This window comes from Pleurodeles waltl, chromosome 3_1 (assembly GCF_031143425.1).
Source record: "Pleurodeles waltl isolate 20211129_DDA chromosome 3_1, aPleWal1.hap1.20221129, whole genome shotgun sequence".
NCBI lineage: Eukaryota > Metazoa > Chordata > Amphibia > Caudata > Salamandridae > Pleurodeles > Pleurodeles waltl.
In genome coordinates, this window is record NC_090440.1 from 119,204,745 (window position 1) to 119,348,923 (window position 144,179).

Genomic DNA, 144,179 nt, shown 5'->3' on the forward strand with positions numbered 1-144,179 from the left:
CTGTCAAGCACCGCTCCGCTGGGCCCTTCATCTCAAGCACTGCTCCGCTGGGCCCTTCATCTCAAGCACCGCTCCGCTGGGCCCTTCCTGTCAAGCACCGCTCCTCTGGGCCCTTCCTCTCAAGCACCGCTCCGCTGGGCCCTTCCTCTCAAGCACCGCTCCGCTTGGCCCTTCATCTCAAGCACCGCTCCGCTGGGCCCTTCATCTCAAGCACCGCTCCGCTGGGCCCTTCCTGTCAAGCACCGCTCCGCTGGGCCCTTCATCTCAAGCACCGCTAGCCCATTGGCAGGGCCGGATCTGTGTCGGCCAGGGCTTCACAAAGCACTCTGGGCACCATGCCTTCTCCAGAACCAGTGGAGTCTGTAATCCACTTGATGGACTGTGGCTTTGCACTCCCCAGGATGGTACAGTGGGCAACCCACCCACTGTAGAGACTTGTGAGACTGTGGCTTTGCACTCCCCAGGATGGTACAGTGGGCATGGAGGCCCCTCGTGGATCTGGCGTCGTGGACTGAACTGGCTGAGGTGCCCCCCTTCCCTTCCCCCTGAGGTGCCTGTCGTTTTACTATCTGATGCCCCTGCAGTGTTCTCTCCAATGGAATCGGGTCTCGTGTGTGGGCTTTGCCCATGTGTTTAGGCCCATTGGCCCACGAACAATGGATGATAGCCAATATGGGCCGGACTTTTGACCTATGTATATATTGTTCATGATGTAATATATTTTATTTATATTTTCATATTTCACTGAACTTCAATTATGCTATAATATACTTCATTTTTAATGATCATTTTATTTTGTCTTTGTATTCTTCCGGGGTGGTTGGGGGGTGTCACTCAGACTTGTTGCTCTGCATTGATGTGTGTGTTGTAGCGGGTGAGGGTGGGGGTGGGTGTGTGGCGTATGTGTGTCCCTGTAATTTTTTCCTCCCCCCTCCCCTGTGTCGCAGGTGCAGTACTCACCGTTGTCTTCTGCGCCGGCGTTCGTGCTCCTGGTAGGGGAGCAGGTAGACAATAGCTGGTAGGATGTGTAGTTCGTGTTCCATGCTCTCCAGATTCCTCGTGGGGTGTATGGAGGTGATCGTTTTCCCGTTCGAAGTCTGTTTCCACCGTGTTTTTATCGGCAGGGCTCCCGCCCCGGAAAAGGTGGCGGATTGGTGAGTTGTGATACTGTGGGCGGTACATTGTCTGCCGCCTGTCTGTTGGCGGTGACCGCCGCGCTGCTTGTCTATACCGCCGTGGCGGTCGGAGTGGTAAAGTGGCGGGTTGTGTTAGCGGTTCCCGCCAGGGTCGGAATTCCATTTTTTGGGCCGCCTGCCTGTTTGCGGGTTGGCCGCCGCTTTAACACCGACCGCCAGGGTTGAAATGACCCCATAATCTTCACATTCAGTGAGTGGAAACTCTTATGATTCCTGAACACCTGTTCATTCTGGTGAGGGGGACAAATGCAAACTGTGTCCCATCAATTGCCCCAATAATATTAGGGATATGCCCCTTTGCATAGAATCTGGCCTTTAGAGTGGTCAAATCTTCCACCTGGGGAAAATAAATGTAGATGCACATGTGTCTCACCAGGGGAGACAAGACTCTTGCCAGCACAATTGAGAACATTGGCTGTGACATTCCTGCGGCCAGGAAAGAACCAGTTGCCAAGAAAAGGAACACTTATAGCACTAGCACAAGAGGGAGGATCCCAGTCAGATGACGGATAGATGAGATCAGGTCAGGCTCCAATTGGACACGCAGCTCTGTGATTGTGGCCCTATTTAGTCTATAGGTGAGGCTAATGTGCCTGTCCACTGGTGTAGCTAAGTCCACAAGGGGTCTGTACATGGGGGTATACCTCCACCTCCTATTCATCTACAGCCGTATGTATCTAAGGGACACAAGAGTGAGTAGGCTGTCACAGTTTGAGCAATGGAACCACAACTACAGTATACTTGGTGCACTCAGGTAATGGGACAGTGTTAATGCGAGGTATGTGCCAATCTAATATGTGATGCAGTTAATCTCAATATGACTATCCCCCCACAAAAATTGCATCCTTCTGTCCAGTATGTAGGGACAGGTGGAAGTGAGGTAATTCCATCAACGCTGGACATCGTGGTGGAAGGCGGTCTTGCACCGCTGTGCAATTCCTCTTTGGATAATATGGGGCTCTATGGAGTACAGTGGCCAATGGGGATCTGTGCCGGTGGTGACAGTGTACACCACCGTGGACATGACCGCCATTTTCTATCTGATTCCTCACTTGTTTCCTGATCTTCAACAGGAGAACACCTACACTGTGTGTGCTGCTGTGACCTGTGTCTGGAACCCACCATGGCCCGTGTGACCGGGGAAAGGGCCCCTGCCTTCACTTCTGAGGAGTTTGAGGGACTGGTGGAATGGGTGCTACCCCAGTACAGACTGCTGTATTGGCCTCCAGACCAACAGGTGAGTACACATTGAGCACGATGCATGTGTGAAGGATGCATGGGGATGTGTGTTGAAGCATCGTGTCATCAGGGGCGGGGAGAATGTCTTGTGGTGGTGTACATGGTGTGCGCCAGGCAATGTGTGTGCTAATGGTGATGGAAACGGGTATGGTGGGCCATTTGTGTGACAGGCTGGACTGTTTGGATAATGGTGTTCTCCTGTCTGTATTGCCTCTGCAGGTCAGCGCCCATCAAAAGAAGGGATTATGGTGTGCCATCGCCAAGGACGTGCAGACCCTGGGGTTGAAAGGCAGGCGGAGCACCCAGTGTTAGAAACGGTGGGAGAATCTGAGATACTGGGCACGGAAGAACGCAGAGGCCCAGCTGGGGATGGTCTCTCAATGAGGAAGGGGTACCCGTCGGAGCCTGACCCCCCTGATGGCGATCATACTGGCGGAGGCCTACCCTGAGCTGGATGTGCACTTAAGGGAATCACAGCAGCCACAAGGGGGTGAGTACTGTGGGTATCATTCCAAAATTTGGCAGTTGGGATGGGATTCGGGTGTTGGATGTGAATTAGTGTGTGTCCCTAAGGCCAGGCCAGATATTGCAGCATGTGTGAACTCTAGGGTAATGGGTGTCTATCAAATGCAGGTAACCTAGCTTGTTAGCATTCCATTTCAGCCAGAGCTTCATGTGTTCCAGGAGGGGTGCATTTGGTGGTGTGTGGCCTTCATCGTGCCCTAGCATTTAGCCATATCACTGGCATTGCAATGTATAGTGCTTAAGCCTGTTCCCTGTGTGTGATGGTGCTGTGTAAGCCAACTGTGGTGTTGGTGTAGTCACTGACCCAGTGTTTCCTTTTTCTCTCTCCTCCCTTTTTTGTTCTGTCATCCTGTCCTTGTGTGCATTAGCATCATCTGGCGGAGGAGCAGAGGCACCGGTGACAGAGGAAGCTGCATCCCACAGGACCCAGGAGGCAGAGTCCACTGACGCTGAGGGCACCAGTGGGATGGAGGGCGAGGAGAGCACCATGGCGGAGACAGGGGGCGACAACACAGACTCTGATACCTCCTCCGATGGAAGTTCCCTGGTGGTGGCAGATACCTCTGTGACCACCCTAGCTGCAGGTATAGCCGCCACTCCTCGTACCTGCACCGCCCTCCCAGAAGCCCCTCACTGAGTTGCCTGTGCCCGCTCACCCAGGAGGGTGGGCATCTCCTTCGCCGTAGGCACTTCAGGTCCTGCCCCAGTGAGCCCAGCTGCCCTGAGTGAGGAGGTTCCTGAGACCCATCTCTGTAGGGCAATCAACCATTATGAATGCCATCCAGGGGCTGGCATCCCAGATGCAGCAATGCAATGCATTCCTGGAGGGCATTCACAGTGGATTGGCGGCCCAACAGAGATCGATTCAGGCTCTGGCCTCCTCTCTGATGGCTGCCATTGTCCCTGTTTCTACCATCCCCCCTCCAACTACCACTTCCCAGTCCCAGTCTCCTCAACCCCAACCCATCCCAGGCACACAACACCCAAGAGTGGCACAAGCAAACACAAGCACCACACTTCATCCCACAACTACTCAATCAATCACCAGACGGTTGCAGACACAACAACATCCACTGCCTCCACTGTCCCCACTCCTCCTCCTCCTCCCCCTCCTCCCCCTCCTTCTCAGTCATGTCCACACCAACAACTGCATGCACTACATCAACATCCAACACCAGCATCACCCCACCAAGCAGCACACACACCTCACCAGCAGACACCTCTACAACATCAATGCACTCGTCCCCTGTGTCCTATCCCACCCTGTCTGTTCCCCCTCCTAAAGGACACAAACGCAAGCACTCACACACCCAACAGCCATCAACCTTGCATCAGCATACTGCCTGCGCATCTGCACCCAAATCCAGCAGACATATACCTACTACAACCACTCCCTCAACCTCCTCTCCCATCACTCCTCCCTCCTCCCACCCCAATGTCCCTAAGAAGCTTTTCCTTGCACAACTTGACTTCTTCCCTCCCCCTCCCCCTGTCCTGCCCATAAGAGCAGGATTCCAATGACCCAGCCCAGCACCTCAGCCAAGCAGTCCACGGGGACAGTGGTGGCACTACCTAGTCATGGTGGGAGGAACACCACACCTCCATCCAAGAAGGAGCCTGCACCTCCAGCCAAGAAGGGGAAAGAGCCTGCACCTCAGCCAAGAAGGAGAAGGAGCCTGCACCTCCTACTTTGAAGGGGAAGAAGCCCTCAACTCCTTCCCGGAAGGCTAAGGAACACATACTACCTGCCATGAAAAGGAAGAAGCCATCAACCCCTGCTAGGAGGGGTAAGGATTCCATGCCCCATGTCATGGAGGGGGCGAAGCCCTCTACTCCAGGAGAGGCTGTCAGGGTGAGACCTCCACCACCTCCAGTGGTCACGGAGGACCCCACCGCCAGCAGAGGAAGTACAGCCATCACCGCCTGCAGAGACTGCACAGGAGGCACCTCCATCTGCCACCACACTGCGGCCATCACACCTACAGAGGCTGCCCATGAGGCATCTGCCACCACACTGCAGCCATCACCACCAGTAGAGGCTGCTCAGGATGCACCTCCATCTACCACCACACTGCAGCCATCACCACCGGCAGAGGCTTCCCTGGAGGCACCTCCATCTGCCACCATACTGTAGCCATCACCACCAGCGGAAGCCATGTAGGCCACCCTCCACGGACTGCTGTATGAGCGCCCCCCTCCAGAACCAGTGGGAAAGTCACCCACCTCGAGAGACTGTGGCCTTGCACTCCCCAGGACAGTGAAATGGGCATGGAACCCGCTCCAGAACCAGTATGAAAGTGACCCACTTGAGAGACTGTGTCCTTGCACTCCCCAGGGCAGTGAAATGGGCATGGAGCCCACTCCAGAACCAGTGGAAAAAGTCACCCACTCATGAGACTGTGGCCTTGCACTCCCCAGGACAGTGAAATGGGCATGGAGCCCCCTCCAGAACCCATGGGAAAGTCACCCACTCATGAGACTGTGGCCTTGCACTCCCCAGGACAGTGAAATGAGCATGGAGCCAGGTCCAACAGAGCCCACTCCAGAACCAGTGGAAAAGTCACCCACTCATGAGACTGTGGCCTTGCACTCCCCAGGACAGTGAAATGGGCATGGAGCCCCCTCCAGAACCCATGGGAAAGTCACCCACTCATGAGACTGTGGCCTTGCACTCCCCAGGACAGTGAAATGAGCATGGAGCCAGGTCCAACAGAGCCCACTCCAGAACCAGTGGAAAAGTCACCCACTCATGAGACTGTGGCCTTGCACTCCCCAGGACAGCGAAATGGGCCTGGAAACCCCCTCCAGAACCAGTAGTAAAATCACCCACCTGAGAGACTGTGGCCTTGCACTCCCCAGGACAGTGAAATGGGCATGAGCCCACTCCAGAACCAGTGGAAAAGTCACCCACTCATGAGACTGTGGCTTTGCACTCCCCAGGACAGTGAAATGGGCATGGAGCCCCCTCCAGAACCCATGGGAAAGTCACCCACTCATGAGACTGTGGCCTTGCACTCCCCAGGACAGTGAAATGAGCATGGAGCCCACTCCAGAACCAGTGGAAAAGTCACCCACTCATGAGACTGTGGCCTTGCACTCCCCAGGACAGTGAAATGGGCATGGAGCCCACTCCAGAACCAGTGAAAAAGTCACCCACTCATGAGACTGTGGCCTTGCACTCCCCAGAACAGTGACATGGGCATGGAGCTCCCTCCAGAACCAGTGGGAAAGTCACCCACCTGAGAGACTGAGGCCTTGCACTTCCCAGGACATTGAAATGGGCATGGCCCCCACCTGAACCAGTGAGCTTGTTTTGGTATTCGGCTGAGGTGCCCCCCCTCTCCCTGAGGTGCCTGCCCACTTGCAAACTGATGCCCCTGCAGAGTTCTATCTGGATGAAGTCAGGATTCGAATTGGGCCTTGGACTGTGCCCTTTAGCCATGTGGGCCCTTTGAACATTGGACTGAGCAGTGTCCCCTTGTGTACATGTGTACATATCTGTTTCATTGGCAATTCAGTTATTTATTACCTGTTAATATGAATAATATGAATACATTCACCTTGTTGCATTCCTGTTGTCCTTGCATTATTCTGCAGTGTATCAGGTGTTTTGTGTGTGCAGCTGGACGTGTGTATGGTGTGTGTGTGTCAGATGTGTGTTGTGCATGTGTGTGTCACTCTCGTTTTCCTCCCTTCCTCCCTTGTGTGCTAGGTGGTTGTAATCACCGTCGTCGTCTTCATTGGCGTTGGTGTTCCATGTGGAGCATAACACAGAAGATCAGCAGTTCGAGTTCCATGGTGGCATTGTTCTTTCCTGTGTCTCTCATGGTGAGTCTTTTCTCTTCAGTGATGTGTTTCTGCCAGGCTTTTGATGGCTTTGGTACTTCCCCGGAAAACGTGGTGTATTGTAGTGTCCTTATATGGTGGGCAGTACTTTGTCTCTGGCCTGGCTGTTGATGGCGACCACCGGCGTGCGTTGTGTTTCCGCCAGGGTGGATAGTGTGATACATTGGCTGTCTATAGAAGTTATCACTGCCATGGTTATAATTTGGCAGTAGTTACTGCCAGCTGTTGGCGGTATTACCACAACTTTATCACTCACCGCCAGGGCCATAATGAGGGCCTATGTGTCGCACATGTAATCTATAACACGTAGATAATAGATACCCTTTCTGCCGTAAGTAGATGGTGGGGAAAAGGATGCACTGCAGTGCAGGGAAAGGAAAGGAATATGTAGATTTTATTTAACACATTTGTCACAGAATATCCCATCCACAAAACATGAAATCACAGGCACTTAATCCCAATTTATGCCTGGACTCATCCTCAAACACACATAATTTTAAACAAGCACATTTGCTTGGCAATAAGGACCGGAAACTTAACTTAACTTAATCTACTGCAGGGTAAGGGACAGGGAAAAGACCGGGTAGGTATAGTAGAGGATATTCTATACAATACTAGATTGTCACTGGCCAGCATGTGCCTAATCTTTGGCTTAGTCAGTCACTATATTTGAAACTGAACGTTGATGAATGTCAAAAGGGAAGAATTTTAACATGCTGTTTTGGAAGCCATCAAATAAATATATGGACCACTTGGTCTGTAACATGGAGCACATGCAAATAATTTTTTTTCAATGTTTTGTTAGGCTGGGACAGAACGTAGGAATGAATGAAGAAGTACTAGGAGGTGAGTGAAAGGGCACTGGGAGGGAAGGGAAAGACACCTTGTTTTTGTTTTGGTTTGCAATCGATTGAAAGCTTTGTAAATGCTGACTTAACCGAAGCAGGTGCACATTGCACAGCCAATACTGCAGTGCCAAATTGAACCATGCTGCAGTTATGTAGGGTCATGGGCAATGGATCATGAAGTACCATGGGCAAGGAGGTCATGAAGAATAAAAGATGGGAAATGCCTTGCACAACAAAATACAGTGGATATACTACTAATCGTCAATATTTAAGCAAAGCAACTCACCATCACTCTTTCCTGCCACAGCAGGAACTCACCTTCAACTACTACATCCTCTGGCATACTGAGGCTGGCCCCGGCACTGGTGGTCTGTTAGGCTAGAAAACATATTACATATTACCCCTGGAAAACCCTATGGGATAGTTGTGGGCTTTACAAAATTCTACAATATAAGGAATAGAGTTAGATGCTTTTTTTAACAAAATACTACTGCAATACATAACTGCAGTTTGGTTTGCAGCATCTTCTCTTCTATCTAAAAGATCACTTTAGACATTTTGTTGGTTGACAGTGTGGGAAAAGCCAGGTAGTCACACCACCTGAAAATTTTGTAATGAAGGGCATATGGTTTTGGTTGGCAAATGCAACTGGACTGTCCGCATACTACCTCCCTGCCATTATGCCGTACTTTACTGCCATTGACCCTGCTGGGATACTGAATAATATATACAGCACAAAACTTGGGGGGGTCACCATAATCATGGCCACGCTTACATTGTTTGAGCAAGAAATAGAAAGCATTCCCAACAAACAAGTGTACAATAGCTTGCTTGGATCTGCAAACTCTGCAACCTTCATAGTAGAGTTCTGAATCTATTCTCTCAGTCTTACAATACCAGTCCACAAGGTATTTGAGGTAGGGGAGAGGGAAAGTTTAATAACCAAAGCCGAAGAAAGCTATAGCTTAGTACAGACAGGATGAAGTCACCTACAGTCACAAGAAATATAGAAAAAAAAGGATAATGCAGGGAAGAATAACAAGAATTAACAAACATTAAATAGAACAAAGAGGACTTGAAAAAAATCACACTATGAGAGAAACAAGAAAAATTATTCTAATGGAGAGGGGTAAACGTTAAAGAAATGATTAATATTAGCAATAACTTACTGGGGCCATCAGAGTCACGGACACGAGGCTGGTGGTGGTGGTGGTGGCGGTAGCACTTCCACTTGCTGCGGTACTGGTGATGGAAGCCTTGGCCTGACCCTTCAATGCCCTCTTCTTCTTGCCCTTGGGTGCTGATGTGAGAAATAAAGAAGATAACAAAAACAGATTAGTGGTACTGTTAATCACCTAGAAAATATTTTGACAGGCAAACACAGTAGCATATTGTCATTGTACTTTTTTTAATCAGATCACCTATATTACTAGTATCAAGTTGACCTATTCCTATTACCTAAACCCTATTCAAAATTTCGTAAACTACATTTGCAACTAATAATACATTGCAATGAATGACCTTTGCTTCACAACCCCCCTTGATGGGCCAACTCAGTCGGTTTCCCTTTTCAATTGATGACTGTACGAGCTGCATAAAAAGAAACTCAGTCGGTTTCCCTTTTCAATTGATGACTGTACGAGCTGCATAAAAAGAAAGAAACAGAGAACTCTGACTTACAGATATAACTACAACTACTGTACCACTATCTTGGTGATAGGGCAGAGGAGTCTACAATTTTCCCAAGTGACCAAGTGAACATAAGTACAAGTAGGTTGCACTGAGCACCTGGCTCTCTTAAACTTGATCACTTAGGGGCATATTTATACTCCGTCTGCACCGAATGTGCGTCAAAAATTTTGACGCACATTCAGTGTAAACCTTGCCCCGTATTTAAACTTTGACGCTCGAGCCTGCGGATGACAAAATTCCGCCGTGTGCGTAATTTTTTGGGATGCGGCAACCCGCCTTGCGTTAATCATATGCAAGGTAGGAGTTCCCGTCCAAAAAATGACTTAAACGGCCGTGTGTCGTATTTATGCTTTCGGGCAAAAATGATGCACGGCCAGGAAGCAGAGACAGGAAATGACGCACAGTCCAATTTGCGTCACAATTTAACGCCTGGGTCAGGGCAGGCGTTAAAATGGGGCAAACACACCTGTATTTAATCAGAACACACAGAAGCAACAGCAGAGCAGCAGAGCTGCAAAAGGGAGACATGGAGGTGCTTCTCATCCAGCGTGCACACAGACGCAGAGCCCAGCAGCAACAACAGCAGCTACCACAACACCAGCAGGGACACCAAAGGCAGCGCAGAAGGCAGGAGAGGATATTCCACACCAGAACAACCCTTCATGGCCTCAGGGAACATGACATCATCCAGAGGTACAGGTTGAACTGGCAGGCCATTCAGCAGCTGCTGCAAAACATAGAGCCACAGTTGGCACCCACCTTGCTGACACCCCGCACCATCCCAACAGAAACCAAGTTGCTTGCCGTACTTCACATGCTGGCAAGTGGCTCTTTTCAAACAACTGGTGCCCTGGTTGCCGAAATATCACAGCCGCCATTCTCTGCCTTTTTGCCCAAAGTACTGGATGCCATCATTGGCCCAATAATATTAGGGATATACCCCATTGCATAGAATCTGGCCTTCAGAGAGGCCAAATCTTCCACCTGGGGGAAATAAATGTAGATGCACATGTGTCACACCCCACCACATCCGCTTCCCTAACACACTGCAGAAGCAGCAGGAAACAATACAGGGGTTTTAACTCAGTGGCTTCCCACACGTCCTTGGTGCAATTGACTGCACACATGTACGCCTTGTGCCACCTGCCTCAACTGAACACCTCTACCACAACGGGAAGCACACACATTCCATCAATGTGCAGGCCATTGTCGATCACCAAGGATTTATCACCAACATCGTGGTAAAATATCCTGGGAGTGTCCATGACTCATTCATCTTCTGTCACAGCACCATCAATCAGCACTTCCAGGATGGACGGTATGGCAATGGACTACTTGTTGGTAAGTACAGAAACCTACTTATATACACACTGCACAGCAACCCTCTAGGACACACAACACATACACCACAACAGCAACATGTCGACAGGAACACACTGAGGTTGTGACATCACTAGCCATGTTTCATAGGTCACCATTGAACCTGTCACACATCTGAAATTACTGTACAGTCTAATGTTAAGACATCAATGATCCCAACGTTTGGAGTGTGTTGCCTAAATGTCACCTTGCAAATTGTAAGCGTCTCAATTATGTTTACATTAATCCATTGCATAAGTCTAAAGGTATGGGATGTCCAGGGTACATTGATATGAACATGTTAACAACACTGTCAAATTGAACCTGTGTATGGAACTATCATCTCACCCCCAGTGAAGACACAGGGACACCTGTATCACAAGTCACAATGCTAGGGAGGGGACACTGTACTGCAAATCCCAAAACATACTGCTGACAACTGGTCAGCAGCCAAACACTTGTCCAGCCAAGGAAACAACACAATGCATATGGTACATCCTACAAGCCTAGGATGCGACACAATAACCCAAAAGAGTCACAGACAACACAAGACAACTACTGCCATGCAAGGTGATTTCAATGGGGCTAGCTACATCAACATGATCCCATACATTTTCTCTTGCAGCTGATCAGGGGTAATGCATCCAGCCATGGATAATGACACCTATTGGCAACCCGAGTACTGCAGCAGAGCGTGCCTACAATGACGCACATAGGAAGACACGCACCATAGTCGAGAGGACCTTCGGCATCCTCAAGTCGAGATTCCGGTGCCTCGACATCACTGGTGGTAGCCTCCTATATTCCCCGGAAATGGTCTGTAAGATCATTCTAACATGTGCCATCCTGCACAACATTTGCATAAGAAGGAACATTCCCCTCCTGGAACCAGAGCCACACATGCCTGAAGAGGAGGAAGAGGAGGACGGTGGCCTGCAACTTGAGGAGGAACAACAAAACACGGCCGCTGGTTTGTGTAGGCGGCAACATATCGTGAACAATTTCTTTTAAATATAATCACCATCACCACTTTATTAACTAATTTAAATAAACACCTATAATAATCACCATATCATGGTCTGGCTAATCATTTTTCACACCTTTATCTCTAACTATCAGAATAAGAGTGGTGCCTCATGGAGTATTGCTGATATACCGATTAGGACACTGAAAATCCCAGAGCAATTGTGATGCGTATCATACAACGGTCACATACACACACACTGTAAACGACATACATCCTGTACATTTCAACTTTGAAGGACAATAGCAGAGGACCACACCTATTTCACACATACATGTTGGAAACATGGTTCATCTCAGCATATGGCACACAACTGAGACACCATCACTCAATAAGGGGAAAACAAGCCTCATACGTGAGGCAGTTGATATGCTTTTGCATCAGTAACAGGAATGTATGACCAGACCCTTGACAGCAGTAAGTCCAACTGCATCCAATCTTTGCAAGGACTATCTTTGACTAGAGTTCCCTAGAATCAGAAAATAGACAGCACAAGTGGCACACATATGAGCCGCATTGTGCACCTGACATTCCATGTACATGTCAGCCCACTTCCTAACTCCTGACACACCCATGCTGCTGGTCACAACCCACCTGTCTGAAGTGGTCCCTGGAATAGTAATATGTGTACCCCGATATTCCCTCCTCTACACACACAGACTAGCAATAGTAATCCAGTGTGCTACACCCTTTCCTATGGTATACCATTGTCATAGTACATCTGACTGCATGGACGTAAGGTCAATTAATACACTGGCTTGTAGTTCCTAAGCCCTGTTATCACCTGTAGATTGCTTCCTGTGTGAAAACGTCTGATGGCCATTAGAATGCAAATCTCACCTACAGGACGTGTGAGAAACTGATGCAGCCCACACCTGTGATCACCTCCATGCACACCACCCATTTCAACATGCACTGCCCCTGCTGATGCCTGGAACAGCATAGGAGTTGCCATCTTGTCAAGTACACCGATAAGCATTGCTAGTAATGAAGCTGTGTAACACAGCCCTTGGGTTCATGTGTCACCTTCAAAAGCAGAGGACATACACAGTTTTACATGTCAACTGTCTAGTTCGTCCTACAAACAGTCTTAGTCAGACCACTGATTTTGTAACTTGTGAAACTGCTGGAATCTGTCTGTGCGTCACCCTAAAATTTCCCTGTGGCTACATATGTACCACACTTTCTTTACCAAACCTCTCATTCCTCAGAGGGTATTTGCTCATGTGCTTCATCAATGCATACCCAAATACATTGTATAGCATCGTTTGCCTTTTAATTGTACCATATTAGTTAAATCCTCTTTGAATACCAAAATTCATGGCCCATCCCTTGTCTGGGTCTCATTTATGCATGAACGACAAAGTGTGACAGTGTCCCAGGGCCACATGCAGGGATTGGGTACGGGACCTTCAGCAGAACCAGCAACCTCTGATAATGTCCATGAAAAGTCCACACATGTCAGGACCCTGACAGTTCACACACAGAATTACATTGTTCACAACATATTGATGGGCTGTGTGTGGTGAATAGCTGCAAAAATAATCAGCACAGAGGCTATGATGTTCCCAGATGCAGTGCGAATTGCAGAGGCCAACCTGTGTACAAATGTTGTAATGACACCTGCCGGAACATGACACCTGAGACATTATCTCACTCAGCACACCAAGGTTGCCCTGTTGACAGTCTCATTACACGTCTTCAGTGACAGGGTGGGACCATCCCCATGTAGGTTCTCATGTCCTCATCCACTTTACTCACATTGATCAACAAAGGATACTCAGTAGATACAGGAATAGCTGCCACTGACTCATGATGAGACCTGGACGTAACTGTGACAACATACACCCCTAAAAATATACAGGATCAACATTGGACCACACACATGAACAAGACACCTCTGTGCAATTGATCACTGGAAATATGTGGACACGTGCTGCCTCGTCTGCTGGTCTACCACAGCCACTGGAGAGTTGTGGCTCAGTTATATGACCTCATCTGTGGCGTCATCATACATTTGTGTTTCACCTTTGGCTGTCTGGGCCAATTACATGGTACCCACTTCCTCAATGCATGTGTCTGACTCACTGTGGGATTCACCAACAAGTGCCTAGGAAGCTGTTACCAAAAATCCAGGACATCGGATATCGAAATTGTGGACCATTGACATGAACAAGCGCCTGCCATCTATCTGGCGCATGCTTTGTCATGTGTGGTGTCTACGTTACTCAAAATCTTGGAAGTCCATATAACTGATGTTGCTACATGTATGACTAACACATGTCCTCTCTCATTTCCACAATGACTTGCATCTAAGGTATGGACACATTGACTTCACATTCATACAAGCAAATGTTCAATAATGCATCTTGTGATGCACACACACTCGGTCAACAACTACATTATTTGCCACTGCACACACATTGAGCCATAGGCATTGAGGTATTGTACATATGTGCATCACATTGCTATCCTCTCCTGATGCCAAACATGCCCAAATTGTGCAATACATATATGTAGGCCACACATATGGCCATCTAGTGCGTCATCCAACCGACAAAATCCTGTTGAGGAAATAGCGGGTCATGGTCCGCTGCAGTATGATGTCTCACATGTGAACATACACCATCAACACAATAGTGGGTGCGATCAGCCTGTCTCTGATGTGTCCCAAATGTTACATAACATAAAAACTGAAAAAATGCCCAAAACCAGTTCATGCACTTAAAATTTGATTTGCTAGGGTTATGTGTCATTTTTTTCCAACAATACAGATTGTGCGTCATATTTTTCGATGCACAGGAGTGAAAATTAGGCCGCATCCAAATAATTGTACAGAATATTTACTATTATTTGGATGCGGCCTCATTTTCACTCCTGTGCGTCGAAAAATATGACGCACAAACTGTATGCGTGAAAAAATATGATGCATAACGTGAAAAACGGCGGCCATTTTATGCAGGAAGTGATGTAATAGGATATCCTGTTTACAGATTATGTACAGTGGGTGTACTTTCACTTTGCAGTCTGTGAATCTTCTAGACTGTGTGGCTGTGTTCAGAGTGTTGTCCAGTGATTTTGTGCTTTTGTGTCCTGTGTGCTATCGGAATTTTTATTTTGTGAAATAAATATTGCTGTTGTATAGTGTCCTAGTGTGTTTTGTTTACATTTGTCCAGTATTCTAGTGTTTTTGTTGTTTGTGGGAGTCTGTTATGGGTAGTGCTAGTTTGGGGATAGTTGGCTCTTTTAGTGGTTAAGTTTACTTTTCTTCTTTTTTTGTACACCTACTTTCCCCCTTTCTACTTCTTTATCCCCTATTCCCCTTTTAATTGCCGAGATGTCTGGTAGGCCATGTCTTGGCAGGATGGGTGAGGAGTTGGGGGCTTTAGATGGCTTGTGTGCCATCTCCTACCACTCATGATCGAGGCAGGGGGCAGGGTGATGCAGGGGTATCACACTGATGTGCGCAGAATCCGTTGGGGAAAGGTGCTGCATCACCTGCAGCGTGTGTATGCCAGCCAGAGGAGTGACCACCACAATAAGCACCGGTGGGCTGACCTCATCACCAGGGAGCAAGATCTGCTGGACCACCTGGGAATAGTGATTGGTGGCCCTGTTGGTGAGTACTAATCATGTAAATGTGCACGATTAAATGCTCTGTAGTGACGTCAGATGATTTGTACAATATCTGCCAGCTAAATTGCTGACTGTGTGTAATGCTGCGGAAACATACAGGGTAATTGATGTACTATGTGAAGGATCACAATTGCTAGCTGTCAGGAAGCACGTGCTCTGCAAACTTACAGGATACTTTTCAGTTAAGTAAATTGGTGCTGCCTTTGTGTCAGACAACCAAACAAAATAGGAGCCAATCATGTCTATATAGGTCACATTTGCCAGAGAAGTAAAGATGTACTAAAATATTGGCTAACTTTGTTGACGCAATAGCTAGACTGACTTTAGAAACACTATATGATGCAGAAAATTAGTGCTGGCTTCAAGTCAATTGATGATAGCAAAGTGACCCAGACATATGTTGCATGTGAGTCTGGTTAGTGTGGAAGGAAAGCGTTCACGGAAGTTCTATGAATGTTAGGGATTATTGTGGTCCTTCATCTTTTTGTCAGATACATGTCAGATATGGATTTGAAAACATCGTGAAAAGGTGTAAGGTGCCCTCAGCTAACATCTTAGAATGGTATTTGGAGTTAGTTGTGCCACATTCCAATTAGGGATTACAGTCCAAAGGTATGAACATGGGTTCACATCTTCATGGTTGGTGCAAATCACCATTGCTGGGTCACATCAAATGAAGAAACTGTAACAACAGGAGGGCTTACAAAAGTCCCTGCCCCTCTGTACATTGTACCTATGTGTAATAAATGTGTCATGGCCACATAGGCTGTTTGACTGGTAATGCAGTCCTCACGTAACCAGGCTTTGGACGTCTCTCTTGGATGCACATGATGAGATGATTACACTCCATTATTATTTCTGATCACTAATGACGGAGCATGTTTGCCACCACATGATAGCTAGGGCCACTGCATGTTTGCAGATATGTGTGTAACTGTCACAGGAGACCCATGCTATGTACATGTTGGCCGTAATATATCAGATGCAGTATCATCATGTATGAATGGCTGTCATTTCCTTATTCAGATTACACATTGTATATGTATTTGAAATTGTTGGTCAGTGCACAGATTTTGAGCACATTTCTTCCTTCCATGCCTTACAGGTGGACCGGCACCCTACACTGTGGGAGAGGTGGCTACATTTGAGGACCCCGACCACTCCAGTAAGTGTTGATATGTCTGTTATGTGTTGTGTTTGCTGGTGATGTGTGATGGACTCCTGTGTGTTTAACACATAGCAAGGTGTGATACGCTGGCCAATCATTTGTCTTGTTCCATGAGTGGGATTTCTGTTTCTCAAACGTTTTGAGTTGGCCAATGCTTATCCGATTGTATTATCTAGGGATTGTAGGTCATTCCTGTAGGCCCCACAATGAGTACTGGGGTGAGTCATGTGGATAACACTTGTATCAACAAGAGTCGCACTGGATCTCAGCTCAGATTTAGTAAGCCTGTCAGACCCACATTCTCCCAGATTGGTACTGCAAATCACTTTCCAACAGACTTCTGCTTCCCTATTCACCAAAGTACTTATTAAACTGTAGGTAGAACTTCCTAGCAGCATGTACTTCCACATGTAGTGCTACAGGTATATGGAATTTGAGTGCAATGGCCTAGGTGTGCATGCTAATCATGATCATGGGTGTTCGTGCAACTCTGTGACTGGTGTAAGTCATGCCTTACTGGAAGTATATGATGTGTACCAAGCTCTGCATTTCCTGACATGTGCGGCGCAATGATTGGTCAAGGGTTTGCAGACTCCTACTTGTTGATAGACCTTACCTGTGGTGTGTGTGTAGAGCCAAACATGTGTGGAGTTTTCTATACACTCCTGGGTGTCCATGTTGTTTGGAATAGTTCATTGTTTCTCCACCCCCACCCCCTCAAACACAGGCATGGGTTTGTGAATAGGGTACCTAGGACTGATGCTACCAGTATGTTACACATACATGTGAAAAAGTGATTGTTTGGTCGGAACCTAGTATACATACTCAGGTATGGCACATGGGTACTATACTGGCAAGTCCAGTTACAACTTGCAGACCATGTGGCTTTAGTTTTGCATTCCGTACACTGACATCTGTAGCCCAGGCATTGGCGGAGGATGTACAGCATGATTGCTGGCTGATAACTGGCAGAACTCAGATGGCAAGTCAATGCCAGTTGTTACCCATCTCGTAGGCTTTGGATGTGCTATTTGTGATGTGACCTTTGTAGGCTGGCCTACCATGTACTTCCTCAGGGACATGCAATGATCTGTATGGTGATATGAGCTGTTACAAGTACAGTAGATGTATTGTCTGATTTACTTCTTGTGCCATTTCAGACAATGCAGTTCCTAATGTAAATTATTTGCCTTTGTCTTCACTGCTGCAAACATGACACCCATCCAGGTCCGTGAGTTCCAGAGGCGGGCCATGAGATACCAACATATCCTGCTGGTAGAGTTGGGGTTCAGGAGGATGGCCCGTAGATACCGCAATGAACGGGCCTCCGGAGCATGGGGGGCTTTCCCACAGGGTGGCCCTACTTTGGCCACCACAGCCACCACTAGCACAACCACCACTTCCACCCAGGTGGCACCACCAACAGCTGGGACTGTTGTCCCAACGTCTGCTGTTGTTCCAGGCCCCAGCATTGCAACAGCTTCAGGACAGCCCACAGGCCTTGGCTCTACACGCCCACAAACCTCCTCTGCCGGTACCCAGACTGCCCCAGCTCCAACCGTTGACCCTGCAGCATTCCAGGCAATGGAACGTAAGATGGACCGTGTGTTGAGGAAGATCAGTAATCTGAGCCGGGATGTTTGCCATATTAACAGGCGTGTGTGGTCCATAAAGTGGACCCTCCGGAGGGCCAACCTCTGGACTTCTTCTCTTTCCTTGTTCTTATACTTAGTGGGCTTAGGGGGCTTAGGGGGCTTAGTGATAAGTTAGTATAGGCTGTTAGTTTAGCTAGTGTTAGTGGGTTCGGGTGGGGGGTCCTGATTCTTTCTATTTTTTACTTATTAATTGTGTGGGTGGGTGGGTGGGGGCTATGTTGGAGTTCTTGTGTGTTTAATAAAAATAAAACAATTACAAAAAAAAAAATTACAAAAAAATATATATTTGTTTAGGGTAGTATAGTATGTGTTTAGGTTAGTATATGTTGTCCTCCATGTGTCCCGTCTCATAAGGGGGTTGGGGGGTTGATGTTTAGAACGTTTTGTTACATGTGATAAGTAAGTTTAGGTTAGGTTAGTTAGGGACAGTTGTGGGTAATGAGTAGTCAGGGTAGATTAGGGTAGGTAAGACTTTTCCCTCAGTTTCCTCTTCTGTGATTACCAGTTAATAAATGTATCGTGACCTCTTTACAGTATGTGCTAAATGCTAATTGTTCATGGCCTTGGCATTAGTGCACATGAATTTTGTTCTATTACAGTTGTGTCCTATGCTACGAACAAATCCCAACTGAGCTGTAAGATTGGCAGCTACCCCAGAGCTACCTTGCAAAGATTCGTCCATTCGTTGCAACCACCAATCACAGTTAATATGGATCCCAACCTGTTTTTGTCGATAAGTATGTTTTGTAAGTCACAAACAGTGCTTCCAGACTTGGTATTGGGGGAACAGTTTTAGGTCTGACTGCAGTGTGATGTTCAAGGACACCCTTATAAGATGAGTTGTTGTAAGCACTCTTGTAGTATTGTCTTCATGACTCACATAGATCATTTGTGACGTTGTTCAGCATAATTACCTATTTGGATGTAAACTCAGACACCTTCATTCATGCAGTTTTTGGAGTGTTTGCTTAGATTTGTGTGCACTGTTATATGTGTTAGTATTGCATGGTGACAACATTTTGCTGCCACTATTTTATGACTTAGATATCCCTTGAAGAAGCATTATTCTGTATAACACAGCATGATGGTGTATGGTTTCTCACTTCATCAGATATTACCCTAAGGAAGGGCAGAGTATGATGCAATCCTGGCCACTGTGCAGATTTATCTGACTACATAATTTCAGGACAGTTGTATTGACAAGCTACGTTATTTGACAGTAGGCACATTTCAGTTATATACTGCACAGTTGATGTGTCACATTACCCAGAGACAGATTTGTGGTGTAAGTGCTATTTATTGAAAAGTGCTGTAGTGCTATATGTACATTGTCCATGATTGTGAGTCCATTATAGTGTCATCTTACATTGTGATCCTACACAAGGGGTTAAGGAAAATGCTTTTGACATGCTGGGGTGATGTTTCAGACAGTGCAGAGGGACAGGATTTGCCAATGAGTAAGAGAGAGACAAGCACTGGGCAGGCAGACAAGATATACAGTGGTTAGCAGAACAGTCATTGAGTAGAGCTGTTGTAAGACTGGCAAGTTACAAAACGCAGGACCTTGGCAATAGTTGGGCATGTGGCAGGGACTAGTGCTTCCGGGTACTTTTCCGTGTGAATGTGATCTGTTCCATGTCTTCTTCTTCTGCTATGTGTGTTGCCTCCTCTGTCCTTGGTGGTGGTGGTTGTGAAGGGGCAACACACACCTCAGTGTTAGAAGACGTGGAGTCAGACATCACGGTCACTGGTACCTGTGGAGGTCTTAAGGGCAGTACTGCAGCAAGGAGGATCTGCTGATTCTTAAGAATAGCAGCCACATCACGATGGTAGGCAGCCATGTCGGCCCTGAGGGGGTCATGATTGCATTTGTGCATGCAGTTGAAGGTTTGGGGTGAAAGGTGTTGTGGCAACTCCCTTACTGCAGTGGTGAGTTCCTTGACAGTTTCTTGTAGTCCTTGCAGGATGGATGTTAGCGCCTGCATAGCTGCTGCCTGATCTGCAGATGACATCATGCACAAACGCAACCCCTCTAGGCTGGCTGCCATAGTTTACATCCCTCCCTGCACCTCATTGGCCAGCTCCCGCTGTACCCCAACTACAGTTCTCTCAAAGCTGGTGCCTGTGTCGTCTGAGTCCTCAGCTGTATTGGAGATGGCAGGTATTACAATTGGGGTGGTGGGTGGGTCCTCTGTGATGGCTGCTTGTTCTGTGCTCCTCCTTGGGACTGAAGGTGGGGTCTGGAGGGTTCCAAGGACCTCTTGGATGGTCTGCTGGGGAATGTTTGTCAGCTCGTCATCCAAGTCATCAGGGTATTCTGGGACAGGCATATCCGCAGGAGATCCATCATCCTCTGCAATGAAATGGGGTACAATTAGTGTGCGTGTGTTGTGGCATTAGTGATGTGACATGCCTGCCTTGTGATGAATTCACATTGTGATCTTGTTTCATGTTTATTGCTCCAGTCTTTCAGATGGGCATTCTCCCAGGCCTATGCCCCACCTGCATGTCACATGTATTGTGGTAAGTTATTAGACTTGTCGGCATCATCTCCTCTAGGTGTTTGTTCTGGCCAAATAGTGATTTGCCACCTTCTTGTCCTACTCAACCCTCCGTCTACATCCATTCTCATGGTGAGGCCTTTCACTGGCTGTGGGTGCTCTGATGGCACTGGCAGCACACTTGACAATCTGGACCTGCCCCAGTCTTTGATCTTTCACATCGATTAAATGTAGTTGACATGTAGCGTATACTATGCATAGCATTGTTATGGCACGATATGGATTTTGGCATTGGTAATGTGTACAGCTGATGTTGGGAATGTGTGGTACATTGGGTTGCCCTGATAATCGTATCAGTGTCCTATTTCCTGCTCTGACTGTGCAGGTGTATTTCAGTGACAAGTTACATATGTCCTCCCCCTCAATGCTGTTGTCTGAGCAGTATGACATTTGGGATGTTACATTGTGACCCAGGCACAGGATAGACCCTGACATATGCAGCATGGGTATGTCCTTAGTGCTGTGTAGCTCCTACTGTTGATGACATTGGCTGATGTTTGCGACATTGACCTTTGACAGGACTGGGGCCTTTGTCTTGTTTCAGGGGATTATTGGAGTTGTCATCATCAACCCTCAAATTTAGCTGTGTATGATCCATGGGGAAGTTACTGCCATTGGCTACTTGAGCTGCACACAGAGCGGAGGTGGTAGTGACAACTGTTGTCACTGTTACATTCCAGTTGTCGGTATGGCTAGAGGTTGTTAATTGGGCCCTAGTTAATGTAGGGGGTATGGTAGCTGATGTGTGCCGGGATGTCAGTTTGACGTTGTGCCCTTCTCTCCTGGCGTGGCTTTACCTTTGCTCCATCGTTGGCATAGCAGCATGCCCCCATGGGACTGTTGTTGGTGTAGTGTAATGGTGTGCCCCAGCTTCTGTCTGTGCAGGCCATGCCCCCATGCCATACCCCTTTACCCATGCCACTGCATGTATATGATGACTTCCATGCATTTTGTGGTTGGTAGCCACACTGTTAATCTTGTCGACAATTTGTTGCCATATAGCCTCTCTCCTACTGACTGGCAACTTTGAGGCGACAAACAGTTGGTGTTGGTGTTCCTTTTCTTCTTAAAAGTGTCCTGGTTCTTGTGTGGGTCCTCCTGGCTGGTTCCTGGTCTATTGTCATCTTCCTGGGGTCTGTAGAGGCATCTCGGATCCATTTTGGCTCTCCTCTGCTGAAATGGCTGTGTTTGTGGGGAATTTTGATGCTATTTCGTCAAAAAACGCTGCATATCCGGTTTGCGGGGTCGTAAATTGACCCACAGTCATTTCTGCTGTGTTAACGTAGTTTTGCTTTACGACTTGACGCTGCGGTGTGTGTAAAAAAAAATTACTCACACCTGTGGTTTGCGCCGCCGTGCGTCAAAGTATAAATTTGACGCCCGCACGGCGCACCAAAATGGCGTTAACCGGAGGTATTATTTTTGACTCAAAACTGCGCCGGCATAGTTTTGCGTCACTAGGTGTATAAATATGGCCCTTAATATTTATAACCTTAAGTGAGCTTAACTTACCTCTAAGTCTGAGCAGCACGCTATGGAAACCAATAGCATTGTAGGACACAACAAATACATAATTAGTCATTTCTCACCAAGCCCACCAACCTGGATGCCCAGCAGGTTGTGCAAGTCCTGCTCCTTGTTGAGAATGTCGACCCAGCAGTGTGTCCGCTGCTGCTGGGTGTGCCGAACTCCAGTATGCCTCTGCACACACTGGTGTACCCTCCCTCACAGCAGCCAATTCTCCCACAGGCCATAGCCGCTCCCAGGCCTACTGTCTGCTGCCAGCATTGAGGGGAGATGGCGCTGCACAAAACAAAACTAGTATGGCCACCTCCACCTCAGTGAAAATGGTGCAGGGCTGCACTCTTTGGCAGTGCCGGCGACACATGGTGTGTGGTTAGCATCTCCTGCACTGGTGCCACCTCACCCATGCTCTGCCATGGTGCTAGATGGGGACGGAAAAAAAGAAACAGGAAAGAGAAGGAAGAGTAAGAAAGGAAGGAGGTAGTAAAGGGAAAACAAAGAAAAGACAGAATACAGAAAATAAAAAAGGCAAAAGCCTAAACTACACAAACACAAATACACACACTAATGTCATAGGTAAAAAAGGTAGAACAGGGGTGGATAAGTGGGATAAAGGAAGGATTACAACAGTTGAGACTAGATTGAAAATAAGGCCCAGCACCATGCACAGAACAGGAAAAACAAAATGTGTGTGTGTTGAATAAACCACATGGTGCCGTTCACGCTACTCGCACCAGTCAGTGCAAATGAGCCTCTCAGCCCAACTCTGTCCACTCGCAGAGGGATATGGAGATCTCGTAGAGCTTCTTTAGACACTATGTGGAATTTGCAAAATGAGCCAAATTCATTAAAAAAGTAAAATATTTCCATCTGCACATTTGCTTGATTTCACAGTTTTGGGAAAATGTTACTCCCACAGCCACTTTTCACATAGTAAATGTGATTACTGGCAAGTCAAAGTGAGATGTAATGGTAATGATGCTCTAGAAAAAGTAGCGTAAACTGCAGAGCCGTTTTGGTGCGTGTGAGGAAATAGAGTGTATTATAAGATGTGGTTGTTAAACCTCACCTTCTAACGCACTCACCCATCCCTTTAGGTCCAGTAGGTTTCACCTGTAAACTCCTCAGCTCAGCCCTGGGTATCTGTGGGACTGAGCAGCAATGCTTACGCATAAGAACAAACAGCACCAAATCAATTGAACCAGAAATCACAGCAGCACTAAAGAAATCCTACACCAATTTATAAATATAGACTGTATTTTTATAAGGTTTTAGACATTAAAACACAAAATATGCTCCAGAGCGTTCCAGTGATATAGATTTTACAAGCAGTAATACATTCACTCAACCTCAAAAAAGCCTTGGCAAAGTCAACGAATTGGACACATTTGAAAGTTCCAGTGCAGTCATTTTAAAGGACTTGGGGACACTAAATCCAGCAGGAGGGTAGTCAGGGGGATCAGAAAGGTTCTCCAGAATGGTTACTTCACAGAAAAAGCAGTCCTTCAGCAGTTCCAGACCCTTTATCCACATTGCAAGGGGCTCCTATGGAGTGGTCGTGATGCAAGGGATGCAGAATGCTGAGGATACTCCAAGTATGCTGTAGATGCAATGCGGTTGACAGAAGTCTTTTTGCAGAGATTCCTTGGTCCCATGAAGTCCTCTCTGTTCTGGTGGACGTCCAGTCACCACTGGACTACTAGTCGCCTGGTGTTGTGGTCACTGGCCAATCATTCCTGGGTCCCAGCAACTCTGACAGCACTCCTGGGCTTAGAGAACTCAGGTGCAAATCTGTTTGTTTGTTCTTAATCCTTGGTGCTGAACAGCATCTTTGATAGCAGCCTGAAGAAATTTGGTTGCCAACTTGCTCCAGCAAGCGTCTTCAGTTTTTGTGGCACTTTCTTGGTTTAACTGGGCTCTGGAGACAGCTTTCTCTTGAGCAGGACATGGCACACACATCCCCTCTTCTCACTAGCCACTAGACGCAGAGTTGTGGACTTCAATGGTATAGCTACTATTGCATGCCATTCGGTGCAGCAGGGCAGTCCTTCTTCCAAGTTGGCTGAGACCTGAAGGCTGGGTGGTAATGGTGGGCCCGGAAAGTGCCCTCAGGGCATGATGCGGTTGGTAGTCAATGGGCTACCAGGTTCCCTCCCACCTGGTGACCACTTCTTGTAGAGTGGCCTCTGGCTATCCCAGGATGCATCTTTTGCCCACTTCCAGATGGTGAGACCCCTCTCTCTGTGTTCAGTACTACCTAGCTTACCCCCTAGAGTGACTACATCCGGGCTATATGCCCACGGGGAAACCAGGTTTGCAACTGGTAACCCCTCACTGTTTCCCATGCCAGCCCTTTTACCTTTACCTTGGGCAGCCCTCCCCCAGTGTTAAATATCTGTCCTTCAATGGTGGCTTTGCCTTCGAAGCATTTCTTTTGGGGCTTAAACCCAAGTGTCTTCTTGGAAGAGCCAGGCAACACCTCCCTGGCCTGTAATCTCTCACTTTTCCCTTTCCAGAGAGTAATTGGTATTTCTCTACAGGAGGCCAGAAAACTGTCTTGTGGAGCTGACTTCATGTATGCCTAGGAAGGCACAGGTGTGTAAAGGCAACAAAGTGGCAGCTTTTCTACACAAAAGGCACATATCAGGCTTAATGTAATGAGTTGTTTGACACCTGGGAGTGCCCACTTTGGTTGCACTGTTCAGGAGCACAACTGAGGGGGTCATCATATAACCCTGTAGTCTCCAATAGAGTGACCAAGCTTTTCCACATTGAAACTGTTGTTTTATGTGTTTTGATGCCAAGACATGTAAAGTACATGCCCTGCGCATGTCATATGTTGCACCATGCCAGAGGGGTAGCTTAGACACATGTCCAGGAAAGGCTTTAACTTTACCATTGCTTTCAAAGGAAAGGTTAGGCTTGCAGTGAATTACTGCTCTACTAGTCTGAGGAGTGGTGGGCTGGGGGGACTTGTTTTACCTGTGAGACCTCTAGGATGGCACCATACTGCACAAAAACAATCAATGGATGGATTTTCCTCTTTCTATGTGTGCTTCATAATGGAGAACACATAGAAAGACGAAAGGTTGAGGAGAAATAAAGTTATTTCTCCGCATTACACCTCCTCTAGGGAGGTGCACAGTTTTGACGCATTCGCAGGTTTACAGATCCTTATAAATCAGGGAATGTGTCAAAACCTATAGGAGTTGTGTGTGAAAGCCCACTGCAACACCCATGGAATGCTTCCTTGACACAGAGTAAGGCAACTATTTTTTTCTGCTGCCTCACCTTGCTCCATGTCTATGAGGCCATGAAAAGCCACAGAGGGTGGATTTATGTCTCGTCATAGATATGATTGAGAGGCCTGGGTCACCGGAGCATCATTAAAAGGGACATCCCTGTGGCACAGGCCTCTTGTAAATGTGGCCCTGGGCTTATAATTGTCAGGCATGGGTATGCACCCTGGCAAGGAACCACAATCCTACTCAGGGTAAGCCACAGACACACCCCAAATTAACCTGTACTCAACCCCTGGTAGGTTTGTAAAGAGCAGTCAGGCTTAAATTAAGAGGCAATGTGTAAAATATTTGTGCAACACTTCAAACAAGTAAAACTGTGAAATACCACACAAAAAGATGCCATACTATTTTAGAAAAATAGAGCTTCATTGAACGAACAAAAGAAGACCAAAATGACAAAAAATAAATAAGTAGACCCAGTTATAATTTTTTTAAAAATAAGGTGACATGTAGTGCTTAAAAGCATAAACTGCCAACCAGGGCGATCTGGTTAGGTTAGACTGGGTCAAATCTGAATAGTCAGGCTGACCACGATGGAGCACCGGTCGGACACAGGGACCAGTTTTAGCTCCCTGCAAAGTACCTTGCTTGTGGGAATGTCGCAGGAGTTGCGAGCAGGAGGGTAGGTGATGCATCAATGTCGATGCTTGGTATGTAAGTGATGTGTCAGTTCTGAGCTGCCCAAAGACGGAGATGCTTTGGAGATGGAGCAATAAGCTGCACCGTCGGCAATGCAGCAGTGATGCCTTGACATCAATGTAGATGCGCCAATTCCAAGCGGCTCAAGAGCATTGATGCGTGGATTCTTCTGGGAGCAGTACTTTATACCCACTTCCAAGGGCCCAGGACTGGATTGGCAGCACTTGGGTGCGTGGGAAGTCTTTTATTTACCTGAGACTGCAGAAACAGGAGACACATCAGCTGGCCCTTGGAGTCACTCTGGTTGTTGGGTTAAAGTGATGTGGGTCCAGCCCTACTCATCCAGGCAAGGAGGGCAGCAGGCACCAGGTCAGCCCACCAAGAAAGCAGCTTCTTTGGAGCAGCAGTCCAGTAGAGATGCAGTCCTTCAGCAGCACAGCAGTCCTTTTTTCCTGGCAGAGCATCCACAGGTCCAGAAATGTACTGTATGTGTAGGTTCAGAGGTCCAGTTTGTATATCCAGTGGTACCTTTGAAGTCTTTGAAGTGCACAGCAGTCCCCCATCCTGCCCTGGCTCTAGACTCACTACAGTGGGTTAAGCTGTCCTTCGTGTGGGGACTGGAGGCAGCCTATTCAGGTGTAGGTTTGAGGCTGTGGTCCCCTCCTCCCTCCCATCCTTCCCTGAATGGCCCATCAGGATATTGATGGCCAATCAAGTCACACCTAAGCTCCCCTTATTTATGGCTGTCTAAAAACAATGTAGAAAGCCCGGTTTTCACCCACCCCCTATGTGTATTCAAGACATGCTGACGGCACACAGGGCTAAGAGCAGGAAAATTCCAACTTTTTAAAAGTGGCATTTTCACCATTGTAAAAATAAATCTGACTTTACCTTTAAAGAGGTTGTATCGTTAGACTTCTAAAGGTACTAAACATGACAGACCAATATGGAATTATAGCTTAATAAATGTAACAAGGAATCCCCAATGTTATTCTATGCGAGAGGTAGGCCTCACATTGGTGAAACACTAATTCAAGACTTTTTCACTACTGGGACATTTAAAATTTTTAAGTATATGCCCTTCCTTTTAATTACACAGCACCTATGCTCTATCTTAGGGGTGACTACCCTGTTATGAATGAGAAGTTTAAGGTATGCAAGGGGTTTTAAATGACAGGTTGACATGGCAATGTAACACTGTGTTCAGGCTGCAAATGGCAGACCTGGAACATGTTTTAAAGTGCTACTTAAGTGGGTGGCACATGCAGTTCTGCAGGCCCACTAATAGCATTTAAACTACAGGCTCAGGGCACATGTAGTACACTTTACTAGGGCCTTATAAGTTAATTAAATATGCTGATTAGGTATATACACATCAAACTGTGTTTTAGGGAGAGCACAAGCCCTTTAGCAATGGTTAGCAGTGGTAAAGTGCACAGAGTCCTAAGGTCAACATAAACAAGTTCAGTAAAATTGGTGGAAAAATGGCAAAACATGTCTGTGGGAAGATCGTCCTAAGACTGACAGGTAAAAACAGGTAAGAGTGGACTACTCCACAGAGAAGTTTGATTAGGGCACTGCATGTTATCTTCATGGGTGTCAGACTTATATGATTTTGAAGCATGCATGCAGTGATTTTCACCTTGCATCTATGTGGTGTGTTTTGGGCTTCCACAAGATGATTCGCAGTGTGGATTGGGAATTTTGTAGTTGCCCAGTGTATTATACATGGAGGTTTATGACACCTGGTTGCTGGATGATATGGTGCATGACCACATGACGGAGTCAGCATATGATACACAACTCCCACCACCAGCATAACACTCATTTAGAGAAGCTGCCTAATTTAGTGTTTTTTGCTTAGCAGCATGCCATTGGAGATTTGTTCCGATGCTCCTTTATGAGTATATTTTATTGAGCAGCATGCCGCTTTTTCACATTTCCCCCCCTTTGAGGCCATCACAAGGGGGTGTCACATTTTCCAGCATGCGTCGTTGTTGGACCTAGTATATACTATGTTGATTTATCGTTGGTCCTAAACTGTTTGGGTCTTCTCCTCTTTTCATTTAGAGATTGGTACACATATTTAGTCTGTCATTTACAGACATCTTTTGTCATCAGGGTATTTCAAATTAGGGCTTTTTTAAGCATGTTATGATTGAAGATCTATGTACTGTACCTAGTAGGTTGCTACCAGCCCTTTGTCCTGATGAAGACCCCAGGTGATTCTCCGTAAGGCAGTCAATTTGTTGACATTCCATGCATCTACCCCCATGGGGGTGGGGCAGTGTACATATTGGAAATATTAATTTTTTACATGTTTGTTGTGTCATATGGCCCACTGTAATGCACCTGCACTGTTCCATCACTTGGAGCACCTTCTTTTAATTGTGTTGTAAGTTCGGTTTATAATCAATCTTGCATATGATTGTTGATATGTAAATCAACAATCACCATTTATCTTAATAACTGTCTTTCATTTTCATGTATTGTGACTGACCCATTGGCAGAAATATTGTTTTAATTAATTCCTGGTAAGAGCACTTTCTTATAGGTATTTTAAATAGCTTTGTGAACTCTTGCAATAGGAAGCCAAATTACTTGAAAGTGATAAAAATCCCAATTATTAAAGTATTCCAAAAACTGTACATCTTCACATATATTATATAAGCAAAAATTTCCATGACAGTAGTTTCCAATAAAATCAAGGGTTATCTTGGGTGCCAGGTGCTTGTTTTCTTCGCTCTCCCTGAAATACTTTACCTATTATGCCTCAGCGCAGTCGCTACAGAGAACAAATCCAGTTTTGCCTGATTTGCCATAAATGCTAATTTGGCGGTGGTAGTAGTGACCTTTGGGCAGACTGTGGGGGTCATTACGACCCTGGCGGTCATGGACCGCCAGGGCCGGGGACCGCGGATGCACCGCCAACAGGCTGGTGGTGCATCCAGGCCAATTCTGACCGCAGCGGTAAAGCCGCGGTCAGAAAAGGGAAACCAGCGGTTTCCCGCCGGTTTTCCCCTGGCCTGAGGAATACTCCATGGCGGCGCTGCAGGCAGCGCCGCCATGGGGATTCCGACCCCCTTACCGCCAGCCTGGTTCTGGCGGTTTTGACTGGCGGCATAGCAGACACTGAAAATCGCGACGGGTGCAACTGCACCCGTCGCACCCTTTCCACTCCGCCGGCTCCATTCGGAGCCGGCATCCTCGTGGAAGGGGGTTTCCCGCTGGGCTGGCGGGCGGCCTTCTGGCGGTCACCCGCCAGCCCAGCGTGAAACTCAGAATTACCGCGGCGGTCTTCTGACCGCGCAGCGGTATTCTGACGGCGGTACTTTGGCGGGCGGCCTCCGCCGCCCACCAAAGTCAGAATGAGGCCCTGTATGTCTTCTGATTCCTGGTTCTTTATTTAAATTAATTGAGGAGAAATGGGTTTCAGGGTCTGATATCATGAGGTAGAAACACAAGCATATGTCTGGAGACAAGACTTTAGAGGTGTGGATATCAGTACATCAGAAAAAATATTTTGGTTTACATGATGTTAGAAATGGGGTTTCTGGTTGGCTAGGGTATGCACCTCAGCCAGGCAGAACTTACCCACTCTAGTCAGGGCAAGGGAGTTACACGTCCAAGATAACCCCTGCTCACCCCCTTGGTAGCTTGGCACGAGCAGTCAGGCTTAACCCGGAGGCAATGTGTAAAGCGTTTGCACAACACACACAACACATGTGATGCAATATCCCCTCCACAAAGGAAACACAACACCAGATTATATGAAAATATACTGTATTGTACACAACGTAATTATCAGACCAAACATCACATATCAGTACTATCCTGCTACCTTAGCAGTTGTCAGAACGTTACACATTAGTTACTCTGCACATTAGCAGTAGTCACACATAACACACAGGTTACTCAGTATTCTGCAACATAAGCAGTAGTCAGGAAACACGTTATTACTCAAAAGCACTTGTCATAAGAATATCATACAATGCCCATAGTAGGATCATTAGAAAACATATGGCAAGTTAGGGAAACATATTAGCAAGTCATGCCCATAAAAAGAACATTTGCCCATATACGTAAAAACATAATCACACATCAAAAACAGAAAGGCAATATATCAATCCACTAAAGTCTGTAGGAAGAACTTCTGAAGTATATTGTCCCTGCAAACAGTACCTGAGTTGATAAGAGCACCTCCAGTGCCTAAAAGACGAACAAGGGGGGCCCCCGGTGCTCCTCTGCGCAAGGGGGGCCTCCTGTGAGCATTGGGGACCGGGAGGGGCAGCACGTACCCTCTCTGAATTCCTGATGGGCCCCTCCGTGATTACTGTGGGCCCCCCCAGGCCTCAACTGGACCTCACAAGGGGGGGGGGGCCAAAGCCAGGAAAAATGCTTCTAGAGAGGAGGGGGGTGCCACGCACCCCCTCCGAGTTGAAAATGGGCCCCTCCAGGGACCCACTAACTCTTGGGGTCTCCCCGGGCCTCCACTGACCCTCACCAGGGGGGAGACCCCCCCAAAAAATGCCACTGGCCCACGAGGGGGGCCCACCAGAGAGCCCGCGGCACAGGCGAGCCTCCGATGAGCTGCCGCCCCACCCACACGCTCAAGAGAGCCCTCCGGCGCTTGAGCAGGCGAGGGAGCGGCGTCCTACTCTCCCTCCTGCTCTGATGACACGCTGGCCCAAGGTTGGGCCTGCCGGTGCCCCGGGGGGCTCCTCGGAGAAATCCCTACCCCGGGGGCACCGCTAGGAGCCTGCTTGCTCCGGATTCTCCAGCTTCGGTTCCCTCGTGACTCTAGAAGGAGCGCGCTACAAGAATGCAGCCTCCCGGACTGCGGCGGTGATTCGGGCAGCAATTAAAGGGCGCTTTTCAAAGCGCTACGGCCCAATGTACAGCCCGGGTTGCGGCTGTGAATTCTGGCATCACAAAAACATGTGCTCACAGCGCTTTTAAGAATTTAAAGGTGCAGCGTTTGCCCCAAGCGCTAATTTTGGCAGTGTTGAAGAACTCCTTCGTGCCTCTCAAGGTGACAGGGGTCAGGGACCACAACACCCTTCTCCTGGGGGACAGAGTTCATAGAAAAGGTCCACAGATGGAGGGCCCAACAACAGGCCAGCACAAAGGGGGTGCAGCATGTGGCAAGTCCTTCTCAGTGACCAAGCAGGTCACAGGTCAGCACAGCAGCAGCAGTCCATGGCGGTTCCTGGTGAGTCCTTCCGGTAGTCTGTGTCCAGTTCCAGGTAAGTTCAAAAAGTCTCCAAATTGTGGGGAAAATTCCCCTGTACATATAGTCAGTTCTTACAGTGTTTTACAATGGTAGAGAGAGGAGGTTCCAACCAGTCACAACTGGTTCTGGGAGTGCCCCCTCTCTCCTTTCAGCACAGGCTCCAAACATCAGTGGGGGGATAACGACCCTATTGTGTGAGGCCAGGGCACAGCCTTTACAAATGTAGGTGTGCCCCACCACTCCCTTCTCTCAGCCCACGAAGACTATTCAGTATGCAGATGCACCTCTGTGACACCTCCACCCTGCCTGTGTACAGGCTGTCTGAAAAGTATGCACAAAGTCCCAACTGTCACTCTGCCCAGACGTGGATTGGAGTCAAGCTGCAAAACACCAGAGTCATAAGCACAGATAAATACGCACTTTCTAGAAGTGGCATTTCTGTGATAGTAATAAAAAATACACCCACACCAGTAAGCAGCATTTATTATCACCGTCACAATCGTACCAAACACGCCTACGCTACCCCTCATAAATCAGACAATACCCTTTACACATAAGGCAGGGCATTTCTAATGCAATCCTATGAGAAGGCAGCACTCACAGCAGTGAGACACCAGTTAGGCTGTTTGTCACTACCAGGACAGGCCATGCAATATGGCACAAGTTCTGCCTTTCTACATACATGGCACCCTGCCCATAAAGCTAGCTAGGGCGTACCTTAGGGGTGACTTACATGTAGTAAAAGGGGAGTCCTGGGCCTGGCAAGTAAGTTTAGATGCCAGGTGCCTGTGGCAGAAAACTGTGCACACAGGCCCTGCGCTAGCAGGTCTGAGGCAGGTTTTGAAAGTCTACTTCAGTGGGTGGCGCAAGCAGCGCTGCAGGCCCACTAGTAGTATTTAATTTACAGGCCCTGGGTATAGAGATACCACTGTACAAGGGACTTATAGGTAAATTAAATATGCCACTTAGGTATAAGCCAATAATACCAACTTTAGATGGGAGAGCACCTGCACTTTAGCACTGGTCAGCAGTGATAAAGTGCTCAAAGTCCTAGAGCCAACAGCGTGAGGTCAGAAAAACCAGGAGGAAGGAGGCAAAAAGACTGGGGATGACCCTGCATAAGGCAAAAAGTCCAACACATGAGATCAGAACAAATGGCCAATCAGCATAGGCAGCAGCATAAGGGGAATTCCCTGCTTGGGTGGTTGTGATGACTGGAACACTTTATGGACATTTCATATTGCAGAAAGGGACCCCCCTGCTTGGGTGGTTGGGATGACTGGAACACTTCATGGACATTTCATACTGCAGAAAGTGATCCTGATGAGCAATTCCGGCCAAATGTGAGAGAGAACTGAGTGCCGAAGGGGGTGAAACGATGCAGGTAGGAAAAAGGAGCAATCATTGAGAGGAAGCAGTGTGGTGGCCCACTGAATAAGTGTCTGCAGGGAGCATTGAGAGAAAAAAGTTTTATATTGACTTGAAGATGTGCAATGTGCTTATAAGAATAAAGTGAGCAACATTTTGACAAGACGGATTGTAAGGAATTAATCACAGGCTCAGTATTTCTGACTCAAGATAATGATAGGGATATGAATGCATTTGGTCGAGTGGGTATAACATAACCACTGAGAAAAAAAAGCCAGAGTGCAAGAATCAAAGAGTGACGGGTTTGAGAACTGGTTTCTCAATGTAGGCAAACTGTGGGTTTTTAGGAATACATTATGGTGGTCATTACAACCCTGGAGGTCGGTGTTAAAGTGGCGGTAAGACCGCCAACAGGCCGCCGGTAAAAATTTAGCAATTACGACCGTGGCGGAAACCACCAACAAAGATAGCCACTTTAACACTCCGACCGCCATGGCGGTACAAACAAACACCGCCAACAGACAGGCGGAGGACAAAGTACCGCCCACAGTCTCACAACAGGCCAATCCGCCACCTTTTCCGGGGCAGATTCACTGTGGATAAAAACACAGTGGAAACAGGTTTTCAAAGGGAAAACACTCATCTCTACACACCCCACGAGGAACGAGGACACCATGGAACCGGAACTCCAAATTCTCCCTGTGGTAGTCTTTCTGCTCCTCTACCAGGAGAACAAACTCTGGCAGCGAAGACCACGGTGAGTACTGCACCTACGACACAGGGGAGGAGGGAGGGAAAAAACAGGGACACACACATGCAAGATGCAACATCCCCACCCTTACCCACTACAACACACACACTAATACAGTATGATTCATCACAGTTACACCCCCCAACCCTCCCGGATGCAAGAATGCAAAGACAAAAGGAAATGAGTGTAACCATTGTAATATATTAAAATCAAGTAAGCAAAAACATATATATACACCATGTACAGAATATATACCAAGCATAGTAGTCCAGGTAGTGCTCCAAATAAGTCCGTGGAACACTGGGCCCACACGGTATGGGCGAGGCCCACACAAGATCCCCGACCATGACGGAGAGAACACTGCAGGGGCATCAGAGAGCAAGAAAACAGGCACCTCAGGGGGAGGGAAAGGGGGGGCACCTCAGCTGCTTGAGTGCACGACGCCAAATCCACGAGAGGGGCACATGCCCACTGTTCAATCCTGGGGAGTGCAAAGCCACAGTCTCTCAAGTCTCACAAGTGGGTGGGTTGCCCACTGCCATATCCTGGGGAGTGCAAAGTCACAGTCTCTCAAGTCTCTACAGTGGGTGGGTTGCCCACTGTTCCATCCTGGGGAGTGCAAAGCAACAGTCTCTCAAGTGGATAACAGTCTCCACTGATTCTGGAGGGGACATGGTGCCCAGAGTGCTTCATCCTGCTAAGGACTGATGTAGTGGATGTATCTCTCCACTGGTTCTGGAGGGGGCATGGTGCCCAGAGTGCTTCATTCTGCCAAGGACAGAGGTAATGGATGACAGTCTCCACTGGTTCTGGAGGGGGCATGGCACCCAGAGTGCTGCATTCTGCCCGTCACGGATTCAGTGATGCCCTGTTCAGCGGTGTTTGAGAAGGCAGTGCCCTGTTCAGCGGTGCTTGATACTGCATTGCCCTGTTCAGCGGTGCTTGATACGGCGGTGCCCTGTTCAGCAGTGCTTGAGACGGTGGTGCCCTGTTCAGCGGTGCTTGAGGCGGCGGTCTCCTTTGCAGTGACTCAGCTGCTGCCGGTCCTTCATAGCCCAGCGGGGCTTGTGCTGGCGGTCCTCTCTGTCCCTGCGGGGCTTTTGCTGGCGGTCCTTCATGGCCCAGCGGGGCTTGTGCTGGCAGTCCTCTCTGTCCCAGCAGGGCTTGTGCTGGCGGTGGCCTCCTGGGCAGCAGGGCTGGTGGCGGTGGCCTCCTGGGCAGCTGGGCTGGTGCTGGCAGTGGCCTCCTGGGCAGCAGGGCTGGTGGCCTCCTGGGCAGCTGGGCTGGTGCTGGCGGTGGCCTCCAGTGTACCTGGGCTGGTGCTGGCGGTGGCCTCCTGGGCAGCAGGGGCGGGTGCTGGCGGTGGCCTCCTGGGCAGACGGGCTGGTGCTGGCGGTGGCCTCCTGGGCAGCTGGGCTGGTGCTGGCGGTGGCCTCCTGGGCAGCTGGGCTTGTGCTGGCGGTGGCCTTCTGGGCAGCGGGGATGATGGCGGTCTTCTCCACTGTGCTGCTCTTCCCAGAGTTGCTGAGTTTCTTGTGCCCCTTTCTCACCATGGAAGGTGTCGCAGCTGACTCCACACTCCCACCTGTACCCCGGGGAGCCGCTTTGGTGGCTGGAGTCTTCCCCCTCTCCCGCCGGGCACTGGCCAACTTCTGATGCTTCAAAGCTGGGGGACTGTCTGTGCTGTGGCTCCGTGCCACACTGGCTGCCCTGGTGGCCGGTGCACTCCAGATTCCGGTGACTACAGGCACCACTGGTCCCGGAGATGTTGTGGCTGAGGTGCTAGTTCGGGACCTAGGAGACGGACGGGGTGGGGGAGGTGTGGGAAAGAGGTCAAGGTTGGACAGGAAAACTTTTTTGGAGACACTGGGACGGGTAGCTGGAGGGGGTTTGGGAGTGGAGGAAGAGGTTGTGGTTGTAGGAGGTGTTCGTTTGCTGACTTTGGGTGAAGGTGCATGGGCTGGAGGCTGTCGTGAGGTGGATGGCTGTTGGGTGGGTGTGTGCCTGCGTTTGTGTATCTTGGGAGGGGGCGTCACAGACACACTGGGAGAGGACACAGGGGACGAGTGAATGGTAGTGGGGGTGGTGACTGCACGTGAGCGGGGTGTGGTGGTGGTTGCACTGGTGAGGGTAATAGTGGCTGTAGAGGTAGTGCATGCAGGTGTGAGTACAGACGAGACTGGGAGGGAGGAGGGAGATGAGGAGGAGGGGGACACAGTGGAGGCAGTGGATGTTGGTGTGTCTGCATGTGTGTGATGCTTGCGTGAGTGCCTGTGGGATGTGTGGTGTTTATGTTTGCCTGAGCTTCCCTTGTGCGTTGACGTGTGTGCATGCTGGTCTGTAGGTGTGCTTGTGATAGGCTGGGGTACAGGGGAATGGGTCTGGGTGGAGGAAGTTGCAGGAGGGAGGCTAGAGACAGGGACAATGGCTGCCATCAGTGCTGAGGCCAGCGTCTGAAAAGCTCGCTGAAGGCCCACCTGACCAGAATGAATGCCCTCCAGGAATGCATTTGTTTGTTGCAACTGCCTCTCCACACCATGGATGGCATTCAAAATGGTAGAATGGCCAACAGTGAGGGACCTGAGGAGGTCAATGGCCTCCTCACTGAGGGCAGCAGGGGTGACTGGGGTGAAGGTGATGCCCACCCTCCCGGGTGAGCGGGCATGGGGCAAAGGCTGAGGGGCTGCTCGGAGGGCGGTGCTGGAAGGGGGGGTGGCGGCTGTACCTGTAGATGGGGGGGGCACAGATGTTGCCACCACCACAAGGGAGCTCTATTCAGAGGACGAGTCCGTGTCACTGGTCTCAACTCCCGTCCCCACCGTGGAGCTCCCCTCGCACTCCGTCCCACTGGTGAAGTCTGATTCCGTAGTGTGGCCCTCCATGGCCATGTGGGATGCAGCCCCCTCGTGCTCCGGTGCCACTGCTCCTCCGCCTGATGATGCTAATGCAAACAAGAACAGGGAGACCACAAAAAGGGGACGACGACAGAAGAAAGACATGTTGAGTGCATGCATTACCGCTACCGTTGGCGGAGACGACAGACACACAAGCCCCCTGCACTACGCTGCGCTCTTGGGCTCCACTGTTCAATTCCTGGAACATGGCCTATTAGGCCATGGACGACATCTGCACACATGGATGACACAGGGGCATGACTAGGTGTACTTGGCACTCTACAGAGGTGCGGTGGGGTGCCACATGGCCGGCCTTACGGAGGGACCTTGCCTACGGAACTCGCCCTGGGCTAGGGAAACCCACAGCCCACCTCCCCCACCCAGACCCCTCCACTGCGCGCAAAATCAGCAGAATGAGAGTGTACTCACCCCCTTGTGTATGCTGTGATGCCCTCAAGCGCCCATCCAACTCCGGGTATGCCACTGCCAGGATCCTGAACATCAGGGGGGTCATGGTGCGATCGGCACCCCTCCCACGTTGGGAGGCCATCCCCAGCTGAGCCTCCGCCATCTTCTTGCTCCAGCGGCGAATGTCCTCCCATCTTTTCCGGCAGTGGATGCTCTGTCTGTGGTAGACCCCCAGGGTCCTGACGTCCTTGGCAATGGCATGCCAAATATCTTTTTTCTGGTGAGCGCTGACCTACATGATTTGTACAGGGGGAAGAGAAAGTTATTACCAACTGCACCGTCAAAGTGATTGCCCCCCACCCCTACCCTTGCCTTGTGGCACATGCACTCACCGTCGTTTCATGCACGCCGCACTCTCCCCCCTTCCTTCTTACATCCAGCCCTCTCCACACAGGCATAGCCAATACAGCATGCTCCCAGTGTACTTACCTGTTTGTCTGGAGGACCGTAGAGTAGCGTGTACTGGGGGAGGACCCCATCCACGAGTTTCTCCAACTCCTCCGATGTGAAGGCAGGGGCCCTTTCCCCAGACACTCAAGACATTGGTGGTCATTCTGACCTCGGCGGTAAAAGGCGCCTACCGCCGGTCAGAAATCCTCCATAATTCCGCCGCGGTCGCGGTAATCCGCCACGGTCATTCTGACCCGCAGCAGCCAAACCTCCGAAAATCCGACAGCCACAACAGACCGCCAGACCAGCGGTCGGCGGAAAAGTGGAGGTGACCAAACCTCCACCGTCACGCCAACAGAAATACGCCCATGCCATTACGACCCACGAATCCACGCGGCGGTCAGAATACACACAAACGAACAAAACTCAGCCACATTGGACGATTTGAATTCCACACACCTGATACACATACACACACCACTCCCACACACACAATACAATATAAAACACACACCCACATCACCCACAAACCCCTTCGACCAAAATCCAAAAAGAAGCACTGAGAGACACAGCAGCGATCACAGAACACCATCACACAGAGGCACCATCACCCACACAATATCCACACACAAAACAACACACACCACCACACTCAACACACTTAACTACACATACTCCACCCCACACATCATACACACCACTCCATGGCACCCCAAAGACACCCCCGCTTCTCAGACGAAGAACTCAGGGTCATGGTGGAGGAAATCGTTCAGGTAGAGCCCCAGCTCTTCGGCACACAGGTCCAATACACCAGCATTGCCCGGAGGACGGAGCTATGGCAGAGGATTGTCGTCAGGGTCAACGCTGTGGGACAGCACCCCAGAAATCGGGAAGACATCAGGAAGCGATGGAACGACCTAAGGGGGAAGGTGCGTTCCATGGTATCCAGGCACAACATCGCCGTGCAGAAGACTGGCGCAGGACCCCCACCTCAACCCCCACAATTTACAACATGGGAGGAGGAAGTCTTGAACATCCTGCATCCTGACGGCCTCGCAGGAGTCGGCGGAGGAATGGATTCTGGTAAGTTGAAGCTTCAATACTGCTTCCCCCCCACCTGCATGCCAAATCATACCCCAACCCTCACCCCCATCCTCGAACCCCACCCTCACCCCCACCCCCATCCTCACCCCCACCCTCACCCCCACCACCATCCTCACCCCCACCACCATCCTCACCCCCACCCCCAGCACACCTATTCCCTGCCAATGTCTCACCATCACAACCCACACATCCCAAAACCTAGGCCTGCATGCGTCCACTAAGCATGGACACCCATCACCAAAGCATGCCCAATGCATATACACATCCCCCCCACAAGCCACCCTCACCAAAGCCCCCACACACGAATGCCAGCACTTGGGGACACGGGAACCCACAGATACACCCATATGGCACACATTGAAACTATAACCATACCTCTATACCCCTGCAGGACCCGACCGCCAACACACCGCCACGGAGGGCCCAGAATTCTCCACACCCCCCACCCAAGAGGCCGTCAGCGATGACAGCAGCTCTGTCGACCTAGACACTGATGACCAGCCCGGACCATCGGGGACCTCTGGACAGTCGGTTCCCCTCAGACAGCCACAGGCCACTACAGACCCAAACCCCTCTGGGAACACCAGCACAGCTCCCACCCAGCAGGCCCATGCCTCTGTCTCCAGGGCGCGTCAATCAGCGGTGTGTCTACCACTACAGGGCACCCAGGATAACCCACCACCCCAACAACAACAGGGACCTAGGGGCAGTGGTAGTGGGCACACCGGCCAGGGGGCAGAGGCCCAGGGAAACAGGGGAACTGGGAGGGCAGCTGTGCGACAGGGGGGGGACGGGCCCAGGGAACGCACTCTCCACAAGGCCCTCACCACCATCATGGGAGCATACAACCGCTCCCAGGAGACGATGGCGACGGTACTGGCCATGTTCCAGGAGATCCAGGTACTGCAGGAGGAACACTATCGGGGGTACAGGGAGGACATCAGAGCCCTCACCTCCACCCTGGTTACCATGGTAGGGCTGCTGCAGGAACTCATCAACACCAGGACGGACAATCAACAACAACAAAGGGCCCCTGCCACTAGCCTGGACCAAGAACAGCCAACCACCTCCGCCGGTGCTAGTGGACAGGAGGCCCCCGCACAACAGCAGCCCACCAGACCCCCACCTCCTGCAGGAGAAGAACCACCCCGCAAGAGGGCCCTGAGATCTCGCAAGAAGACAGAGTAGGATGTCAAGACCCCCGCCAGCAAAGGATACCACCTGATGTCATCCCACTGTCCCACATTGTCACCCTGTCCATCCTTGAACTGCCATGCTCCATCTCTCCACAGGCCTATGGACAATGCACCTGTGTGACTGTTACTCTGGACCCTGCCATGGACATTCCTTCACCATAGCCCCCACCCACTTGAAACCACCCATCCCATTTTGAGCACTGTAATAAACACCTATTTTGCACAAAACTATCTGGAGTCTGGCTGTGATTTCAAAATATTGTAATTGACATGACAGTGCAAATATGTCCTTGTACATAGTGAAGTCAACAAACCGCTGCCACAAAGCTGTAGTCCATGGGGAAACGAAGCACAGGACTCGTAGTGGGGACCCCAGATCTGAAATAGGGAGGGAAAAGCCACAACTCAGTCATCATACACTGGGGCAAATAGACAGGCAGCAGAGATGCAGGAGAGTAGTTTACATTTACTAAATTATGTTTGAATTGTTACCTGTGTCCTATTGGAAGTACTGTGCAATGATTCTGTCCCTGTTGTCTGTTTCAGCCCCGTCGTCTTCCTCCTCGTCACTCTCCACAGGTTCCACAGCTGCCACAACACCACCGTCTCGACCATCCTCCTGCAGGAAAGGCACCTGGCGGCGCAAAGCCAGGTTGTGAAGCATGCAGCAGGCCACGATGATGTGACACACCTTCTTAGGTGAGTACATTAGGGATCCACCTGTCATATGCAGGCACCGAAACCTGGCCTTTAGGAGGCCGAAGGTGCGTTCGATCACCCTCCTAGTACGCCCATGGGCCTCATTGTACCGTTCCTCTGCCCTGGTCCGGGGATTCCTTACTGGGGTCAGTAGCCACAACAGGTTGGGGTACCCAGAGTCCCCCAATAGCCATACACGGTGTCTCTCTAGCTGTTCCATCATGTAAGGGATGCTGCTATTCCTTAGGATGTAGGGGTCATGCACTGACCCAGGGAACTTGGCATTGACATGGGAGATGTACTGGTCAGCCAAACACACCACCTGGATGTTCATAGAATGGTAACTTTTCCTGTTCCTGTACACCTGCTCACTTCCTTGGGGGGGAACCAAAGCCACATGGGTCCCATCAATGGCACCAATGACGTTGGGAATATGTCCAAGGGCATAGAAATCACCCTTCACTGTAGCCAATTCGCCCACCTCAGGGAAAAGGATGTAGCTCCTCATGTATTTCATCAGGGCAGACAACACTCTGGATAACACCTTCGAAAACATGGGCTGAGACATCCCAGAAGCAATTCCCACTGTTGTCTGAAATGACCCACTTGCTAAGAAATGGAGTACTGACAGGACCTGCACCAGAAGGGGAATCCCTGTGGGTTGGCGGATGGGGGACATCAGGTCGGGCTCCAGCTGGGCACACAGTTCATGTATAGTGGCACGGTCAAGCCGGTAGGTCAGGATAATGTGGCGTGCTTCCATTGTCGACAGGTCCACCAGCGGTCTGTACACGGGAGGATTCCTCCTTCTCCTCGCCAAACCCAGCGGACGGTGCCTAGGAAGGACAACATGGAGCACACAGTCAAGCAACCCACAGGTACGTACTCACAGCTTGCACAGTAAACGATTCTCTATGCAGTGAATGGCATGTATGAGTGGCTATGCAAGGCCTAGGCCTGTGTGACGCAGTTGAAATTGAGCCATGTGGACCCTCGAAATGGCGGCTGCCTGACCTGTGAAGTGTGACAATGGGATGTGAGGTCAATGCGCTGGCGTGGCACACCGTGGCGGTAGGCGGTCGAAGACAGCGGCGCGAAGCCGCATTGGATAACATTGAAGCCTATGGGTATCAGGAGCCAATGGCGAAGTGCGCCGGCGGTACGCCCCGCCGCAGTACGCACCGCCGCGGGCGTGACCGCCATTTTCTATCTACTTATTCACTCGCGACTTGAACTTTCACAGGAGAGGACCTATACTGCAAGTGTTGCTGTGACCTCGGTCTGGAAGGGACAATGGCTCATGTGTCTGGGGAAAGGGCCCCTGCCTTCACTGGAGAAGAGTTGGAGAAACTTGTGGATGGGGTCCTCCCCCAGTATGCGCTACTCTACGGTCCTCCAGACCAACAAGTGAGTTTAATTCAATATGGATTTGGGGCCACTGGCTGGCCTGGGGGCCTGGTGGGGGGCATGTTGGGCCTGGCGGGGGGCATGGCGGGGATGGGGGGCATGTTGGGCCTGGCGGGGGGCCTGGCGGGGGCCTGGCGGGGATGGGGGGCATGTTGGGCCTGGCGGGGGGCATGGCGGGGGCCTGGCGGGGATGGGGGGCATGTTGGGCCTGGCTGGGGGGCATGGCGGGGGGCCTGGCGGGGATGGGGGGCATGTTGGGCCTGGCGGGGGGGCATGGCGGGGGGCCTGGCGGGGATGGGGGGCATGTTGGGCCTGGCGGGGGCATGGCGGGGATGGGGGGCATGTTGGGCCTGGCGGGGGCATGGCAGGGGGCCTGGCGGGGATGGGGGGCATGTTGGGCCTGGCGGGGGGCATGGCGGGGATGGGGGGCATGTTGGGCCTGGCGGGGGGGCATGGCGGGGGGCCTGGCGGGGATGGGGGGCATGTTGGGCCTGGCGGGGGGGCATGGCGGGGGGCCTGGCGGGGATGGGGGGCATGTTGGGCCTGGCGGGGGGCATGGCGGGGATGGGGGGCATGTTTGGCCTGGCGGGGGGGCATGGCGGGGGGCCTGGCGGGGATGGGGGGCATGTTGGGCCTGGCGGGGGGCATGGCGGGGATGGGGGGCATGTTGGGCCTGGCGGGGGGCCTGGCGGGGATGGGGGGCATGTTGGGCCTGGCGGGGGGCATGGCGGGGGGCCTGGGGGGGATGGGGGGCATGTTGGGCCTGGCGGGGGGCATGGCGGGGGGCCTGGCGGGGATGGGGGGCATGTTGGGCCTGGCGGGGGGCCTGGCGGGGGGCATGGCGGGGGACCTGGCGGGGATGGGGGGCGTTGGGCTACTGGCAACGAAAATGCAGACAAACTTGAACGTGGTATTTCTCCCTCCCTGTACGTGTCACATAGGTCCGCGCCCATGAGAAGATCGGGATTTGGCGTGCCATCGCCAAGGAAGTCCGGACCCTGGGGGTCCACCATCGACGGGGCACCCACTGCCGCAAGAGGTGGGAGGACATCCGCCGCGGGACCAAGAAGACCGCCGAGTCTCTGCTGGGGATGGCCTCCCAACGTAGGCGGGGTGCCTGCCGTCAACTGACCCCCCTGATGTTCCGGATCCTGGCGGTGGCCTACCCTGATTTAGATGGGCACGTGAGGGCAGCACAGCAGACACAAGGGGGTGAGTACAAGCATAATCTACTCTGTTGTCGCGCAGTGGAGGTGTCTGGGTGGGGGAGGAGGGCTGTGGGTCCCCCTAGGCCAGGGCGATATCTGTAGGCTGGGCACCCCCGTAAGCCCCTGTGTCCCCAGCCCCCACCCTCAGTAGTGTGCCAGTACAGCCATCCCTGGGCCGTGTCATCCATGGGTGCAGTTGTCAACTCTAGGCGTGTAGGGCATGTTCCACGGAATGCGTAGCGGACCCCAAGTGCGCAACTTAGTGCAGGGGGCATCTGTGTCTGTCATGTCCGCTAACTGTACCGGTGATCCATGTACTCAAAATCTCTTTATTTCTCTCTCCCCCCCCCTTTTTGTTTGTCTTTCTGTGCTTGTGTGCATCAGCATCATCAGGCGGAGGAGAAGTGGCATCGGGGCAGGAGGGAGCTGCATCTCATATGGCCCAGGAGGGCCATGCCACAGAGTCTGACTGGACCAGTGAGACGGAGGGCGAGGGGAGCTCCACAACGGGGACGACTGGACCCTGCAGCGACACGGACACGTCCTCGGAAGGGAGCTCCCTTGCGGGGGGGGCAACATTCGTGCCCCCCGCCATTACAGGTACAGCCGCCACCCAGCGCACCATCTCTGCCCTCCCAGCAGCCCCTCAGCGTTCGCCCCGTGCCCGCTCTGCCAGGAAGCCCGGCATCTCCTTCGCCCCAGGCACCTCAGGCCCTGCCCCTGTTACCCCCGCTGCCCTCAGTGAGGAGGTCATTGACCTCCTCCGAACGCTCATTGTTGGGCAGACTACCCTTTTGAATGCCATCCAGGGGGTGGAGAGGGAGGTTCATCGCAGCAATGCGTACCTGGAGGGCATTCATTCGGGTCAGGCTGCCCATCAACGATCGTTCCAGGCTCTGGCCTCAGCACTGACGGCAGCCATTGTCCCTGTCTCCTGCCTCCCTCTACTAACTCCCTCCTCCCAGTCTCCTGTTCCTCTGCCTGTCCCACCCACACCATCAGACCAGCCTGCACACACCTCTACTCCCAAGAGCAGCTCATCCAAACATAAGCACCACAGATCACGCAGACATTCACACAAGCAACATTCCGATGCAGACATGCCAACAGTCACTTCCACCTCTGTGACCCCCACCTCCTCGTCTCCCTCCTCCCTCCCTGTGACGTCTACACTCACACCTTCATTCACCTCACCATCAGCCAGTGTTTCCATCACCAGCATACCCTCCACTACAGTCCGCACACGTGCAGTCACCACCCCCACTGCCATTTACACGTCCCCTGTGTCCTCTCCCACTGTGTCTGTCACCCCCTCTTCCACACCACACAAACGCAGCCACCCACCCACCCAACAGCCATCCACCTCACGACAGCCTATCCCTCCTGCACCTGCACCCAAAGACAGCAAACGTCACTCACCTACAACCACATCCTCTCCCTCCACTCCCATTCCCACTGTACCTATCACTCTCCATTGTCCCAAGAAAATCTATCTCTCTACTGCTACCTTCTTTCCTGACCCTGAGCCCCCCCCTCCTTCTCGTCGGGGTAAAAAGAGCACCTCAGCCACCACCAGCCCTGCAGCCCCCTTGACAAGGGTGCAGGGGTATTGGAGCCCACCAGCCCGCATGTCTGGATCTTCGCCCAGCAGCAAGGGGACAGGCAGCCCACCCCCTGGGAAGAGGAGCAGAAGGCGGAAGGGCCGCCGCAGGAGCCCGGGTTCTATATCCCCCCAGGACACTAGCCAGCCACCGTCAACAGCCACTGCTCCAAAGGGAGGAAAGGGCCACAGACTCCCGACTAAGGAGGGCAAGGGCAGCAAGGCAGAGAAGTCAGGCAGCAGGCCTGCTGCCCATGGAGGACCCGTCACAGCTGCCCAGGAGGAGCCCACAACCCCCATAGCCGCTGCCCAGGGAGGAACCGTCACAGCTGCCCAGGAGGAGCCCACAACCCCCATAGCCGCTGCCCAGGGAGGAACCGTCACAGCTGCCCAGGAGGAGCCCACAACCCCCATAGCCGCTGCCCAGGGAGGAACCGTCACAGCTGCCCAGGGAGAGCCCACCACCCCCATAGCCGCTGCCCAGGGAGGACCCAGCCCAGCTGGCCAGGAGGGCCCCACCACCCACAGCCCAGGTGGGCATTGAAGGAGCACCATCCCCGCTGCCCAGGAGGGCACCACCAGGCAATGAGCAGTTGGCCATAGAATGGCCGCCGTCTCCAGCACCGCTCCGCTGGGGACCGCCGTCTCAAGAACCGCTGAACTGGGCCCTTCAAGGCAAGAACCGCTGAACTGGGCCCTTCAAGGCAAGAACCGCTGAACTGGGCCCTTCAAGGCAAGAACCGCTGAACTGGGCCCTTCAAGGCAAGAACCGCTGAACTGGGCCCCGCCGTCTCCAGCACCGCTCCGCTGGGGACCGCCGTCTCAAGAACCGCTGAACTGGGCCCTTCAAGGCAAGAACCGCTGAACTGGGCCCTTCAAGGCAAGAACCGCTGAACTGGGCCCTTCAAGGCAAGAACCGCTGAACTGGGCCCTTCAAGGCAAGAACCGCTGAACTGGGCCCCGCCGTCTCCAGCACCGCTCCGCTGGGGACCGCCGTCTCAAGAACCGCTGAACTGGGCCCTTCAAGGCAAGAACCGCTGAACTGGGCCCTTCAAGGCAAGAACCGCTGAACTGGGCCCTTCAAGGCAAGAACCGCTGAACTGGGCCCTTCAAGGCAAGAACCGCTGAACTGGGCCCGCCATCTACAGCACTGCTCCGCTGGGGACCGCCGTCTCAAGAACCGCTGAACTGGGCCCTTCAAGGCAAGAACCGCTGAACTGGGCCCTTCAAGGCAAGAACCGCTGAACTGGGCCCTTCAAGGAAAGAACCGCTGAACTGGGCCCCGCCGTCTCCAGCACCGCTCCGCTGGGGACCGCCGTCTCAAGAACCGCTGAACTGGGCCCTTCAAGGCAAGAACCGCTGAACTGGGCCCTTCAAGGCAAGAACCGCTGAACTGGGCCCTTTAAGGCAAGAACCGCTGAACTGGGCCCTTCAAGGCAAGAACCGCTGAACTGGGCCCTTCAAGGCAAGAACCGCTGAACTGGGCCCCGCCGTCTCCAGCACCGCTCCGCTGGGGACCGCCGTCTCAAGAACCGCTGAACTGGGCCCTTCAAGGCAAGAACCGCTGAACTGGGCCATTCAAGGCAAGAACCGCTGAACTGGGCCCTTCAAGGCAAGAACCGCTGAACTGGGCCCTTCAAGGCAAGAACCGCTGAACTGGGCCCTTCAAGGCAAGAACCGCTGAACTGGGCCCTTCCAGGCAAGAACCGCTGGCCCTTTGGCAGACGTGGCAGGGCAGGATCTGTCTCGGGCAGGGCTGCAGGATGTCCTCTGGCCAACATGCCTCCTGCAGTGGCAGTGGAGTCTGTTATGGACTGTTTGGACTGTGGCTTTGCACTCCCCAGGATGGCCCAGTGGGCAGGCCACCCACTGTATGGACTGTATGGACTGTGGCTTTGCACTCCCCAGGATGGCCCAGTGGGCAGGCCACCCACTGTATGGACTGTATGGACTGTGGCTTTGCACTCCCCAGGATGGCCCAGTGGGCAGGCCACCCACTGTATGGACTGTATGGACTGTGGCTTTGCACTCCCCAGGATGGCCCAGTGGGCAGGCCACCCACTGTATGGACTGTATGGACTGTGGCTTTGCTCTCCCCAGGATGGCCCAGTGGGCAGGCCACCCACTGTATGGACTGTATGGACTGTGGCTTTGCACTCCCCAGGATGGCCCAGTGGGCAGGCCACCCACTGTATGGACTGTATGGACTGTGGCTTTGCACTCCCCAGGATGGCCCAGTGGGCAGGCCACCCACTGTATGCACTGTATGGACTGTGGCTTTGCTCTCCCCAGGATGGCCCAGTGGGCAGGCCACCCACTGTATGGACTGTATGGACTGTGGCTTTGCACTCCCCAGGATGGCCCAGTGGGCAGGCCACCCACTGTATGGACTGTATGGACTGTGGCTTTGCACTCCCCAGGATGGGCCAGTGGTCATGGAGTCCACTCGTGGATCTGGCGTCGTGTACTCAAGTGGCTGAGGTGCCCCCCCTTCCCTTCCCCCTGAGGTGCCTGTCCTTTTTTCTTTCTGATGCCCCTGCAGTGTTCTCTCCGTGGAGTTCTTGTCGTGGGACTGGGCCTTGCCCCTTTGCTCAGGACCCCTGTGGTCCACGGACAGTGGTTGGACTACATATAGTAGATGTATATATTTTGGACATAGTTTATTTATTTATTTGGATTACTGCTGTCCATTTTTCAATATATCTGCCAGTTTAAGATCTCTTATTTTGGTCTTTGCATTATTTCGGAGGGGGGGGTTTGTGGGTTGTGACAGTGATCTGTGGGAATGCATTGATGTGTGTGTTGTAGTGGGTGTGGGTGGGTGGGTGTGTGCCGGTAATCTTTTCCCTCCCCTGTGTCGTAGGTGCAGTACTCACCGATGTCTTCCGCGCCGCTGGGCGTGCTCCTGGTACAGGAGCAGGTATAGGAGTGCGGGGATGACCTGTAACTCGGGTTCCATACTGCCGGAATCTCGCGTGGAGTATGTGGAGGTGAGCGTTTTCCCGTTCGTAGTCTGTTTCCGCCGTGTTTTTATCGGCGGTGCTCCCGCCCCGGAAAAGGTGGCGGATTGGTGGGTCGTGATAGGGTGGGCGGTACATTGTCTGCCGCCTGGCTGGTGGCGGTGACCGCCGCGCTGTTTGTTTGTTCCGCCGTGGCGGTCGGAGTGTTAATGCGGCGCGTTGTGTTGGCGGTTCCCGCCAGGGTCAGAATTGCATATTTTGGACCGCCGGCCTGTTGGCGGGTTGGCCGCCGCTTTATCACCGACCGCCAGGGTCAGAATGACCCCCATTGTCTCTTCCAGATCGAGGTCACAGCAGCACTTGCAGTGTAGGTCCTCTCCTGTCGAAGATCAGGTATAGAGTGATTGAACAGATAGAAAATGGCGGTCACGTCCGCGGCGTTGCGTACCGTCCCCGCTGGCGTACTTCGTCATTGGCTCCTGGGACCTACAGGGTCCAATGTTAACCAATGCAGCATTGCGCTGCAGTCTTCGACCGCCTACCACGACGGTGTACAACGCCAGCGCAGTTACCTCACATCCCATTGTCCCACTTTACAGGTCAGGCAGCCGCCATTTCAGGGGCCCACATGGCTTCATTTTCAACTGCTTTATACATACCTAGGTCTAGACTCAACACACATACAGGCCACTTTTTAGATTATGAATGGTGTTCTGTGTAAGCTGTGGGTACATACCTCTGAGTTGTTTGACTCTGTGCTCGCTGTTGTCCTTCATAGGCACCGTCCGCTGGGACATGTGAGGAGATGGCGGCATCTTCCGGTGTACCGACCGTTGGTGGACCTGTCGACAATGGAGCAAAGACATGTGATAATCACATACAGGCTTGACCGTGCCACAATCCAGGAACTGTGTACCCAGTTGGAGCCAGACCTGATGTCAGCTATCCGCCTTCCCACAGGAATCCTCCCTCAAGTGCAGGTGCTGTCAGTGCTGCATTTCCTTGCAAGTGGGTCATTTCAAACTACAGTTGCCATCGCATCAGGGATGTCCCAGCCTATGTTTTCCAACGTGTTGTCCAGAGTGTTGTCTGCCCTGCTGAAACACATGCGGATCTACATCGTTTTCCCTCAGGTGGAGGATTTGCCTACAGTGAAAGGTGATTTCTATGCCTTGGGACATACCCTCAACATCGTAGGTGCCATTGATGGGACACATGTGGCTTTGGTACCCCCCCACAGGAGTGAACAGGTGTACAGAAACCAGAAGAGTTATCATTCCATGAATGTACAGATGGTATGTTTGGCAGACCAGTACATCTCCCATGTGAAGACCATGTTCCCTGGCTCAGTGCATGACACCTACATCCTGCGGAGTAGCAGCATCCCTTATGTGATGGGTCAACTCCAGAGGCACCGTGTGTGGCTACGAGGTGAGCACCTGGAAGCTAGTCAGTGAGAATGGTTGTCAGGGTCTGGGGATATCCCTCCAGGTTAGTGTGTGTCTAACAGTTGTCCCTCACCATTTGCAGGTGACTCTGGTTACCCTAACCTGTCATGGCTACTGACCCCAGTGAGGAATCCCAGGACAAGGGCAGAGGAACGCTACAATGAGGCCCATGGGCGAACTAGGAGGGTGATTGAGCGGACCTTCGGCCTCCTGAAGGCCAGGTTCAGGTGCCTCCATATGACAGGTGGATCACTATTCTACTCACCAAAGAAGGTGTGCCAGATCACCGTGACCTGCTGTATGCTTCACAACTTGGCTTTGCGACGACAGGTGCCTTTTCTGCAGGAGGATCGTCCAGATTGCGGTGTTGTTCCAGATGTGGAACCTGTGGACAGTGAAGACGAGGAAGCAGAGGAAGAAGACATGAACAACAGGGACTCAGTGATCCATCAATATTTCCAGTGAAACACAGGTAAGAATACAAACCTGCCTCTACATGTACTTAAACACTACTGCGTCTCATACTGTCTGTCGTTTTCACCCAGTGTATGGTCACTGAGTTGTCACTTTCCCTTACGATTTCACAGATCTGGGTCCCATAGTGTGACATCTGCTTTGATTCCTCATGGACTAGAGCTGTGTAACATAGGTATGTTGACATTACAAATGAAAGAGCTTTTTGCCACAGTTATTCCTAATACAGTATTCCGAAATCACAGACTGACTCCAGATTGTTTTGTGCTTTAAGGGTGTTTATTTTAGTGCTCAAAATTGGAGGGGGTAGCAAAATGGTGAAGGGGGGTATTGGAGGAGGAATGTCCATGGCAGAGTCCAGTCTATTAGTTTCACAGGTGCATTGCCCAAATGGGCATAGGAAGTGGAGCTGGGGCAGTTTAAGGATGGACAGGGTGACAAAGTGGGACAGTAGGATGGCAATCAGGGTGGTCTCATTTCTTGGCGGGGGTCTTGGCATCGTTCTCTGTCTTGTTCCTGGATCTCAGGGACCGTTTGGGAGGTGGTTCTCCCTCAGCAGGGGGCGGAGGTGGTGGGCAGTTCATCGTCCAGGCTTGTGTCAGGGGCCCCTTGTAGTGCCACAGTGTCCCTCCTGGTGCTCACGAGTTCGTTCAGCACCCCTACGATGGTGCCCAGGGTGGAATTGATGGCTCTGAGTTCCTCCCTGAAACCCATATACTGTTCCTCTTGCAGGCGCTGGGTCTCCTGAAACTTGGCCAGTACCGTTGCCATTGTCTTCTGGGAGTGGTGGTAGGCTCCCAAGATGGAGGAGAGGGCCTCGTGGAGAGTGGGTTCCTTTGGCACAGCAGCCCTCCCGGTTCCCCTTTGTTCCTGGGCCTCCGTCCCCTGGACCGTGTGCCCACTGCCGCTGCCCCCAGGTCCCTGTTGGGTTGGTGGGTTAGCCTGGGTTCCCTGTAGTGGTGGACACCCAGCTGATTGACGTGTCCTGGGGACGGAGGTATGGGCCCGCTGGGTGGGTGCTGTGCTGGTGTTTCCAGAGGGGGGAAGGTCTGTGGTGGCCTGTGACTGGGTGAGGGGAACAGACTGTCCCGAGGTCCCCGATGGGCCGGGCTGGTCATCTAGATCCAGTTGGACAGAGCTGCTGTCATCACTGTGGGCATCTTCTGTTGGTGGTGTGGACATGTGTGGACCCTCCTGTCCGGTGACGTTGGGTAGGGGTCCTGCAGGGGTATAAAAGGATGCTTATTACATCTGTGTGTGGCATGGTGTGCAATGGGTGGGTGACCGTGTACCCCAGTGCTTGCATTCCTGTGTGGGACCTTGTGTGGTGATGGTTTGGGGGGGTGTATGTGTATGTGCAGTGGGCATGCTTTAGTGATGGGTGTCCATGCTTTGTTGTTGCATGCACGGGTTGGGGTTAGGATGTGTGGTTTGTGATGTTGGGACATTTGTGAGGAGTTAGAGTGATGGGGTGAGGGTGAGGGTGGGGGTATGTGCTGGCATGCAGGTAGGGTGGGGGATGTAATAGTTAAGATTTGACTTACCAGAGTCCATTCCTCCACCTACTCCTGCGAGGCCCTCATTATGCAGAATAGCCAAGACTTGCTCCTCCCATGTTGTTATTTGTGGGGGAGGAGGTGGGGTCCGCCACCAGTTCGCTGAACCGCCAGGTGGTGTCTTGAGACCACAGAACGCACCTTCCCCAGTAGGTCATTCCACCTCTTCCTGATGTCCTCCCAATTTCTTGGGTGCTGTCCCACTGCGTTGACCCTGTCCACTATTCTTCGCAATAGCTCAATCTTCCTTGCAATTAAGATGTGCTGCACCTGTGATCCGAATAGCTGTGGCTCTTCCCGGACAATTTCCTCCACCATGACCCTGAGCTCCTCCTCCGAGAACCTGGGGTGTCGTTGACGTGCCATGGGGTGGTGTAAGTGATGTGTGGAGTGGTGTGTTGGGTGATAAGTGTGCTGATATGTAGTGGTGTGTAGTGTGCGATGCGTGGAAGTTATGTGGGTGATGATGTTGTGTGCCTGTGGATGCTTGTATTGTTGATGGTGGTGTCTCTCTCTGTCCTTCGTTTGTGATTTGTTGTCGTAAGGGTTTGTGGGTGATGTGGGTGGGTGTTTTATATAGTATTGTGTATGTGGGAGTGGTGTGTGTATGTGTATCAGGTGTGTGTATTTCGAATTGTCCAATGTGGCTGTGTTTTGTCTATGTGTGTGTATTTTTTTAGCGCGGCGGTGTGTACAGCCAATGGAATACCGCAGTTGAAAGACCGCCGCATGGATTCGTGTGTTGTGATAGTGTGGGCGTATTTCTGTTGGCGTGACAGTGGAGGTTTTGTTATCGCCAGTTTATCACTGACCTTTGGTTTGGCGGACTTGTGTGGGTGTCTGAATTTTGGCCGATTCCGTGCTGTGGGTCATAATAGCTGTGGCGGTATTTCATGGCCGCAGCAGTGTGTTGGCAGTCTTCTGCACGACGGTAAATGGCTTTTACCGGCAATGTTGTAATGAGGGCCTATGTTTTCAACAAAAATGGTTGTAAGGAATTGATAACCAGTTTGGTGGATTAGACCCAAGACACTGAATTAATGCCAAATTAAACTTCTGGATCATTCATGAAGGTAGAAGTGTTAGTGGGAATTCCAATATAATTTCTAGTCTGTGATATCAATGAAGACCTTGTTGATCGTATGTAGAAATATTTGCCATGGCATTGCTTTATTGGCCCCACCACATGCTTTGAAGGACAACTAAGAAGGAGACTTGCGGCATTTGCATGTGTTGATAACATTTTTCTGGCCTGAAAACTAACATAGGCAACAAGTATACATCATAGGTCCCTGATGTATTCTCTAACTGACCTGAGGCCTTCTTTTCAGAATGGATGAGTCTTTGTTATTTGTAAGATTCTGGCAGGTCATCAGAGAGTTTATGACATGAAGAAGGTAACATTCTGGACCACAGAGAAAAGGGAATAAGAGCACCAGGACTGCAACCTTCAGACGTACACACAACCCCAGGTGCAGGTGTAAAGATCCCCACAGGTACACCTTATGTTTGCTTGTGGCAGACAGTATATAACAATATTATAGTACAGGGGCAACTTAGCAAACTCAGCTACTTTGACTCTCTCAACACCTTACTATAGTTGTACCCAGATATCCCATTTCAATACCTTTATTATTTTTTCCTGATTTAGTCTGCTCCATCCCCATGTCTTTGATCGATCAGTAACTTACCTGTATCCTGCATTGTGTTCTTCATATGTTAGTTATCTCCCCTCTACCAGGCTCCCTCATTCCTGGTTCATCACTGATGTCAATTCTTGTTCAGTTTCTGAGTGGAACTTCTGGAACACCTATGGAATGGTTACAGCTTCTCTCCTGCTTGCATCGGGGAAGTTCATATATCTATCCTTCATGTATATCTTATTCATTTCCTTTGGCATTGTGACCTCTAACCCACTGGTGGATACGTAGTACACTTCTACTTGAGAACCAAATCTTTGTGATGTATCTAGTCTGCATGTTTTGATGATCACCTACAGGAGCGTATTCTTCTTCTTGCTCTTCTAGTCCTATTTTCACCAAAGCATGAATTCTCTTTATCACAATTGATACATTATCAGATAGGAAGGTGGAATCCAAAGGCACAGAAAAGGTGATTGACTTCGACCTCCACACTGTTAAAAAATGTTTTATTAGCGCAAGTCATATTGAGCGGACATTAACAGTAAGAATCAGTAGAAACAACCCTTTGTGAACTTATGTTACAACATAAACACAAAAAACTCACCCAGCCCCACAGCCAATATATGCAATGCAATTACAAACACATTGCAAAATGGAATGATAATAGAAAGAGACAGAGCATGGCCCAAAAGAAAACAATAGATAGATGCATCTGCAAAGTACAACCACATAGAATTTATAGTATTTGCACTTCCATCAATTTTTATAATAAACAACTTGGTGGAGAAATGTTTGAAGGGTGTACACCATCTTTAGCTAAAGACGAAAACATTTCCTGCAGAAAATCCCAAACTTGTGAGGTGGTGCTTCCAAAGACTGTACCTCTCTTGCCTTTGTAAATGTGTGCTCTGGGATTAGCCAAGAAAGCAACACCTTTTTCCACGTCTCTACAGAAAATGGCACTGGGTTTTTCCAGTTAATAGCGATATTCTATCTAGGCAAGAACAAACCCAGGTATACGAATTTGGCAGAGGCTAATGCAGCTCAAATGTAAATTTTACCTTGAAAAAAACAAAAGACAAGAGGCATTTGGCAAAACAGGAACAGTTGGTTTAATTAAACACTACAGCCTGGAGAACAGTTACAGAAACGTGGTCTGAGGACTGTCTTAAAGTACAACCCATCTGAGCGGTGTTTTATACATTTTCTCTCGCATCATAAAACAATTTCAGCATTCCTTTTAGGTAGAGAATGTAGGCGGTTATCTTGGAGTCATTAATAAGGTCTCTTATAACAAATGCAGGTGGACACAATGAGGACCAGTGGGTAACATGTCCAGATGTCCGGCATGAGGGGTGTGTGATCACTGTGTGTGTCGCCTTCTGATTGACTGAGTGTTCCTAACTTCAAGTGTCATCAGACTTTATCATATTTTGGGGACACACGCACCCTTCCAGGACTGTGTGTTTTATTGGGGCCAATCTCCTTTGACCATTGTACTCTTAATGAGCCTTTCTATGGCATTGATCTGAGTTTCCTGTTCGTGCTTTTGTCTCCCAGCTACATGCCACCCCACCTGTGACCTGTCAATCAGTAACCTCAAGCCTAGGTCAGAGAGCCTGCCTGACCACGTATTTCTGAGTTGGGGTTGATGATGTGTGAATTCAATAATAGCGAAGCAATTTTGTTTTTATATATGACTGTATTATTGTGCACATCAAAATCAACTTTTTCTATATTAACAATTGCATCTAGTTTAATTTTCAACTACACTATCTGACCCATACGTCATGGCAGTCAGCTTATTGGGGGCTTGCTGTTCTTCAGTTTTGACGGTTGCTAATTTCCTAATTATTTGTATTCTACCCAATTTGAGGGCTGTGTTTTACAGCAGGAATCCCACAATTGCAGGAAAGCACACAAAAAAATAATAATGTGAAAATGGAAAACAATGCACAGACTGGTCAGACACCATGGGAGCCATGAGAACCAGTTTGTGAACCACTCCTGCTCAGGGGCACCTCTCTCCTCACGCATGTCTCTTTCTAAATGGTGCAATGGTTGGATTGCAAGAGTCAGAGTCCCATTGTCCATGTCATTGCCTTGGATGAACATACAGCAGGACACACTGATCTTGGCACACAACCCCTCCTTCGATTGCTGTCACTAAGTCCAACGTATATATTGATAGTGCATCAATATGAGGTGGATGGCTCTCAGTTCCTCCTTGATTGAATTAAGGCCGAGCTCAGTGCTGTTCATCATCTTGAGCATTTCCCATCTGGCTATTTGTAACCAGCGGGCTTTCACTTTCGTCTGCATGGTCAAGAAGTGTATGAACACTCCCGCTGATATTTGTGTATCAGAGAATAGTCTGAATTCTTCTGGAATGTCCTTGTACTGGGCCTACACAATATAATCAGCAGTTCTTTTTTCTTAAGCCTGATGCAACAGAGTTGTCTTCTTTAGCGGGTGTTAGTACAACTCTGACAGATCTTCTCCAGTTATGGCCAAGGTTAGGGCATATATGGTAATGAGGGAGCAGAGGCCATGCCATCCAGGGATGAGTTGAGTGTAGGCAAACTCGCTGCATTGCCAGAAAAACTCCATCAACCTGGGGGTGACCAATTGCACATCCGGAATGTGCAGGATTGTGCCATAGCTTTCATTTGTTCCCAGTGGAATTGTTCCTTTACCTCTAAAACACAAGGAATACGGTGTAAGTTTCCATGCAATTAGGGGTTGCCCCTTCCATTTTAACCACATATATTGATTCATCTCATTATCCCAGATTTGCTCACATGGGATACCTATGCTGTTATTTAACTCTCGCCTATGAGACTACAAGACTTATTTTCCTTTGGATCATCAAGGTGGCTGGCCCTACACTGGAACTCCACTTCTGGGGTACATTTGTTATTAAAGAAGACACGCTAAAGGCCACCCTGCGACCACAGATGGAAGCGGGAGAGGACGTCTTTGTACATTGTTAGGGTGGTTTTCCTACCTCTTTTCTGGGTATTCTTGGGCCGTAACAATATCCTCTCCTATGGTGACCCTCCTGTGCAACCTATCTAGCTCAGTTTGAATATCATTAGGCTCGGTGAAAAGGTACAATGCTGTGGGATAGGTCTTGTATCACTACTACTCTATGGGGTTCTACTCTGTTGGGTTGTATTTTGGCCCTAATCCTACATAGGTATAAGTGGAGAAAGCATCTTGCTTTTTCAGGGGCTACCTCTTGGGAAAAGTAAAGCATAACTGTGCCTTCTGCATGCAGTATCAGCAAACAGATGCAACATTGTCTGTCTGATGTCTTGGAACTCACAATGGCCATGTGCTGATACCATGTGTTGTGTAAGAGGGAACTGTGTAGCACGTGTGGAATACTGGTGTAGGGTTTGGTGTAGTTATACGTGACATGGAAGGGGTCCCTACACAAGGGCTGTGACAATATCTGGTATTTACTCCATTTAACTAAGACATTCTTTGGAAAAGAGTGGACTCAGCAGCACCCATAATAAACAGAGGGTATACAAATGTGAAACAATTCATAACTTAATGAGCATTGTAGGCCTTGGTAGCAATCCAGGGGAGATGTCTGTAGTCCTTTGGGGATGAGATTTTCTTAGTTTTGACAGTTGAAGACACAACGTTCACAGTGTAGTTCCCAGTTTTTGATCCTGTTGGTGTTATTGATGTGGTCACTGTAAAAAGTGATGGTCCGTTGCAAAGGTGGTGCACTTCGAGGTTCAATTGCAGACCTGGAGGATCAGGATAGGTTTGGTTTGTTAGTTTAGAAAACATTGCATGTGTCATCACCAATCATTTCTTAGGGGTCCCTGTACTTTTATCTTGGGTGTGTTACTTCCACACTTCATTCTTGCACATTTAGTGAATAAAAAAGTGGGTTATTGTACATTGAGCCATTAATTGTTATAGGTTGTTGGGACTTCCCCCTCTCCGAGACTGCCCGGATGTACAACAGTAAAGCATTTTCTATGGGATGGTCTAGTGAGCATGTAGGTGATTTAAGTCATTAACTAGCGCTCTGTGGTTTTTTCCAGCCCTCCAGTATCCTATCACTCCTAGTGTGTGCATGGGGGAGTCTTTGGTGCGGGCTCTGTTTTTTTACCAACACATGCCCAGGCGATGTATAAAGAGGAGGAGTGTAGCATTTGAATGTTATTTGGTGAGTGCAATGTGCTTTGAGGTCACGTATATACCCCTCAAGTCCTGTCATATGGCATGCAACGTGACCCTCCCTAGTGGTGCCAGGTGTCATTTCTATGCCCTTTTTCTAGAGACTTCTTTTGGACTAGCTTTGGGCTTCTTTTTATTGGTCTTTGGGTGCTTCCCTAGATCTTCACATGATCTGTTATCCTAATTGCTGCGAATTGGAGGGGGTTGGCGAGTTGTTCTGCGGTCCCCATATTGCGGTGTTCAAGATTGCCATTATTGCTTCCTCCAGACAGTGTGTTTAAGGTCTTGTGTGTTGGCTGATTGCTAGGCCTGATACAGGGATGAGCATATTTCTGCATTGTATTCTCCGTCACCTGTAACAGATGTTTTCAGACTCCCTTCCCTGGCAAACCCCTCTCCCTTGGACCACATCTTTCTCAAGACATTTGGACCTGCAGTCCCAGGCTGTGGCCATGGACTTCTAACTGGCCATATGCTTCTTTCATTATTTTGGAGGAGCATGACCCGGCAAGCAGGCTTAGGTCACTTGGAAAACTTTGAGAGAAAGGAGGAGGCAAAATATCGCTGCAGGAAGACTCCGATACAAAGCTAAGAACTCATCAAAATGTTCCCACATGACGGTAATGGACTGGGACATCTGGTTGTTCTGGTGAGTCCCCTACTGGCGTGTGCTGTGGAGGTTATGGGGACTTCACTAGCATAAGCGTATGGCAAACCTGGCTCGCAACACTGGAAGACAACTATGATTTAGAACTAAAGGAGGTGTCCATTTGGCTGGAAGCTGCTAGCTGCTAGCTTTTTAGGGGCTCTGTTGGGCCCACATGCTATGAAGGAATTTTGGTACCAGGCTGCGTGCCCGAGAAGAGGAATTTCTGACCTGATGATTGGAACCCGTCACCTTTGACTTGTAGGTGCAGGGACATGTGTGCATGTTTTAAGCACTGGTCGGGGAGCCACCATGCTCCCTTGTCAGATTGCCCTCCCTCTGGGGTGTGGCCAGGCAACCCCACACTGGAGGATCAGCAGCAGAGTGCGGCCTAGGCTCCTGCAGGCACACTGAATGGCAGACTTTAGTGAGGATACCGATCAACAAAACACATAGAGCAGCCCTAAGCTTCCTGAATGCAAGTAAAGGCTTGAATTCCCCTTTGTCCTTCTTCTTTTTTTGGGGGGTACAGTGAATTTTGGGGTGTTCATTAAATGGTTGCTTCGCATTGGGGGTTTTAATTTACTGCATATTTGGTTTCCTCATTTGTGTAAAGGCATTACTTCCCCAGACAGTTACCCCTCCCTGCCAGATTTATTGAAAAGTGGCACAACATGGTGCTGCGTTACATTTGACAGCGCCGAGCTGCGTCACTTTAGAAACGCAGGGATGCAAGGATGTCTGCGTTGAAAGGTGTGATTGTTTATGTGCTGGAAGGTGTCCCTTCCTGCACATAAATAATCAGTAATGCCGCTTTGGCACTTCTGTGCCAAAGCGCCATGTTCAAATGTTCAATGTTCAAATGATTGTTTATGTGCAGGAAGGGACACCTTCCCGCACATAAAAAAATCATTTCTTGCATTTTGCTCTTTCTTTGCGTGCAGCAGAATGCAGCACGCAGAGAAAAAGCAAATAATGAGGAGGAATAAAAGTATTCTTCCTCATTGCGCCCTGTTAATGCCACCCCCAGGGTGGTGTTAGATTTTGGCGCTGCCTCAGGTTTACTAAATTTAATAAATCTGAGGCAGTGTCACAATGCAATGGGTGTTGCTGTGGTACGCCAACAGCAACACCCATTGGACGCCCCTTCCACGCACTGTAATGTGTGGGAAGGGGCTGTATTTACAAGGTGGTGTTAAGACACAAAAAGTGGCTTAACGCCACCTTGTAAATACAGTGCAGTACTTAGTGCCACAGGAGCGTCACAAAAAGTGATGCTCCTCTAGCACTAGGGACCTATAAATACAGCCCTTAGAGTTAAAAGGTGGCAGTAATATGTGAGATAGCGTTCCATATAAACCTTTTGCACTGTCACACACCGACTCTTTGGTATCTTGAAAACATTATTACAGGTGTACATATGTAACTACTAAACATGAGAAACACTATGGTGAAGTATCTGAACCTTCGCATGGCTATTGGTTTCAGGTAGTACTACATGGTTAGCTTTACATACAATGCATAAGTGATAAATATAATATCACACAATGGACGTGAAGTGGCGACATGTAATAAAATTGAACAAACATCCCAATTCAATCACAGGTTGTTGTGGTATTATAATTTACTCAGGCACCTTCATTAGTTGTGAAAAACTGAGATTGCCTGCTATGCGTAGAGGTGTGTGTGTTAGAGGAACAAACTTGGGAAGTGCAGTGGCAATAATTTCTAGTACCACACGATTACCTTTAGATACAGTGCAAAATTGGCAAATAGACAATTCCACAATGGGTATGAAGAAGTAACATTTATTAAAACTGCACAAGCATCATTTCTGTATGGTCATGGGTTGTTGTGGTATGAAGACCTATGTGGGCACCTTCATTAACCATGCACGATGGTCACATGATCTTCAGCATAACATCTTAGCCTCTTTTCATTACATTTTGACACTTAACAAAACTGTATTTATGTTTTTCAGCTATTGTTTATGTTGTATTTGTAACATTTGAGATGGGGATACCCTTTGATTGACTTATAATGTCTGATTTCAATGACTAAAAGGACATATATTTATTTGCAGTTACAGTCTCTTGAAGAAGGATCTCTCAAGGTCCGCAATGATTGGAGAGATCCTTTGAACATATGATTATAGTGAAGTTTGTTCCCTAGGTAGGATGAGAATAAAACCTGTGATCAAATGTTTGAAGATTAATAAACAATTTAAGTAAAACAAGATTCAGCATGTATTTAAATTTCCCAAAGTATATGTTTCTGGTATAGTCACTTCCAGTGCACCTTGGGTCTACTCCCCCTTTGCAGAGGGAGTAGCTTTATCCTCATGTAGGATTGTCTAAGAAGATGGGTAAAATATGTTAGGGAATAACCAGTGGAGCCACCCAAAGCCAAAATATACCTGCTGCTGCAGAAGGGCAAGTTAGAAACCATCAATGTGCCGTGGCCTCAGGTGGATAAAGAAGTGCTAAGGACCAAATTGCCACCATCGTTGGATGAGGCATGGATCTCATTTTTTGAGAAAAACACTGCATGAATAAACCTAGCGATAGGGAATGTCAAAAGTCTGCTAAGTAGTCTTATCGAGAGCAGATTAACAGGGATCCCAGCTCGCATCCCAACAATCACACTGACAAACACCGAGCATGACGGGCCAGATTCAATTCATACAGGCACCAAATATAGACAGCCCTGAGTGAAATGTTCCCTGACTGCCCAGATGTAGGAGGGTTAATAGCAGAAACTATGAAACCTTGGGACACCATACCTGATTTTCTGGATAGGATAAGGGAACAATAGGGACAAGAGACTGGACTGCCTTGGACTGATATGTGTCCCCATGTCGCATTCTTTTACAACGTCCTCAAAAAGGGGATACCCTCTGAAATACAAAATGGATTGGACAGCATAGTGGGATTCTCACCTAAGAAATCACTTCATGGAACTTCATGCACATTGTTGCATCCTACAGCATCTTTCTCAGTGGTGTTACAAAGGCCTTCATAATCCCTGCAGTGCGGGGGGCCCTGAGCTCCAGTGGGCCCCCTCAGTGCAGTACCCATAGCCTGAGAGCTCCAGAGTGACAAAACACGGGGGACCCTCCATGTACTTTCCTGGGGCCCCTTTAAGTTTCATTATGCCACTGGTCTTACTCAGTGCAATGAGATAGAGGAAATATATAGAAAGTGTAGAAATAAAAGACAGGTACCCATATGACTCGCATGACACACCAAATTACTTCAACTAGGAAGGTAGTCCAACATGGACTGATGAAAAGTTGGGTTGTATTTTTAGGAGTTTTCTTGGGTGGTAAGACAGTTCAAATAGATGCTGATGTTGAGCAAGTGAGCACAACTTTGAAGTGTATGTCGGGCTGGGTACAGAACCTCCCATTTCAATATGGGTCATCCTGTACACATTTGTGCCTATTTTGTGTTACTGTCTAGAAACAAAACACAAACCCCAACAGCAGAGCCTTTCACAGTCATGTGACCCAGGACACTGGCAGAAGGCTCAATGGTTAGGACCAGAAAATGTCAAGTTTCTAAAAGTAGCATTTTCAGAGTTGTGTCTTTAAATCCAACTTTAACATTAAAAAATATTATTTTTAAATTACAATTCATTTGAGTGTAAGGAGTATATCTCAATCTGTTCCCAATTCAAGTTATCATATATTAAATTAAATGTAGTAAGTTAACCCAATGTTATCCAATGAAAGAGGTAGGCCTTACAGTAGTGAAAAACACATTTAGGAGTTTTTCACCACTAGGGAATGCAAAACTTAAAAACACATCATACTTTCTATATACAGTGCACCCTGCCCTATGGGCTCTTAGGGCCAATATTAGGGTTGACACATATTTTAAAAAGGGAAGTTTAGGCTGGGTCAAAAGGTTTATTTTGCCACATCAATTTTTCAGTTTTAAAACACCACTACAGGCTGCAGTGGCAAGCCTTAGACATGATTTAAAGTGCTACCGAAGTGGGTGACACAATGAGTGCTACAAACAATGAGTGCTGCAGGAGCACTAGTAGCATTTAATTAACAGACCCGGGCTACACCTAGTACCATATACTAGGGACTTACAAGTAAATTAAGTATACCATTCAGGTGTAAGGAAATTATACCATGTTTTAAGGTGAGAGCACAAGCACTTTGCCACTGGTTGGCAGTGACAAAATACACTGTGTCCTAATGCTAACAAAAATAAAAATGCAGAAAGCAGGGTGGGTGAAGGCAAAATGTTTGGGGGATAACTACACCAAGAATGACAGGTATAACAAAAAGGTTTTGCCTCCTGCACACACACCAGACCTGCCCTGTCTTTTTTCACCCTCTGACAGTTTGGAGTCTTGGCAGGGGAAGAACTTCGAGAACCGGATGTAGGGGAAGGACAGGGAATCGTATATGCAAAGGCTGGCACTAGGTATAAATATTGAACCTTCAGATCCACTCATCAAAGCACTCCTGAACCTGTGGTAGTTACGGGAGATGGACTGTCCTCCTTCTAGAAGACTGCCCTGCTACTTGAAGGATTGCCTTGCTGTCTCAGAAGGATGATTGGACCTGCTTGCCTTATTCCCTGGCTAACCAAAGTGACTCCAAGTATCAGCTGGCTTACCTTCTATTTGAGATATAGGGCAAAACACTCTTCAGATCCCTCACTGCTATTGCTCAGCTAATGTGCTGCAACTGGACTTTCCTGGACCAGCTGACCTATGTTGGAGTGAGACCTTGATTCCCAAGAGGTGCCTCTACAACTCCTGGACACTTGGCTGGTATCAGAGTGTACTCCTCCTGAAGTAAAGTTGAAAATCCAGAAGCCTCTCAAGAATGGGCCAGTTCATGTCTAGACTCTGCTGTCCCCAATGACTGCCAACTTGAAGTTCTGGTGAGACCTGCTCTTCACACTGACAGTGACTGGCAATACATCACCTGCACTTCAAGCTATGGCAACAATAGCCTATTATGACTACAAATATGAAGCTACAACAACAAAAGTCTGACCTGCTCTTTGGGCGACCGCCCGGGACTATCAGCCTTCTCCTCGCAGCCTCCTCCAATGTGAATGGAACTCTTCACACTGGACTTTTAAGGAAACTTTTCAGTGGGACGAACTTGCTCCCTGGATCTGATTTGTGCTCCATCGTGATTGGCACAAAACCATTATTCGCTTTTAGGTGACATGTTCAATAACATCTTTACATTTGAATATCTCTGGCTCTATTGGTTGGATTGTTCTTTTTCTGGCATCATTGACTAAAATAAAATGTACTTGATTTTTCTACATTGGTTTGGGAGTTTTCCTGTGCTGTGTTTTTGCTTTATGACTTCGCACATTGCCTCTAAGGTATGCCTGACTACTTTTAGGCTAAGCAACCAGAGGGTTAAGCACAGGTTAATTTAGTGACTTTTATGGTTCATCCTGGCAAGGATTGTGGTTATTTCCTGAGTGGCTTCCACCCCGCACAGTCAATGGTCTACTTCCTTCCTGGATCTAGAGACCAGTGTATTGTCTCTGGACGGGAGGGAAGGGCCAGGTATTTGTATGTGCTGCTGGAGGTGCTATGAGTGGGTTTTGACTCAGATAGCCAAGGACATTTATAAATTTGATTTTTTGTTATCAAAAGTGTGAGAAAGTAGCCTCTTTCCAGCAAGGTTACCCCCATTTTTGCCTGTTTGTCAGTGTTTGTGAGTGTGTTTTTACTGCACCCCAGTGCTCATAGTTTGTGTCTTACATGTCCTACATGTCAGTATGTTTACTGTGTTGTCAGTATGCTTAACTGTGTCACTGGAGTACTGCTAATCAGAACTCCAGTGCTTATGCTCTCTCTGGTTCCAAATTTACACTTACATACTGGTAACCAAGTATTCCACTCAAAATTGGCATACTGGTCCAACCTTATAAGTCTCTAGTATACAGTACTTAGGTACCCAGGGCATTGGGGTTCCAGGAGATCCTTTTAGGCTGCAACATATCTTTTGCCACCCATAAGGAGCTCATACAAACCCTTCTTCAGGACTGCCATTGCAGCCTGAGTGAAATAGTGTAAGAACTATTTCACAGCCATTTTCACTGCACCAGGTCACTTATAAGTCACCTATATGTCTAACCTTCAGACCCTGAAGGCTAGGTGCATAGTACCTGTGTGTAAGGGGCACCCCTGCACTAGCAGAGGAGGCCCAACATTATCTAGGCCCATTTTCCTGTACTTTGTGAGTGCGGGGATACCATTATAAGTGTGCACTACATATAGTTCAATACATATATGTAGCTTTACAATGGTAACTCTGAAAATGGCCATGTGGGATGTCTAACAACTAGGAATTGTACTCTAATACTGATTGCAGTTTTGGTTGCACAATCCCATGCACTCTTGGGGCTTCATCCTGGCCCCCGAGTACTGCCATATCAGTATTCTGAGGTTTCCATTGCAGCCCCAGCTGTTGTCACCTCACAGACAGACTTCTGCCCTCATGGGGCTTGAGAAACTCAATCCCAAGAAGTCAGAAGAATGTATTTCCTTTAGGAGAGGGGTGTAACACCCTCTCCCTTTGGAAATAGGTGTTACAGGCATTGAGGGGTAGCCTCCCAGAGCCTCTGGAAATGTTTTGAACGGCAAAGATGGTGCCCTCCTTGCATAATCCAGTCTACACCAGGTCAGGGACCCCCAGTCCCTGCTCTGGCAAGAAACTGGACAAAGGAAAGGGGATTGACCACTCCCCTGTCCATCACTACCCCAGGGGTGGTGCCCAGAGCTCCTTCAGAGTGTCCCTGGGTTCTGCCATCTTGGTTTCCGGATGGTCACTGAATTCTGGGAGCATCTGAGTGGCCAGTGCCAGCAGTTGACGTCAGAGACCCCTCCGGATAGGTGCTTACCTGGTTAAGTGACCAATCCCCATCTCAGGGCTATTAAGGGTCTCTCCTCTGAGTGTTTCCTTAGATTCAGATTGAAAGACTCCAGCAGGACTCCTCTGCATCCTTTGCTTCACCTTTTACCGTCTGATCAACTGCAGAACTGCTCCAAGAACTCTACAACTTGCAACAAAGTATCCAAGACGGCTACTGCAACTCTGTAACTCTAGATTCTTCCAATAGAACAAAACCCTCCAAGAATCTATATGGGGTCTCAGCAGAGGTGCTGGGAACAAGGATCATGTCCTTATATTCCTAAATAAGAAGCGCGGTTTGTTGGGCTGTGTGAGGCGTAATGCAATAGCTTTAGTTGTGTCAAATGATGACCATAACTCAAAAACTTTGTTTCAAACAAAATAACTTTAATCCCCCAGTTTTGTGTCAGTCCTGGAACAGGGAGCAATAATCTCATGCAGTCTTTCAGTCCAAGGCGTCCCTCGCCAGCATAATGCTCTGACTCAGTTGTAACCCCATGCGCTGATTGGCTAAGTGTTTTTACCTACATGTAGCATCTGACTCTATACTGTTGAGGAATGTGCACACCCCTCTGGACATGTGTGCTTTATTGGGGCTAATCTCCTCAGACCATTGTGGTGTTGCTATTCTTATCTGTGGGACTGAGCTGAGATTCCTGTTTGCTTGTTTGTCTCCCAGCTGCAAGGTGCCCCACCTGTGACCTATCAGTCAGTAACTTCAGGCTTAGATCTCAAAGCCTGCCTCAAAAATATTGAGATGATTTTGCTTAGATATGGAAAGGTATCATGGTGCATATCAATGTCAATTTTTCCAATATTAACACCCTATCTGCCAAAGTCCGCCTGCCTTATTTGGAGAAAGCCAGATCTTATGTTTTGCATTCAAGGAGACTTAGGCCCTCATTCGGACCTTGGCGGGCGGCGGAGGCCGCCCGCCAAAGTCCCGCTGTCAAAATACCGTACCGCGGTCGCAAGACCGCGGCGGGTATTTTGACTTTTTCCCTGGGCTGACGGGCGGCCGCCGAAAGGCCGCCCGCCAGCCCAGGGGAAAACGACCTTCCCACCATGAAGCCGGCTCGTAATCGAGCCGGCGGAGTGGGAAGGTGCGACGGGTGCTACGGCACCCGTCGCGTATTTCACTGTCTGCTATGCAGACAGTGAAATACTAGCGGGGCCCTCTTACGGGGGCCCCTGCAGTGCCCATGCCATTGGCATGGGCACTGCAGGGGCCCCCAGGGGCCCCGCGACCCCCCCTACCGCCATCCGGTTCCCGGCGGGAGAACCGCCGGGAACTGGATGGCGGTAGGGGGGGTCGGAATCCCCTCAGCGGCACAGCTAGCAGCGCCGCCTTGGAGGATTCCAATGGGCGGCGGTACACTGGCGGGAGACCGCCAGTGTTGCCGGTCCGACCGCGGCTTTACCGCCGCGGTCGGAATGCCCATTGGAGCACCGCCGGCTTGTCGGCGGTGCTCCCGCGGTCCACCAACCCGGCGGTCATTGACCGCCGCGGTTGGAATGAGGGCCTTAATGGGCTCCATCGATGGAAAGTCTGATTGACTGGAGGCTGTCCGAGGAAGGACTTTACACTGCCAAACCTATTAAGGAAAAATCTGGGAGTGAAGCTCAGGAAAAAGCAATAAAGACTTTCACACCACTGAAGAGTGCCTTATTCAGAGTCTGGTGGATGCAAACGTAGCACATATCCTGTCTACTCTATTGCTAAATAATTATAGCAAATTACACTTGCAATATGGTGGACAGGATAACAACTAGGTTTTGTAGGAGTATCCCTCTCTATAGTACTATAGCCATTTTTGTAGAAGAAAAAATCCTTCAGATGGGCAAAGCTAGAAGCTTTAGGAAATGCAGGGCTCCAGAAGGACACATTTATTTGCTAGGAATTATAGCTGAACCAGTTTTCAGAATGTCAGACATGATCTGCTTGCCCATCTTAGGTGTGAGCTCCCTGTTCAGGCCTCAACAACATTTTCCAGTCTGAACTATTTCAAAATGATTACAGCATTAATCCTGGTCAGTCCTGCAGCCTCTAGCACCTCAGAGCTGGCTTTCAGACACCAGGAGACTCATTTACAAGCCCTTTGCAAAAAAGCATAAATGACAGCAGGGATGCAATCAGTGCTCTACACTGCTTCATATTTACAAACTGAAACATTGGGCCCAGTGCGTCAGTCTGTAAAGCCCCCTGTCAGATTTTACCTGCACCAGGTATCATGTATGCAGGGTAGGCATTCCCATGTAAAACTCCACATAGAACTGATTCAGTGAAATTTACAACTTTTCACAGCGTCACTCTATGACTTCTCTGTGTCAAGATTTTAATGCCTTCTCAGGCAAGGAGTGAAATTGATGAAGGGCTTTTTGCAATGGGACTCTGCTCTGTGTCCTGACACATTGCTGAAGTTGTGTCAGCTTTATGATGCAGTTCCAGCAATGCATCACTTTAGTGCCAACAGATGCGTCTGAATTTCTGATGTGTTCACAAATCCTTGAAAATGTGCACCATGGAGCTCTGTATTGTAAATGCCATTGTTAGGGGATTTGCGAGAGGCACAAGAAATCTGACACACCAATGTCGATGTGTCAGTTTCTTGTAAATGAAGTCCCTAATTTTTCTCCAGCCAGGTCTTCTGCCATGGTTAGTCTTTAGTGGTCTGTTGGGCCATCTTTGGGTCAGGAGTCTTTCTACTTTTTGTGTCAGTAAAACAGGCAAACAGGTAGGCAGCCACTTTACTCTTGGAGAGCAATCACATTCTCTGAGTGTCAGCAAGATTCAGAAACCCTTTGGTCCTTGAGGGTGTCCTCTTATTCCTCAGCAGATTGGAGTCTCCTTCCAGCAGGGCCTTACTTTTCAGGTGGAGTCTTCCCAGGTCCAGCAATGTTCTGACTGTACAATTACCCAGAGTCACCTCCTAAAAGATGGCAAACCTCTACTGCTACCAGGCAAACCTGTCTTCAGCTGTTTATCCACTCTACTAATTAGATAGGCTCTCCTACCATCTGACAGGATCAAAACTGGTTCTTTCCTTCTACTGGAGGAGGGTCCTGGTAATGAATAATATAAATCTTCCCTCACATCTACAAGTGAAAAGCGGTACTGCTAAAGTTACATTACTCTAGCGTGGTTAAAAGCAAGCAATTGTTATAATGTTTGTTATACTAATAGATGACTCCTGGTGAAAATAAATGCAAGTGTACATCCTTATCTGATCTCAAGATGTTGTTCAAAGTCTACATGAAGGATTCCAAAAACAAGCTCCTTCTGAAAAAAATAAAAATGAACAATGATTCACTGTGAATCATGATTAACAAGCAAGAATGCTATGAACTATGTGTGACTTACACTGAATGCTTTCAGGATGGTCCTCAGCATGAGCAAGCCCTGTGGGCTCATGGGGCATTTAGTCCTTGTTACATTTGCTCAGTCTTTTCCTTCTGTGATGTGCGATTTCTGTGTACCTGAAACACCCTACCATCCTCTTATGATCCTGAAGAAATGCACACTTATGAGCTTCAGAGTAGCACATCATGCAGGACCAGTGAGAAAAGGTAGGTTTGTGTTGTTTCTTTGCTTCTTTCTTCTTCTGATCTACGGATCATATTTCATCTACTGCTATCTTAATACAAGGAGCAAACTCCAAAAGACTTGGTGATGCTTGTGTGATGTAATAAAAAGAGTGCGCTCCCTCCATAGGCAGATAAACTAACATTTTTTCGATGGCGAAGTTTAACCTGCCTCCACAGTTGGAAACAGGGCCACTGGGTTAAAGTGATCGTAGCCCTGTCCTGTGTACACAAGAGCACTCGTAAGTGATATTTCCTTCCCAGGACTAGCATGCAAGTCTAAGTGACTACCCCGAAACAAAACTCTGCTTTAGGTGTTTCTTATTGAAAATAAAAAGGAGAATGCTGAGTGGCCATGTCAGGCAGGAGGGTAGGTGTCAATAACTTAGGTTGTTCACCATAAAGGGACAGAGTTGAGAGCCACCTCTACCTGGCTGGTTGCCAGGCAGAGTGCCTGGGTCGAAATGACCACAGGGAGTGTTGCATAAAACGCATGCTCAAGAAGGCCGGGAGTAGCATTTTAGATCAAGTGGAGTTTTTCATGGTAGCTTTTCAGCTGCATCACAGATCCTCGAGTAACACAATACTGCAAACAAAAAACATCATTTCAATTTTTAAAAAAATATATTTAAATTGCTCAATTTGAGCAAAAGCCATTAGGGTTAGAGTGGGAAGAACGCTATAAATGGTTGCCTTTGCCCAATAGAGGTGGAACAACCACTGGGATAGCCATCGGCGAAGCCACAGTTAGCTCCACCATTGTTAACTACTGGTGGAGTCAGTCTACAGAAGATCCACTGGGTTATTGAAACAGGGAGATAATAACAAATTTTCCCTTGCCTGCCATGTGATGTAAGTCAGACAAGGGAAAGGAAAATCTAGAATCAGCCCAACAGGGAGGGAGAACTCTCCTTGCTAGCCAGAACCATTTTCTTGTTATGTCAAAGGAAAAAAATTCTTGAAGATTTGGGAGTTTATTTTCTCTGAATGAAATAGTTTCCTATTGGTTCACTTTAAATGTGGTGCAAACTTGGCAAGATGTGTTGTGTAGGGAGCCACCACAGTGACGCTTCGTTTCACAGTATGGAGGTAACCATTGGACAAATGGGGAGATCTCTAATGAGCATACTGTCCTCCACCAGGATCACGGCCACCTTTACTTCTGCCCCCTGGCATACTCATGGACCATCCACCAGGGTCTAAAAGACCCTCGCCCCTTCTCAGTTTCTACAAGCACAAACGAGTGGCTTATTGGCTTGCAAAGGTAGAAATCTGTTTTTGTTTCATCTGACCTTCCTTGGTGTGTTAACATTTTCATCAAAAACATTTTATATTTGCAATGGTCTTTAAAAAACTCTTTTTCTACAAAATAAAAAGGTTTGAACATTTAATGAAACATTTTAAGGCATTAAATGAAAGTACTCTGGTTGAACTAGAGAGCATGACGCCCTTTCTCTAGAAGCGCTTGGCATACAACCGTACTTTAGAAATAACCCTCTCTATTTCTTCATGTTCACATATTACTCCGTTCCCACCCCTACTAATTCATTACTTAAACAGAAATGAAGCAGAAATCGCATGCATTAAATCTCTTATGGCTTAATAGCGCGCTCTGTTCTCTTTGACCCTCTATAATTTTCATGAAATGTCACTGTGAAGCTATGCACAGAATACATTTACCAAACGGTGCAGTCCTCCAGTGACAAAGATGAACACGAATATGACTACATTCATATTGTGGCTTCGTGTATTTTTTAATAGGATATTCGATTTTTGTGTTTAAGGCATGATTGATAAACACTATCTGGGCTTAAGGTTTTTCATTTCAGGGGGTTCGGGAAGTATGTGAGACGCATAAAGTAAGAACAAAGCAATACCAGCAAAAGACGCGTGTTAAATGTGGATTCACAAATTGGATAATGATTTAAGAAACTGTTGATGTTTCGGCTAACAATGTACAGCAGTTAAGGGGCATATTTATACTCCGTTTGCGCCGAATTTGCGTCGTTTTTTTCGACGCAAATTCGACGCAAAACTAACTCCATATTTATACTTTGGCATTAGACGCGTCTGGCGCCAAAGTTCATGGAATTAGCGTCATTTTCTTGCGTGAACACCTTCCTTGCGTTAATGATATGCAAGGTAGGCGTTCCCGTCTTAAAAAATGACTCAGATGCTATTGCGTCGGATTTATACTCCCGGGCAAAAATGACGCCCGGGAGTGGGCGGGTCTAAAAAACCCGCATTTGCGCCGGATTTTAGCGCCTGGGTCAGGGCAGGCATTAAGGTACCTGTGGGCTCAGAATGAGCCCAGAGGTGCCCTCCCCTGCCCCCATGGACACCCCCTGCCACCCTTGCCCACCCCAGGAGGACACCCAAGGATGGAGGGACCCACCCCAGGGACATTAAGGTAAGTCCAGGTAAGTATTTTTTTTATTTTTTTTTGTGGCATAGGGGGGCCTGATTTGTGCCCCCCTACATGCCACTATGCCCAATGACCATGCCCAGGGGACAGAAGTCCCCTGGGCATGGCCATTGGGCAAGGGGGCATGACTCCTGTCTTTGCTAAGACAGGAGTCATTTCAATGGGGGATGGGCGTCGTAAAAAAATGGCGCAAATCGGGTTAAGACGATTTTTTGGCCTCAGCCTGACTTGCCCCATTTTTGGACGCCCAAACGCCATTTTTCCCTATGCCGGCGCTGCCTGGTGTACGTGGTTTTTTTTCACGCACACCAGGCAGCGCCGGTTGGCTAACGCCGGCTAACGCCATTCAATAAATACGGCGCCCGCATGGCGCTTCAGAATGGTGTTAGCCGGCGCTCATTTTTTTGGCGCAAAACTGCGTTAGCGCAGTTTTGCGTCAAAAAGTATAAATATGGGCCTAAATGTCTGAAAATATTTGCTTTTCCTGTAAAACTATGTTGCCTCTTAAAGCATAAAATACTATGTGAACGGCGACTGCACGAACATTTACTATCTGCCATTCCAGTTTTTTTAGAGCAAATCATACAGTAGCATTTACTACACATTCGCCACATTTAAGAAAAGTGGCGCTTCATGTCATGAAGCGCCACTTTTCTTGTGCCCTCCTAAAGAAACCATGTGTTCGCCGTATTTAACATACAGCGCATCGTGGCGCAGGTTAGGGAAAATAGCGTAATAATTTTTTACACTATTGTTGTACTTTGCAGGATTACCGCCTAAAATGATGGCACTAATCCCGCAAAGTACATAGAGGCCCAATAAAAATAATGGTGTGCCTCCTTCTAATGACAGGTGTGGGCAGGAGTTAAAAATGCAGCAAAAAATGGCAGCATTTTTGTGGGCCTACTAACGGGGGAATGCCCCACTTGCCTACATTATGCCTGGCACAGGTGCATTGTGACGCAAAGGTTTACAAAGTGGTGCAATGCAAACATGATTCTCTCGAATAAAAACTTAAGGATGTTTGACCATCTCTCCCATGGACTTACCACTATCCCATTTTGGTTGGGAGGTGACATCACAAAAGGGTCATAAATCTTCCGTCTTCCTTGTTAAACCTCATCCTTTCTCCAGGATTTTGGTGTATGGTTTGTTAACTACTTTGGAAAACATGGCGTCTACCTTCCTGGCTCACTTAATTCAAACATTCAGGTATTTGACAACTAGATTTGTTCTTTGGTGGAACAGCTAGTCCACCCAGACAAACGATGGGCAGGGCAAATATCTGTTGCCCCTGGTTTATTAAACCTCTTAGGCAGGTGAACACACATGTAAGGAGGCCAGAAGAGCCTGACATAGCCATTACAGGCAGGAGTATAAAAGTAAATATGTTAGCACTCAAACGTTACACTAATCTAATCAAATTTACGAAAAAAATTTTTTACAAGGAAATGATTGCTAAGACAGGTATCAAGCCACCTGAGATCGTCTATTGTAAAAGAAATCCTTGCTCTTGTAGCATGCAATTATAGCATAGATCCCCCAGCCAAGTGGTGTGAAAAACTGGCTTTTTAAATAAAAAAAATAAAAAAAAATCAGGTATTCAAAATAGTCTCACTACAATGAATCTTCTAGACATCTTTCGCCTCCTGATGCCATCAACTATGTATTCTCCTCTTTTGACCCAATTTCAATAGGGGATTCGAAGCTTGCCATTCTAAATCTCAGATCAGGCTCTCCCCCTGCCCCCTGCTATTACAAAGGGAGTGGATGCCTTCAATCCAGTGATGAATTTCCTTCTTAATAGATCTCTGGCATCTGTGATTGTCCCCTCCATCTGAAACATGCCAAGATTTTGCCTCTTTAAAGAAAAAACAACATCGACCCCAATATCCCAAGTAACTAAAGACCCATCACCCTGTTTCCAGCTGCTTCTAAAATTGTGGAGAAGTTTGTGAATCTGCAGCTTTCCAATTACACAGAATTCAATAGGTTCCTACAGCCGAGCTAGTGAGGGTTCAGGCCTAAATTCAGCACTGAAACTGCACTCCAGGAAGTGTCAGAAGAGATCAAATCCTCTTTAGATGCTGGCGGTAAAGCTGTCTGGTCCTGTTACAGGTTTCTGCCACTTTTGACATGGTCCCGCAGTGCAGGCTGCTCACCTGTCTTCATGATGTAGGCATTAGGAGCATAGCGCTAAATTGGCTGAGATCCTTTTTTGAAGATAGATACCAAGAGGTCTGGTTTCCACCTTTTTCAACTAGCAAGAGTAGTGTCTTGTTGAGAGTGCCCCAAGCCTCGGCCCTCAGCACAACTATGTTTAACATCTGCATGACTCCCTTGGCAACACTGGTCGAGCCCCAGATAATATCCTACACCTATGAAACCCAGTTACTCTTTTATAGAAAGATGAGCCATCAAACCCTGCTTATCTGTGGTCTTTCAGTGGATGGGTTTTAATCAACTCAAATGCAACACTGATAAGACTGAGATTCTCAGCTTTGGACATACTTTTAACATAAAAGCTCACTGGCCAGACAAGGCTCCTCCACCTAATGCCCGAGCAGGAGTACCAAAAAACTTGGGTGTTAACAGCCCACCTAGATCTCTAATTACCTAGGCGAGTCTCGATCTTGTCTCATTTGAATAACCTACCCTGGCTTCCTGTTAGATAAAAGGATTCTGTTTAAGACCTTGACTCTGAGGCACAGGGCTTTGACCAGTCTGGACCAGTTTATCTGTCCTCCAGGATTCAATTCTACTCTCCCCTTATAACTCTGCTCTCCTCCCTTGGCCACTATTCCGAAGTTCCAAGTGTAAAGTGTGCAAAAAACTGAGACAAATCTTTCTCCCTCTTGGGCCCTCAAACTTGGAAAAGCATGGCTGCTGAGTTACACTAAACGGACAATGAAAGGTATTTTAGAAAGCAACTTAAGACCTGGCTTTTCACTCTCTAACAAGTCTCTTTGACCCTCTTACTTTCCAAGTTAGAGCCGGGACACTCTCTGGAGTCGCCACAAGCTTTGAAAATCCTGACATTCACTCATTGCATCACATAATGATTTTTAGTGTCACCTGAGCTCTCACACTAACAGATAGTAAATTTGGACCATAGTGCGGACACTCTTTTCCCTTTCACAATTGTGCAATTTGCACACTGACTTTTTTGAGAATGGGACTGCAATGTGTGATTTCACTGATGTACTACTACATAACATCACAAATTTTACATATGCAGACAATTGCAAAATGACCTTCCTAATGAACATTAATTAAAGAGGTCACAATTTACCAAACCTTGTGATTGTCTGTCAACGCAGGGTTTTAGTAACACAAAAGGATGATGGACAGAGTGCTGACAATGCAAACACTCACCCCCAGTCACAGATCTGGGTTTAATCCATCGTTCTTTTGCTCACCATGCCACCCCAGTTTGGACCCAGCCATATGCAAATCAGTCTTGACCCTGTTCCTCATGGGAACAGTCCAGCCCGAACTGCCAGGCCAGGTCCTCCCTGGACCGGAAACAAGCATCCTGGGACTGGTTTCGGGGTTTCACCCCTCATCAGCCAGGCTAGCTTGATTCCAGTGGCACAGTGAGCAAGGGACCCACGTCTGGGCATACCCTTCCCACTTAGGGCAACTTTAGCAACACAAAAGGATGATGGACGGAATGCTGACAATGCAAACACTCACCCCCAGTCACAGATCTGGGTTTAATCCATCGTTCTTTTGCTCACCATGCCACCCCAGTTTGGACCCAGCCATATGCAACTCAGTCTTGACCCTGTTCCTCATGGGAACAGTCCAGCCCGAACTGGGTTTTAGGCCTGCAAGAAACATCAATTCTCTGCCCCTGAATTTACATTCCTAACTGAGCAATATTGTTGTCAAAAGCAGCCTGTGTCCAACAAAGTGAAGGCGTGTGTGCATTTTTGAGGACTTTCTCATTTGGGAAGATATTGGGGAAAACTGCCAGTGGTACCCTGGCCAACAGCCCGCTCCCCAGAGGTCACCTGACAAGAGTTTGAAATGTGAAGGACTTTGAATAAACCCCTTCCTCTTCGCGAACCAGTTGCTACCTCCTTTGTGACATCAGTAACTGACCAATGCTTTGCAAACGGCAATTGCCGTTGCAAACCATTGATATATACCATATTGATTCACAATTATGAAGGAGCGCCCCTTTTACACCCCCGCGTGACTGCAATACCGTAGTTTGTGAATCAGAAACTTTTCTGACTCACAAAATGGATTTAGTACATAGGAAATGTCCATTTTGTTATTGCAATTCTTATGATTTTGACAATTGCAGACTTTTGTACCACAAAATATCTTCATGCATTTGTCCATAGCTGTTGAAATCCCAAACACAATCTCTATTTCAGCCGTACTTGCTTTAACTCAGTCAGTTAGTGGCTTAGACCAAAGGATTATTCCACACCTATGGTTTCTACCTACAACTCAATGAACCTTTAGGAAAGAATGGGAATGGCTAGCCATGTTTATAGTTAACAGTTATTGTTCCACAATATTTATCATGCTTAAATCATGACACCAAGTCACTGGTCATGAAACGAGACCTAGTGTAAACAACAAACGGATCTGGAAAAAAAATAATTAAGTACCGAGTTTCCGAAAGTTTCCGAAAGAGTACATGCAGACTACTGCGTTTTTTATGCAACAAATTATATATATGTTTTCCTGCAGATGGAAATCGTGAAATTATGCTCTGAATAATGTCACTCTAATTGACAGGCCCTGTCAATGAATATTCATTGACACAAACTGCATTACATTGAAGTGAGGTTGAAAGTTTGATCTTCATTAAGGGTAATGCTTTGTAATCTGCCTTCCCCTCTATACATTTCAGCACTCCATACAGAAAATTGCATATAGTGTTTGTTTACAATGTAAATACCTATTTACTGACTCTACTATTACTTCATACTGTTGGCAATATACATGTTAGAAGGACCGCAAATAGATACCAAACAATCTGAAACAAAATAAAGTCTAGCACTTACTGAATCTCATCTTTCAAGCAGCACTAAACCTCAAGGGAGCTCCCAGAGGTCAGATGGCAGACTAATAAATCACTTTACACAATCCATACAGGAACGAAGCACATAAACTCAGCATTAGTATTTAATGCGCATTCCAGCATTGTGCATTTATATTCCGTAAATATGTAGTTGTTGGCACCTTTAAAAAACCCTTTCTGAAGAAAAATAACAGAAACAAATCACGAGTGAAACATATCTAATATGTACTTATTCTGTTCTAGATGAATGGTAACTCCTACCCTTTGACGTTTACGATTTGTCTGAATGGATGAAGAACTGATAATTGAAGTGTGTTGCAGGATGGCAAAGTTATTGCGAGGGTATCGGGGATTGGTTTAACTACTACACTAATCTTGTTTTGAAAGCATTGCAGAACCAGTTTTGACTCTTTCATACTGAAATCTTTTGAAGGAAGTAAGCCAAGATACAGTCCATTGACAGGTTTTTTATTACAAGAATCTAAGGGCCTGAGGTACTGATATGAGAAACTGCGATTCTGGAAATTAAGAAAATGACCGAATTGTAATTAAGAGGCAGATGTACAAAGCCATTTAGGGTCGCAAAAGTCGAAATTTGCCGTCTTCGACCGCTAAATGGCCTTATACCCTGTACCAACACTATTTTGCAACACTAACCTGCTACTGTTTCGCAAAATAGGGTTTGCGACTCCCTATTAGGAAGGGGCATGCCAAGGCTGCCCCTTCGTAATAGTGAGTGACGGGGGATGTACAATTTTTATGCGACCCGGAATATGTTGCAAAACAATCGCAGTTACCTCCTACTTCAAGTAGGTGGTAACCCATTCACAAACAGGAAGGGGCCCCAAGAGACCACATGCCCTTTGTGAAGGGGTACCAACGTATTTTCAGAGCAGGAAGTGGTCCTATGTACCACTGCTTACTCTGAAAAAATGTAAAAGAAACTTTTCATTTTTTTTTGTAATGCATCCCATTTTCCTTTAAGGAAAAAGTGGTATTTTAAAAGTGATCACAGACATGGTGGTCTGCTGACTTGAGCAGGCCACCAAACCTGTGATTGTAGCCATTCACAATGGGTTGCAAATTGAGACCCACCTCATGAATATTGATGATGCAGGTACCTTGTGACCCATTTGTGAATTGAAAACAGTGTTGAAGAGACTGTTGTACATCATGGATTGTGACTTGCAGTTAGAGAATCACTCAGATTTACAAATCGTGACCTGCAATTCATAATGGTCATACATCTGGCCCTAAGCTTTTTCAATTTCAAATGTATGAAATGTATTAGTCCCAAAAAGCCATGGGATTGAATTTGTGTTCACTATTTACATTTTATTAAACTGTGTCAATCCCAATTTGAAAAAAGGTGTTGCACAATGTGAATTTTACACTGGCAGCCACATCACAAACTGGAATTGGGCCATACTTTCCATGTTGCAGGCCAGGGGACATTACAGGAGAGGAGATGGGCCTAGACAAACTTGTGAGAAATGTATACATGGCAAAGCTAGGGTGCAGAATAAAAAGAGGAAGTAAGAAAGAGAACCAAATTTGCATTGACTACAAATTGGAAACATTGGAGAAGTGGTGTGCGGCTAACAATGACCAATTGTTTAACCCCTTAACTGCTAGACCTATACCCTTCCCCAATCACCCCCTGTGTTAAGCCTTTTTTGGCTATTTGGGGTAGTTTGTGCTTAGGGCTTCATAACTTTTTGTCAACTTAAGGGATCCACGCTATATTTGTGGCTTTTTTTCCAACATCCTGTGAATTTTAAATGTACCAGAATTTGTGGATTGCCCTTGAGAGGACTGAGAAATTAGCCAAAATACAGCAATTTTTAGTTTTTAGAAAAATGGGAGAAAATTCTGCATAAAAAAGTGTATGTTTTTTCCCTGCAAATGGCATCAATGAAAGGTTTGGAGTACTAAAATCACAATCTTCCCAGCTTTCAGGAACAGGCAGACTTGAGGCAGAAAACCAAAAATATAAGCACAGTTTTGGCATTTTACTGGGAAATACCCCATTTTTTCCTATGTTTTGTGCTTTCACCCTCCTTCCAGATAGTGGTAGAAATGGGTGTAAAACCAATAGTGGATCCTGGAAAGCTATACATTTCTGATATGTAGACAAAATTCTGAATTGAACAAGAGCTCATTTGTGTAGATCCTGCAAGGTTTTCCTTTAGAAAGTGGAAATAAACACATATTGAAACTGAGTTGAAAAAACAGCCATTTGTGTCTACGTTTTCATTTGTAACTTTTTTTAAGTATGATAGATTTTCAAAAGCAATATACTTTTACGTACACAGGACCCTTCTGGTTGCGTGTATTTATAGGGCTTGTAGGTTCACCAAGAACCTGAAGTACCCAGATCCAATAACTGAGATACACCCTGCAGTGGTTTTTCATTGTGTATCAGGTATACAGCAGTTCATTTGGTAAAATATAAAGAGTGAAAAATAGGTATCAAGTAAACATATGCATTTCCTAAATGAGCACAAGTTATGGAGTTCAGAAGAATGAGTATTTGCACATCTCTGAATTTGTGGGTACCCATACTAGCATGTGAATTAGAGGGCATTTTTCAACATTGTCTTACATTTGGAAGGCGCAAATGCGGAGAAAGGCAATTGGCAATAACACTTGTTCTAAATCTCCCCAAACAAATGGTACCTCACTAGTGTGGGTAGGCCCGTGACAGGAAGTGGGCCAAAACTCAATGTGAACACATCACATTTTTCCACCCAAAACTGAGTTTTTTGGAATGTGCTCAGCTGTACATTTTGGGCCCTAGCTCAGCCGGCACCAAGGGAAGCTTAGCAAACCTGTACATATTTGAAATCTAGAACCCAGGATGTGGGGACTTATGTAGCTCCCACCAGGTTCTGTTACCCAGAATCCGTTGCAAACCTCAAATTATTTTCAAAAAACACATTTTCCTCACATTTCTGTGATGGAAAGTTCTGGAATGTGAGGGGAACCACAAACATCCTATCACCCAGCGTTCCCCCAAGTCTCCTGATGAAAACAGTACCTCACTTGCATGGGTAGGCCTAGTGCCCGCCATTGGAAGAGGTCCAAAAGGCAAAGTAGGCACATCACATTTCTGCACTGAAAACTGACCCTTTTTTTACAATGAGCCCTTGCTGTGGATTTTGGGCCCCAGCTCAGCTGGTGCATAGGGAAACCTAGAAAACCTGTACAAACTAGATACACAGCGAAATCCAGGATGGGGTGACTACTTTGCCCCTCACTCGGTTGTGTTATCCAGAATCCCATGCAACCTCAAAAAAATTTTAAAAATAACATTTTCCTCACATTTCTGTGATGGAAAGGTCACTAATCTGAGGAAAGCTGCAAACTTCCTTCCACTTAGCATTCAATCAGATGCCCTGATAAAAATGACACCTAACTTGTGAGTGTAGGCATAGTGCCTGTTACAGGAAACGGTTTAAAACCAACATAGATGCAGTGCAGTTTACCACAGAAAACTGACCCGTTTGTTTCCACTGTTGGTAGCTTGAAATTTTGGACCGTAGCTCAGCCAGCATCTAAGGAAACCGAGAATAACAGTAAATTTTTTAAAACTATACAGCTATGGGTATCCTAGGGGTATCCAGTGTGGGCTGATGTGCATGGCACACACTACATATATTTTACACAGTATCCCTTTCAAACCTCAAACCTTCACAAAAAAAAACCATTTGGAATCTGCAGGGAGCCACAAACTTCCTTCCACAACAAAAATGGTACCTCACTTATGTGGGTAGGCCTAATGCCCGTAACAGGAAAGAGCCCAAAACATATTGTGGAGACATCAAAATTACCTATCATGAAACAATCTGGTTTTGCAAGGTGGTAACCTGGGTTCTTGGTCCCGGACCGCCATATAGGGAAACCACCCAAGTCCAGATATTTCTGAAAACTAATCACCCGAGGGTGTCCAGGTAGATGATGCTTGCATAGATCCTCCAAAGTTTTCTTACCCAGAATCCCCTACAAACTCACATTTAGCTAAAAAAAATAACATTTTCCTCACATTTTTGTGTGGGATCACTGGTCCATACAAATTTCCCCTCTGTCTCCCAATAAAAATGATACCTTACCAAACATGATGATGCCCGACTGGTCTGAGTCTACCAGGCCAGGCATGACAGGCTTTAAGAGATGGGCAGTGTACACCAGTGAAGAGTTTAGTATCTATTTTAAGTAACTGTGAAACGTGGGTGTCTTTTTGGTGCCATTGGTGTTGTGTGAGGTGTGTAGGTGAGGGTGTGTTGGATAATGTGTTGGGGTGTGTGATGTGGGGTGCGTGAGTGGTGTATAGGTGTGAATAGTGTGTGACTCTGGTTGTGTCTGTGGTCTTGGTGTCTCTCTGCTGGCAATGGTTTGCAACAGTAAAGGGTTGTGGGTAATGTGGGTATGTGTTTTATAGTAGTGTGGGTGAGTGGGTGTGGTGTGTGTATGGTTGTCAGGTGTGTGTTGTTTGAATTGTCCAATGTGGTGTTGTTTTCTATAAGTGTGTCCATTTTGAGCTTGGCGGTATGTTCCTCTGATACTGCTGACACCTCTCCGAGCTTGGGCAGGGTAGAAAAAGATTTTTCATGAGTCCCATTCACTTCCTCTGCAACAAGTTGTGTCAACAACGTTGAGTGATTCTACTCAAATTCAACACAAATGGATGGTATAGTCTACTATGGGCCACCGAGGGAGACCTCTGCCAGCTCTCCCCTTCCAAACACAACTCCAGTTTTTGCACGAACTGCTTTTGGATATTTTGCTGACATCAATAACACTTTCATCAACTCATTTGCCTCTTCTGCAACAGAACCGCCAAGAGCACGTGACCTGATAATTTGGCACAAAATTAACAATTTCATACTTTCATAGAACTATCTGTGGCTCTTATTAACTGTACTTGTCTTCCTCCTTTGGATTGTGTTTGTCATTGTCTTCTTCTTACTAATACATGGTCATTACCTTCCTGAATGATCTACAGTTGAACTGGTGGATGAGGTCCTAAAACCACATTTTTCCTTCCATAAGGTCCACAGAGACCTGTCCCTAGTGAACATTTCAGCTATAACAATTCCTGATGGGATTGTTTGTGATAAAGTACCATTTGGTATATATGGCCCGATGGAGGGCATCCAAATTCCATATGTACTTAATTTTACCATTAACGATGTGATAACACCCGGAGTTGATTCTGATGATTGGGATGTAAAAACAGTTGATTCTATGATGTCTGGTTTAGAATATTCTACAGTATTTAAAAATAAATATGTTTATCAATCAAGAGAAAACTATGGAGATATGTTCATTTTAATTATTATGGCCATCATTTTATTCACAGAGTAAGTACCCCAAAGACTGTTTTTAATTATACACAATTGGAACACTGTCCAACTCGACCACTAGGGTGCTCCAAAACATATTCTGAAAAGTTTGTATATTTTTCTGGGCACAATGTGAAAAATGGTGAGTCATATTATTTTCTATTGCCAGTGATGGAAAGTTAACATATTTTATTAACTGATACAAAATTGATTTACTCTGATTCCTTTGTTTCCCGGTTGGCTATAGAAGGCTATGAATATTGGCTGAAGTGGATTGACTTAAAAAGTGTGTGGGGAACTAAGAATTGGCAAATAAGGGGAATGGAAGCTTTATTCAGAGCATGCCTGATACCTGTTCAAATGATATTTTTGGATGACAAAGTACAACAGATAAGTTGTTTAGGATTGGCAAAAACAATTATGGACTTGAATACGCCCAATATTCCTGCCCCTGCTAAATTTTACAAATGGCGAAAACACATTAATGCAGCTGAAGACCAGCTCAATGAGTGGGTCCAGAAGGGAACTTTTAACACATCACTTTCATGTCCTGGTGGGTGGTTATTGTGGCTGGTAGACACGAATGGTTGGCATGAACATTCTGTAAACTCCTTGTGGGCTTTTAGAAAAAAATAGGCCAGACCCTTGCTATGTGTCACCAGAAGATTCCGGTATAGTACTTACATACAGTGTAGGGAAATTGTGCCAGCAATGATTGAAAAGTTCCTCAATAGGTGCTGTAAAAGGACACCTCAGTCTCCTGTCTAACAATTCAGATTTGAAGGATTTCCTGTTAGGTCCCAGAAGACAATGGAGAAAGCGCGTCTTATGAGCAGTATATAATGAAATTTGGAAACTTTCCCAACAAGAAGCTGCAGCAAGGTTAAGGCAACTAGGTTAGGATAACATACAGAAAGCATTAGCTGTTGTAGATGATGGGATTAATACCTTGTCCGATGGTATATATACTTCACACAACATTGTTTCTTCTGCAATAGACATAGTGCAAAGCGACATGTCATCCTTACAACATGGACAGAGCCAACTAAGCCCATTATAGAGTTAGGTTGGAGACTACAAACACTGAGAGCGGGCTGCTTTGCCCGGCAATACGTAATCGCAAGGGAAATATTTTCATCATTTAATTTCATGCAACAAGAACAAAGAATGGCTAAGAAGGAAGCAACTTATGTCATGCAAAACGTCGAGAAATTAGAAAAGTTGCCTTTTACTGTGGCTGAAATATCATCTGCTGAATGGTTAATACATGGGGTTATTAATCTGCCGGTTTCAACACTTCAATTCACATCCTGCTTGAAACACATTCCAGTAGGCAGATTTGAAAGGCTGGGAGATAGTTATATACATAAGGTGTGGGCACTTCCCTTTTCAGACAAATGTTTCAGTGGCATGAAAGAAGTCTTTCTTAGCAGCAGTGAATGCAAGACTTCTGTAAGCCATTCAATGGTTTGTAAGCAGCTGTCCTTGCACGGGCCTGTAACGCTTTGGCAGCAAACTTAGCTTGCTATCTAAAGAGAGTTTCTGTCCCCTTGATTAGATTTGCATTCCAGGTGCTCTGGAATGGAAGCTAGGTGCTCCTTAACAGTGAAAGCTGTTGTGGAATACAAGCTGGAATAGCTTATGTCGTTTTGGTCTCCCAAATTGTCACCTGTTGCAGGAATGTCCTTTTTCCTCCTACACAGAGGACAAAAGTAGCAGATATTTGGCCTCACATTGCTACTTCAAATGTGAATTTTGACATGTTGAGCAGACTCGAGGATTTATTGTTTCAAAAACATGTGGCACTTACTTCTGTCCGCAAGACGTATGTGCTTCAAGTTGCAAGGTCATCTGCGGAAATACAGTCCCTTTTAAGTACAAGCTTTCTGAGACACTTTGGTGAACTCATGGGATGAACATTTAACGCATCCAGTACTACTGAGATTGCACTTTTCTTAAAGGTTGTTGGTTCTGGTTTCGTTCACACCTTTTCCTCTATATTTGGCTTAATACCTTCAGCCATACACAACATATTTTTGAGTATTTTTGGGGGATTTCCGATTACTTTGGCTATGATAGGTGGCATCTTGCTATTGCAATTTTTTATTTGCGATGGGTGTTCTATTACAACAAGGAGGACTGAAAGCTTTTCCACCATTGCAACTGTCTCATGAACGCATGATGCAGTGTTTCAGAGACTACCGCTCCTGGAAGAACTGGAGTACGACTGGTCCCTGTAATTCAGACTGTTCTTGGATTGTGTGCAGCCTGTGTTTCGATGCCTTTGGTGCCTTTTCGATTGTGCACTGAAAGTTTGTTTTTCTATGCTGTGCTTACTTTCATTGGACACCGATCTTTTGATGTTCTCGCTAAGGGGTCAATACCAGACATGTGCATTAAGGGTGCTTTTGCTACGGGAAGCTGTTTATGAGTTATCATGCAGCTCTTAACTCAACATTGGGCAGAACATGGAATTCTGCTACCTCAGCTGGAACTCAGGCTTTGGAACATGAGTGCTCTTTGGTTTTCCTTCACAACAATTTGTCTACCTTACCACCTGCCAAAATGGAACATATCCTGGCTACAATTGTCCCTGATATAACTGACGATTTTAATAATGACACTGACTTTTAAATTTGGTTGTATTGGTGCCACTGCTGATGTTTTAATGTGCCCCTTTTTTTAAATTTCACATGCTCAAGTGTCTTTTAACTTGTCATTATTGACATTCATGTATATATGTTTTCAAGAATAGCTTTTTAGTTGTTTTTATGTTTTTACAGTTAGGCTTTTACCAGCTTAGAAACCGGCTAGTGCACTTTAGCCCAGAATCATTTTATTCAGCTTCATTTTATTATTCTAGCATAGACCGCCTTTGCAGTGCTGTTTTATTTTCTTTACCTAGTTGTTCTTTTGCCTAGGAAAGCATTGCATTTCAAGCAAGACATTCTTTTCACTTTGTGGTTTCCTCAAGGCTACAGCGACATAGAGTTGCCGGCAAAGTGCTACGCTGTGTCTCCAGCATTTACAGAAACATACACATCCTTACGTGGGGATATTTTCTCAGAACACAAGCTATTTTATTGTAAAAACACTTCTCTGTCCCATACGCATTAGAGGGAGATTCGAGCCAGATGACCACGACTGCATGCTGATTTCTGATACCTTAGCTACAGCTGCTTGCTTAGACTACCAGATCCCTGGTCTACATGGGGATGGTGTCTTTCTAGATGCATGATTTTCTCAGGCTTCTTTGCTCAGGTATGGGAGATGATGTCTTCCCAGGGGGTAAACCTGAAGGGCGGCTTAGGGCTTAACATGCTGTGCTCTAACATAGCTCAGGTAGGAACCACATATATTACTCCTAGTGACAGTATAGTGTTTCTGTGTTACACTCTTCTTGTCACCATTTTGCTTCTAGCATGTTTTATCTAGTTATAGTAATTCATGCCATTTCATCTAAGATGTGTAGGAGGCTGGCCTGGTTTGCAGTGGGTACCAAAGGTACTTACACCTCATACCAGGTCCAGTTATCCCTTATTAGTGAAACATAGTTAGGCCCATATTTATTCTTTTTTAGCGCCGCATTTGTGCTGCTTTTTGATGCAAAAGCGATGCAAACGTACAAAATACAATTGTATTTTGTAAGTTTGTGCCACTTTTGCGTCAAAAAAGTATGCAAATGCGGTGCTAAAAAAGTATAAATATGGACCTTAGTGTCTAGGAGCCAGGCTGTCTATGGTTAGCTGTAGTTGAGCAGCCAAGGCTGAACTAGGAGACATGCAAAGCTCTTTCAATACCACTGTAGTCACACAGTACTCACACACAAGAATGAAAATGCTCAGTGTTACAAAAATAAAGGTACTTTATTTTGGTGACACAGTTGCCAAAAATACCTTAGAGACTATACTCCTTTAGGAGGTAAGTAATATACACAATATATACACTGGTAACAAAAAATTGGTAAGTACACAGTCAGAAAACAGTGCAAATAGTGAAAATCACAATAGGTTTCAATGGGCCGAGGGGGAACACAAACCATATACTAAAATAGAGGAATGTGAATGTTGGTTTCCTACCTAGGCAAGTGTAGTGTGTAGAGGGGCACTGGGAGTGTAAGAAAACACCAAACGTAAGTAATAGAACCCACCACAGAGCCCAGGAAAGCAGTAGTAAATCACAGTAAGTTTCCTGAAACACAGAAGAAGTTGTGATAGAAGATTATGCAAGAACCAGAAGAGACTTGAAGACACTAATGATGGATTCCTGGACCTGAAGACCTGTGGAAGAAGGGGACCAACTCCAAGAAGGACTGCAGAGTCCAGGGAGAACAGGGGACCCTGCTAACCCGGATGAAAGTACAAAAGAAGAACCACTGGTGAGAAGACAAAGTCAGATATGCACCCAAGAAAATGGATGTGGGTTTCTGGTTGGTACAGAAGATGCACCATGACAGATTGCTATTTGCAGTCTTGTTTGCGTCACTGGATTTTACAAACAAGCCTTGGCACATGCAAAACTTGTGGTTACCAGAAAAATGGCACTGCCTGGGACGAGGACGGACCTGGTGGCCTCTACCAGGGGGGGAGGGGGTCTCAGCAACTCAGACAGCCTCAGAGGACCAGGCAATGTGCACAGGAGTCCAAAGGAGGTGCAAATGGAGGCCCATGCAGCAAAACACAAAGGGATCCCACGCCGCCGGAGAACCACTCAGGGAGCTGTGCGTCACAGGATGGAGTGCTGGGGACCTAAGCTGTGCATGAAGAACTTCAGGGAAGGTTGCACACAAGCCTTGTCAACTGTCTTGCGTGGGGAGTGAAGAACCAGAACCTTATGGGCCTGGTGGCGCAGGGTACGCCTGAAATCTCCTTGGATTCACCTGCCTCAACTAACAGAGACACGGGACACTCTGTCAGGCGTAAAAGATCAGATTTTATTAGCTGCAGCTAGTACAGTTGTCCAAGAAGTACACAAGGTATGTTCTCAGGAGACTGCCACTTTACTTTGTGGCGCACAATCTTATATACCGTATAAAAACCATTTATTAACTACATACACTCCCAGAACACATAGAAAGGAGCCAGTAAGAATAATGTAAAGATAGAACAGAGCCAATAGAAATGTCGGAAAACAAGACAGCACCAATAGAAGGAATTGGAAAACAAAGTATCAAGTGACTTAAGGTTGCCTCCCCTCCAGCTGTGTTTGTCACCCCTCCCTTGAACTAATTCATTAACCGATCCACAACGAAGTTGCATGTGGTGTGATAAGTTTGTGTGCGTTTGGAGGACAGTTGTGAAATGAGAGAATACTAGCAAAGGACAGCGAAGGCCAGACGATAAGATAAGATCGGCGGAGAATAGTGTGAGCCTACAGATAGTTGAAACAAGGATTAGAAAACCAGACAGGGATTAGTGTACTCGGTCAGACCTTAATACCAGCCTTGTAAAGATAGAGGCAGAAGACTGTTTTGAACACCATGTTGCAGAATAAGCAGAAAAGGCAGAATGGACTTCGTTCGCTGTGCTGCCTGAGTGAAGGCAACATAAAATGGCGGCGGGCCACAAAATGGCGGGTCGATACGATCGTATTAAAAATCGAATTTCCTCAGACCCTCCTTTTGCCAGAACTCAGGCAAGATACACAAACTCATGTTAATCTGAGTCGATGTCTATGGCCATGAGGTCATCAAGCTGTTGCTGTACCATCATTTTGATATTCTCTGCTCTTTGTGACTTGGGTTTGGGAATACATGCAGTAGCACATAGGTTGCAGATGGCAGGACCGCAGTGCATACAAAGACAACAAGAGAATATAAAAGCTAAAATTACTCCAAAGAATGTCAATACCTTCCAACCCCATTTGGACAGCAATCCCCAAAACCACTCTGAAAAGGACCAATCTCCTTCGTCCTGATGAATCGACTCGGAGATTATGTGTAACTTAGAGATAGCTTGGTATACTGTCGGAGCGTCATTAGGTATGAAAATACAGCAACTTGATCCGATCAATTTGCATACTCCACCACGGTCCGCAAGAACAAAGTCTAAGGCAACACGGTTCTGCAAGGTCATAAGACGATCAGCCTGTAGTTCAGCTGTAATGTTACTTAAAGCTCCTACAGTGATGTCTATGGTGGTTTCTACGACACGAACCAATTGCCTTATATTTCTGCTGTTGGCCATTGGACCCCAGAAGGGAAGAAATCCTTTGAGGAAATCTCCTCCCTCTTGTCCTGCTGTGTCTTTCGAATCCACAATCCCTCTGCCATATCTATTTTTATGATGGTTCGCAGGAGCGGTGTAGGTAGGGGGAAGAAGAAAGGCTATATAACAAGTACCAGAAAAATCAGCTGGCAACCATGTATAAGCCCTATCGTGGCAAACGAAGTATGTACCTTGAGATGGTACTAACGGCGGTGAATTCAGGGCTGAATAAACATATGTATGGGAACATAAACTTTCTCTTTGTCCGGTGTTTGGAGTTCTACCATTTATTTGCAGACAGAAATTTCCTTGTTGGGGTATGACCCGTATCGGAGGAGATTTTCCTTGCTCAACCTTATCATTGAGGCTGGAAATGTAATTAGTTATGTTCCAATTGGTATATGCTTTTCTTTCATCTATGGAAGCTTCACTTTTTTCCATGATTTTAGCCATAGCTACCATTCCCTTTATCAATAAACTATGACTGAAATCTGAACCAACACTATGTGAACTGACAGGTTGTTTAATTTTACTTTGATATGCATTATTGAAAATGACAAAATAAGCCCAAGCGGAACCTTCATAGGAGAATGGAAGAACTAAATATGGCATTCCTTTTTCTACCGTATGTGGTATGAGTCCACACACCCAACAGTCAGTTGTATTGATCACTAACTGATGTTGATGTAACAACTGGACGAAGGAATTGTTAAAGTATTCAGTTCTTCTGATGAGTTCATGCTGGGGAAGAGTGTGAAATAGGTGCGGAGAGATAGTAGAAGAAGATGTAGAGGTAGGAGAAGAGACAACTTTTTGCTGCAGAGTAATAATGATCCAGTTTACAGATGCCAAAAGAATACACGACAATATAATGACGCGTAGAGCAATACTACAACGACTATATATTTCTTTACAATTATTCTTTACATTTTTACTTTCTCTTTTATCTAATGTAGCCTCCATCTTTCTAAGTGGATGCTCACGGCAATCTTCCTCAATCACTGTAGTCACGATTATCTACCGTCCTATGACACTGTGAGGTCCTGCAGGCCTATTGCCACTTACTCAGGTCGTGACTAAGACTCCTACCGTGACCCTGCAACCGGGATAGAGTACTACATAGGAGAGAAAGTTACAAGTTCTTTGGTCTTGGTCTCAAATTATAGCGTTCCTGTCCAGAGGCAGTCTGGTTTTGAAACAATGTTCCTGGATTTGTCGTGTTCAAGCGACGATGCGATGGTATTGCTTCTTGAAGGATGTCGTCGTCCTCTTTCTCAGAAAGTGTTCCAATTAGACGCGCATCACTGAATGGTACAAATTGCGGAACTTTCTCACTTTCAGAGTCACTGATGCCTCTACGGACCCACTGATCGAAAGGCAAAGGCAAAGGTACTTTCTTGCAGTGTACGGCATGCACCCAGTTTTTCTTTCCTTCGACTTTAACTGCTGTTCTTGTGGTCAAAAGAACCAGGCGTGGCTCTCTCCATCTGGGCTCCAAATTTCTCTGTCGTTGGAAATTTTTCGTGCAGACCCAGTCACCTGGTCGGATGGAATGACCTGGGTCTGTGGAAGCCTCTGGTAGAGCACTCTGAACCTGTTGATGAAGAACACGCAATTTAGTTGTAAGGTCATGCAAGTAGTCAATCAACATCGGGTATGGCAAGTCTGAGTATTTCTTAGGGCGAGGAACTCCCCATACATTAGCTGGGCGACCAAATATCACTTCGTAAGGGCTAAGCCCCAAACGAGAGTGTACTGCTGTTCTGGTGGACAGAAGAGCCAATGGTAAAGCATCAGGCCAATTAAGTCCTGTGCTAGCTTGCACCTTAGCAATTTTAAGCTTCAAGGTTCCATTGTAGCATTCTACTAAACCAGCCGACTGTGGGTGATTCGCCGCGTGGAACTTCTGTTTTATGCCAAGACCTGCACAAACTTTTTGCATGACTTGACCCACAAATTCGCTCCCATTGTCACTCCAGACAATGCGCGGCAAACCAAACCTAGGGAAGAATTCTTTCAAAAGTATTTTGGCAGTTGATAAAGCAGTATTGTCCTTCAGAGGGTAGGCTTCTACCCATCTAGAAAAAGCACATACTACCACCAGAACATATTTGAGGTTGTTGCATCGTTCCATGTGAATATAATCGATCTGCAACACCTCAAATGGATATGTTGGAGGAGCAAAATGACCCGCTGGAGTTGGAGTTCCCTTTCCCGGATTGTACATCAAGCAAACAATACAATGTTTTACTACATTATTTGCACACTTTGGGATCCCCTCATTTTGCCACACTGGAGCCAGAAGTTTACATATTCCTTTTGCACTTAGGTGAGCTGGACCATGTGCCATAGTAACTACAGGTAGTACATAAGCATCTGGTAACAGCCAACGTTGATGTTCTGATAATTCAACCCAACATCCCATCTCATCTAACATTCCTGTACTTTCCTTCCACTTTCTCAACTCATTCTCCGTAGCCTCTCCTTGAATTGATTTCACACTCTCTACTGTATCTTCACACATTCCCTTTTCTCTTACGCAGTTTGCGGGACCTGCAACATACATTCGACTTGTGTTGTCTCTGGCTGTCTTTTTCGCTACCTCATCTGCAAATGCATTTCCTCGACCAACATCGTCCACAATCTTTTTGTGTGCACTACACTTCACGATCGCTATCTGAGTAGGCATTGTAAGTGACTCAAGAAGTTCAGTCACTAATTGACCATGTTGTATCTTAGTACCATGGGAAGTAAAGAATCCTCTTTCCTTCCATAAGCGCCCAAAGTTAAACGCTACACCAAAAGCGTATTGGCTATCAGTGTACACGTTTACTCTTTTTCCTTTGGATAACACACACGCTCTAGTTAAGGCTATCAATTCAGCTGCCTGAGCTGAATTATGTCTAATGCGTGCTGTCTCCACAATCGTATGCAAAGTAGTAATAGCGTAGGCTGAAACTGTATCTCCATTCGGGAGCTTGAAACAAGAACCATCTACCCATAGTGTTCCATCTGGATTCACTAATGGCGTGTCTTTTAGGTCAATTCTACCCTTAGTCTCTTCTTCAGTACGGAGAAAACAATCATGCTGTTCAGAGACATCTCTCTCTTCTGGAAGAGGCAACAAAGTAGCTGGATTCAGGGTATTACATCGTTTGATGTGTATGTGACTAGTCAAAAGCGTCAGCTCATATCCGGACAACCGAGCACTCGTAAGATGCTGCGTTTTTGTCCTATTTAGTAAAATATCCACTGCATGTGGCACCATAACAATGAGAGTATTATCTAGCACTACTCCAGCAGACTGTCGAATAGAAATTGCTGCTGCCGCTGTCGCCTTAAGACAACTAGGCAATGCTTTAGCTACTGGATCTAACGTAGCTGAGAAATATGCGCATGGTCGCTGTTGATCTCCAAAACGCTGCGTTAAGACTGACAATGCACAACCCTCTCTTTCGTGGCCATAGAGCGTAAAGGGCTTACTGTAATCAGGAGTACCCAATACAGGAGCAGAACACAAAGCAATACGCAAATCAGTAAAACTCTTCTGACACTCGTCAGTCCACGGAAGAGGCTGAGGCGTATCTTTTAAAGTTAGCGCCAACAGCGGTTTAGCCAATAAAGAGAAACTCGGAATCCACTGTCTACAATAAGAAGTAATGCCCAAAAAGGCACGTACCTCTCTTTGTGTGGATGGCACTGACATTTGTGCAATTGCCTGAATTCGTTCGGGGGTCAATCGTCGTCCCTCCTTTGACAAGAGATGACCCAAATAAGTCACCTCGCGACAGACATATTGTAATTTAGAAGGAGAAACCTTGTGATTTAGATCAAACAAATGACGCAACAGTGCAACGGTCACGTTTTTGCAAATCTCCTCTGAATCAGCGGCAACTAATAAGTCATCCATGTACTGAATGAGAGCGGCACCGGACGGTAAGGAAAAGGCATCAAGATGACATTTTAGAGCTTGACTGTAAATAGAGGGACTTTCACAATAACCTTGAGGTGCGGGTTTAAACCGGAAGCTTCGGCCTCCGAGGGAAAAACCAAAAATATCTCTACTCTCTTCGGCGATGGGAATACTAAAGAAAGCATTCTTTAGATCAATAACTGAAAACCAAGTCGCTGTAGAAGGTATCATCGTCAACAGAGCAGTGATATCTGGGACTACAGGAAACTGCGGTACGACAATCTTGTTTACCTCCCGAAGATCAATTACAAAACGATAAACAGGAGGCTGAGAAGGATCAGTGCGTTTAAGAACCGGAAGAACAGGACTGTTACATATATTTCCTCTCGTTTCCTCAACCACACCCTTCTGAATCAAATCATGGACAATTTCCAGAAGTGCTTTCTCACCTTCAGTAGAGATTCTGTATTGCGGAATACGTGGCATTTCAGCATTGGGCTTGAGAGTAACAACATAGGGTGGGATCTCAAGACAACCAACGTCATTCGGACCCGTAGCCCAAAGCGTTTCGGGAAGAGAAAGCAATTCAGGTGGGAATTGATCTTTTGATAAGTACATTGGACTAGTCATTTTCTGTCCTAGAGTGAGGTATACACCAGAAGGTGAACAATATATCGTAGCATGCATTCTTTTTAATAGATCTAAACCCAACAGATTTTCACCACAACCATTCGTCAGAAGAAGCGGAGCTTCTAAATCATAAGGGCCTATTGAAACAGGCAAAGGGCAAGAAACTGGATTGCGAACAGGGGCGCCAGAAAATCCTACAGATACATTCGTTAAGCCAGAAAAAGGTGCGCCAGGGAGTTTAGAATGAATGATAGAGCTTCTCATGGCACCAGTATCTAAAAGAAATGGCTCTGAAACACCCATTGTAGTGACATTAACATAAGGTCCATTCTGATCCACTGGAATTGACGTAACCCCCTTACTTTGTCCATGGCTGTCCTATTCAAAATGAAGACTTTCATTCCCTCCTTCAATATACTGATCCTCACTGTAATACTGTGTAGACCTAACATTTTGCTGGTCAAAGTAATTTCCGGAATTTGGAGGAACAAAAGAACGCTGCCCTTGGGTTAACACACCTCGACCTCTACCTCTATTTGCTGACTGAAGACCACCACGACCTCGTGAAGCAGATGTTGCTCCATTACGCTGCAACAATGCCGGACAATTGTTCTTAAAATGACCTTCCTCCCTACAATAAGCACATTGATTGGGACCTAGCAAAGGTCTTGGAATGAATGGTTCAGGCTTTTGATACAACCTCTGAAACTGCGGAGGCTGTTGAAACTGAGGCTGAACATAACGAGGAGGATAAGCCTGTTGCAAGAGAACTTTAGTTTTTAATTCTTTTGTCTTTTTCTCTTGTTTTTCCTTTTCTTCTTTGTCTCTATTTTCATAATATTGTGCAGTAGCCAATATCTGGGCGGAAGAAGAAACTGCCCATGAACTCTCGGAGTCTTTTAGCTTGTGTGATAGTTCAGGAAGCAAGTTATATACGAACTTATACACAAATAATCGCTGTCCCCCTTCTGTAGCCATATCTTGACCACTGTGATCAATGAATGTCTCCTCGAATCGGGAAAAGAAATCGGAAACACTTTCATCTTTCTTTTGTTTACATACTGCTAGCTTATCCCAATTAACTCTCAAAGCAGGCATCATTGTTTTCATTAATGTAATAATCCTACCAGGGAGTTCTGAGATCAAAGCGTCGGGCTTTGCACCACCTACTTGACCTCTATCTGCGGCAATAATAGCGTTCCAATCGCCGCCTAATTCTTGAGCGTGATCCTCTCTACGAATTTTAGCCCATATTGTCTGTGGAACTACATTTCCCATCAACATGTCAATATCTGCTAGATTCATAGTACATGCATCAACTGTTTGCAACAACTCTTTATAGTAACCAGCAGGATTTTTGCGTGGATCTGGTAGTGACTGTTTAAGTGCTAAAACTTCAGACCTTTTCCAGGGGACATGTATCCATATGCGCTGAAAATGCGCAGGAATAGCTGGATTAGCACCTGCTGCTGCAACTTCTTCCTTCCATATTGGAGAAACCTCTCTCATGGGATAGTTTTTCAGTGCTGTCCTAACTGAAGGATCAGAATCAGGAAAAGTCTGTGAGAACAATAGGGATCTGAAAGAAATAAGTGTTCTGACAGCGTTTTCAACCTTAGGACCCACAATAAGTCCTTTGTCAAAGTCAGCCTGAACATCTAACAGATCCTGTGGGACCGAACCCAAATTCATATCCTCCCATTCTTTAGCGAGAGTATCGCACATAACTTTAAAAACATATCTCTGCGTAGGTGCATTCCATTGCAGGAAGGTGGACATAATATCAGACGTACTATATTGGGGACCCTTCTTGATCCATCTACAAGCAAGTGAGTCCAATTTTTCTCGCTCTTCGGAGTCTGGGAATTGACTACGAGACTGTCTTCGAGAAAAAGCTGGAGACACGTTTAAAGCTTCAAAGAAAGGTGATAAGAGACCAGAGACAGTATCGGCAAATCGCTTACGCATAGATGGAGAATTTGACATAAGGATAGGGGACAAGGTATTAGGTGAATTAACTAAAGGAGCATCAGGAATTGCCAAAGGAGCAGAAGGCAAAGGAGTTAAAGGCAAAGCTGGCATAGGCAATACTTGAGGAGGCAAATGTGGAAAAGCTGGAGCAGGCGGAAGCACAACTGGCGGCTGAACAGGCTGTAACATCGGGGGTGCATTAGCACCTTGTACATAGGGCGGAGGCAATTTCAATAAGTGGGACATTAAGGAATCTTCCTCAAAATCTTTTCTCTTATCAAGGGAAGAGATAGGCAACGTCGGATAGCATTTATCTGTTGCCATTCGATGCTGTCTGTCTGAAATTTCCATTGCATTATCTATTTCATCATCTTTGAATTGCTGAGCAGCCTGTATAATCGTCATTCCCTGTGTTTTCCTATCTCGTTTCGCTTGTTTAATTTCTCTCTGTTTGGCTTCCTTACGCCAAAGGCTAAAAGAGTCAAACATTGCCGGCCGGGCTTTTCTTTTAAATAACGTTGCTTCTAAATTATCTAGCACATCAGTTTCGAAACTACCATTTTCTGGCCATTTTAAAACACCATCTTTCTTTGTATATCGGGTCCATGTCTTATTAAAGGCAATAGGACCAACACCATGTTTAGAATAGAGCTCATATGTGGGAGTTCCAACCGAAGGAATCGGACAGGAGTCCTCAAGCTGGGAGTCCCTATTACAACCAAAGCAACAAAGTTTTCCAAACTTAGTCAGACCAGACATCTCACGATTTTTACTGGCTGTTCACAAACATCAAGGGGGTAAAACTTTCAGTTTACACAGCACAAATGCACTTACCCCTCGGCTTTGGCCACTGCAATGGCCAAATCTAAGAACCTAAGGACAAAACAAAGACCAAAATTTGTGGGCGCGACCCACCAAATACTTAACTAAGGATGTCTTCTTACACCAACAGAGGCCCGTCTATCGTCTCGCTTTACCATACATCATCAAAGAAAGGGCCAAGGCAGGGCGGCAGTCAGGGCAGCAGTCGTCAGTAGCCGTCAGGAAGGAGTAACCGCGCTGAAAAAGACCTTCGGACCACTTCGACATACAGGGGTCGCTTGACGTGGCTCGCGATTCCTCCAGAATTTTCTTGCGGGGTTCCTCACGACCTTCAGGCAGAACCGGTACCGCTGAAGCCGCCCCACGTTGGGCGCCAGTTGAAGAACCAGAACCTTATGGGCCTGGCGACGCAGGGTACGCCTGAAATCTCCTTGGATTCACCTGCCTCAACTAACAGAGACACGGGACACTCTGTCAGGCGTAAAAGATCAGATTTTATTAGCTGCAGCTAGTACAGTTGTCCAAGCAGTACACAAGGTATGTTCTCAGGAGACTGCCACTTTACTTTGTGGCGCACAATCTTATATACCGTATAAAAACCATTTATTAACTACATACACTCCCAGAACACATAGAAAGGAGCCAGTAAGAATAATGTAAAGATAGAACAGAGCCAATAGAAATGTCGGAAAACAAGACAGCACCAATAGAAGGAATTGGAAAACAAAGTATCAAGTGACTTAAGGTTGCCTCCCCTCCAGCTGTGTTTGTCACCCCTCCCTTGAACTAATTAATTAACCGATCCACAACGAAGTTGCATGTGGTGTGATAAGTTTGTGTGCGTTTGGAGGACAGTTGTGAAATGAGAGAATACTAGCAAAGGACAGCGAAGGCCAGACGATAAGATAAGATCGGCGGAGAATAGTGTGAGCCTACAGATAGTTGAAACAAGGATTAGAAAACCAGACAGGGATTAGTGTACTCGGTCAGACCTTAATACCAGCCTTGTAAAGATAGAGGCAGAAGACTGTTTTGAACACCATGTTGCAGAATAAGCAGAAAAGGCAGAATGGACTTCGTTCGCTGTGCTGCCTGAGTGAAGGCAACATAAAATGGCGGCGGGCCACAAAATGGCGGGTCGATACGATCGTATTAAAAATCGAATTTCCTCAGGAGGCAAGCTCTTACCTCCACCAAAGTTGGACAGATGGACCTTGGGACTGTTGGAGTAACTTTAGTCTACCACCTGTGTTGCTGGATCCACGTTCGCCATCTGGAGAGGGGACCCACGCCACCAGTTGTTGCTGCAGAGAGGTGCCTGCCGAAGCAGAGTAGTGACTCCACCACTCCACAGGAGATTCCTTCAGTTCTTCTGGTGCAGGCTGAAGACAGGCAGTCCTCAGAGGATGAATGACTTGGAAACATTTGCAGTTGCTGGCAGGAGTTGAAGTTACAATGTTGCAGAAGTTGTCTTCGCTTCTTTGTTGCAGTTTGTAGAGTTCCTGGAGGGGTCAGCTGTGGTTCTATCGGTAGAAGATGAAGTAAAGGATGCAGAGGACTCCTGCTTGAGTCTTGCAATCTGAATCTGAAGAAACACCCAGAGGAGAATCCCCTAAATAGCCCTGAACAGGGGATTAGTCACCTAAAGAGGTAAGCACCTATCAGCAGACGGCTCTGACGTCACCTGCTGGCACTGGCCACTCAGATGCTCCCATAGTTCCCTGCCCATCCCGAAAACAAGAAGGCAGAATGCAGGGACCATCTGGGGGGGCTCTGAGCACCACCTCTGTGGTGGTGATGGTCAGGGGGAGTAGTCACTCCCCTTTCCTTTGTCCAGTTTTGCACCAGAGCAGGGACTGGGGGTCCCTGAACTGGTGTAGATTGGATTATGCAAGGCGGGCACCATCTGTGCCCTTCAAAGCATTTGCAGAGGCTTTGGGAGGCTACACCTCCCATGCCCATAACACCAATTTTCAAAGGGAGAGGGTGTAACACCCCTAACCCAAAGAACATCTTTTATTCTGCCTTCCTGGACTTGAGATTCTCAAGCACCAGGAGGGCAGAAGCCTGTCTGTGAGGTGGCAGCCACTGGGGCTGCCTGGAAAACCTCAGAAGGCTAGTATGGCAGTACTGGAGATCCACTGTGGAGCCCCCAGAGTGTGTGGAATTGTGCAGCTAATACCAGAATCACTAATGAGATACAATTCCTAATTGTCAGACACCTTACATGGCCATATCGGAGTTACCATTGTGAAGCTAGACATAGGTATCGACCTATGTCCAGTGCATGTATAAAATGGCGTCCATGCACTCACAAAGTCTGGGGAAATGGTCCTGGATGATGTGGGGACACCTCTGCTAGTGCAGCGGTACCTCACACACAGGTACTATGCACCCAGTCTTCAGGGTTGAAAGGCCTGACATATAGGTGACTTATAACTGACCTGGTGCAGTGTAAAAGGCAGTGAAAGGGTGCATGCACCATTTCACACATGCTGCAATGGCAGTACTGTAGAAGCCTTTGCATGGGCTCCCTATTTATGGCAAAAGTAATGCTGCAGCACTTATGGATCCCCAGAACCCCAATGCATTGGGTTCCTAGGTACCATGTTCTAGGGACTTATAAGGGGGCACCTGTATGCCAATTTGGGATGAAATACTGGGTTACCAGTATGTAGTGACAAATGTGGGAGGAGAGAGAGCATAAGCACTAAGGTCTTGGTTAGCAGGACTCCAAGGACACAATCAAGCATACTGACAAAAACAGTGAAACTTCTTGACAAGCAGACCAAAAACCATAAGCACTGGGGTCCTGGCTAGCAGGATCCCAGTGACACAGTCAAAACACACTGACATCAGGCAGAAATTGGGGGTAACATGCATACTTTCCTACAAGATGCAGCTAATTCAATAAACCTTTGTGAACTATCCTATGCCTCTGTTTGTCTTTGCATATGTGAGACTAATGTAACTGAGAGAAAAGGGTGAGATCTGATTTACCACGATTTCCCTGAGGAGACATTTCTGTCATGCGCCTGGTTGCTACAACCATCCCTGCTCTTGGGTAGAGGTGAGGCGCTGCTAATTAGCGGGAAACCAGGAACAGGCCGACAGTTGCCAAATGGTCTGGGACTAGACTCATTTCGCCCACAATTCAGGTGATTCTGCTGCCAGACTCCAGCAGCCTCATTAGGATAATGGGAGCCTACAGAACACATTTTTAACTCTTTCTCGGTACAGCGCAACTAGATATCCCCGTATAGCACTTCTTGATTCTTGTTGATTCTTATCTCAAATTCTATTTCTTGGATCTTTGTCATTTTTGTCTTTTTATTTATTAATTAAGCTCTATTTATCTAACTAGGTGTGGTATCTTTTTGAGTGGTGTCTTCACTGTTTTACTGTTTGCAGTGTTGCACAAATACTCAGTAGATTGCCTCTTAAGTTAAACCTGACTGTTTAGTGGCAAGATAACCTAGGGTGTGTTTGACACTTACTTCTGCTAACTAGAAACCCAATAGCTAACAGCCACCCATTTAAGTATCCTTTAATACATCTCAGGTCTGCAATTGCAGCCTGTGTGTGTTTTAAAGTGCCATATTGACCTGGCTAAATAAAACTTTTGCCTGGCCTAAACCTACTGAAAAGTCTCCCCCAGGTGGTCCCTAAACACCCCCATGGGACAGGGTGCAGTGATATACATTTCTCTTATGCATGTCCTAGTAGTGAAAAACTCATACATTTACTTTTAACTAATGCAAGACCTGCCTCTCCCATGGATAACATTGGGTTATCTCATTACATTTAATAAATGATGACTTTCAAGTAGAAGCAGGTAGGAATGGCAAGTTTGTTGTCTAAAGAACTGTAATTAAAAACCCTCTTTAATGGTAAAGTTGGATTGTAACAATTCTGAAAATGCCACTTTTAGAATGTTGAGCTTTTCTTGTCCCAACCATTTAGTGTTTGCAGCCTTTATGCTGGATGACACGATTTGGTGTATCGGACAGTTCATCCTTGTGTATTACACCCAGACAGTGAGTCAAAGGGGGAATAGGTATTTGCAGGATGTGCCATTTCTGACTTGATGAGAGGGAAGAGCTGTCACACACCACACTTGCACATCACGAAGCCTCCGCATCAGCACACTGACAAAGAGTTTCACATTAGTCTTTTGTGGCCCCAGACAAGATGGAATCTAGGTAGAGAGGAGCACATTTTCAGACACCTCGGAATGCCAAGCTTTTAGGAAATTATGCTATTTCAAGCTACTTCAAAGCTGGCACCAGGTATAAATACTGGACAGTCAGATCAACTTTTCAGTACACTCCTGTTGACACTACAGAAGAAGGACACACTGCTTCTCTGCTGCATGAAGCCTGCCCTGCTTGCTGAGAAGGCACCCTTCATTCCAGGCTGAAGTAATTGCAAGGAGGGACTGTCTGACCTTTTAAGAGATGTAACAAGCTCCAAAGGCCCCTGCAATTGCCTAGCTGACCTGATGCCTGGACCTGCAACTGAACTTGCCTGAGCTCTGCTGACCTCTGCTGAAGAGATTTCCTACTCCCAAAGTGGTGCCCTTTTCAGGTCCTGGACCCTTGGTGCAACATCAGTTCAACTGTTCTTGAAGTTTTGGGCTTTTGCAAGCGCAAATGGGTGTGTTCCTGCCAAGATCTTGCAGCCCTTGCCAACCACCAATCCAAAGTTCTAGTGACTCTGTCTCATGCTACAGTGTCCGCAAGAGACCCCCGGCAACAAAAAGTCTGCACTTCACGGTACAAAATCAACTGCTTGCAGTGATCGCCAACGTGAAGTGCCAGCAACAGCTGTCCATGATACCTGCCAGGATCATCGCCCTACAGCGATGATCATCAACAAAGCCTGGCCTACTCTTTGTGCTACAGCAATGACCATTTGCTTTGCTCGCCTTATTCCTCCCAGCCCCCTCCACCGTGAGCTACACTTTTGTGCTGGTTTTTGAGAATGAACCCTTTTCAGCTGTACCAACCTGGTCCTTGTAGAGAAAACTACTATATGAGCTACTCGAATACATATGAAGATACCATGATCTTCATAAAAACAACAATAAAGTTAAGGATAATATGACCTAAGTATAATAAGCCAATGATACACATAGGATATCGGACTGCTATATACTTATTATTAGTTACAGATAAAGTAATCCCATTATATGATTTTATATATACTTTTTATTTTTGTTATTTGTCATTCAATAATAATACAATTTTAAAAGAATTATTTTTAATTATATACATCATTTAATAAAGAAAACAAAAATATCTAAATCAGACATACCACTCACATACACTAAACACAATAGGTAAGAAAAAAGTCTTATAAACTAATGAAACATAATATCAATGAGGCTAATCCTAATATCATAGTGAAGCTAAAACAATTTTTAATAATGAAGATATATTGACATAAATTCTTCTAATACATTATTGATAGTCTAATACATAAAAGGAAAAGATAATGCTAACGTGGTTCTATCTGAGTGGTACCGTAGGGACCAAAAGGCCTACACGCGTTTCGGTGTTTCGTGATGTTATAGGTCACCTTCTTCAGGGCCGTTCCCAGTGGTACTGTTCAATAGTGATCTAGTCTTAGCAGCCAAATCTTCTGATATATTTGATTTTAGATGTGTAGTATGTTCCTTGATAATGTAGTCACAGAGTCTGATAAAGAAAATGATATGGTAATTTATATAAATGATAGTGCTAGCATATTAGGAGTCACCTATCTATATTTTTAGATATATATCAATCAAAGGTGACGTGTCATCATCTCAGGATGAATGCCCAAAAAGTCCGAATGAGCTTTAGGTAGTGTAATTCGTAGTAAAGCATAAAATATAAAGTGCTAAAAGGTGCAGACATTTAGTTAGAAAACATAGATTGGCAGGTATTTTAATAGATGACAATAGAATATCATGGACATAGCTTACAAAGCCAGTGATTAGTAAGTCATAATTACATGGTGCCTTCCTTTGTGTTACCAGCATTCTTTAATTCCACTCGGTGGGTACATGCATCTTGGTGTATGTTAGATAGTACAAGTAATAAGTTCTCATGCAGAAAAGTCTTACTTGAAAGATGTCTTCTAGCTATTTTGCATGGCAAATGTTGTCCCGGCTGTCTCTGTCTCTTTATAGGGCAGATATTAATTGGTAGACCAGGAGATTAGCTAAATAAATGACAAAAGCCACAGGATAGATAGATATATCAATTGATGTTAGAAATGTTCATGGTATAAATAGATAAATGAATGTTCCTGGTATTGTTTGTAAAAGCCAGAATTCACCTGTACACCTGCTGGTAGCAGTTGTTGAAGTTAGGTCCTTGTATTAGGTTTTGGTAAATCCTTAAGATTGTAACGATATAAAGGGTGAGTCCAAGATATATTTATCTAGGTATAGTAAACAAAACTGTCATTAATGGTAGAAAATAAACAAAGAGTAAGAAAACTCAAACTATATGCTATAAACCGCATGGATCGTTTGATTGTATACTACAATGAAGTAAAATGAAAGCAATATGGCTGGAAAAGGAAAAGATAAATAGTTAGAAAAAATACCGATAGCGACGCTCGATCGTGTCCCTTCTGCTTACTAGGGTCGATTGCCGCAGCGTCTGAGTGTTTTTATACGGCTACCAGATGGAGTAGTTGGTAGCACTGGACCGCAGATGTATGAAATAATTGGGCGGGCTGGTATGGGGGCCATATTGGAAGTACGTCGATGACGTAAATAGACGTTTAGCACGTTATAGGTGAATATGTTATACACTGTCGAGTCTAGATACAATGAGGCTAATGATACAATGTTCAACGATTCTTATTGTTTCTGATAGTTCCTTAAGATGCATACTCGGGTCTGCTGATATAGCATAGTAGTTAACAGAGTATGTTGATATACTAATAAGAAATGAGCTCTAGTATAAACGTCTTCTAGTTTATGGTATAAGCTACTAACCCGAGTATTAGTAGGGAAACACTGAAGAAAAGATGAAAATGAATAAAAAAATGAAAATAATAATAACAGAAATATGAATATACATGAAAATAGCAATGGAGATAGAAATAATACTGAAAGATAATTACCGTAAAAATAACAATAGAAATAACAGCAGTAATGAATATAAATTACCTATAGACAAAAATACTGTATACTGGCAAAAATTCTAAGCAGTTCTTTTAATTAGAGATAACAATTCCGGAACAATATGTAAATATTTGTAGATGCAAACTTAACTTATGTGATAGCATTTTCCCAGGGGATGTATTCATTCAATCCCTTACCGTAGCTGTCTAATGTAAACATCCAGAAAACTTCTCTCTTTTTCCGGATTTTCTGATCCTCTATTTGTCCAAAGTTTTTAATTCTTTCTAGGACAGTCCAGGAAAGATCTTCAATTTTATGTCCATGTTTTTTCCAGTGTGTAACCAATGGGGCACTCTCTCTGTCATTTCGAATATTGGAGATGTGCTCCAATATTCTAATTTTAACTTCCCTTCCTGTTTCTCCTACATATAGAAGAGGACATGGACACCTAATTAGATAAATGAATTAGCTGTTTTGCAGTTAGTCATATCCGATAATTGAAAGTTGGTACCTTCCCATGAAAATACATTGCCCACGATGGCTCTGGGGCAGGCCTTACAGTTACCACATCTATGGTTACCTGTAATCGGTTGAATTCCATGGATGGACTTCTGGCAAAAGGGCTCATTTTTGGGTAAACTGGCTCTTACTAGTTTATTCGAGATATTTTGATTTTTCCTAAATGAAAGGAGAGGACGTTCTAATGGTGTTTGGTTAGAATCGCTATTAAGAATGTGCCAGTTGGCGAGAATTATTTTCCTGATCTTTTCATTTAGGTTTTAGTGTTGAATAACACAGACTATAGAAGGTGTTGATTTTTTCTTTTGTTTGTCGAACATACTAGTCCTATTATAGTATTTTGCTCTTTTGTAGGAGTCCCTGATCAATTTTCTGGGATATCCTCTTAGAAGAAATTTTTGTTGTAAAATATTTGCGTGGTGTTCGAAGTCACTCAAACTAGAGCAGTTTCTACGGACCCGTAGGAATTGACTAAAGGGGATCCCTTGTTTCTGACTGGTAGGATGAAAGCTGTCATAATGTAAAATAGTGTTTCTAGCTGTAGGTTTGGTGAACAATGACATTTCAAGTTGGAAGTTTTTATGACCAATCCAAATGTCTAAAAACTCAACTTTATTTCTACTGGTGTGAATGGTAAACTTGAGATTGGGATCAAACAAATTAATCCACTGACTAAATTCTGTTAGTGAGTCTTCCTCACCTGTCCAGATGAAGAAGATGTCATCAATAAAACGTGACCAAAGATGTACATTTTCGTAGAATGGTGCCATCTCATTGTAAATGTAGGTTTCCTCAAAGGAGCCTACATAGATGTTGGCTACACTAGGTGCACATGCAGCCCCCATACTGACTCCTTTCTTCTGCTGGTATGTTTGACCATTGAATTCAAAGAAGTTTTCTCTTAGGACAATATTGAGACACTGTAATACGAAGGAAGAATGTTCTGTATTACCTTCTTTCTCTAAGAGGCGCGCAACTGCTAGCCATGCCTCTTTCTGTGGGATGTTGGTATATAGTGCCTCAATGTCCATGGTCACAAGTAATTGCGTATTTGAATTGAAAGGAAGACCTTCTAATTTGGCAATAATGTGGGTGGTGTCTCGAATAAATGCTGGAAGTTGGGCTACTCTAGGGTTCAAGAATTTCTCCACGTATTTGGATAAAGGTTCTGTCAGTGCCCCTACCGTGGAGACTATAGGTCTCATGGGGGGATCTGTCTTATTCTTGTGTATTTTTGGAACTCCATAGAACACTGGAGTCCTAGTTTTTATAGGGTTTAGGTATTGGAATTCTTGTTGACATAAGGTTCCATTGTCTAAAGCTTCAGTACTTATTTTGATTATCTCTGTTCTGACTCGTTCGTGCCAATTGCTCCCTGCTTTCTGGTAGTATTCTGATTCATTGAGCATGCTTTGAATCTTAGATTTGTAAATTTCAGTATCTAACAGTACGATACCCCCTCCTTTGTCACACGGTTTGACTGTGATATGTTTATCTTTCTGTAATCTTTGCAAAGCTTGATGTTCACCATGGTTTAAATTAAAGGAGGGTTTCGGCACAAATTTCAACAAAGATTGAATCTTGTTAGACACTCTGGCCCTCATTCTGACCCTGGCGGTCGGCGGAGAGACGGCGGTCGGACCGCGAACAGACCGGCGGTATTAAAAATGGCATTCTGACCGCGGCGGTCCCCGCCGCGACCGACCGCTACTTCTCCACTCCGACCGCCACGGCGGTCATGACCGCGGGGCTGGAGTTTGCGCACTCCGGCCCGGCGGTCGTCCCAAGACCGCCAAGGGTATTATGACCCTGCCTACCGCCGCGGTTTCTTGCGGGCGGGAACCGCCGTGCGAACCATGGCGGTAAGCACTATCGGGGCCAGGGAATTCCTTCCCTGGCACTGATAGGGGTCTCCCCCACCCCCCACTACCCACCCGAGTCCTCCCCCCACACCCTCCACCCCCCTGCCACCCCCCAGAGGTGGTACGAACCCCCTCCCCACCCCCACCCCGACATGCACATACATGTACCCCGACATGCACACACCCCCAACATGCACATATACACACCCCCTACACACACATACACAACGGGGACACATACCCGCACACATACATGCCGACATGCGCACCTGCCGAACAGCACACATTACCCATAGACACAGCAGCACCCCCCGCCCGCATACACGCACTCACACACTCCCTCTACACACTCACACGCACACCCCCATGCACGCCCACATCACACAACACCCCCCCACCCCCTCCCCTCACGGACGATCAACTTACCTTGTGCGTTGGTCCTCCGGGAGGCGACGGGAGCCATAGGGACGTGACCGCCAACAGAAGACCGCCAACAGAAGACCGCCACACAGAAATGTGGGTCGTAATTCTGTGGGCGGTGTTCTGCTGGCGTGGCGGTGGAGGTTGACCAGTCTCCACTTTCCCGCCGACCGCCAGTGTGGCTGCTGGCGGTTTTCCGGCGGAACGCTCCCAGCGGTCAGAATGCGCACAGCGGCACACCGCCGCAGTCGGCGGTCTTCACCGCGGCGGTAACTCAGCGGTCTTGCGAAAAGACCGCCAAGGTCAGAATGAGGGCCTATATTCTTGAAGATTTTAACTTCTGGACCCACCATATCTAGGTGGGGAGTAAAGGTGGATATGGGTTTTAATCCAGATAGATTATGTTCTCTGGTGTCTATTTTATCTTCGAAGTATCTAGATAGCCTGGTCCTTGTATCTGGCCCGAACTCCATTGAGGTTGAACTGAAATTGTTACTTTACCCGGTCTCACATGACCCTTTAACGGTGAGTTGTACTATGCATTAAGGCAATATACTTACCTGAAGCCTTTTAAATTGTATATGTCTAGTTCTACTGATTGTATTTTTCTTGTTTTGTCTTAAACTATTTATTTAAATTTACAAAATGTTTCTAAATTGGTGTGGGATTTTTTTTTGGGTCTAGTTTTCACTTTAATATTGTTTTGAAGTACTGCATAAATACTCTATACATTGTGTTTAAGTTAAGCGTGGCTGGTTTTGTGCCAAGCTACCAGAGGGTGAAACACAGGTTAATTTGGGGGTTGCTTGTGTTTTCAACCTGACAAGGACCGTAGTTGCTGCTTGAGAAGGGTTTCACCCCCCCTTGTTCAATGTGTGCTGCAGAATGTGCAGCACACATTGAAGTAGCAAATTGTCATTACCGAATTATTGTTTATGTGTTGGAAGGAACACCCTATTGCACATAAACAATCATTCATGCATTTTGCTCTTTCTATGTGTGCTGCAGAATAAAAGTATTTCTCCTCATTGCGCCATGCTAACACGACCCCTGGGGTGCCATTCGTTTTTGGCTCTGCCACAGATCTACAAAATCTTGTAAATCTGGGGCAGCGTCAAAAGCAATGGGTGTTGCGGTGGAACGCCCACAGCAACACCCTTTGCACGACCCTCTGCCACAGAAAACTGCATCAGAGGGGCCCATATTTACAAGGCAGCGTTGAGTCACAAAAAGTGGCTTAGCGCCGCCTTGTAAATATGGGCGCAGTGAACAGCACTACCAGAGCATCACAAAAAGTGATGCTCCGGTTGTGCCAGGGTTATGTAAATATGCCCCTCTGTTTGTATGTCAGGAGCAAGTGTGTGAGGTAGGAGAGTATGGTTCCTGCAACCAGAATAATACATTTTGTATAGCTTCTCACTCAACTTGGTGGGGGGGGGGTAGAAATTGGGTATCTGGTTGTCAGAGAAATGCACCCTGAGCAAGCAGAGACTCACAATCCTAATCAGGGTAAGTCACAAACACACATTCAATTATCCTTTTCTCACTGTCTGGTATCATGGCACAAAGCAGGCAGGGTTAACTTAAGAGGCAATGTATAAAGTATTTATGCAACACTTCTAACATTGAAAAAGTAAAAACACCACACAACAAGATACCGCACCTGGTTAGACAGACAGAATTATAACTTAATTTAATAAATAAAATAAGACCAAAATGACAACAATCCAATAGGTTGAATTTGAGTTATGGATGTTAATAGAATAAACTGTAGAACAGAGCTTGGAAGCAAAAAGTGCCAACCGGGGCTATCTGATTGCACTGGACTAGGACAAAGTCAAAAGTTTAGGCCAACCTCATTTGAGCATGGGCTGGCAACAGGAAACCAGTTGGGCCCTTTGAACCAAAGTACCTAAAATCCTAGTGCGGGAGTGTTGCACTGCTTCCGGACCAGGCTGCGTGGAAGTTCCCCAAGCAGTGGGGGCAATGCATCAGAGCAGAGACGCAATTGATTTAGGTGTAGGAGCGGGCCATGTTAACGTTGAGGTATAGCACTGACTCCGATTAACGCAGTGGCTGCAATGTAGAGTTTGTGTTAATGTCAAGGCTGTCATCAATGGAGAAGCAGGACCCTAGCATTGAAGGAAATGCTGCAGTGCTTGTTCTGAAAGCAATTTGCCGGTTTTATCCCAACAATGGCAAAGATGCACCCATTCTGTTGACGCAATGGTGGGGACACAGTGGTTCTTCTATAGCAGCACCTGAAGATCTATCTCCAAATGCCCAGGACTGGGGTAGCACCATTTGGAAGGTCAGGCTCACAGCTGGTAGAGTGTAGGTGGGTTGGTTGGAAGACTTTTATTTCCCTCAGACTTCAAGGCAGGATTCCAGTCGGCTGGCATTTGGAGTCACTCTGGGTTTTTGGTTGGAGAGATGCAAGACCAGTCCTTCTCATCCAGGCAAGTAGGGCAGAAAGCAGCAGGTCGTCATAGCCTGGCAGCAGTTCTTCCAGAGCAGAGTAGCAATCCAGCATGGTGGCACTCATTCAGTGACCACTGAGTCACACCCAAGCTCCCATTGTGTATGGCTGTCTAGAGGAAAATCACAAAACCCACCTGTCACCCACCCCATACATGTGATTAGAGACAGGCTGCAGGCACAAAGGGCTAAGAGCAGGAAAATACCAACTTGCTAAAAGTGGTATTTTCAGAATTGTAACAGTAAATCTGACTTTACTATTAAAGAGGATTTGTTATTACAATTCCATAGTTACTAAGCATGATAGATCTACCTCCTCTCAATAAGGAATTACAGCATATTAAATGTAATAAAGAGTTCCCAGTGTTATATTATATGACGGGTAGGCCTCACATTAGTGAAAATGAATTTGTCAGTTTTTCACTACCAAACATGTAAAACTTAAAGGTATATGCCCTACCTTTTCATTACATAGAACCCTGCCTTGTGGGCTACATAGGGCTTCCCTTAGGAGTGACATGTAATAAAAGGGGAGTTTAAGGGCTGGCAAGGGGTTTTAAATGCCAACTCGACATAACAGTGAGAAACTGCATTCAGGCTTCAATGGCAGGCCTGTGACATATTTAAAGGGCTATTTAGGGTAGGTGGCTCAATCATTGCTGCAGGTCCAATAGTAGCATTTAATTTACAGGCCCTGGGCACACAAAGTCCACTTTACTAGGGAGTCATAAGTAAATTAAAGATGCTAGTTACATGTATACCAATCAGACCCTGTTTAGGGAAGTGAGCACAAGCACTTTTTAGCACTGGTTAGCAGTGGTTAGGTGCACGGAATCCCAAGGCCAACAAAAACAAATTCAGCAAAATTGGAGGCAAGCAGTGAAAACATTTGGGGAAAGACCACCCTAAGGCTGACAGTTCTAACAGAAAGGTAAATGCAGCTTCCCCAGCAAGTGGAAGTGTATTGTCTATATTCCTTGAGCTACCCATAGAAATTCTATGAGGACTATTCATCAGGGGATTGCTGATAAATCCTATCCTTACTGAGCACTGCTATTTGAAGGATGGTGGGAGTATTGGGGTGACTCAGCACTTACTGTTGTTAAGGCTAAAGAGGTTTATAGGCAATGTGCTCATATTTTTGGGAGCCAGAATTATCACTATCCACCATGAGAGCCATTACCATACACAGAGTCAGTGTCTACTTTGAAATGTGAAAGGGAGCTCAACCAAACTGGTTTATTGACTTTAGGCAGCAGATAAACACACCTATTTGGAAACCCAGTGTAAAGGTGCGACCAAAACTACCACACTTGGTTTTAAGTTTATGTTGACAGAGAATCAAAGCAGTCTATAAAGTATTCAAAGAGTTGCTGTGATCCTGATGTCTGCACTATAGCCGGAGAGCAGAAGGTCTGCCTAGCACATAGAAACGTTCCCATCCGCATGCAGAGTAAAGGTGAGTTCCTTGCCCTGAACAGGGTAAGAATGTTCACATAAATAGTGTAAGCCCTGGAGGCAAGTGTGGTTTTTTATGTGCCATGGACATGTTCTGCCCTCACTGTGGATGATGTCTTCATCACTACTGTAGTAGGAGACCCCCTTCTATTGCTTGGAGAGCACCAGAAACTGGGCTACTCTTAGAATCTGCTGCCTACTGCCCTTGTGAGAGTTAAGGACACACAGTAACAACCATAGGGCTGATCCATGTTCTCACTGATAGGTAAAGTTGTGGCTGTGGTGAGAAACCGTGAGACTGTGTATTCAGCTAAAGGGATATTGGGGACAAAAGAGTCCCCACATTTAGCATCTGTATGAATAAGACAATAGGTGAACTGGCACCTGTGCTGATTCTTGACCATGAGTTCTGCATTAGTGCTACATCATGGTAGTGGTGTTTCAACTGCAGCGGCTGTGCTAGAATGATCTATAGGAGTAGGAACTATAGCAATTGTGCTACCCCATTGCAGTAGAGAACTACAGTACTTAGTTAAAGCCTTGCATTGAGTTTTAGAACCCTTTAAATGAAACCCCATTTCCATGGCTAGAGATTCATTCATTCATAGCCAACCCAATTTGCTCTGATTTACGAAAGAGCTTAAAACCTGACCTTTCTCTTACTCAACTTGTTAAGATGTATTAGAAGGCTCTAGTCTTGAGAATCATTCACCAGTCAGTACCTTTGACAATAGCACCAAGATGCCATTGGCATTCATACACTTTAGAAAACTAATCAATATAAATATCAATATCAATTTTTGTAGTGCTACTAAAGTACTTTTCTTTTTACTAAGACAAGTACGGGGTTGGACAGTGCATTAGTACTGGCCCAGCAGTCCCAGTCTACCTGTGGCTCCCACACAGAGGAGAAAAATGTCAGTCACAACTTAAAAGAGCACTGCCATCAAATCCTCTTCCATTTTCCGGTACGTTGAGAAATGTGTTGTACCTGCATTACCATCATCTAGACAGGATGACATTGTGAACATCCCTGGACAAACAGTTCCACCACCAACTACAATACCCATGAATCCCAGTGCTGCTGTGACTGAAGTTGTGGCTTGGACAAGTAAGTCAGAAATAGAATTGCTTCAACAAATATAATCAATCCAGGAAATTTCACAGAAACAAATATCTTCTACAAAATATCCTGATGTAGGAGAACAGCAGACATTCGGAATGGGGGATGTTGTGCTCGCTGCACAGGAGCAATATGTATGGTCTTTCATCATTCAAATCTTCCAAGATACAAACTTCCCTAATGTCACCAAGCTCCCAACAGGTGAGGGGCCTTGAAGCGGACCCCCAATTCTACTATGGGCGATCATTACTAACCAGTAAGGGGGATCAGGAAGTTCAGTTTTGCAGCTTTACAAGGCCTGTTTTCTGTCTTTCAGTTAAGATCAGAGGAAGTCAAGGATTAAAGAAGGACAGAGAGGTAGAAAATTGCCTGAGAACTCTCTATCTTCACTTCTGGGTTATTGACGGGACTTCTGAGACAACAGATGTAGATCAGTTTAGTACCCACATATACTATTGCAAGATGCCTAGCAACATCTCCCATTTATTTTGACTCTTTTCACTTACACTCAATTCATCACCCATTTTATATATACCTATCCTTTGCTATATTTAAGGGTTGGCAAAGTCTGTGTAACTTGCTTTTGCGTAGTTACACGAAATTTTTTCCAAATTATGCGGAAATGCTCAAAATAAAAATATATGACTTTGTGCTAAATTTTAAGGTGAGATGCATCTTCAAATCAATTTTTGAAACAGGAACGCATTTTGCTGTAAAAAAAGGTGCAAGAAAATAAAATTATAACAAACAACAGATGCTTGTGTTATTCCTGTTTGCTCACTGTACATATTTACCACAAGTAGCTTCTAATTACTTGAAGTGCCATAACAAGATCATTTTGGAAATGTGTGTGTTTGTGTAGGTGTGGTGGTTACTTTTCTTTGTTCTCTATGGCTCTTTTTTCTGCTAGCCATGTGATGGTCTCCATTTGGTGAAGCCAGTGAGCATGTTTGTGTATTGCCTTTTTTCCCTTGTTTTCAACGCCTCTTTCTACTATGGCTGTGCAAAGGATAAGCTGGCAACCCCAATTATGTACAGCTAGAGTGTTTTTTAATCCTTCTATTCCACTTTTAAAATACATTTTCTAGGTACATTGATTGGAGAAGACTTTGGCATTTGTGCTATTTTTTCATATTTTCCATATTTAGGCCCTCATTACAACATTGGCGGTAAATGCCGCTTACCGCCGTGCAGAAGACCGCCAACACACCGCCGCAGCCGCGGAATTCCGCCACTGCTATTACGACCCACAGGTCAGAAACCGCCAAAATCTACACACCCACACAAGTCCGCCACACCAAAGGTCAGTGATAAACTGGCGAAAACAAAACCTCCACTGTCACGCCAACAGGAATACGCCCGCACTATCACGTCCCACAAATCCACGCGGCGGTCTTTCAACTGCGGTATTCCATTGGTGGTACAAACTGCTAAGCTCAAAATACACACACATTTATAAAACACTACCATATTGGACAAATCGAAATACACACACTTGATACACATACACACACCACTCCCACACACCCAATACAATATAAAACACACACCCTTACTACCAAAAATTTTGAAGAAGGCCAGAGAGACAGCAAAACAAAGACAACACCACCATACTGAGGCACACAACACCATCACATATACACATACACAAACAAAACACCACACACCCCTAAACATCACCCCACACATCACAACACACACCACCTCACACTTCACCCACACCACATCATGGCACCTCAACGACACCCCAGGTTTTCTGAGGAGGAGCTCAGGGTCAAGGTGGAGGAAATCATCCGGGTAGAGCCAAAGCTACTCAGATCACAGGTGCAGCATACCACCATAGCTAGGAAGATGGAACTATGGCGCAGAATTGTGGACAGGGTCAATGCAGTGGGACAGCACCCAAGAACATGGGATGACATCAGGAAGAGGTGGAACGACCTGCGGGGGAAGGTGCGTTCCGTGGTCTCAAGACACCACATTGCGTTTCAGTGGACTGGCGGCGGACCCCCACCTCCTCCCCCACAACTAACAACATGGGAGAAGCAGGTCTTGGCTATACTGCATCCTGAGGGCCTCGCAGGAGTAGCTGGAGGAATGGAAAGTTAAATCTTTAACTACTTCATCCCCCACCCTACCTGCATTCTATCACATACCCCCACCCTCACCTTCACCCCCATCACTCCAACTCATCACATATGTCCCACTATCACAAACCACACATCCCAACACCAAGCCCTGCATGCAACAACAAAGCATGGACACCCATCACCAATGCATGTCCACTACACATGCCCACATAGACTCCCAGTCACAGCAGTGACCGGCTTCTGGAGTGCGCCAAGCAGCAGGGCAACCAGAGTCCCAAGGAGCCAGGCCAAGGACATTCCCCCACCTCCAAAACAAAAGAAGCTACCCACAGCCCAGAGGGAGAAGGCCAAAACACCTGCCACCAAGGGCTCAGCCAGGACAACAGTTGGGAGTGGCAAGACAGCTGTGCCACCATCCAAGGTGGGGAAGGGCCGGAGAAATAAAGGGAAGTCGCCGCCAACCTGCTCGGCGGAAACGGGCACTGCCACATGCACCACCGCCAGCAGCACGCTCAGTGAGCCCTCCACCAGCACCGCCGCCCAGGACACTGCCGCCAGCAGCACGCTCAGTGAGCCCCCCACCAGCACCGCTGCCCAATGAGTGGCGCAAGCACCGCCGCTACTGAGGCCGCCGCCAGTACCGCCAGCGCCCACACCACATCCTGTTCCAGTGGCACCACCGCAGACATGGCTGCCATCCCCAGTGGTCAGTCGTGTGAGGCTGGTGGTCAGTTCCAGGGGCCTGGACAGTTTCCATGCTGCCCCACCATCAGTGGAGTGTCAGATTCACTACCTCAGTCCTTGGCAGGATGAAGTACTCTGGGCACAAAGCCCCCTCCAGAACCAGTGGAGAATGACATCCACTACCTCTGTCCTTGGCAGGATGAAGCACTCTGGGCACAACGCCGCCTCCAGAACCAGTGGAGATTGACATCCACTACCTCAGTGCTTGGCAAGATTAAGCACTCTGGGCACACCCCCTCCAGAACCAGTGGAGATTGACATCCACTACTTCAGTCCTTGGCAGGATGAAGCACTCTGGGCACAAAGCCCCCTCCAGAACCAGTGGAGAGATACATCCACTACATCTGTCCTTGGCAGGATGAAACACTCTGGGCACAAAGCCCCCTCCAGAACCAGTGGAGAATGACATCCACTACCTCTGTCCTTGGCAGGATGAAGCACTCTAGGCACAAAGCCCCCTCCATAACCAGTGGAGATTGTTATCAACTTGAGAGACTGTGGCTTTGCACTCCCCAGGATAAATCAGTGGGCAAACCACCCACTGGAGAGACTTGAGAGACTGTGGCTTTGCACTCCCCAGGATAAAGCAGTGGGCATGGAGCCCCCTTGTGGAGCTGGTGTTGTGCACTCATCCGGCTGAGGTGCCCCCCTTCCCTTCACCCTGAGGTGCCTCTTTTATTTCGATCTGATGCCCCTGCAGTGTTCTCTCCATTTGGATCGGGTATTGAGTGTGGGTCTCGCCCATGCATTTTGGGCCCAGTGGTCCACGGGCTATGTAGGTGCAGTACATGGACTTGAATTCTTATTGTACATATTTGTTAATAGTGTATATATATTTTTGACTAATGGATTTTTCCTGATTACAATCGTTCACCTCATTTCCTTTTGTCCTTGCGTTCTTCCAGGGGGCGTTGGGGGTGTAAATGTAATGTTGCAGCATGTATTAGTGTGTATGTTGTTGTGGGTGAGGGTGGAGATGGGGGTGTTGCGTGTGTGTGCCACTCTCTTTTCCCTCCCCCCTCCTCTGTGTCGTAGATGCAGTACTCACCATGGTCCTCGCCGCCATCGGTCGTGCTCCTGGTAGAGGAGCAGGAAGACAATTGCAGGTAGAATTTGGTGTTCCGGCTCCATGGCGTCCTGGTTCCTCGTGGGGTATGTAGAGGTGAGAGTTTTACCTTCCAAGTCCAGTTTCCGCCGTGTTTTTGTTCTCGTTGAATCCGCCCCGGAAAAGGTGGCGGATTGGCCTCTCATAATGGTGTGGGTGGTACATTGTCTTCCGCCTGTCTGTTGGCGGTGACCGCCATGCTGTTTGTTTGTACCGCCGTGGCGGTCGGAGTGTTAAAGTGGCTCTCTATGTTGGCGGTTTCCGCTGTGGTCATAATTTCATTTTTTTTACCGCCGGCCTGTTGGCGGTCTTATCGCCACTTTAACACCGACCACCAGGGTTGTAATGAGGGCCTTAGTTCTTTGGGGTTGGGCCATGTATTTTATTGAGGGGGAAGAGGGGATAAGATGTAGTCAGAAACATACTGGTGACCTGCCAAAAATGTGCACTCATTTTAATTATTCATTCAAAACCTGGAAGCAGATCAGCCCAGCATGCTCATAAATTACCTGTGAAAGCCATCATACAGGAGGTGCCAACATGTTGGAACTAAACCCTACACATGATGCTGGTAGCAGACTTTTGATCTGAAGCAGGCAGGGAAACAGATCAAAATACTACTCCCACCTGGAGGGAGCAACATCAGGAGCTGCTCCCTGTGGACAGGAGCACAGCTGGCTCCTGCTGTATCTGGGGAGCCAGCATGGGCTGTGGGGCTTCGAGGCTCCCCCCTGTGGTCCCTAGCAAGAGTATGATGGGTGCCCTGGGTGATTTACATTTACGTATTGTGATTACATATTTCTTTATGTTAACGAAACCTAAATATTCACTCCAACAGCCATAGGTTAAAGTAACTATATAGTTAGGTGATGTAATAAATGATGTCATAAGGAATGTCTATAACATATCATGAGTGATGTAACAAGTGAGGTCATAAGCAGTGCATGGTGGGAATAAAAGTTATAGTTAGCACTGCTAACTATCACTGGTGAAATTCTGTTTTTTCAGTTCAAAATATTAATACTGTCTCTGACATATTCAACTAACTTTAAGGTTACTTTAATTGTAGATTTTTTCAGTAAATGTAAATATCTGTATGTATGTATGTATCTATATACACACACTCATATACATAGCTTGTTTTTTCACTGCAAAAAGAAAGGGTAAAGTTTCAAAGTAATGTTATAGTTAGGCATTGACATGAGTTAAAAAATAATGCTTAGAAATGAAAAAATGTGTACATATACACAAATGTATGATGGAACAACGAATGCTGGAATGACGCATGCCTAAACAAGGCGGTCGGAAAAACAACTGCGTTGTTTAAACAAATACCTTTACCACGCATACCTTAACAATGATTTTTCAATGTAAAGGCATGCCTAGTGAAGACATGTGTGGGACAGCACGCGTGGTTCCAGCATGCAACTCCCCCCACTTGCCCTAACCCCCAGAAGTAACCAACCCCCACCCCAAAACTAAAACAACCCCAACCACCCACCCCGCTGCTAAAGCTGCAACTACCCTGACCCCCACCCCGCCCCTGAAACGAAAACTACCCTGACCCTCCACCCTGTCCCTAAAAACTAAAACTACCCCTACCCCCCAACCACCCCTAAAAACTAAAACTATCCCGTCTCTAAAACTAAAACTACCTGACCAGACCCCCTAATACTAAAACAACCCCAACCCCCACCCCTAAAACCAAAACTACCCTGACCCCCATCCCTGCCCCTAAAAACTAAAACTACCCCCACCCCTGCCCCTAAAACTAAAACTATCCTGATCCCCCACCTCGCCCCTAAAACTAAAACTACGCTGACCCCTGCTCGCCCCTCAAACTAAAACTACCCCCTCCCAGTACCTAAAAACTAAAACTACACTGAACCCCCACCCCTTCACTTAAAAACTAAAAAAAACCTGACCCGCACTCCGCCCCTAAAACTAAAACTACCCCAACCCCCTACCCTGCCCCTAAAACTGAAACTACACTGACCCCGCCCCTAAAACTAAAACTACCTTAACCCCACCCCTGCCTCTAAAACTAAATCAACCCGACCCCCAACCACCACCCCTAAAAACTAAAACAACTCTGATCCCCCACCCTTAAAGACTAAAACTACCCTGACCCCACCCCTAAATCTAAAACAACCCGACCCCCCTCCCAACCCTAAAAACAAACCTACCCCATCCCCCCACTTCAACCCTTAAAAACAGGACTACCCCCAACCATAAAAACCAAACTACCTCACCCATGAAAACTGCCCCCAACCCTGCCCCCCTTACCTAACCGCATCCTCTCCCGATGCAGACTCCCTTTTTCTGTGCCTTAACCACGCATGTACATTGTTCAGCACATGCATGTTTAAGGCACAGAAAGACGAAGTCGTTGTTTACGCAAGCGTTGTGACACTTGCGTTGTTCACAACTTTGTTGTTCCAGGGTCGCGCTTCCAGTATTTTCCCTATATACATACCCACACACATATAGCTTGTTTTTTTCACTGCAAAAGCAAAGGGTAAAGTGTCAAAGTAATGTTATAGTTAGGTGTTGACATGAGTTACAAAACTGACAATTGACTCCTTCATGTTAAATAACATAATTAATGACATTACTGTCAACATCTCAAATTGCATCATTTATGACATTACTGATAACATCATGCAATGAATGTGTGTGTTTTTGTAAATGCTTTTCATACTGGAAGGGATTCACTGAGCTGTAGATAGGTGCAACATTCTATTGCCTCTGTAGTACTACTAGGCAAGACATACATCATATCTGTAAAAGCACCCACAATTAAAAGAACAATGCTCTTGTTTAGTGGCATTCAAGTGTGCAAAAATGTAATATCCATCTACACATTAGTACAATCAGCATTTTATTAAACCTTAAATACCATTCAAAGAGTGTTCAGTCATTATTTACCATAATTTGATGTACCTGTTAAATACCTAATCTGACATATTGTCTGATTTAGATTTCGTTGGACAGCTTACTCCATCACAATATGATGGATACCCTGTCCTCTGAAACATACATCCCTTAGAAAATAATGGGATTAATATTTCAGCGGATGACACATCTGACACGGTGGTGATGGAGTAACTTATCTACTGAAATCTAAATCAGGCCCATGGTATTTTAGGTCAATGACTTTAAATCTATGTCTTACACCATAACAACAATGTTTACAATCATCCTATGATTTGAACTGTTTGAAAGTGAGTCACTGATAGATTCTACAATCATCAGCAATGTACAATTCCTCAGAATTTTCACTGAACATCTGGAAATAAATATCTTCATCTTATAAATTTCCAGGTTATAAAAAATTGTCAACTGCACTGTATTGCCAGCAAGTGCACATCATTCTACAATGTATTGTAAGCATAAGCTTTAATATTCTCACAAGGATTTGATTTGATTTAAGTCAAAATCTATTTGTAACGTATGTCTGTAACTCACACTACTTGCTCTTAGTCTTCTTCAAATGAAGCACTATTTGTGCTTAAAAATTAGCTGGTAATTAACCAGTGCATCATTTAAGTTTTACCATAATGAATCAGACTTGTCTCCAGGTCAATACTATTTGTATTTCGTAGAATCACACATAGCAACCGTTTACGCTGTATATGGTTGTCTATCCTTTAATACCTATTTTGTTTTTTATAATAGTTGAGCAGTTTATAGAGTATTTTGAGGAGCAGTAGTGTGGATAATGTCATTAGGTCCCACACACTAATGCTCCCCCATCAACCATCTCAAGCATCTACTGACCAAAAACGACTTTGGCGGGCAGCTACCCGCAAAAATCCTGCATCAGGATGACCACCTATGCCATAGTTACTGCCCGCCGGCCCTGTGGGGAACTCACCACAACATAGGTGCCGGCTCGTAATTGAGCCGGCGGCAATGTTGTGGTGCATCAGGTGCAACGGCACCAGCCGTGCTTTTCAATGCCCATAATTCAGACAGTGAAAAGCACAATGGGGCTGTCCATGGGGGCCCCTGCACTGCCCATGCAAAGTATATTAGGGCAGTGCAGGGACCCCCATGGGGCCCCTTACACCCTCTTTCCTCCAGCCTTTGCATGGCAGTCCAACCACCATGCAAAGGCTGGTGGAAAGGGGACTCATAACCCGGAGGGCAGCGCTTCCCCGGCAGATTACGACTGCGGAGACCGCAGAGGCGGCAGACCGTGGCTGTTCCACATCAGTCATAATGTGGTGGTCAGACCGCCACTATGGCGGCGGTCCGACCGCCACACTTGTAATGAGGGCCTAAATGTGTATTTATCATTTATAGCTGTATTTCTGGTACTCGAAACATATATCAGTGGTAGTACAATCTTCATTGTAGATTCAAATATAAACATAGCAACTGCGATACAACCATTCAGACAATATTATGCAGTGAGTTTAAATTTGAGACAGAAACTCCAAGTTGTAAGGTAGCACTTCAGATACACTTAGCTTAGTACAATGGTTTTGGTGAAATATTTTTAGGATAACTGAAGGATCAGAAGGCAGGTTAAAGGCCACAGTCAAATCTGCAGGCTACACAGTCATTATTACAGAAGGGGAGGTAAAAATGGCCACCATACGTCCTCCCTCAAAATACCAAATCACAACAGGGTGTGGTGGCTCTCAAAAAAGCCTACTATTATACCCTTCACTCCAGGTGTATTCCAGGACCCTATTTGGATAGAATGATGGTCTGTCCACTCACATAAGGGAGAATCCTTTTTATGGAAGAGGAAGCCTCACACACTAATCATGTAATTCTTCATCACTGCGGACTCGACCTCCCCTAAAAGTGACAAATAGGAGGGAGTTGTTGGATACATTTTACTGGATAGTGATGGGATCCAGAACAAGTTTAAAATACCTTATGGCACCCAGGTTATCACTTTTATTGGATTGGGACCATAGGTATGGTTAAAAACCGTGTGGGATGGTATGTGAGATAGACAACTCACACCATCACTTTGGGCCAACATATTTCTGCCCTTGTAACAGCCTAACTAATCCCGGACATTCATAATAGCCATAGGTTCCCTACAGAATAGCCCAAATCAATAATGTGTTTTAGTATGAGCATTTAAATTGTGTGAACGTAATTATACAACACTTCTTTATGTTTGCAGTGTCACATGTTTATTTTGTGTAAGAAAACTGTTGTTATTGCAGAATCCCCCTAACTTTTTTCCTTCATTTTTTACTTTTTTGCTGGTGTTTTCCTGACTCTGATGCTGCTAAACAGTCCTAGGACATGTGTTCTGTGTAAAATGAGTATTCAAATTAGGCTAATTATAATTGGCTATCTCAACTTACCTATGAGTCTCTAGTATACGGTATGGCATGTATGTTTAGGGAGCCCAGCATAGGTAGTGCTCCTGTAGTTGCGCTGCTGTTGGACCCTGGGTCATTTTAAAGGCCTGTCTTGCAGGCTGTGTTTAAGTTACAGTTACATGCAAATTCGACTTTGGAATTAAATTTACTTCCAAAATCTTAAACTACCTTATTTTTACCGTTGTTCACCCCTAAGGTGTGCTCTAGATGCCCCCAGGGTTGGGTGAAGTGTAACTATAAGCAGGGACCCTATAGAATATGTTTTATAAGTCCTGGTGAGGAAGAACAGCCAAATTTGCTTTTTCCTAATTGTAGTGAAAAGGCTCCTTAGGCTAAAAAGGGGAGATTTTATTTTAAATAATAAAGGTGGTCATTCTGACCCTGGCGGTCTTTGACCGCCAGGGCGGAGGACCGCGGGAGCACCGCCGACAGGCCGGCGGTGCTCCAATGGGGATTCCGACCGCGGCGGTAAAGCCGCGGTCGGACCGGCACCACTGGCGGGGTCCCGCCAGTGTACCGCCGCCCCATTGAATCCTCCGCGGCGGCGCAGCTTGCTGCACCGCCGCGGGGATTCCGACCCCCCCTACCGCCATCCAGATCCCGGCGGTCGGACCGCCGAGATCCGGATGGCGGTAGGGGGGGTCGCGGGGCCCCTGGGGGCCCCTGCAGTGCCCATGCCACTGGCATGGGCATTGCAGGGGCCCCCGTAAGAGGGCCCCTACATGTATTTCACTGTCTGCTGCGCAGACAGTGAAATACGCGACGGGTGCAACTGCACCCGTCGCACAGCTTCCACTCCGCCGGCTCGATTCCGAGCCGGCTTCATCGTGGAAGCCTCTTTCCCGCTGGGCTGGCTGGCGGTCTGAAGGCGACCGCCCGCCAGCCCAGCGGGAAAGTCAGAATTACCTCCGCGGTCTTTCGACCGCGGAACGGTAACCTGACGGCGGGACTTTGGCGGGCGGCCTCCGCCGCCCGCCAAGGTCAGAATGAGGGCCAAAGTCTCCAAAGGCGTAACGTTTGGTCTCAAACTGATTGTTATAATAAATGCAACAACTTGCATTGTTGAATTTAATGTAACTAGTTCAGCGAAAGAGAAAACTATACCTGAAAGTTGCCAACTTCAGCTCTGTAGTGCCCTTCTGTGATTGGCCAGCCTCTGGGGCTGCCTTGATGTGGTGTGCAGTAGCCTGGGCTGAACACGAAGGAAGTGCCTGGGGAAGGAGTTCTGCGTCAGCAGATGGTGAAACAGGATGGGGGGAGAGCAGTCTTCAAAGGAAGGAAGGACATTTGGAGCAGCGCAGGACCTCCCCCATTTCCTGCAAACCCAGACAACCAGGTGCCCTCTTGATTAGATTAGGAGAGGGCAGGAGGGGGGTGTGTTAAGGATTTTAGCCACAGCAGTGGGTGGGCTCATCCAGACTTAACCTCCAAAATTCAGTTTCTGCCATTTTGGATTTTTAAGGAATGTTGTTCCCCGACAGATTTTTGCAACACTTCCCAGGAAGTGGTCATCCAAGCGGGTAGTGGCCTGCCTGTGATTGGACAATTTTCCACCCCTGCTTTTCATCCCAGGAGCAAGGATAAATTTGGCCGAGCTGCACTCACACCGCAGATCCCTACAAGGAACAACATCAGAAGAAGAACTGCCCTGCTGGACCCCTGACCTGCATATGGACACTGCACTCTGAAGGACTGCACCAGCTGCAGAGTTGGGCTTCACCACTAGAAGGAATTTGGCTGTCTTCAACTGCTTGCTACAGGTGACAAATAGCTAACTAGAGTCACCTGCATCAAAACCTGAAAAAAATGACCAGCTGACCAGTGGACATTTTTGGATTTGAACTAGGTGCATTCTGGGAGTTGGAGTCTTAACTCTCAAGGAGCAACTCATAGCTCCCGGAACCTTGGGTGAGCTGTGGACTTCTAAAGGATCTTCAAAGACCTTAACAGTGACAAGGCCTAATTTGCAGGTTCTTCCTGCTGAAAAGGTCTAGAGCCTCAGACTTCCAGGATTTCTCTGGGGGCTCCTGATAAGGTGATCCCATGACCTTGCATCAAAATCAGCTTGCTGTGTAGGGTCAACCACAGTCGGAAGGAATAAAGCTCCAAAACAGTAACATAAAACGTTGACCGTGACTTCCCATACAGCGTACCCGAGGACGGCTCCAGGGATGTCAGATCAAGATTCAGCTTTGGCCCAGACGAAGATTTCCATCCTGAAAAATTGTCTAAGTCCTAAAATAGAATTGTTCATCCAAGTGCCCTGCGACGCATATCGAAAGAGGGCTCCGGGGAGATCCGATTGGATTGGTGAATTTGTCCCGCTGAAGAAAATCTTCAAGAAAAAGGCTAAGGCCCTCATTATGACACTGGTAAGAAATCCAGCTTACCGCCACAGTGACGCCCGCCAACATACCACTGAGGTGGCGAATATCTGTTCTCCATATTATGACAAACACACACCAATGTAACAGAATACTGCCACATACACATATCCGCCAGTCCAAAGGTCAGTGCTAAAGTGGCGGTACCAACACCCATACCGTTATGCCAATAAAACAACGCCCACTACATCATGACCCACGAATCACCATGGCGGATATTCAATGGCGGTAAACCATTGGCGGTACACACTGGCACGCTCAGAATGGACACCCAAATACTAAACTGCACAACATTGGCCAATACCAAAAACACACACCTGACACTCATACACACATCACACCCACCCACTGCACTATAAAACACACACCACCCTACCCACAACCCTTTACGAATACAAATCATTCCCACCAGACTGACACCAAGACCACTGCGACAACTAAACACACACACCACATTCACCCACACATCCCTCATGCACACCACTATTCATACACAACCACAGTACCCAACACCGACACACTTACACACACCACACAACACCCATGTCCCCACAAAGGCACCCCTGCTTCACAGATGAGGAGTTGAGGGTCATGGCGGAGCAAATAGTCAGGATAGAGCCACAGCTGTTTGGAGCACAGATACAGCAGATATCCATTGCCAGGAAGAAGGGACTATGGCGGAGAATCGTGGACAGAGTGAACGCCGTGGGATAGCATCCGAGAACAAGGGATGACATGAGGAAGAGGTGGAACAACCTATTGGGGAAGGTAAGTTCCATTGCAGCAAGGCACCAGCTCGCCATACAGATGACTGGCGATGGAGCCCGCCCCTCTCCCCCACAGCTCACAACATGGGAGGAGCAAGTGTTGGCATTACTGCATCCTGAGGGACTCACTGAAGTTGCCGGAGGACTGGATACTGGTGTGTCAACATTTAGTACTTATTACCCCTATACCTGCATGCCATCACTTCCCCTCACCCTCACTCCCATCATTCCACTCCATCCCACACACTACACCTACACATATGACAAACCACAATGCCAATCCCTGCATACAATACCAATGCATGGACAGCTTTCCCAGCCATGCATGGACACCCATCACAAAAGCATGCACAGCATAGGGGAACTAACAATCCCACAACACATCAATATACACAAACCAAGGTGGCAGGGAAACAACAACTATAGAGGGGAGGCTAGGGATGTACAATATGTCACAGACATGAAGCATAATACATAACTTACATCCCTCAGGTGCCCCAGGCAATGTCAGCAGAGAGGAGGTGCCACGACAAACTGGTCCCCCAACAGAAGATGCCCCCATTGATGACAGTAACTCTGGACTTCAACATCTGCATCAACAACCTGGCCCATCAGGGGTCACTGGACAGTCGGTCTCCCCAGCCCACTCACAGTCCACCACAGAGCCTCCCCATCAGTATCCAACAGCACAGCACCCACCTAGCATACCCACACCTCTGTCTCCAGGACACGTCAATCAGCAGTGTGCAGGGACCCCAGTCTACACCTCACACCCAAGACAATCAGGACCTGGGGCCAGTGGGCACAGCATTCAGGGGACAGAGGCACAGGGGAACATGAGCACTGGGAGGACCGCTGTGCACCAGGGGGAGGACATGCCCAGGGAACCAGGTCTACAGGAGGCATTCACCAAGATCCGGGGTGCCTACCAACAATCCCTGGACACAATGGGCCAGATCCTTGACAACATGCAGGAGAAAAAGTGGCTGCAGGAGGAACACCATCAGGAGATCAGGGAGGACTTGCAGGCTTTCAACACCACCATGATCTCCATGTCAGGGATGCTGGCAGACATGGCCAACATCATGAGGGAATGGACAGCCCACCAGCTAGCCCCTACTACTACCCAGTCTCTTGACCAGCCCACCACCTCCACTGCAGATAGTGGGCAGGACCCACAGGCCACCAGCAATCCTCCCCTGCAGAAGGTGAACCACCCCGCAAAACGCTGCCTGCAACCCACACAGAAGCAAGAGACACTTGCCAAGACCCAGACCACCACCAGAAAATGAGGATCTCCTGATTGGCCCCCTTGTGTCCTACCCTGTCACCTTGTCCACTTTCAAAATGCCTTTGCTCCCCTTCCTATGGCCCCTTGGATACTGCATCAATGCTACAAACAGACTGGAACACTACCCTGGACGTTCCTCTACCATCACCCCATTCCATTGCACTTTACCCACAATTTGATAGCACCACAATAAACACCCTTGAACACAACTTGACTGATAATATTTTATGTGTTGAAAACGTGCATTTAGGGGAACAGTCATATCTTATGCAAATGATATGGACATTGTGATAGCATACAATTAATTACCTGTATCTGTCTGTAGTAATCACATCAGGACACTGCTGTCATATCAACAACATCTGTCAGATGAAAAGCCACAGGTGACAGCAAGTTTAGATGCAAAGGGAGTGAATGCCATCATGCCACAGTCACACAAATAAAATCAATACTCAGAGCAATGTTCACTTCCACTGTCTCACCTGTGTGTCATAAGAAGTATTGACATGTAAATGATGTTCTGTTGTCCACATCCTCATCCTCTGCCTCCTCATCCTCACTGTCCTCAAGGTCCACTGCTGCCACAGAGGCATCTCCAGTCTCCTCCTCTTGCAGAAAAGGCACATGCTATATGAGGGCCAGATTGTGCAACATGCAGCATGACACTACTATTTGGCAGACCTTATAGGGTGAGTAACACAGGGATCTGACTGTCATATGGAGGCACCTGAACCTGGCCTTCAGGATGGACGAAGGTCCTTTCAATTATTTTTCATTATAACGGTTCTCAGCCCCTGTCCTGGCATTTCTCAGAGGGATCAGGAGCCATGAAAGGTTTGGGTAGCCAGAGTCACCTGCAAATAGTGAGGGACAACCTTTAGCATTACGCACTCCTATGGGGATGACACCTGAAGGCATACACTGATATATAGTGGGTGGGGAATCTGGCTCACCTATTAGCCACACCCTCTGTAGTTGGCCCATCATATTTGGGATACTGCTATTCCTCAGGACAAAGGCGTCATGCACCGATCAGGATACTTGGAAGTGAGGTGGGAGATGTACTGGTCCGCCAGGCACACCATTTGCACATTCAGTGAGTGGAAACTCTTCCGGTTCCTGAACACCTGTTCATTCTGGTGGCGGGGACTAACGCAATATGTGTACAGTCAATCTCCGCAATAATATTGGGGCTATGGGCCATTGCATAGGATCCTGCCTTAACAGTAGCCAAATCTTCTTTCTGGGGGAAAACAATGTAGCTGCACATGTGCTTCACCAGGGCAGACAGAACCCTTGCCAGCAAAATTGAGAACAATGGCTTTGACATTCCTGCTGCCTTGCCCACTGTCACTTGGAAAGAAACAGTTGGCAGGAAATGGAGCACTGAAACCACTTGTACAAGAGGAGGATCCCAGTGGGATGGCTGATATCAGGTCAGGTTCCAATTGGGCACACAGCTCTATGATTGTGGCCCTGTCCAGTCTACAGGTCAGTATAATGTGCCTGTCCTCCAGCGTAGCCAAGTCCACAAGGAATCTGTACACGGGGGTTTGTCCTCTCCTCCTATTCATCCACAGTGGTAGGTATCTAAGGGACACAAGAGTGAGTATGCTGTCACAATTTGAACAATGGAACCACCACCTCAGTGTACATACAGCATCAATTAGATGGGACAGTGGGAATGGCAATGTATGTGCTATTTTAGGCAATGACACAGTTATGATTTATCTGATCGTTGTCCACCACCATGAAATGGCGAAAGCCTGTCCTGTATCTTGGGACAGGTGGAAGTGAGGTAGCTCCACCGACATTAGGTGTTGTGGCAGAAGACAGCCTTGTACCACCGTGCAATTCCTCATTGGCTAATATGAAGCTCTATGGAGTACAGAGGCCAATAGGGATCTGCGCTGGCGGTGACGTATACACCACCTCAGACGTGACAGCCATTTTTTTATCAAAATCCTCACTTGTTTCCTGATTTTCCACAGGCCGACACCTGTGTCGGGAACCTACCATGGCCCGTGTGACCGGGGTAAGTGCCCCTGCCTTTACTTTGGAGGAGCTGGAGTGTATGGTAGATGGAGTCCCACCCCAGTGTGGATTGCTGTATGGGCCTCCAGACCAACAGAAGAGTACACCATGGGCACAATGCATGTGGGAAGGATTCATGGGGATGTGTGTGTGTTAGAAATGGGGTCTTTGGTTGGCAGTCAGATTACCCCCCTGTCCAAGCAAGGACCCTCACTCTAGCCAGGGTAACAGAGAATCACCCTCAGCTAACCCCTGCTTACCCCCTTGGTAGATTGGCACGAGCAGTAGGCTTAACCTCAGAGTGCTAGGTGTAAAGTATTTGTACCAAAACACCCAGGCCCTCATTACAACCCAGGCAGTCGGTGTTAAAGCAGCGGTCATACCGCCAACAGGCCGGGGGAAAAAAATGGAATCACGACCACAGCAGAAACCGCCAACATAGACAGACACTTTAACACTCTGACCACCACGGCGGTAGAAACAAACACCGCAGCAGTAACCACCTACAGACATGCGGAACACAAGGTTCTGCCCACTGTATTACAACACGCCTATGTGCCACCTTTTCCGGGGCGGTACCAACGCCATCAAAAGCACGGCGGAAACAGGACTTGGAACGGAAACCACTCACCTTTCAACACTTTACAAACAACCAGGACACCATGGAGCCCGAGTTACAGGCCCTGCCCATGCTGGTCTACTTCCTCTTGTATCAGGAGCAGCAAAGACGCCGGCGACGACCACGGTGAGTACTGCACCTAGCACACAGGGGAGAGGGAGAGGGAAAATAGAGTGACACACACACACGCAACACCCCCACCCTCACACACAACACCATACACACAAATACATGCGGCAACATTACATATACACCCCGTCACCCCATGGAAGAACATGAGGACAAAAGGAAATTATTGTAACGAGTGTAATCTTTGAAATATCAGATAGGCCAAATTCAAATAGCAGTATATACAAATATGTACACCAACTACACAAGTCAGGATATTAATGAAATGATTGTCCGTGGATCAGTGTCCCATAATGCATGGGCGAAGCCCACACAAGATACCTGACTCGAAACGGAGGGGGCATCAGATGGAAAATAAACAGGCACCTCAGGGGGAGGGGGACACCTCAGCTGGATGAACGGACGACGCCACTGCTCCACGAGGGGGCTCCATGCCCACAGTTTGGTTCTGGGGAGTGCAGAGCCACAGTCTCGCAACTCTCTCAAGTGGGTGGTTTCCCACTGCTTTATCCTGGGGAGTGCAAAGCCACAGTCTCACAAGTCTCTCCAGTGGGTGGTTTGCACACTGCATAATCCTAGGGAGTGGAAAGCCACGGTCTCTCAAGTCTTTCAAGTGGGTGGTTTGCCCACTGCTTTATCCTGGGGAGTGCTAAGCCACAGTCTCACTAGTGGATAACAGTCTCCACTGGTTCTGGAGGGGGCATGTGCCCAGAGTGCTTCATTCTGCCAAGGACTGAGGTAGTGGATGTGAATCGCCACTGGTTCTGGAGGGGGCTTTGTGCCCAGAGTGCTTCATCCTGTTAGGACTGAGATAGTGGATGCCTTTCTCCACTGGTTCTGGAGAGGGCTTTGTGCCCAGAGTGCTTCATCCTGCCAAGGACTGAGGTAGTGGATGCCTTTCTCCACTGGTTCTCCACTGGTTCTGGAGGGGGCTTTGTGCCCAGAGTGCTTCATCCTGCCAAGGACAGAGGTAGTGGATGCTGTTATCCACTGGTTCTGGAGGGGGCTGTGTGCCCAGAGTGCTTCACATGCAGTGTGGCAGGTCCCATTCCCTCACCTGGGTGTGTGTGCCACGAGATTGCCTGGGAACAGGTAGCATGATACTCCATGGAGGCAGAGACACACTCCACCCTGCTGCGACTTCGCCTGCCACCTGCTGGTACAAACAGTGCTGGGAGTCATGCTTCATGTACGCTGGGCAGGGTCCAGGACGTCTCCTGCAGCCTTGGACGGCTGCCCACTGGGGATGATAGCCATGTCAGCTGTGGTGGCACTGTCTGAACACATTGCGGGGCTGGTGGCGGTGGTTGCGGCGGTGTCTGTGGCGGAGGTGCTGTCGGTGGTGCATGTGCCTGCACCTGTTGAGGGACACAGCAGGACGTCTCCTGCAGCCTTGGACGGCTGCCACTAGGCATGATGCTGGGGACTGTTGGTGAGGCAGCAGACGTGCAGGTGGTGGTGCTGGTGGCTGTGCAGGTTTGCGGTGTCCTCCGCCGTACTGGTTGATGTTGTGGTTCACAGAAGGGGTGACTCTGCTCCCTCAGCCGGAGCCTCTGTGCCCTGTCCTGACCTACTCTTCGGCTTGTGTCCCTTCCCCACCTTTGCTGTCACTGCTGGTGCCTTGCCACTGTCCCCTTTTGTCTTGGAGGAGCCCTTGCTTGCTGGTAGGTGCGGCTTCTCCTTCCAGCAGGTGGGCACCTTCTTCACCTTGGCAGGTGGCGGAATGGCCTGCTCCTTGGCCTCGCTAGGTGGCACACTGCAGCCCTGATGGGTGCCGCCCGCAATGTGACCAGACTTGCTGAGACCACTGTGCTGGAGGATGTGGTGGCTGAGGTGCTGGGCTGGCACCTGGAAAGCCTGGACCTAGGGGAAGGACGGGGGGGAGGTGTAGGGAAGAGGTCAAAGTTTGCGAGGAAGAGTTTCTTAGACACACGGGAACATGAAGATGGAGGGGGTTTGGGAGTGGAGGAAGAGGTAGTGGTTGTAGGTGGTGTACATCTGGGTGAAGGTGCATGGGCTGGAGGCTGTCGTGAGGTGGATGGCTGTTGGGTGGGTGTGTGCCTGCGTTTGTGTAGTTTGGGAGGAGGGCTCACAGACACACTGGGAGAGGACACAGGGGATGTGTGAATAGCAGTGCGGTGGTGAATGCACGTGAGCGGTGTGTGGTGATGGGCATGCTGGTGATGGAGGTAGTGGATGAAGATGTAGTGCATGCAGGTGTGAGTGGAGACGAGACAGGGAGGGAGGAGGAGGACGTGGAGGAGGGGGACACAGTGGAGGCAGCGGGTGTTGGTGTGTCTTCATGGGGATTGTGCTTGTGTGAGTGCCTGTGAGATGTGTGGTGCTTATGTTTGCCATGTCCACTCTTGTGTGTTGATGAGTGTGCATTCTGGTCTGATGGTGTGCTTGGGATAGGCTGAGGTACAGGGGATTGGGTCTGGGTGGAGGAAGTTGGAGGGGGGAGGCTGGACACAGGGACAGTGGCTGCTATCAGTGCTGAGGCCAGAGCCTGAAATGCTCTCTATTGGGCCACCATACCAGAATGAATGCCCTCCAGGTATGCATTTGTTTGCTGCAAATGCCTCTCAACACCCTGGATGGCATTCAAAATGGTTGATTGCCCATCAGTGAGGGACCTCAGGAGGTCAATAGCCTCCTCACTGAGGGCAGCAGGTGCTGAGGTCGCTGGGGCAAAGGAGATGACCACCCTCCTGGGTCAGCAGGTACGGGAAACTCAATGAGGGACTGCTGGGAGGGCATTGCTTGTAGGGGGGTGGCGGCTGTACCTGTTGATGCAGTAGGCACAGAGGTGCCCACCACCGTAAGGGAGCTCCCATCAGAGGAGGAGTCGCTGTCGCTGGTGTCTGCTACTGTCCACGTCGTGGAGCTCCCCTTGCCCTCCATCCCACTGGTGCCTTCGGACTCCGTTACTTCACCCTCCTAGGCCATGTGGGATGCAGATCCGTTTTGCTCCGGTGCCACTGCTCCTCCACCAGATGATGCTAATGCACAAAATGACAGGGTGACAAAACAGAAAGGGGGGGACAGAGGAGACACATGGTCAATGCCTGCAACACCACTACCGTTGGCAGACACAATACACAGGGAGCAACCCTATGCACTAAGCCATGTACTGACAGGGCAGGGGAAAACCACATGCCCATAGGGAACTCTGTCGAGAACCATATTATGCACAGCTGGAAGCCATAGGAGCTGACTAGGTGTAGAGGGCAAATACTACCTTTGGGGTTAGACAGGGAATGAGGCTGCAAATCAATGGTTGTACCTTTGTTCTTCTGCCCTGGCCTAGGGAAACCCACAGCCCACCTCCCCCACCCAGACACCTTGTAATGCATCAGCAGAATGAGAGTTTACTCACCCCCTTGTGGCTGCTGTGATGCCCCCAAGCGCCATCCAACTCCAGATATGCCACCGCCAGGATCCGGTACATCAGGGCGGTCATGGTGCAACGGGCACCCCTTCCACATTGGGAGGCCATCCCCAGCTGGGCCTCCGCCGTCTTCTTGGTCCGGCGGCGCAGGTCCTCCCATCTTTTTCGGCAGTGGGTGCTCTGTCTATGGTAGACCCCCAGGGCCCGCACTTCCTTGGCGATGGCACGCCAAATCCCCTTCTTCTGGTGGGCGCTGACCTAGAGGAAAAGAGAAGTTAAAATGGATGTTACTCTCCTGTATAGCTCTTCTCACACATTGGCCACAAACCTCCTACAGTGGCCTAGAAATACATACACACACCATCCTCACATGCTGGCCTGTCCCCCCCGGTCTCTTCCATCCACAACACTCCTTACAATCATGTGCCGTCCACCATGTACACAGTTTACTCACCTGTTTGTCTGGAGGACCGTACAGTTGCGTGTACTGGGGGAGGACCCCATCCACCAGTTTCTCCAACTCCTTCGCAGTGAAGGAAGGGGCCCTTTACCCAGACACTGTAGCCATTGTCGCTTCCAGACACAGGTCACAGCAGCACTTGCAGTGTAGGTCCTCTCCTGTTGAAGGTCAGGTATCAAGTGAGGGAACTGATAGAAAATGGCGATCACGTCCGCAGCGGTGCGTACCGTCACTGCCGGCGTACATCGTCGTTGACTCCTGGAACCCATAGGGCCCAATGATAACCAATGCGGAATTGTGCCGCAGTCTTTGACCACCTACCGCGACGGTGTACAATGCCAACGCAGTTACCTCATTTCCCCTTGTCCCACCTTAAAAGTCAGGCAGCCGCCATTTCAGGGGACCACATGGCATGCCAAATAACTGCATCACACCTATTTAGGGCAGGAATATGGACAGACAAAGGCACATAGAGAAATTTTAACATTTGTGCTAAACAGCCTTGTGAAACCTATGTGATGTATAATCCTCTGCTCAACGTTCTCTTCCATAGAGCACGTCCGCTGGGGCAAATGATGAGATGGCGGCATCCTCCGGTGTACAGACCCCTGGTGGACCTGTCGACAATGGAAGACAGAAACATAATTATCACTTACAGACTTGATCGTGGAACAATCCAGGAACTGTGTGCCAAGTTGGAGCCTGACCTGATGTCAGCTATCCGCCATCCCACAGGAATCCCCCCTCTAGTGCAGGTCCTGTCAGTACTCCATTTCCTGGCCAGTGGGTCTTTTCAAACAACAGTTGCCATGGCATCAGGGATGTCCCAGCCAATATTCTCTAACGTGTTGTCCAGAGTGTTATCTGCCCTGCTGAAACACATGCTCAGCTACATCATTTTCCCTCAGGTGGAGGATTTGTCCACAGTGAAAGGTGGCTTTTATGCCCTGGGACATATCCCAAACATCATTGGTGCCATTGATGGTACACATGTGGCATTTGTCCCCCCCCCGCAGGAATGAACAGGTGTACAGAAACCGCAAAAGCTACCATTCTATGAATGTGCAGATGGTGTGTTTGGCAGACCAGTACATCTCCCATGTGAATGCCAAGTATTCTGACTCTGGGGAAAAGCCGTGAACGACGACTCCGTAACAACGAAGTTGTGGTTAATGAAAGCGGAACAACGCTTTCCTTAACCACAACTTCGTTGTTTTGTGCCTTAACCACGCATGTGTTGAACAACGCAGTTGGGGTGGGGGTTTGGGGTTTTAGTTTTAGGGGCGGGGTGGGGGCGGGGGGTCGGAGTATTTTTAGTTTTAGGGGCGGGTGGGGTTTTAGTTTTAGTGGTGGGAGTGGGGGGTCGGGTATTTTTAGTTTTAGGGGCGGGTGGGGGTGGGGGGTTGGGGTTTTAGTTTTAGGGGCGGGTATTTTTAGTTTTAGGGGCGGGGTGTGGTTGGGGTTTTAGTTTTAGGGGAGGGTGCGTTGGGCGGTTTAGGGGTGGGGAGGGAGGGGAGAGACATTTTTAGTTTTGAGGCGGGGTTGGGGTTTTAGGGCGGAGGTGGGGGGTCGGGTATTTTTAGTTTTAGGGGCATGGGTGGAGGTTGGGGGTTTTAGTTTTAGTGGCAGGGGTGGGGGGGTCGGGGTATTTTTCATTTTAGGGGAGGGGTGGGGGGTTGGGGTTTTAGCTTTAGGGGAGGGTGCGGTTTAGGTTTAGGGTGGTGAGGGATGGGAGGTGTATTTTTAGTTTTAGAGGCGAGATTGGGGTGTTGGGGTATTTTTAGTTTTAGGGTTGGGGTCGGGCGGTGTAGGTTTGGGGAGGGGTATTTTTAGTTTTAGGGGCGTGGCGGGGTGGGGGGTCGGGTATTTTTAGTATTTGGGGTTGGGGGGTCAGGGTGGTTTAGGTTTTTAGGGGTGGGGTGGCGTATTGGAGTAGTTTAGGTTTTAGGGGTGGGGGTTGGGGTGGTTTTAGTTTTTAGAGGTGGGGTGAGTGGTTGCGGTAATTTTAGGGGTGGGGGTTGTGGTGGTTTTAGGTTTTAGGGGTGGGTTGGGGTGTCGGGTAATTTTAGGGGCAGGGTGGGGGGTTTGGGAGAGGTTAAGGTTTTAGGGGTGGGGTAGGGGGGCGCGGGGTAGTTTTAGAGGCGGGGTGTTGGGGTGGTTTTAGGTTTTAGGGGTTGGGGTAGTTTAGGTTTTAGGGATGGGGGGGGGTTGGGGTTGTATTAGGGGTGGGGGTTGGAGTGGTTTTAGGTTTTAGGGGTGGGTTGGGGGTCGGGTAATTTTAGTGGTGAGTGGGGGGGTTGGGAGGGTTTAGGTTTTTGGCGGCAGGGTGGGGGCCTGGTGTTGTTTTAGGGGCGGAGTGGTTTTAGGTTTTAGGGGTGGGGGTTGGAATACTTTAGGTTTTGGGGATGGGGTGGGGGTTGGGGTTGTTTTAGGGGCAGGGTAGGGGTTGTGGGTTGTGGTAATTTTAGGGACGAGGTGGGGGTTGGGGTAGTTTTAGGGGCAAGGTTGGGGGGTTGGTGTGGTTTTAGGGGAGGGGTGGGGGGTTGCGGTAATTTTTAGGGGTGGGGGGCCAGGGGGGAAGCATGCTGGAACCATGCATGCCTATCACTAATGCCTTTACCAGGAATGCCTTTACCACGAAAAATTGAGGTAAAGGCATTATTAGTAACAACGCGGTCGTTGTTCCGACCTCGTTGTTCAGGCATACGTTGTTCCAGCATGTGTTGTTGCGACATATATTCCTGGCTCTGTGCATGACGCTTACATTTTGAGGAATAACAGCATCCCTTATGTGATGGGGCAACTCTAGAGGCACCGTGTGTGGCTAATAGGTGAGCCTAAAGTCCCCACACAGTTTCATTTGGTGTCTGGGTATGGGATATTCCCTAATGTTTGGCGTATGTCTAACAGTTGTCCCTCGATATTTGCAGGTGACTCTGGTTACCCCAACCTGTCATGGGTACTGACCCCAGTAAGGAATCCCAGGACAAGGGCAGAGGAATGCTACAATGAGGCGCATGGGTGAACTAGGAGGATAATAGTGCGTACCTTCGGCCTCCTGAAGGCCAGATTCCGGTACCTCCATCTGACAGGTGGATCCCTATACTACTCACCGAAGAAGGTGTGCCAGATCATCGTGGCCTGCTGTATGGTGCACAACCTGGCTTTGCGATGCCAGGTGCCTTTTCTGCAGGATGATGGGCCTGATGGTGGTCTTGTGGCAGCTGTGGAGCCTGTGGACAGTGAGGAAGAGGAGGCAGAAGAAGAACATGTAGACAACCAAACCAACATCATCATGCAATACTTCCAGTGAGACAAAGGTAAGAGGATGGAACTGCTTCCCATATCTCATACTATTGTAGGACCTAGCATAAATCTGCCTTTTTACCTCTGTGAATGGACCCTGACTGTCACTTTGGCTTTCCATTTCATAGATCTGGGTCCCAATTTGTGCCCTCTGCTATGTTTACTGCTGGCCTTTCAGCTGTGTAACATTGGTATGTGAACAAGTACATTGACTTTGCTATATTTCTGAGATGTTGCAATTACACATTTGTGAAAGTACAGACTGACTCCAGATTGTTTTATGATTCAAGGGAGTTTATTTCAGTGTGAATAAGTGGAGGGGGGTTTGCACTGGGCTGGGGTGATGGTGGAGGAATGTCCATGGCGGAGTCCAGTCTCTTGGTCTCACAGGTGCATTGTGCAATGGGGCATAGGAAGGGGAGCAATGGCAGTTTAGGGTGGACAGGGTGACAAAGTGGAACAGAAGGGTGACATTCAGGAGGGTCTTATTTACTGGTGTGGGTCTTGGCAATGTTCTCTGTCTTGTTACTTGATCTCAGGGACCGATTGCGGGGTGGTTCTCCTTCTGCAGGGGGTGGGGTGCTGGTGGCCTGTTGGTCCTGTGGCGGGACCTCCTGTCCACTAGCGGTGGCGGAGGTGGAGTGCTGTTCATCGTCCAGGCTAGTGTCAAGGGCCCATTTGTTTCCCACTGTGTCCGTCATGGTGTTGACAAGGTCTGCCAGCACCCCTGCAATGGTGACCAAGGTGGTGTTAATGGACTTCAAGTCCTCCCTGATCCCAAGGTAGTGTGCCTCCTGCAGCGTCTGGGTCTCCTGAAACTTGGCCACGGTCTCCTGGGAATGGTGGTATGCTCCCATGATGTTGGAGAGTGCCTCGTGGAGTGTCGGTTCCCTGGGCCTGTCCTCCCCCTGTCGCACAGCAGTCCTCCCAGCTTCCCTGTTATCCTGTGCCTCTGTCCCCTGAACCGTGTGCCCACTGCCACTGACCCCAGGTCCCTGATTTTCTTGGGTTGGTGGGTTTGCCTGAGTTCCCTGTAATGGGGGACACACTGCTGATTGACGTGTCCTGGGGACAGAGGGATGGGCCCGCTGGGTGGGTGCTGTGGTGGTGTTTCCTGAGGGGGAAGGTTCTGTGGTGGCTTGTGACAGTGGCAGGGGAACCAACTGTCAAGAGGTCCCTGATGGGCTGGGCTGGTCATCTTGATCCAGGCGTGCAGAGCTGTTGTCATCACTGTGGGCCTCTTCTTGGGGGGGACTGGATATGTCTGGCACCTCCTGTCCAGTGACGTTGGGTATGTGTCCTGTTGGGGTGTAAATGCATAGTTTTAGTATCTGTGCTTGCCATCTTGTGCATTGGGTGAGGTACCCTCTACTCCTGTGCTTCCATAATTGTGCTTGCCCTTATAGTTGGTTTGGGGTCTGTGTGAGTATCTGTACTGGACATGCTTTGGTGACGGTGGTCCATGCAAAGGTGTTGCATGCAGGGCCTTGGTATTGGGATGTGTGGGTTGTGATAGTGGGACATATGTGAGATGATGGAGTGATGGGAGTGAGGGTAAGGGTGGGGGTATGTGAAGGCATGCAGGTGGGGTGGGGGGTAGTGTAGTAAAGATATGACTTACCAGAGTCCAGTCCTCCTGCTACTCCTGCAAGGCCCTCAGGATTCAGTATTGCCAAGACTTGCTCCTCCCATGTTGTTAGTTGTGGGGGAGGAGGTGGGGGTCCACCGCCAACCATCTGTACAGCAATGTGGTATCTGGATACCACTGAACGCACCTTACCCCCGTAGGTCGTTCCTCCTCTTCCTGATGTCATCCCATGTTCTTGGATGCTGTCCCATTGTATTGACCATGTTGACGATTCTCCGCCATAGCTCCATCTTTCTTGCAATGGAGGTGTGCTGCACCTGTGATCCGAAAAGCTGTGGCTCTACCCCGATGATTTCCTCCACCATGACCCTGAGCTCCTCCTCAGAAAACCGGGGGTGCATTTGAGGTGCCATGATGTGGTATGGGTGATGTGTGAGGTGCTGTCTGTTGTGATGTGTGGGGAGATGTGTTGGTGTGTGTTGTTTGAGGTGCATGGATGTTGTATGAGTGACGATGTTGTGTGTCTGTGGATGCTGGTGTTGTGTTTGATAATCTCTCTCTCTGGGCTTCTTCCAAATTTGTTCGTTGGAAGGGTTTGTGGGTAATGTGGGTGTGTGTTTTATAGTGTTGTGGGTGTGTGGGTGTGGTGTGTGTATGTGTGTTAGGTGTGTGTATTTTGAATTGTCCAATGTGGTTCTGTTTTGTAAATGTGTGTGTATTTTGAGGGTGGCGGTGTGTACCCCCAATGGATTACCGCAGTTGTAAGACCGCTGCATTGATTTGTGGTTTGTTGTAGTGTGGGTGTATTCTTGTTGGCGTGACGGAGTAGGTTTTGGTATCGCCGGTTTATCACTGACCTTTGGTGTGGCAGACTTGTGTGGGTGTCTGTATTGTGGCGGATTCTGAGATGTGGGTCGTAATACCTGTAGTGGAATTCCACCACCGTAACGGTATGTTGGCGGTCTTCAGCAGGGCGGAAAGTGGGATTTCCCACCAGGGTTGTAATGAGGGCCTCAGTAACTTAATGAAGCACTACAAAATGACACAACACAGGTTAAGAAAAATAGAGACTATGGCCTGATTCTAACTTTGGAGGACGGTGTTAAACCGTCCCAAAAGTGGCGGATATACCACCTACCGTATTACGAGTCCATTATATCCTATGGAACTCGTAATACGGTAGGTGGTATATCCGCCACTTTTGGGACGGTTTAACACCGTCCTCCAAAGTTAGAATCAGGCCCTATTTCTCTAAACAAAACAAGACCCAAATGACAAAAATCTAGAATACACACGCCAAAAAGAAAAAAAGAGTCTTCATGTAGTTTTCCTGTTAGCGTGAAAATGTACCTTGGGTGCATCTAAAATAATCCCACACGGGAGATTGTGCGTCAAAAAGGGCTTGAGAGGCATCAATTTCACTCACAAGCAAGACCTTGCGTTGTTTCTCCTTTCGTCGGGTCAGGGCGTGTTGTTTCTTCTTTCCGCAGGTGAGCGGTGCGTCAATCTGGTCTGCACTCTTGGGTCCAGGCAGGCCTTGCGTTGTTTTTACATGCCCAGTGCTGCTTGCATCAGAAATCCAGCCATACGATGATCCGAAAACCACGCGAGTGGGTTGCGGCCTCACCATTCTCCATCAGCGAAGCTGCACATCGTCTCTCCAGCTCCGTGCATCGATTCTTCTGTCGCATTACAGGCAAATGTTGATTTTCAGCCGCAAAGCTGGCGGTGCGTCAATTTCACACCTGCAGATTGGAGTCTCGTTAACCTTTTCCACTCACGGCGTTCTGAGCATGAATTTCTTTCTCTTAGGCTGCCAGCTTCTCCTTTCAGGGTCCCAGAAACTGGATGGGCAACACAGGGCAGAGTAGTAGTCTCTCCAGAGGCTACACAGGGCAGGCTACACAGGGCAGGCTACACCCCAGCTCCCTTTGTGTCACTGTCTAGTGTGAGGTGCAACCAGCCCAGCTATTAAACTGACCCAGACAGGGAATCCACAGACAGGCAGAGTCACAGAAATGGTATAAGCAAGACAATGCTCACTTTCTAAAAGTGGCATTTTCTAACACACAATCTTAAAATCAACTTTACTAAGAGATGTATTTTCAAATTGTGAGCTCTGAGACCCCAAACTCCACATGTCCATCCGCTCCCAAAGGGAATCTACACTTTAGTCATATTTAAAGGTAGCCCCCATGTTAACCTATGAGAGGGACAGGCATTGCAACAGTGAAAAACAAATTTAGCAATATTTCACTGTACCTTAACCATACACTGCACCCTGCCCTTGGGGCTACCTAGGGCCTACCTTAGGTGTCTGACATGTAAGAAAAGGAAATGTTTAGGCCTGGCAAGTGGGTACACTTGCCCAGTCGAATTTACAGTTAAAACTGCACACACAGACACTGCAGTGGCAGGTCTGAGACATGATTACAGAGCTACTTATGTGGGTGGCACAACCAGTGCTGCAGGCCCACTAGTAGCATTTGATTTACAGGCCCTGGGCACCTAAAGTGCACTGTACTAGGACTTACTAATAAATCAAATATTCCAATCATGGATAAACCAATTACATACACATTTTGTAAAAGAGCACTTGCACTTGCACTTTAGCACTGGTTAGCAGTGGTAAAGTGCCCAGAGTAACAAAAACAGCAAAAGCAGAGTCCAGCACACATCAACAACCTGGGAAACAGAGGAAAAAAGTTAAGGGAGACCACGCCAAGGATGAAAAGTCTAACACGTGTCCCCCAGCTGAAAGTGGGGAGCAACTATCCAACCTCATGGGAGTTCTCATCACTAAGGTGGAAGAACCTGGACAGACCATCAGCATTTACGTGTTCTATACCAGGATGGTGTTCCACCGTAAAGTCCATCCCCTGTAGGGAAATGGACCACCTCAACAGTTTTGGATTCTCACCCCTCATCTGCATTAACCATCTAAGAGGCCTGTGGTCGGTCTGAATGTGGAAGTGAGTCCCAAACAAGTAGGGTCTTAGCTCCTTTAGTGCCCAGACCACAGCAAATGCTTCACGTTCTATAGCACTTCACCTACGTTCCCTGGGAAGTGATCTCCTGCTAATGAAGGCTACGGGTGGATCTAGGCCCTCTTCATTAAGCTGTGAGACTACTGCTCCAATACCATGCTGTGAGGCGTCTGTCTGCACAACAAACTCCTTGGAGTAGTAAGGTGTCTTCAGCACAGGTGCTGTGCACATTGCAGCCTTCAGGGCATCAAAAGCGTTCTGGCAAGCCTCTGTCCAGATCACTTTCCTGGGTTGCTTCTTAGAAGTCAACTCAGTCAAGTGGGTAACAATGGTACCATACCCCTTGACGAACCTCCTGTACAATCCTGTGAGACCTAAGAAGGCTCTCACTTCAGAATTGTATCAATTGTGGCTGTAGGGTTGCCACCTGGCCACTCCCCACCTGGTGTGCTCAGTACACCACAGAACCCTGCTCTATTTGGCACTTGCTCACCTTAATAGTGAGGCCTGCCTTCTGCGGGGCCTCTAACACTCTTCAGAGGTGTTGCAGGTGTTCCTCCCATGTGGAACTAAACACAGCAATCTCATCCAGGTAGGCAGCGCTCAACTCATCCAGCCCGGCCAACACCTGGTTGACCAACCTCTGAAAGGTGGCAGGGGCATTCTTCATCCCACATGACATGACTTTAAATTGAAAGTGTACATCTGGGATAGAGAATGCTGACCTCTCCTTGGCCCCCTAAGTTAAGGCAATCTGCCGGTGCCCAGATGTTCAGTCAAACGTACTGAGGTACATGGCAGCTCCTAACCGATCAATGAGCTCATCAGCTTGGGGTATGGGGTGTGCGTCAGTCTTGCTGACTGCATTGAGTCCCCGGTAGTCCACACAGAACCTGAATTCTGGAGTGGCACCAGGTGCAGCAGCCTTTGGTTCCAATACTACTGGGGTAAGCATCTTGGATACTTCATCCTTAATGCATGCCCTGACCCTGTCAGTCACCCTGTAAACTTTTCCTTTAATAGGTTTACTGTCCCCAGTGTCCACATCATGTGTGCACAAGTGTGGGACTCCTGGGATCAGGGAAAACAGTGAGGCAAGCTGTCCCAACACGTGGCGACAGTCACCTTGCTGCTCCTCTGTCAGGGAGAGGGAGAGGATCACTCCATCCACTGACTGATCTTTTTCTACTGCAGACAGGAGGTCAGGAAGAGGCCCACTTTCCTCCTCCATCCCGTCATCTGTTGCAAGGAGCATGGACAGTTCAGTACGCTCAAAGTGAGGTTTGAGGCGGTTGACATGCGGGACCTTTAAAGGGTTCCTTGAAGACTGCAAGTCCACCAGGTAGGTGACTTCACTCTTGCGCTCCACCACCTCAAATGGCCCATTCCACTTATCCTGGAGCGCCCTAGGCTCCACATGTGCCATCACCCACACTTTTTGTCCAGGTTGAAACTCAACCAGAGTGGAATTCTGGTCATACCAACGTTTCATGTCCTCCTGGCTTGCTTCTAGGTTCTCCTGTGCGAGACTCCTGAAGCGTGCAGTCTGGTTTCTTAAAGTCAGCATGCAGCTAAATACATTCTGGGGTGGGGGTTACTAAGAGCTTTCTCCAAAGCTTCATTTACCAGGCTAAAAGGTCCCCTCACACGGTGGCCATAAATCAGCTCAAAGGGACTAAACCCAAGTCCCTTTTGAGGCACCTCTCTTTAGGTGAACAGAAGGCATGGCAATCGGCAAGAGGACATCCCATTTCTGCCTCAAGGGCTCTGACAGGCCCATGATCATGCCTTTCAAGGTGTGGTTGAATCTCTCAACCAGACCATTACTTTGGGAGTGGTAAGGTGTGGTGAACTTATAGGTCACTCCACACACTTTCCACAGAGACTTCATGTATGTGGATATGATGTTGGTACCCCTATCGGATACCACTTCCTTGGGGAACCTCATGCGGGTAAAAACCCCCATCAGTGCATGACCCACCACAGGGGAAGTGACTGACCGCAGAGCAATGGCTTCTGGGTACTAGGTGGCATGGTCCACCACGACCAGGATGAACCTGTTGCCCAAGTCTGCCTGGGGGTCCAGAGGCCCCACAATGTCAATACCTACCCTCTCAAGGGGGGTACTAACCACAGGTAAAGGTTGGAAGGGAGCCTTGCATTTCCCCCCACTCTTGCCACTTGACCGTCAGGTTGGGCAAGACCTACAGTGTGCAGCAGAATGCTTGCTCATCTGGGCCCAATAGAAGTGGGAGACAAGCCTCTTATAGTTCTTGTCCTGCCACAGATGTCCTGCCAAAGGCACACCATGAGCCAACCCCAGTAGGAAGGTCCTGAAGCACTGGGGTACCACCAGCATACGAGCTGACCCAGGCTCAGGAACCTTAGGCTCACTATACAGGAAGCCATCCTGCCAATAGATCAAGTGAGTGCTGGGCTCCTTGCCAGCTGCCTGGGCTGCATCCTGCTACTGCAGTCCCTCAAGAGTAGGGAAATGGTTCTGTGCTTCACAGTATGCCTCCCTGGTGTGTTCCCCTTCCTGCAGCCACTGCAGCAGCCCAGGGACCTCCCCCAGTTCAGCCACCTGCTCCTCTTTCGGCTCTGGGGTGTCACCCTCAGGCTCCACCTCCTCCGAGACCATGGGAACTTCTGGGGCAGGTTTCCTGCGCCCCTTGCCCTTCCTCTTTTTGGTGGTCCCCTGGGCCACTGTTTCAGGCTCCAGGGGCTGTTGACCACCCTGACGGGCTGCCATTGACCGGGTTGATACGCAAACCCACCGAGGCAGACCCAACATCTCCTAGTGAGACCTGTGTTCCATCTCCTTCCAAGGGGAATCCTCCAGGTCATTGCCTAGCAACCAATCAACAACCATGGTTAGATTCACAGCTACCTTCAAGGAACCTGAGACCCCCCACTCAAAGGGAACGTGCACCACTCTGCACAGGCACTCTGAATTGTCCACTGCAACTACTTGGTGAAGTACCTTGGGATCTATCTGCTCTTCAGACACCAGGTGACTCCTCACTGTAGGCACACTGGCTCCTGTGTCTCACAGAGCCTCCACCCTCTGTCCATTAATGGTCACCCACTGCCTGTACTTCTTAATGTTCTCAGACATGAGGGTTCTCTGGACCATCTCAAAGTCCCCTTGTGAGAAAAGGGTCATCTCAGCTGGCTCCCACCCACCTGGAACCAACTCCTCCCCAAGCATTACACTGGCCAAACCCTGGGACAGCACACCAGTTGGTGCTGGAGTACTTTTGGGGCATTTGGGGTCCCCCCTTACATGACCCACCTGGTCACATATATATCAATTACGTCAGGGACCACCTGACACTGGCTTCCCTTTGGAGAACCATGGCTTCTTCTCGCTGGGGTTTGGGAATCCTTACCCTGGGAATCAGTTTGGGGCTCTTTAGAGAACTCCCACTATTTACCCTTACTCCCCTTTCTTCTGAGAGGGACGCTGCTCACCCTTAGCGTGATCTACCTCATTCCTCTTTTGGACCCTTGTGCCCTCCCAGTGGTCCGCTTTCTGCACAAGCTTCCTGGGGTCAGTCAGCTTGCTGTCAATCAGGTGCTGGCGCAGCTCTGGAAAACATAAATTGGACAAGTGCTCCCAAACAATCAGATTGTAAAGCCCCTCATATGTAGTTACCTTACTGCCCTTCACCCAATCATCCAGTGATCTGCAATAAGAATCAACACATTGCAACCATGTCTTCTTGAGTGATCTAAACTTACCCTTGTACTGCTCAGGGGTGAGACCACACCTTGTGAGTGGGGCATCCTCCATGCTAGAGAAGGTGAGATTCAGAGCATCCCCTAGGGCTGTCAGTGTATCCTACCCCTCTACCTCAAAGTGCTTCCATAGACCCGTCCCCTAATGAGCTTCAGGGACCAGATTCATATGGAGAGCAGACTCATACCCCTGAAACCACAAGTATATGTCGTCCTCCCTTTTATAAACCTTCACAAGAGCTTTAGGAATGTGCACCCTCCTTTCAGGCTGCACTGTGATGTGGCTGCCACCATCCCAACTAGACTAGCTCCTCTGATCCAGCTCCCACAAGCTCAGCTCATGAGCCAACAACAACTTTTCTCTTCAAGGGCCATCCTCATTTTCTCCAACTCCCTCTGGTGCTCCCTTTCTGCCTGTCTGTCCTGCAATTCTTCAGGGGTCAGACCCTTAGATGAGACACTGCTACGTGCCCTGGAGACTTTTTCCCTGGGTATTACAGGCCCACCTACAATACCATTGTGTATGGAATGCTGTTCCTCCTCCCCATCCTCCTCATCCTCTGTGTGCCCTTCAGTGCTGCTCTTGGCTGTCACCCAGGCCCTCAGTTCCTTTTGCAGCTCCTCCTTCTTGGATGAGCTCTTAATGGGACAGTCAAAACTTCTACAGAACTGCTTTAACTGAGCCTTGGTATAGCTATCCAATTTCTCTGGGTCAAAAGCAGCTCCAACTGATTCATCTCCAGATTGGGACATGATGAAAAGTCAACAAAAGTGCAAAGTTCCAAAAGCAGCAAACAAGTTCCCAAATGAAGTTCAGAAGTCAATCAAAGATTACCACAAAAATGGACGTAGGGAAAAATCCAAGCAAAAGAGAAAAATCAAAAGATCACAAGACAAGCAGTATGTGGTCATGTAGTGGTCTGCACTTAAAATAGTAGTGTACACTTAATTATTGCATGTCAAGTACAAATACAAGTCCAATCCCATCCACTGATCACCTATGTTAGAAATGGGATCTGAGGTTAAGCCTATTGCTCTTCAGCTCTTCTCCAGGCAGAGGTTCCTCTCGGTTTCCAGAAGTGTTCTAAAGTCTGGTTTTCGGTGCCTTTCTTATACCCAATTTCTCCTTTGAAGTAGGCCTTCTTCAAAGGAAAACTTCTCTTGAATGTGAAATCCTGCCTTGCCCAGGCCCCAGGCACTCACCAGGGGGTTGGAGACTGCATTGTGTGAGGGCAGGCACAGCCCTTTCAGGTGTGAGTGACCACTCCTCCCACCCTCCTAGCACAGATGGCTCATCAGGATATGCAAGCTACACCCCAGCTCCCTTTGTGTCACTGTCTAGTGTGAGGTGCAACCAGCCCAACTGTCAAACTGACCCAGACACGAAATCCACAAACAGGCAGAGCCACAGAAATAGTAAGAGCAAGAAAATGCTCTCTTTCTAAAAGTGCCATTTTCAAACCCACAATCTTAAAATCAACTTTACTAAAAGATGTATTTTCAAATTGTGAGCTCCGAGACCCCAAACTCCACATGTCCATCCGCTCCCAAAGGGAATCTACACGTTTATCATATTTAAAGGTAGCCCCCATGTTAATCTATGAGAGGGACAAGCCTTGCAACAGTGAAAAACAAATTTAGCAATATTTTACTGTCAGGAGATATAAAACACATTACTATGGCCCTCATTCTGACCCTGGCGGTCGGTGATAAAGCGGCGGCCAAGCCGCCAACAGGCCGGCGGTCTAAAATATGCAATTCTGACCCTGGCGGGAACCGCCAACACAGCCCGCCAACTTAACACTCCGACCGCCACAGCGGTACAAACAAACAGCGCGGCGGTTCCCGCCAACAGCCAGGCGGCAGACAAAGTACCGCCCACCCTATTACGACCCACCAATCTGCCACCTTTTCCGGGGCGGGAGCACCGCCGATAAGAACACGGCGGAAACAGACTACGAACGGGAAAACGCTCACCTCTACGCACTCCACGCGAGATTCCGGCAGTATGGAGCCAGAGTTACAGGTCATCCCCGCACTCCTATTCCTCCTCATATACCAGGAGCACGCCCGGCGGCGCGGAAGACATCGGTGAGTACTGCACCTACGACACAGGGGAGGGAAAAGATTACCGGCACACACCCACCCACCCACACCCACTACAACACACACATCAATGCATTCCCACAGATCACTGTCACAACCCACAAACCACCCCCCTCCGAAATAATGCAAAGACCAAAAGAAGAGATCATAAACGGGCAGATATATTGAAATATGTACGCCATTAATCCCAATAAATAAATAAACTATGTACAAAATATATACAGCTACTAAATGTAGTCCAACCACTGTCCGTGGATCACAGGGGTCCTGTGCAAAGGGGCAAGGCCCAGTCCCACGACAAGAACTCCACGGAGAGAACACTGCAGGGGCATCAGAAAGAAAATAGGACAGGCACCTCAGGGGGAAGGGAAGGGGGGGCACCTCAGCCACTTGAGTACACGACGCCAGATCCACGAGGGGACTCCATGACCACTGGGCCATCCTGGGGAGAGCAAAGCCACAGTCCATACAGTCCATACAGTGGGTGGCCTGCCCACTGGGCCATCCTGGGGAGAGCAAAGCCACAGTCCATACAGTCCATACAGTGGGTGGCCTGCCCACTGGGCCATCCTGGGGAGAGCAAAGCCACAGTCCATACAGTCCATACAGTGGGTGGCCTGCCCACTGGGCCATCCTGGGGAGAGCAAAGCCACAGTCCAAACAGTCCATACAGTGGGTGGCCTGCCCACTGGGCCATCCTGGGGAGAGCAAAGCCACAGTCCATACAGTCCATACAGTGGGTGGCCTGCCCACTGGGCCATCCTGGGGAGAGCAAAGCCACAGTCCAAACAGT